The 138,105-nt window shown below is 36.4% G+C and overlaps 16 protein-coding genes, 1 long non-coding RNA gene, 2 other non-coding genes and 5 pseudogenes across 33 annotated transcripts in view; 12 read left to right on the plus strand and 12 right to left on the minus strand.

The window, feature by feature from the left end:
- Positions 1–317: 317 nt before the first annotated feature.
- On the plus strand, positions 318–3,926 carry LOC104777801 (uncharacterized). Its single transcript, XR_015594461.1, has 11 exons — positions 318–469; positions 744–947; positions 1,134–1,368; positions 1,436–1,608; positions 1,686–1,825; positions 1,918–2,095; positions 2,184–2,524; positions 2,605–2,843; positions 2,921–3,033; positions 3,120–3,366; positions 3,463–3,926. It is a non-coding gene; the product is annotated as an uncharacterized LOC104777801 (transcript).
- Positions 3,902–7,219, minus strand: LOC104777800 (chorismate synthase, chloroplastic). 2 transcript variants are annotated; one of them, XM_010502119.2, is made up of 13 exons: positions 6,845–7,219; positions 6,385–6,535; positions 6,221–6,297; positions 6,077–6,135; positions 5,836–5,919; positions 5,638–5,730; positions 5,311–5,391; positions 5,010–5,141; positions 4,811–4,913; positions 4,631–4,725; positions 4,482–4,547; positions 4,309–4,393; positions 3,902–4,223 (listed from the first exon to the last, which is right to left on the minus strand). In XM_010502119.2, the coding sequence occupies exons 1-13, from the start codon at positions 6,978–6,980 to the stop codon at positions 4,078–4,080; spliced, it is 1,308 nt and encodes a 435-aa protein (XP_010500421.2). In that variant the 5' UTR covers positions 6,981–7,219; the 3' UTR covers positions 3,902–4,077. The 2 variants fall into 2 exon arrangements, with proteins under 2 accessions (XP_010500421.2, XP_087362949.1); XM_087506823.1 differs by lacking the exon at positions 3,902–4,223 and having other exon boundaries at positions 4,312–4,387; positions 4,478–4,547; positions 6,845–7,190.
- A 10,974-nt stretch (positions 7,220–18,193) lies between these two features.
- LOC104777802 (putative WD repeat-containing protein C3H5.08c) lies at positions 18,194–21,247 on the minus strand. The gene is made up of 6 exons (XM_010502122.3): positions 20,828–21,247; positions 19,661–20,601; positions 19,479–19,569; positions 19,222–19,379; positions 18,909–19,119; positions 18,194–18,823 (listed from the first exon to the last, which is right to left on the minus strand). Exons 2-6 carry the CDS (start codon positions 20,504–20,506, stop codon positions 18,357–18,359), a joined length of 1,773 nt encoding a protein of 590 aa, XP_010500424.2. The 5' UTR covers positions 20,507–20,601; positions 20,828–21,247; the 3' UTR covers positions 18,194–18,356.
- A 5,205-nt stretch (positions 21,248–26,452) lies between these two features.
- Positions 26,453–30,238, plus strand: LOC104777803 (zinc finger CCCH domain-containing protein 38). Of its 8 annotated transcripts, none has more exons than XM_010502125.3 (5): positions 26,513–26,812; positions 27,382–27,798; positions 27,899–29,015; positions 29,139–29,702; positions 29,806–30,238. In XM_010502125.3, the coding sequence occupies exons 2-5, from the start codon at positions 27,428–27,430 to the stop codon at positions 29,833–29,835; spliced, it is 2,082 nt and encodes a 693-aa protein (XP_010500427.2). In that variant the 5' UTR covers positions 26,513–26,812; positions 27,382–27,427; the 3' UTR covers positions 29,836–30,238. The 8 variants fall into 8 exon arrangements, with proteins under 8 accessions (XP_010500425.2, XP_010500426.2, XP_087362951.1 ...); XM_087506826.1 differs by having other exon boundaries at positions 26,519–26,800; XM_087506828.1 differs by having other exon boundaries at positions 26,531–26,621.
- A 302-nt stretch (positions 30,239–30,540) lies between these two features.
- LOC104777805 (protein trichome berefringence-like 7) lies at positions 30,541–33,143 on the plus strand. Of its 2 annotated transcripts, XM_087506829.1 has the most exons (5): positions 30,677–30,851; positions 31,008–32,122; positions 32,220–32,378; positions 32,474–32,747; positions 32,843–33,143. In XM_087506829.1, the coding sequence occupies exons 2-5, from the start codon at positions 31,227–31,229 to the stop codon at positions 32,849–32,851; spliced, it is 1,338 nt and encodes a 445-aa protein (XP_087362955.1). In that variant the 5' UTR covers positions 30,677–30,851; positions 31,008–31,226; the 3' UTR covers positions 32,852–33,143. The 2 variants fall into 2 exon arrangements, with proteins under 2 accessions (XP_010500429.1, XP_087362955.1); XM_010502127.3 differs by having other exon boundaries at positions 30,541–32,122.
- A 42-nt stretch (positions 33,144–33,185) lies between these two features.
- LOC104742426 (signal recognition particle subunit SRP54 3) lies at positions 33,186–36,240 on the minus strand. The gene is made up of 10 exons (XM_019243892.2): positions 36,062–36,240; positions 35,723–35,958; positions 35,546–35,645; positions 35,297–35,450; positions 34,646–34,796; positions 34,417–34,565; positions 34,207–34,307; positions 33,940–34,097; positions 33,739–33,853; positions 33,186–33,654 (listed from the first exon to the last, which is right to left on the minus strand). Exons 2-10 carry the CDS (start codon positions 35,951–35,953, stop codon positions 33,326–33,328), a joined length of 1,488 nt encoding a protein of 495 aa, XP_019099437.1. The 5' UTR covers positions 35,954–35,958; positions 36,062–36,240; the 3' UTR covers positions 33,186–33,325.
- A 4,349-nt stretch (positions 36,241–40,589) lies between these two features.
- LOC104777806 (putative indole-3-pyruvate monooxygenase YUCCA10) lies at positions 40,590–43,012 on the plus strand. The gene is made up of 4 exons (XM_010502129.3): positions 40,590–41,396; positions 41,613–41,846; positions 42,439–42,564; positions 42,674–43,012. The coding sequence occupies exons 1-4, from the start codon at positions 40,788–40,790 to the stop codon at positions 42,851–42,853; spliced, it is 1,149 nt and encodes a 382-aa protein (XP_010500431.1). The 5' UTR covers positions 40,590–40,787; the 3' UTR covers positions 42,854–43,012.
- A 951-nt stretch (positions 43,013–43,963) lies between these two features.
- LOC147947720 (uncharacterized) lies at positions 43,964–45,316 on the plus strand. Its single transcript, XM_087507417.1, has one exon. The coding sequence runs from the start codon at positions 43,964–43,966 to the stop codon at positions 45,314–45,316; it is 1,353 nt and encodes a 450-aa protein (XP_087363543.1).
- Positions 45,317–55,931: 10,615 nt separating this feature from the next.
- LOC104777809 (nucleolin 1) lies at positions 55,932–59,407 on the plus strand. The gene is made up of 15 exons (XM_010502131.3): positions 55,932–56,102; positions 56,233–56,281; positions 56,591–56,751; positions 56,835–57,008; positions 57,098–57,193; positions 57,278–57,349; positions 57,444–57,530; positions 57,636–57,752; positions 57,868–57,909; positions 58,019–58,104; positions 58,180–58,300; positions 58,388–58,488; positions 58,572–58,748; positions 58,834–59,123; positions 59,212–59,407. The coding sequence occupies exons 1-15, from the start codon at positions 56,076–56,078 to the stop codon at positions 59,241–59,243; spliced, it is 1,632 nt and encodes a 543-aa protein (XP_010500433.1). The 5' UTR covers positions 55,932–56,075; the 3' UTR covers positions 59,244–59,407.
- Positions 59,408–59,539: 132 nt separating this feature from the next.
- Positions 59,540–62,703, minus strand: LOC104777808 (endoglucanase 5-like). Its single transcript, XM_010502130.3, has 8 exons — positions 62,285–62,703; positions 61,522–61,935; positions 61,302–61,388; positions 61,024–61,188; positions 60,647–60,934; positions 60,231–60,555; positions 60,080–60,130; positions 59,540–59,998 (listed from the first exon to the last, which is right to left on the minus strand). The coding sequence occupies exons 1-8, from the start codon at positions 62,495–62,497 to the stop codon at positions 59,655–59,657; spliced, it is 1,887 nt and encodes a 628-aa protein (XP_010500432.1). The 5' UTR covers positions 62,498–62,703; the 3' UTR covers positions 59,540–59,654.
- Positions 62,704–63,357: 654 nt separating this feature from the next.
- LOC104777810 (early nodulin-like protein 6) lies at positions 63,358–64,207 on the minus strand. Its single transcript, XM_010502132.3, has 2 exons — positions 63,935–64,207; positions 63,358–63,842 (listed from the first exon to the last, which is right to left on the minus strand). Exons 1-2 carry the CDS (start codon positions 64,116–64,118, stop codon positions 63,493–63,495), a joined length of 534 nt encoding a protein of 177 aa, XP_010500434.1. The 5' UTR covers positions 64,119–64,207; the 3' UTR covers positions 63,358–63,492.
- Positions 64,208–64,425: 218 nt separating this feature from the next.
- Positions 64,426–68,222, plus strand: LOC104777811 (uncharacterized). Of its 2 annotated transcripts, none has more exons than XM_010502134.3 (7): positions 64,426–64,814; positions 65,034–65,256; positions 65,382–65,505; positions 65,648–65,988; positions 66,309–67,044; positions 67,194–67,384; positions 67,800–68,222. In XM_010502134.3, the coding sequence occupies exons 1-7, from the start codon at positions 64,726–64,728 to the stop codon at positions 67,884–67,886; spliced, it is 1,791 nt and encodes a 596-aa protein (XP_010500436.2). In that variant the 5' UTR covers positions 64,426–64,725; the 3' UTR covers positions 67,887–68,222. The 2 variants fall into 2 exon arrangements, with proteins under 2 accessions (XP_010500436.2, XP_010500437.2); XM_010502135.3 differs by having other exon boundaries at positions 64,517–64,814; positions 67,200–67,384.
- A 5,451-nt stretch (positions 68,223–73,673) lies between these two features.
- Positions 73,674–75,045, plus strand: LOC104777812 (uncharacterized). The gene is made up of 4 exons (XM_010502136.3): positions 73,674–74,115; positions 74,221–74,342; positions 74,457–74,645; positions 74,801–75,045. The coding sequence occupies exons 1-4, from the start codon at positions 73,885–73,887 to the stop codon at positions 74,919–74,921; spliced, it is 663 nt and encodes a 220-aa protein (XP_010500438.2). The 5' UTR covers positions 73,674–73,884; the 3' UTR covers positions 74,922–75,045.
- LOC104777813 (uncharacterized) lies at positions 75,019–78,582 on the minus strand. Of its 2 annotated transcripts, XM_019243893.2 has the most exons (8): positions 77,928–78,582; positions 77,095–77,211; positions 76,655–77,001; positions 75,774–76,518; positions 75,575–75,674; positions 75,436–75,490; positions 75,277–75,343; positions 75,019–75,119 (listed from the first exon to the last, which is right to left on the minus strand). In XM_019243893.2, the coding sequence occupies exons 1-7, from the start codon at positions 78,469–78,471 to the stop codon at positions 75,281–75,283; spliced, it is 1,971 nt and encodes a 656-aa protein (XP_019099438.2). In that variant the 5' UTR covers positions 78,472–78,582; the 3' UTR covers positions 75,019–75,119; positions 75,277–75,280. The 2 variants fall into 2 exon arrangements, with proteins under 2 accessions (XP_019099438.2, XP_087362956.1); XM_087506830.1 differs by lacking the exon at positions 77,928–78,582 and adding an exon at positions 77,488–77,800 and having other exon boundaries at positions 75,019–75,343.
- Positions 78,583–88,357: 9,775 nt separating this feature from the next.
- LOC147947721 (uncharacterized) lies at positions 88,358–90,634 on the minus strand (annotated as a pseudogene).
- Positions 90,635–99,034: 8,400 nt separating this feature from the next.
- On the plus strand, positions 99,035–99,730 carry LOC104777814 (oleosin G pseudogene; annotated as a pseudogene). The gene has a single exon (XR_015594463.1). The product of XR_015594463.1 is annotated as an oleosin G pseudogene (transcript).
- A 246-nt stretch (positions 99,731–99,976) lies between these two features.
- On the plus strand, positions 99,977–102,590 carry LOC104777815 (eukaryotic peptide chain release factor subunit 1-1 pseudogene; annotated as a pseudogene). The gene is made up of 3 exons (XR_015594464.1): positions 99,977–100,092; positions 100,673–102,145; positions 102,237–102,590. The product of XR_015594464.1 is annotated as a eukaryotic peptide chain release factor subunit 1-1 pseudogene (transcript).
- Positions 102,591–103,327: 737 nt separating this feature from the next.
- LOC104777816 (uncharacterized) lies at positions 103,328–104,201 on the minus strand. Its single transcript, XM_010502140.3, has one exon. It carries the CDS (start codon positions 104,067–104,069, stop codon positions 103,584–103,586), a length of 486 nt encoding a protein of 161 aa, XP_010500442.1. The 5' UTR covers positions 104,070–104,201; the 3' UTR covers positions 103,328–103,583.
- A 4,444-nt stretch (positions 104,202–108,645) lies between these two features.
- On the minus strand, positions 108,646–109,358 carry LOC104777817 (CLAVATA3/ESR (CLE)-related protein 11 pseudogene; annotated as a pseudogene). The gene has a single exon (XR_015587286.1). The product of XR_015587286.1 is annotated as a CLAVATA3/ESR (CLE)-related protein 11 pseudogene (transcript).
- A 15,550-nt stretch (positions 109,359–124,908) lies between these two features.
- Positions 124,909–125,895, minus strand: LOC147947722 (uncharacterized). Its single transcript, XR_015594465.1, has 2 exons — positions 125,299–125,895; positions 124,909–125,183 (listed from the first exon to the last, which is right to left on the minus strand). It is a non-coding gene; the product is annotated as an uncharacterized LOC147947722 (long non-coding RNA).
- LOC104777819 (transcription factor SRM1-like) lies at positions 125,277–126,700 on the plus strand. Its single transcript, XM_087506832.1, has 2 exons — positions 125,277–125,854; positions 126,025–126,700. The coding sequence occupies exons 1-2, from the start codon at positions 125,421–125,423 to the stop codon at positions 126,551–126,553; spliced, it is 963 nt and encodes a 320-aa protein (XP_087362958.1). The 5' UTR covers positions 125,277–125,420; the 3' UTR covers positions 126,554–126,700.
- Positions 126,701–127,136: 436 nt separating this feature from the next.
- On the plus strand, positions 127,137–128,794 carry LOC104779231 (eukaryotic translation initiation factor 3 subunit B-like; annotated as a pseudogene).
- TRNAD-GUC (transfer RNA aspartic acid (anticodon GUC)) lies at positions 128,410–128,481 on the minus strand. The gene has a single exon. It is a non-coding gene; the product is annotated as a tRNA-Asp (tRNA).
- A 302-nt stretch (positions 128,795–129,096) lies between the features above and the next one.
- Positions 129,097–138,105, minus strand: part of LOC104777820 (DENN domain and WD repeat-containing protein SCD1) — a 10,543-nt gene continuing 1,534 nt past the window's right edge. The window contains exons 3-31 of the mRNA XM_087506831.1: positions 138,076–138,105; positions 137,688–137,829; positions 137,409–137,509; positions 137,227–137,290; positions 136,971–137,084; positions 136,672–136,889; positions 136,522–136,576; positions 136,361–136,435; positions 135,940–136,135; positions 135,528–135,651; positions 135,405–135,459; positions 135,012–135,056; positions 134,437–134,512; positions 134,145–134,218; positions 134,010–134,060; positions 133,628–133,785; positions 133,487–133,534; positions 132,897–132,954; positions 132,724–132,807; positions 132,327–132,579; positions 132,075–132,241; positions 131,418–131,482; positions 131,173–131,296; positions 130,685–130,866; positions 130,523–130,594; positions 130,112–130,272; positions 129,961–130,002; positions 129,569–129,756; positions 129,097–129,345 (exon numbers count right to left, since the gene is read on the minus strand). The exon at positions 138,076–138,105 is cut by the window's right edge and continues 172 nt beyond it. Coding sequence (XP_087362957.1) covers positions 129,250–129,345; positions 129,569–129,756; positions 129,961–130,002; positions 130,112–130,272; positions 130,523–130,594; positions 130,685–130,866; positions 131,173–131,296; positions 131,418–131,482; positions 132,075–132,241; positions 132,327–132,579; positions 132,724–132,807; positions 132,897–132,954; positions 133,487–133,534; positions 133,628–133,785; positions 134,010–134,060; positions 134,145–134,218; positions 134,437–134,512; positions 135,012–135,056; positions 135,405–135,459; positions 135,528–135,651; positions 135,940–136,135; positions 136,361–136,435; positions 136,522–136,576; positions 136,672–136,889; positions 136,971–137,084; positions 137,227–137,290; positions 137,409–137,509; positions 137,688–137,829; positions 138,076–138,105 — 3,118 coding nt within the window. The 3' untranslated portion in view covers positions 129,097–129,249. The remainder of the gene's footprint in view (positions 129,346–129,568; positions 129,757–129,960; positions 130,003–130,111; positions 130,273–130,522; positions 130,595–130,684; positions 130,867–131,172; positions 131,297–131,417; positions 131,483–132,074; positions 132,242–132,326; positions 132,580–132,723; positions 132,808–132,896; positions 132,955–133,486; positions 133,535–133,627; positions 133,786–134,009; positions 134,061–134,144; positions 134,219–134,436; positions 134,513–135,011; positions 135,057–135,404; positions 135,460–135,527; positions 135,652–135,939; positions 136,136–136,360; positions 136,436–136,521; positions 136,577–136,671; positions 136,890–136,970; positions 137,085–137,226; positions 137,291–137,408; positions 137,510–137,687; positions 137,830–138,075) is intronic.

Consider the following 138,105-nt stretch of genomic DNA (forward strand, 5'->3'; position numbering starts at 1 on the left):
ATATCCTTAATAATGATGAAATACTGTTAAACAAAGATACCTCATAGACAATGATGAAATTATCCTTAATGATATTTCATTTAGCCCACAAAGGTAATCAAACAAAACATCAGAAACTCTGCAAAGGAACAACTGGTTGATCTGACGGCCACGAATAATTAACTTAACACGTGTAGGGATAGGATTGTAAGAAAATGAAAGTCGCTTGATTAAATCTGAGTCGTTTAATTTAGATGACGTGGCGTAAGCATAATAAAGCCACGTATTGCTGACGTGGTAATGGTCGTATCTTATCATTTCCTGGGCAAGACGCCGACGCCGACACCGGAGATTATCCTTTTACCGTCTCACTTTCTCGGTTTCGCTTTTTCGATAAACCCCAAATCACGTCAGAATCTGGAAGGACACAAGAAGAGCCGTTTATGGTGTTGTAGGAGAACAAAAACTAAAGTTGTCAAGTTAGTTGTGGGTTAGTTGAGAAAAACATCTACTACTCCTCCTCTGTAAATTTGGGAAAATGTTCACGAATTAGTCATACACACACACATATGGATTCACCTCTTTCTTCTTTATTTCTTTTCGTGTCTTGGTTTAAGCTGAGTAACCTCTGTGTTGAAACTTCTAATAAAGCTTAGATTTTTTATCAAATGAAGGATGATCAGAAACAGTTTAGTCGAAGAGGGTCAATCAATTTTTTTGTTGTTCCATTGTCTGTACTAATTGTTTGAAATGATTTTTACCAGGTGAAGTAATCTAAGTAGGTCTTCGAGCTCAACTATGGATGTGCTAGAAGGTCTGGTTAAAGATAGTTCACTTAAATGGTTGCTTGGCAAGCAAAGTTCTTTCGATGAAGATATCGATGAGATTGAGAATTCTCCATCTGCTGGATCCAGTTGGATACCTGAGCTCTCTCCAGTAGCAAATGTGGTTATCCGAAGGTGTTCCAAGTAAGCATCACTCATCTTTAGTTACTTTTCTATCCATAGAATTGAATTGGTTTAAGAAGGTTCAGGTATATGAAAAAAGTTCAAGTCTTGATTAAGATAAGCTAGCTTTTGATATATGTTAATGAAATCATTTTCTTGTGGAATGGATTTGTAGTTTCTATATAGTTATGGGAACGTTTGATGCAGGGTACTTGGTGTATCAGTAAGCGAGCTACAAGATAGTTTCAAACAAGAGGCGTCTGAATCTGTAAAGCAGCCTTCAATGTTTCCAAGAAACTTTCTAGAGTATTGCTGTTTCAGGGCACTTGCACTCTCTGTGGGAGTAACTGGTCATCTAAGTGATAAAGACTTTCGGCGTTTAACTTTTGATATGATGGTTGCTTGGGAGGTCCCTTCTGCTGCTAGCCAGGCATTACTCAGTGTAAGTACTTTTGATTTCTGCATCTGTGATCCATTGAGTCAAGACTTATTTTCAAACATGGAATCAGGTTGATGAAGATCCAACTGTTGGTTTAGAAGCCTTCTCCCGGATTGCTCCAGCAGTTCCTATAATAGCTGATGTGATCATATGTGAGAATCTGTTCGGGATGTTGACTTCTGCCTCAAACAGTGTTCGGCTTCAGTTCTATGTTTATGACAAGTATTTGTATGGACTTGAAAGGTAAGTAAAGCTCTCATCCTTTAGAAACATTCTTCAGAAAAACCTTTGTGAAATCTGTAACCGAGATCATTTTGTAGAGCAATCAAGAAGATGAAGAGCCAGTCCGAGTCATCTTTGCTTTCTGGTGTTCGATCAAAAGGAGAAAAGATTCTCGAGGTCGACGGGACAGTTACTACCCAACCAGTTCTAGAGCATATTGGAATATCGGCATGGCCAGGTATGTTCCTCTCTGTGCAGACAAGGTGTGGAGATTTTGTAAATTCCTATCTATTCGGTTGGTTAGAATTGAGTATTGTTAAATGCATGCAGGTCGCTTGATTCTGACTGATCATTCGCTATATTTCGAGGCTATAAAGGTTGTGTCTTTTGACACACCAAAGCGGTATAGCCTATCTGAAGATCTGAAACAAGTCATTAAACCAGAGTTAACTGGTCCTTAGGGAACTCGGCTTTTCGATAAGGGTGTCTCTTACAAGTCTATTTCACTGTAAGAAATTATTTATTAAGTCAGTTAAAAAAGCTTTTGGTTTCTATCCACTTCTTATTTGACATAATTTGATGGCACTTTTATGTAGACCAGAACCAGTAGTTATGGAGTTCCCAGAGCTTAAGGGCCACACACGACGAGATTACTGGCTCTCTATAATCCTAGAAGTGTTATATGTTCATAGATACATAAAGAAGTTCAAGATCAACACCGGTGTAGCGAAAGATGAAGCTATTTCAAAAGCTGTGCTCGGTATCTTGCGTGTGCAAGCAATTCAAGAACTCGGGTTAACTACCCCTGTACGTTACGAAAATCTTCTCCCGTTCAATCTCTGCGATCAGCTTCCTGGTGGCGATCGTATTCTGGAGACGCTTGCAGAGATGTCTAGTTGTAAAGTTCTGGAGCGGACAAACAAAGCCAAAGACACAGGTAACTTCAGTTACATATTATGCAAATTGTATTTTTTGTGGTCTTATAGAATTATATCTTGATTAAACTTCTTTTAACAGGGACGTTGCAGTCAATGTCGGCATCGGATATGGTTTCGCAATTGGGTTTGGTTTTTGGAGCAACGAGTCCAAAGAGTAATAGTAGTCTTGTGGTAGGTGAGGTGATGGTTGGAGATGTGAACCCATTGGAGAAAGCGGTTAAGCAATCAAGAAAGAACTACGAGAAAGTGGTTCTTGCTCAAGAGACTGTTAATGGAGTCAAAGTCGATGGAATTGACACCAATGCAGCAGTGATGAAGGTAAGGGAAAAAAAAAAACACAACAATTCTAGTAGCATTTCATGCAATAGGAGGACTTAGAGACTGAGGTTTTGTAGGAACTACTACTTCCGGTTATGGAAATGGGGAAATGGCTTTTGTCGTTAGCATATTGGGATGATCCATTGAAGTCTTTTGTTTTCTGTCTCTTCTCTACTTTGATAATTTACAGGTAACGTGTTTTGAAATCTTTTTTTGTGTTTGTTTTTGTTAGTTACAATTATCTGAACAGTTTTGGTCGGATTTGTTTTTGTTTAGGGGATGGATAGGCTTTGTTTGTGCGATTGCGTCTCTCTTTTTAGCGGGTTTCATACTTCTCACGAGATGTTTCAGCAATAGAGAGAAAGCAATGATCGAGCTGAAAGTTATCACACCTCCTCCTATGAACACAATGGAACAGCTTTTAGCGGTCCAAAACGCGATTTCGCAGCTCGAAGAGCTAATCCAAGACGGAAACATTGTTCTACTCAAGTTCCGAGCTTTATTACTCTCTCTTTTCCCACAGGTCTCTCTCTCTCTGAACTTTTCCTCTCTTGTTTACGTTTCTCGAACGTGGTTATTAGCGTTTTTGTAACACTTTTTTGTTAATTGATAAAAACAGGCGAGTGAAAAGTTTGCAGTTGCGGTTGTCATTGCTGCGTTGATGATGGTATTCATGCCTTGTAACTACTTGGTTCTGGTGGTGTTCCTAGAGCTGTTCACCAGATATTCACCACCGCGTAGAGCAAGCACAGAGCGGCTAATGCGGCGGCTTAAAGAGTGGTGGTTCAGCATTCCGGCTGCTCCAGTGGTTCTCGAACAGAACAAAGACGATAACAAGAAAACCAAGTAAAACATTTGAAAACAATGCCTCACCCCCCACGAGAGAACAAGTAAGCGGAGACACGATTTGGTTCACAAGAGAAACTAGGTAATGTGTAAACTGTTTAGTTATATGTATGTTTGTATATTTGTAGTAGAAATATGTTTCGATTACAGAGTACATTTTTATCAACCAGAACGGAAAATGTAAACCTGATAGAAACATAGCTAACGTTCCGTGGTAAAAAACACATTTAACTGAAATAACAGCAGGATACAAAAGTAAAATCATCTTACAAAAAAATATTGTTCTTTTTTTACCGGGGCACAAAATTAAACAAACATGTTTATTCATAATAATCACACAACAAAAGTGAAGCCTCTCTCTCTCCCACTCTACCTGCTCGAGGTTTGCTTACAAAGCAGCAGCATTCTGCGGCTGCTCTGTGTGGAGAGGTTCCTGCAACTCTGGGTTTATTGGAAACAAATGGCATTGTGCGTATTGTGCCATTAACTGATCCACAAGAACTAAAGCCACCATTGCTTCCACCATTGGCACAGCTGCAACAAACCCGGAACCAATATCAAAATCCTTAGTAATAAAGTGAACTATTTCAATGGTTTGAGGTTGGATGTACTTAATCACCTCGTGGAACAACACAAGGATCATGACGGCCACGCGCAATCATTTCGGTTTCTACCTTGTCTCTTGTTACAGTATTTTGCTTCTTCTGCGAGTTGGAAAGAAAACATCAATGATCTCGAGCTGACATTTGCTATGTGCACATGGAAACTGCATGAGTTTTATCATAAACTTACTCCAATTGTTGATGTTGGCTTGAAGGCTACTCTCATGTTTATTATTTCACCATTTGAGATCCCTCCCTATGCAATTTGACCAATATAAGGAATCTCTCAGGAGAAAAAAAACTAGTTTATTGACATATTACATACAAGACTTAACCAACCTGAATTCCACCGGATCGGTTTGTTCTTGTACGTATTCTTCCATTTTCATCGGTATAGAACTCATCATTGTGTTCAAGACCAGTCAAATAGGTACCTGTAGGTTCATTGCGCATGATTTATACCGCTCCAGAGGGTTTTAGATTGGTCAAAGAAGAGCAAAATCTAACAACTTTCTATACCTGCAAAGCCACTTCCAAACTCAAATCCCTTTGTTGCAGGTAACGACATACAAGCTTTCGCTAGCTCTGCTTCAAGTTTATCGAAAACCGGTGTACCGAGCCCCTGCATATAGTAGTTTCAAGAATCAGTCACTAAAGTTCATGCAATCAGCCTACAGGAAGACACACAGATTAAGCTTATGGTAGAGTGAGTTCATACACGTGGAGCATTCCGAACAATGCAGGTCACAACACCACCAACAGAGTTCCCTTTTGTCCTGACAGCATCAATCGCAGCTATCATCTTTTCCGCATACTCAGGATTAGGACATCTAACAATGTTATTTTCTATCTGAAAAACGAACAAAATTAGGTAAGAATATTACTAGAAGAACCTTAATAAGAAGTGGCAACAAAAAAGTAATTACGAAAATGATGATAGTGGTGGATGCAAGTTGCAGAAAATTCACAGCACCAATCAAATCACTAAAATGGGTTTAACTTCCAAGAAGGATCCGCACCTGTTCCAGTGTCAAATTCTCGTGGTCTACAAAATCTTCTGGAAGTACAACTTGGTGGACTTGGGAGACATAGGCAAGAATCTGGAGACACAAAAAAACACAGACAAACATAAGCAAGTCCAGAAGCAAATATATAAGAGTTGCGTGCATCTTTAGAAAATTAGGTTAATTAGTTTTTTTTACTAAGGGACACTCTCGTTGCAATACTAAGACAAAGAGAACAGAGGTGAGAAAGAACAAACAAAACGTCAGAAAGGATATAGAGAGTTCGATGTAAATTGTTTCTTTGAGAGGAATACCATTTGCAAACTCAGAAAGTAAACACACCTCAGTTCCTGCAAATTGCTTCAAAATTTTCTTGGCCAAAGCTCCAGGAGCAACTCTTCCAATGGTCTCTCTAGCTGAAGATCTCCCTCCGCCCTTGAAAAGAATCACACTAAAGGTAAGTTAAGCCGGACAATGCCATTAAACTACATAAAACCTTACCAAGAGAAGTAGCATATAAATAAGTTGGACAAAAGATACCTGCACAGATCTGACACCATACTTCATGTCATAAGTTGCATCAGCATGCGATGGTCTATAGGCAACCGACATTTCACTGTAATCCTGTAAATCCACAGAGTCTATCAAAAAATTAGAGATTCTAACAGCATAAAACCTCCAAGCTTTCTAATCGATTCTGCTTTCTCTAATGCCAATTAAAAACAATCTATCTAACAATATCAAGCTAATTTATATGCATAGAGATGTTCAAAAAACTTACAAGTCCTCTCTGATCAGTGTTTGGCACAAACACATGGATAGGTGTTCCTGTCGTCATTCCTGCATTTTATATATGTTAACAGTCAGAACAATGTTGAGACACTAAATCAAAATTCAAACAATGAAAAGAGAAACTAAACTAGACCTTCGGAGACTCCAGAAGATATCCTGCAGGTATCAGTTTCTTTCCTAGGAGTGGTGATCCTGCTCTGACCAGGTCTCCTGATATACCAAACCAACATGCAAGAACCTCATCAAACGATCATATTTCTAAGATTACATAATAAGAGCTTCGTTCCTGAAAAATACCTCCTATCAAGATCAAATTGCAAATCAGATTCAGAGAGAGGAATCCGAGGAGGACATCCATCAATTATACAACCAACTCCTCCTCCATGTGATTCTCCAAACGTTGAAACTCTGAAATGAGTCCCATATGAGCTTCCAGTAGCTTGTATCTCTGCCAATTTTAAAAACCCAAAAATCGCAAAACTATTAAAAGCTTTGAACTTTTCCATCTCCCCTTGTTGTTCTAATGGAAAAGTGAATCAATTAGAACATCCCTAAAGATTCAAATCACACATCTTTCTTCTTTATGCTTCGAAAACTATTAAATTTTTGAACTTTTAATCTCCCCTTTGTGTTCTAATGGAAATGTGAATCAATTCAATCAACCAGAACTACCCTAAAGATTCAAATTACATATCTTTTTTCTTTACGCTAGATATAGGCAAAGGCTTTCCAAAATAATGGGAGAGAGAGAACTCACGGATGTTCTTCCTGGGTTGGGTACGGATTGAGATCTGAACGGCGGGAGAAGAGAGACGACGGAGCTCCGAGGGAAGAGAAGAAGAACCGGGTTTGGTGGATCCGAGAATGGATTTGGAAGTGAGAGAAGAAGCCATGATCAGGATTCGAAAGAGGAGGGATTGAGAAAGGTTTAAAGGAGGAGAGAAATTGGAGTTGGTGGCAAATTTTGGGGGTAGGTGAGTTTAAGCCATCGTATGTATTGGCTTTAATGGCTTCGTTGTGGTCTTCTTCTTCTTCGTTGATGGAAATGGAGGCGCAAATGCAAATGCAAATGCAAAAATCTCTACCTACCAACACTAACCCAAAACGACGAGAGACCATACCAAAATAATTTGTTACGAACTTCATAAATTTCAACCGGAATTGAATCAGATAAAGTTTTGGTTTATCTCCGGTTTTGGTTTACCTTCCAAGTCAAACTTCAAATAAATTATGGAAACTAGAAAAAAGCTGCCTAAATATGCAGATATAAATAATAAATATTAAAATTTTATTGACAACATTTAAATGGTAGACCAAAAAAAAAAAAAAGACAACATTTAAATTTTAAATAGTTTTTTTACATATTTTTTAAAAATATCCTTAGTAATTTTTAAACCAGATTTGAATATCATACATTCCATTTTCATAAGAAGAAGAATTAAAATTGTTTACATATATATATATACATACATGTAAATTAGCATAATTATATTTGGTTTTAAATGAATGTTCGTATTTTTTTTTGGGAAAAAATAATTTTTTTCTTTCATTTGTTCACATATGATCGATAAAATTGACACGTCTTGCGATTGTGTAAATAAGAACTTTGAGAAATGAAGCTTTTAAGTAAAAGTTTTAACATATGTCAAAATTTTATAGAAAGAATTAATACTTGTAGTGATTATGTTAATTGACTTAGAAAACTAAACTAGATATAGGATGCTAATGAGAGGAGAGTATATTCTAAAGAGAGTAATATTTATAAACATAAAAGTTAGATGTCTTTACAAACCAATTGTTGAAACACATTCTCCACCATTAAATTTGAATACCACTATGTCACAAAGCTATTCTCCAAAAATCAGTCAAATCAGTTGTTTCAGTTCCCAAAGTCAACGCAATAAATCCAAACATTTCTTGGTTTTTCTCCTCCTTTAGATCCAAAAATCATGTATCTCCTTTATGTTTCTTTACACCAAAATTTAGGTTAAGAATGTTTATAAAATCTCTCGTAATCTCAATACCAATATTAATTCTCATGCAGGCCACACAAAGTTACAGTTAAGGTACAAAGTCACATACATTAATTTTATATTTTATATTATACTATAATTGGTTAAACTTTTTAAAAGTAATTATTTATTAATATGCGTGTTTTAACTAAAACATCCTATATTTTGAAACAGAGGGAGTATATATCAGTATATATATTATATTAATAATAGTGGAATGTATATTATAAAATATCAATAATATATATTATATTAATCCCCTCATTAAGGTAAACTATTTGATTTTTTTAGAGTGATTAATCTTATACAAAACATAACAAAGCGAGATTTATGCAAAATGATTTATAAGAATGAGTTTTTGTTGTAGGTTCATTGCTCGACTAGCACAGATAATTTTTTTTACTCGAAGGCTGCTTATCTAAATTGGAAAAATAAGACTATATCCAAAGAAGTAAAAATAACATACTATAAGGTATACGTCTCTTTGAAAACACATGTCAATCTTCTTCTTTGTTCTATTTCTCAGCTTGTTGTTCTTCGGTTCTCTAATGATTGTTGTTATATGTTTATCTTACAACAGGGTCTTGGCTCAATTGAATGGCCTAATTTTTTTAAGTTTCTTGAAAACTTTAATGATCTCGAAACAACTTAGTATGGGATGAGAACGCTGAAAAAGCTCTTGAAATGGCTTTTTGTAGTAAAAAGGTTAACGAGCGTTTTGAATGGGCTCGAAAAGAGGCAACTGATGTTGTTGACCAGAGAAGAGATATCACATACTACGCTTTCATTCTAATCGACTGTCAGACCTATGCCCACACAACTCTACAACAATCGATCCCTTCTCTGTAGATGGCTTTAAATCTGTTCAGAGAAAGATTATGTGGAGTGCATTCAAGAAAAGACCTGTTGACTGGTGGGTGAGAGTTCTTGAGTTATGTGGCTATGTGTCAAAACAGTCAATCTACCGTCACAATGAGAAAAGCCTATCAAGAACCATGATTAAAATGGGACAAAGTTTCACGGGGAGCAACAATCATACATTCTTACAACTAATTGGAGAGTGTGGAAGTATTTTTAATTTTGGGTCTTTAACATTCAATAAATTTCTTCCAACAAGATACACTTAAAAATTTTACGACAAAATATGTATTAGGACTGTTGATAAATTATTAATAAAAGAGTTAGATTTGTTATCAAAATCACTTACAACAAAGTTTTTAGCTTAATCTCCTTCAATTAATATCCATGTACACTTTTTGGCCAAACAAACAAGAATCACTACCAAAAAAAAGGTTATATTTACACAATTACAAAAATTACTAACAATGATTTAACTTTTAACAAGGATGGCCAAAAGGAATGAAACATGTTTAGGATCAACCCTTTTATGTTGCAACCATCTAGACCCTGGAAAATGTGGAAATATGAATCAAAAGAACATATACATATCTACATTAATTAGTCATGATCATTATTTTCCCGTAATATTTTTGTATTGATATACTCTTTATGCAAGTCTCAGAATTTGTATTAGATTTTTAAGGATTTTGTTGTTACTAAGTTGCTAAGTTCTGCATCTCAACATTTATTAACTTTCCTTGGAGAGGATACACCCCAAAATACATTCGCTCCAATAATTTTAAACCTTTCATCTGGAAAAAACGAGTAATCTTAATTTACTATAAGAAAAATATAAATTTTGTAACAGATTTTGCAATAATGAATACACATCACAATATTGTTGTAAATTCATTGCAAATTTATGATAAAAAGAAATTGTTGCAAACTTTTGTGACCATTTTGCAACTTTTTTACATGTGAAAAATTGCTGCAAATTAGCAAGAAAAATTTAATGATTGCAAGTTGTAGCTATTTTGCTAGAAAATTAAGAGACTAAAATAGTAACCAATTGGACACCTTTTAACTCTTATTTGCAAAATTCTAGTATACTTATTTTTCAGTTTTCACAATACTTATTTTTCAGTTTTCATCATAACAAATCAACTTTTTCAATTTTTTTAATTGAAGATATATTGTTGCATGCTTTTTTCCTTTTGCACACAAAAAAAAAATTGAAATTAAACTAGAGATGTACCTTTGTTATATAAGGTTTTGGAATCATACGAGTCCAAACTAGAATCAAATTTTATTTTTATTCAGTTTTATATTATAATATATATCAGTTACATATTTATAGATTTGGGTATCATTTAACATTTATTAATGAATAGCAATTGGCATATGTAACTGACACCTGTGTTGGGTTCCTTTAATTTCTCATTTCCCATTTCCTCTAGATAATAATTATCACATATATTCATGTTGTTTTATATCACACATGAATAGATACTCTAATATCTCGATTATGTTGGATTTGCTTAAGTTAGAAGTCTTCCTATTCCTAATCAAGTTGTGATTAATCAAAGAGGATAAGGACAAGGCTTTGTTTAGGAGTTATCTAATACAAAGGTTTTCTATTAGGAATATGATTAGTGTTATATAAACAAGGGTGTTGAGTTATGACATACCTTAATAGAGTTTGTGAGATTGAGAGCTTTAGTTCTGAGAGATTTTCTAAAGCTAATAAAGAAAAGTTGTTCTTTAATTATTGATCACAAAGCAAATTTATCATATTTGAAAACTATATTTGGTAGCAGAGCTTCAGAAAAATCATGAGAAGATGGGAGATCTTACCGTCTCTACCGTCAAACCAAAAGAAGGCGGAGGAGCTTCTTCTATCTCGTGTCCTATGCTAAACCTAACGAACTACACCGCATGGGCTATTAAGATGAAGATCGCACTTAAAGTTCATAAGGTGTGGGAAGTTATTGAACCAGAATCTGCAACATACACCATTGACGCTGAAAAGAACGATATGACCATTGCTTTATTGGTCCAATCCATACATGAATCACTTACCTTACAAGTCGGCGAATTTGATACAACCAAGAAGGTATAGGAGGCAATTAAAGCACGACATGTGGGAGCAGAGAGGGTTAAAGAAGCTCGTTTGCAGACACTTATGCTGAGTTTGATCGCTTGAGGATGAAGGATTCTGAGAAAATTGATGACTTTGTGGGAAATTTATCAGAGATCTCATCCAAAATAGCTGCACTATGAGAAATTCTTGAAACACCAAAACTGGTGTAAAAGTTTTTGAAGTGTCTCCCACGATCGAAGTACATCCACATAGTTGCCTCACTAGAACAAGTGTTAGACCTTAACACTACAAGTTTTGAAGACATCGTTGGACGCCTAAAAGCCTATGAAGAGAGAATTTATGAGGAGGAAGAGTTACAGGATGAACATAACAAGTTGATGTATGCGAACATGGAAAGACAGACAAATTACACTACTCGTGATTTTAATGGTGATTTCAGAAACAGAGGACGCAGAGGAAGATCTTTTTACAGAGGATGAGGTCGTGGACGTTTCAGAGGAGGACGTGACCTATCAAAGATAACATGCTTTCGCTGTGATAAAACAGGACACTTTGCTTCAAATTGTCTTGATCGTCTATTTAAGCTACAAGAAGCGCAAGAAGAAGAAAGTAATGCAACACAAAACACTGATGAGCTCATGATGCACAAGGTCGTGTATTTAAACGAAAAACAATTTATTCCAAGCAAGTATGATACCAATACAAGAGAAAATAATATACCTTGATAACGGAGCTAGCAACCACATGACTAGAGATCGGCGGTATTTCAATAAAATTGATGGTTCCATCAATAGCAAGGTGCGTTTTGGTGACGACTCCCGTATAGACATTAAGGGGAAAGGTTATATTGCTTTTGTTGATCTTACTGGAGAGCCAAGAATCATGAAAAATGTCTATTACATACCGGGTTTGAAAAGCAACATCATCAGTCTAGGGCAAGCCACTGAATCAGGATGAGATATAAGGCAACGAGGAGGAATCTTAACAATGCATGATCGCCACAGAAAACTCCTTGTCAAAGTAGAAAGGTCGATGAATCAGCTTTATAAGGTGTGTATGGGAATAAGAGACAATGTAAGACTGAATCTGACTAGTGTAAACAAATCAAGCAGGAGGCACGCGAGAATGGGACACATAAACACTACCACATTGAAGTCTATGAGTGATAAGAAGCTTGTTCAAAGAATTGCAAAGGTAAATTTCGAGAAGGAGATTTGCAGTTCATGTTTACTTGGTAAACATGCTAGGAGAATGTTTCCACATGCTACAACATATCGAGCAAACAAGATGTTGGAACTCATACATGGGGACCTCTTTGGTCCTATAACACTAAGCACCATTGGCGGCAACAAGTACATATTTGTACTAATTGACGATCACTCACTGTATATGTTGAGAGCTTTATTAAGAGAAAAGGAGGATGCTTTTGCAAAATTCTAGAAGTTCAAAGAGTTAGCAGAACAGGAATCAGGAGAACACATACAGACATTGAGAACAAACAGAGGAGGAGTGTAATGCCCACGAACCAAACTTAGCGTTTTGGGGGTGGGTGTCGATCGACACTCATGGTGGTGTCGGTCGACACCACTTATTCTGGTTCGACTTGGGGGTGGGTGTCGATCGACACTCATGGTGGTGTCGGTCGACACTCATGGTGGTGTCGGTCGACACTCATGGTGGTGTCGGTCGACACCACTTATTCTGGTTCGACCAGATCGATTTAATTATCGATTTGAACCGGTTTGGTTTAGGAAAAACCATTGGACCGGGTAATATAAGGGAATTGTCGACCAGAAGGGTTTTGAAGTTTTATTTTGTCTGCCGCTTTGTGCTTTTTAAGAAAAATACAGAGAGAAAGGAGAGAAACTGTTCTTGAGGTTTTAGAGAGAGATTTGTGAGATTTCTTGGCTGTTCTTGAGAGATTTGGAGCTTGGAAGGATCTAGAGGCTTGCTAGGAGGGTTGGATTCGTTGCTTTTGGTCTGAAACTTCCTGCAAAGAGGTGAGTGCATGACCATGGCTAATAGAAGCCCTTGATTTCCTTGTTCTTGCTTGTTTGTTGTTGTTTTGTGTGTTTTCTTGCTGGGGATTGGATTATACAGGTTCCTAATGATGTTTCTGGCATGGGTTTTGAGTATTGGATGATTTGGAGGAGATTGGGAAGCCAGATTTGACACTCGGCTTCGTGCGGATCGCAGTTGCAGGTGGAGTGTCAATCGACACCAGTAAAATGGGCAATGATCGACACTGTGGGGTAGTGTCGGTCGACACCAAGCCAGTGTCGGTCGACACTAGGCTGGTGTCGGTCGACACCTCCCTTCCAGTGAGACAATGTTCGTTTTCCTGGTTTGTGTGTTTTATTTGTTGATTGTTTGGAACATTGGATTCATTGTTGCTTGTGTGTATAGCCCAGTAGATGGGAGGATTGCCTCACTGAGTATTTATCAAATACTCATGCATCTCAATTTGTGTTTGTGTTGCAGGTAAAGGCAAAGTGTGATCGTGGAATCAAGGCAATGAAGAGGAAGATGTTCTAGGGACTCGATTGGATGTTGTCTGGCATTGCTAGGTTGCTAGATTTGGGTCATTAGAAACATTGCTAGGATGTCGGTTCTATGTTTTCTTGTTGTTTGGTATTTGGATATTGTTATGATTATGATATTGGTTTATTATTGGTTATTCCGCTGGTTGTTGTGATTGTGGTTAGGTGACTAGTGGGTATGAGACTACTAGTTGTAGTTTATTATTATTATTATTATTATTATTATTATTATTTATTATTTATTATTTAAAAAAAACGGGTCAGGTCGTTTCAAGGAGAGTTTGTCTCTCAAAAGTTCAGTTATTTTTGTGATAATGCAGGGATTAAGAGACATCTCACCGCTCCTTACACTCCACAGCAAAACGGAGTGGTTGAGAGACGTAATAGAACCTTATCGGAGATGACCAGAAGCAAATTGAAGCACATGCGAATGTTGAACTACTTATGGGGAGAAGCCATAAGACACTCTACTTACCTCTTAAATCGAATAGCCACACGAGCTCTTGAAGATAAAACACCATATGAAGTTTATCGAGGTAAAAGCCAAATGTTGAGCATATACGAGTGTTTGGTTGTATAGGATATGCTAAATTGGACAAGTCACACCTAAAGAAGCTTGATGACTGGTCTCGTATGCTGGTTCATTTGGGAACTTAACTAGGATCTAAGACTTACCGGTTGTATGATCCACAAAACCGAAAGATAGTGGTAGTAGGGATGTAGTATTTGATGAAGCAAAAGGATGGAACTGGGGTGAAGACAATGCAGAACCAGAGAATAGTGGAAGTTTCAGTATCATATTCCGAGAGTTTGGCAATCATGGAATCCAAAAAGAAGTTGAAACAGAGCAAACCGTTGATACAAATTCTGTAGTCATCGACCTGGTCGATAACTCTATGAGAATCAAGACTGAGAATGCAAACAGAGTTGCAAAGGATCAAGTGGTATTAACAAGGTTTACTAGACAGTTTGTAAGACCAAAATAACTTGATGATTATGTTCTAATCACAAGTGAACAATGTATGTTTCTTGCGGAAGAAGAGGGAGAAATGCTACTTTTGACTTTAAATGAAGAACTAAGAGACTTCAATGAGGCAAGCAATTCAAAGGAATAAATTATGGCTTGTGCAGAAGAAATTCATTCGATAAACAAGAATCACACATGGGACCTTGTTGATTTGCCTGATGGAGTAAAACCAATCGGTTTAAAATTGGTTTTCATACTAAAAAAGAACTCTGATAGTAGCATTAACAAGCATAAGGCACGACTAGTCCCTAAAGGATATGTGCAGAAGCATGGAGTTGATTTTAAGGAAGTATTTGCTCTTGTTGCTCGGCTTGAGACCATATGACTCCTCATTAATCTTGCAACTTCAAATGGTTGGGAAGTGCATCAGCTTGATGTAAAGACAGCGTTCCTACATGGAGAGATAAAAGAAACGGTTTATGTTGATCAACCAGAAGGTTTCGAAGAAAAAGAAAAGGAAGACAAAGTTTTTAGACTTAACAAGGCTTTGTATGGATTAAGACAAGCTCCAAGGGCGTGGAACAACAAATTAAATCAGATTCTCTGTGAACTGCAATTTAAGAAGTGTTCAAAGGGGCTGTCAGTTTATTGGAAGTGTGTTGATGGGAATCGACTTGTGGTGGTTGTGTACGTGGATGACTTGTTTGTCACAGGGACAAACATAGCTGCTATTGATCGGTTTAAAGAGGAGATGGCATCATATTCGAAATGAGTGACTTAGGAAAGCTAACATACTACCTTGGAATGGAAGTATGTCAACATGAAGGAGGTATATCTTTGAATCAACGTCGATATGCTTTAAAGATTCTAGAAGAAGCAAGGATGAAAGACTGCAATTCGGTTCATACTTTGATGGAGACCGAACTAAAGTTGTGCAAGTCATTGGAAGAGGAATCAATTGATGCTACAGGCTATAGGAAAAATGTCGGATGTCTAAGGTATCTTTTGCATACAAGACCTGATTTTTCATATTTTGTGGGAGTTTTGAGTCGTTACATGCAAGATCCTAAGGTGTCTCATGGAGTTGCTATGAAGAAGTGATTAAGATACTTGAAGGGGACGATCAATCTAGGTCTGACATTCGAACGATCAACAACGAAGGTACCAAGACTAATAGGTTATAGTGATAACAGCTTTAATGTTGATCCCGAAGATAAAAATCACCACAAGTCACATTTTCTACTTAGGAGAGAGCCCAATTACGTGGTGTTCTCAGAAACAGGACACTGTTGCGTTATCGTCTTGTGAAGTTGAGTTTATGGCAGGAACAGATGCAGCAAGACATGTTATTTGGTTGCAGGACCTACTTGAAGAAGTTATTGGAGTTCCATGTAAGAAAGTAACCATTCGAATTGACAACCGTTCGGCTATTGCTCTTACAAAAAATCCAGTGTTTCATGGTCGAAGTAAGCACATTCACACAAGATATCACTATATAAGAGATTGCGTGGAGAATGAGCAAGTGGAAGTGGTTCATGTCCCTGGGAGTGAGCAAAAGGCAGACATCTTGAACAAGCACTTGGTAGGAACAAGTTCAAGGAGATGAGGGACCTCATTGGTATGAGAGATGTGGTTGAGAAGGACTTCAAACTTACAAGGGAGAATGTTGGATAAGCTTAAGTTAGAAGTCTTCCTATTCCTAATCAAGTTTTGATTAATCAAAGAGGATAAGGACAAGGCTTTGTTTAGGAGTTATCTAATACAAAGGTTTTCTATTAGGAATAGGATTGGTGTTATATAAATAAGGGTGTTGAGTTATGACATAACCTTAAGAGAGTTTGTGAGATTGAGAGCTTTAGTTTTGAGAGATTTTCTAAAGCTAATAAAGAAGAGTTGTTCTTTAATTCTTGATCACATAGCAAAGTTATCATATTTGAAAACTATAGATTAGATGTACTCCTCTTTGTATATATAAAGGAACAATTCTTGGCTAATTCTTTGATTAGCTAATTTATTTTCTTTAGATTTGGGTGTTATTTTGGTTTTAATTAAATATTATTCTCTGTTGTACTTTATTTAAAGAGCACATTGGAATGAACAAGAATCATCTTTGAGCTTTGAAACAAATAGAGTCGCTTTCTTATAACAGTGAACATATGGCATTAACTGTGAACATATGGCATTGCAGATGTAAGCAAAAGGGTGTGTAAGTATCATGGAGTATGTAATGTAAGCAAATTCAGATGCTCCAAAATTGCCTCCATCCAATACAAAGGCGAGTGATGAGTTTATTGGCTGCGTTGCTGCTATAAACTGCATATAGACATAACATCTTATTAGTTATAGTCCTTTTATAAAAAAATTATACTAGAATTTTTTGTTTAATGTTGTTATTAGTACCGGATTCCAATGGCTATAAGGTGAATAACAGAAGGGTCCTTGGAGAATATTCCGACACTAAAGTAAAGATCCAGTCCAACGAAAATGGGGGCAGTCCAAGTCCCAACATCTTTACACCAAATTCATTTTTTGGTTTTAAACACAAATTTATTTCATCGTTTAAAAGAAAGGTTTTGTAATGTGATTAGGACATATTGAATTGAACAACACAAAAAAGATCAAGAAGAAATAATAGACTAATGAAATGAATATGAAAAGGGTTTAGAAATTTCTCCAAAGTGTCAAAGAGGATGAATCTCTAATCTCTTCAGAAATGGCTTACAAATGTATCAAGTGTTTTAAAAAAAACTCATATAATAGAACGTGTCTTGCTAATTAGATATTTGAGATATTTATACCTCTTATTAAAATAAATGAAATAAAATAAAAATGAAAATAGAAAAAAAAAATAATAAGTTTCTCGATCGCTGGCATAAAGACAACAGACTTCACCAGACTTCTTCAGACTTGTCAACAAACTTCACCAGACTTCTCCAAACTTCTGATTCAGTTCAACTTGGAGATGTCCAAAACTCACAGTTTGCTTCTTTACTTCGGTTAAGCTCAAATCCACTAAAAGACTCCAAATCCAGCACATCATCTCCACACATAATCACAACTAAAGAAAATACTAAAAAGACACAAAAATGGACAAAAATGCAACAAATGACTCAAAACGAATAAATGAAGTACGAAAGACACCAAAAATAATACATCATTACTTCTCACCTCATGAATTTTATCTACAATATTTTTAAAAAAATATTACACACTGTATAATGCAATAGTTCAACGGACCTATCATCTCAATTCCACACATAGATGATGCAATTACATAAGCCAAAGGGTTTAAGGATAGTGTAGAGAGAGCATACAAAATCCTTGAAATAGACACAACACAGAACTTGTAATGATAAACCTCCAAACCACTTATGGTGTCTACTAATGCAATGGATCAAACACTCTCAGCCGTAGCCACATTATAGTTGTAATATATAGAACATAAGGAAATACTTACTTGACTATCTTGAGCATGTTCTCCATTCCCACCTGAACTAAATGTGACATTTATGTAATTTGCGTTTGTTTCAACATAATCGGGACATAGCTAAAAAGGTTGCACAACAAATATATACACATTGTTCAAAGTCGACTCACACTCCACACTATGTAAAAACATCAAGACAAATAGACACAATATACGAGGTAGAAGAAATGTCAGCCTTGGAGTAATAGAGTATCATTGACATGGAGGCTTGAACAATACCATTTATACAGGTAGAGGAACTTGGAAGTGAAGGAATAGAAAACTATAATATCTATATTTAGACAACAAAACAAAACAAAACAAAAACAATAATATCGAATCACTATAATCTACGTGGCAGTCCATAGTTATGGAATGTCCTAATCATCCCATCCAAGCTCGCCGTCACGATCACCAGCCTCCACGCCTCGGCAAACTCAAACCCGCCGACGGGGAGGGTAGTACTATCGTAAATTCCTACATTCATCATCAGTAGCTTCTCCTCCGGCCACGTGGCGGTAACACGGCAGGACCGAGACAATCTCCCGGAGCTCTGTAATTGTCTCAGCGCTCGCCCTGATTCGGCCGCTTTCGATACTTCCATTTCCGGCGGAGTCCAAGCCGCCGCCGCCGCGGATACACCCGGCGATTTAAAATACTCGAAAGAACTCGACGATTCCGCGCGTTTCTTCTCCGGGAAACCATCATTGTTCCAGAGATAGATTCCGAGACCTCGTCGGACTGATAAAATATGTTTCCCGGCGGAAGAAACAAACGACGCCGACGATTGTCTCCCATATTTCGACGGAGCTGAGATACAAAAATTTCAAATAAATGATTCAAGTTTCAAGAATTGTAAAAAACAGAACACGACTCAGATGATTCAAGTTTCTACCTTTGAATTTGTGAAAGATTTGAGCTTTATCAAATACTCGAACTTTCGAATCGTCGGAAGATACCATTACTCTCTCGGAGCTTCCAGGACAAAACTCTACGGCGGTGATTCTTTTCCGTCCCCGGATAAGAATCTGTTCATCCATCATCACATCGTTACCTGAGATTTGATAGAACCTACAAGTTCCGGTGATGCAACCAACAACGAACCCCTGAAGCAAGAACAGAGCAAAGTTGAGGTTTTTAGAAATCTCAGTGATGATGATGATGATCTTTTGGAATAAAGAAGAGAGACAGTGAATGAGAAAATTTACATTTCCGTTTGGTTGGTAACTAATAGCAGAAATGGAATCATGGACATCGGTCCAAGCGACGACTCTCTCTTCGGACAAACCCCAGATTCGAGCTTTTCCATCTATAGATCCACTTATGAAGTTGTTCTTATTTACAGGATTGAATTGAACACAAGTCACTGTATTTGGAAAGACAAAAAAGCAACAACAGTGAGTTAACAAAACGTTTTTTTTGCAAAGATTTGATAACAACTTGAGAGGAAAGAAAAAAAAGTTACCGTAGTTGTTATGATGGAAGACATGAAGACATTGATCACAACCAATACTCCATAACCGGACTGTCTTGTCCTTAGAAGCTGAAACAAGAAACTGCAAAAAGCCCAAAAACAATCAAAGACATATTCATAAGTAAAGAAACAAAGAAAGAGATTTCAACAAACGACCAAACTAACACACTCACGTTTGAGTCTGACCATGCTAAGTCCAAGACATCTCCGGTATGACCATAAAGTTCTTGAAACGGTGTTTCTTCTATATGAAAAGCTTTCTGAGGGAACAGAACCAATGCTTCTTGTTGGCTTATTGGTTCCTGTTGTCGCATAAAAGAGGCGAGTAGAGAATCCGATAGCGTGATTCGCCATATCTTTACAACCCCATCTTCACCTCCTGTTGCTAAGTATTTACCATCAGGACTAAACTTCAATACCCAAATTTTTCCTATGTGTCCATCAATCTTTTGTATCATGTAAGTTGCAGATAACTCTACATGACTCTTCTTATTAGTCTTCACCTTCACTTTGCTCATCGTCGCTTCACTCGTTTTGTATATGAAATCTTTATCCTTTTCTCCTGCTAAGCAATTGAACAACCATTTCTTCGCGCTTTTCTTGCTGAAACTCCAAGATGGACTTACAGAAGCACTGGTTGAGATCTCTTCTAAATCATCATCATCATCCTCTCCGTCTAGTTCATCATCAGACATTGTAGTGGTTGATCCATAATTCTCCTCTCTAACACAACACTGCAACTCATTATCACATAAAGATGAATCTGAAGAAGAACTAGTAACCTCATCGCTTGTCATCCTCTCCAAACTCATGGACTCAAATCTCTCTTCTACTAATAAACCCATTTTCTTGAGAAACCTTTCACGACGCTCCTCAACACTAACTGGCTCACCTGACCAAACTAGAATCTCTGCGTCTTCTTCTTCTAATACTACTAGTTGTTCACCAACAGACAAAACATCGGATGAATCAAAGAACACATCATCAACAACTTCACTTCTTCCCACCACACTCATCATTTCAATCACAAAAGCTTCTTCCTTTTTCCTTTATATAACCTTCTTCTTGTAGCCTCAACGCAGTACACGGACCGTAAAATCCTCAATGTTTAAACCTAAGACCAAAAGTGTGAAACCAAATCTTCCATTAGAAACAACAACAACAAAGAAAAAACAAACCCGACTCAATTCTCTGAACTTGCATAAATCGATGTGAAATGTTCATTGACACTACAAGGTTCTAACTTAAAGGATAATATATAGAACAAAAAAGACGGTTCCTGAAACTAAGGAAGTGAATAGAATAATCAAAAGCCTCACTATGAAAAAAAAAGAGTGTACCTTTGTCTCAGTAAGAAGCAATGAAGTCAAATTCGGAATTGGGTCGGGGGTTTTGATTTGATGTTCTTTCTTCAAACCTCGGCAAGATTTGTTATTGTTATATCACCCGTGTGTGAGGGGAGATGTAAAAATAGACAGAACATTCACGTTTATGTGTCTTCAGAGTCGAGTAGGTTGGGTTCATCAATGGCGGCCCAATGAGAATCTCTGAGATATTTTTTGACGGCGAAGTGGCCGCGATTTAGGAGACAGGAGACAATTAAAACCTCTTACTCTCCCGACCAATCTCTCAGACTCTTTTACTCTGTTTTTGTTTTTGTGCCTTTTTTTTATTTTGGGTTTTTATGTCTCTTCTGCAACAACGGCGAATTAAAAAAAAAAAAAAAAAACTTTTTAGAATCAGAATCATGTTTAGTGCGCAGAACAAACGAGAATTCACGGTTGTCGACATAACCCGGATTAAGTAATTAATTTACCTTTACCTGCAAAATTGGAAAAATTCTTACTTTACTTTACGTTCTTTCTGACAATTTTTAGCTGCTTAAAAAAAAAAGAAATTAACATTTTAGCTAATTTAGTCATTTTTTTTGTTTAAGAAATATTATACAATTCTGAAAAAAAAATTAAGACCATTTTATTTAATTATCTCTTATATTCGGTAAAATGAAAAGAAAAAAAAAAGAGTGTAATGAGTGGTTGTGATCTAAAACTATACTAGAAGACTTCTATGGATCGGATATGCTTACTGACCCCTTTTTTCTTTCAACAGTGTAATACGTTTTATGATGATGTTTGCGTGAGACAGTGAATTGGGTACGTTTGTGTAAATTTACCACATAAAAGACATTTCGTTTTCACCTTTATTTCTCCTGACGTAGTTCGTCCTATTTTAAACAAAGTAGTAAATACATGTTTTTTGTTCTTCTTTTTCCATGTAAATAATTTGTAATTGTACTAATGGAGATGGTATATTCTATAAGTAACTTTTTTGTACCGCTAGTGAAATAAATTATGAAGAAAACAAAATATTATAATTTTTTGTTTTTTTTATAACAAATAGGTGATAAGAAAATACACTCGTGAGTCGTGCCTATTATAAATCATTTTCCCTTTTTTGTTTTTTTTTTGTGTAACACAATGTGGACTAGAGATATCTGAGACCATTAAAAATTGCTACATTTGGGGCAAGATTTTATCCAGAGTGTAACTAACAAGCATTGGAAAGGTTAATTTTAGTTTTGAGAGACTGTAAATATCAAATTTCTGGTTTGTTTTTCTGAGTGTCAAAAACGAATTACATACATATAAAACCTGAAGTTCTATACATTTTTCATTTTGATTACGATGATAAATAACAAGAAACCTTTAACAAAAAAAAAAAAAGATAAATAACAAGAAACTGGCATTATATTGTAGAGCTGATCATGATGTTACATATTGAAGCTCGGTCACATTTGGGGGTCAGTAAATTAGCGGTGCATTCAACATCACTGTGTTTTAGTGTTTTACCATATATATTCATCAGCTGAGTTTCGTTTATATACAACTTGTTTGTAAATTTATAATGTTATTTTATTCTTATAGTATTTGTAACGTTATTTCAATGTACTGGCAGTGAGCAAATGGCAGTAGTTTTCGTGTTAGAGGTGTATACAAAAAGAAGTTTGTAATCCGTCTTATTTTTACGTGGTCACGTTATGATCAAAAAAAAAAATTATGGGAATGAGCAATATCCTTCAAGTAACCCTTGTTCGTTAGAACAGTTACTAATGCATCATTTAATTTATCCAATCATCATATATAGATATAGTTATATGTATTGAAACTAGAAACAAGAATGTGAATGTTCGTATATACATTTAACGGAATATATATAAGAGACTATAGTACGATACCTGCGTATATATAATAATCTTGACTGTAGTTTTGGACTCAAACTGAGCTTCTAGCTATGCAACAATGGCGGAATCTTCAAAGTTAGAAAGAGAGTTAGAGAGAGAGAGAGAGAGAGAGAAAGAGAGGGCTCGGTCATGTATGTAATGTAATGTAACATTAGTCGTCGTCGATGATATAGGCTTATATAGTTTATATATATGTATATTGTATATATAGGCATGAGGTATCTATACAAATGTATCCGAGGAGCAATAAAAAAATACTATTGCAAAAAGTTACAATATGCTTATATATATGCAAACAAATAATTTGATTGCATTTCCAAATAATTGAAACAATTTGGTTCGAGAAAAATCAAAGATTGGGAAATATATGACAACTATTTCTTCCCCAGCTTGTAGGAACGCATAATCTTCTCAATTCTGTGTTCATGGCATATCGCATATACATGCACACACAAACAAAAAGAAAAAAAAAATTACATGCGGATAATACAAATCTACAATTATAGGACTAAATGATTCATTGGATGCCAATCATAAATTAATAAATATTTTACGAGTAACATAATGCGACAACTCGCTAGCTACCTTTTTATTTTTGTGATTTGAGAGATGATATTGTTCGTATCTCAAGAGATTTGATTGGTCAAACTACGCACGTAATTTTGGTGATGAATTAACAACTAATAAAAACAAAATCTGCAACATATTTGGTTATACGGTACTATACCAATTACCTAACTCGTATCTTCGTCATGCAAATTATTGAACTATGAAGCAAATGATGAGTATATAATATCCAATTATATAAAAATAAAAAGGTGATTCTTAGTTTATTACAGACTTATGGTGGATATATCTTGAACGTGGAATGTTTCGGATTGATGAACTTTTTACATCATAATGGAACTCTATCTTTTTATTTTTAATATTTTTAGATTACGATAAAGTTTATCAACGAGAGAGTGTTGTCAAAGTTTTACATTTGAATCCGTAAGTAGAGTACTCTACACGACTACACGCATGGGTCTTTAAAGAGCTTCTGTATTTTTCCTTCATGTCTTTATGTGGTTGATTTTGAATTTGTGATTGGAAGTTAATACTTTTCTATTTGATGATACGTGGCTGAGTTCGAATTTGTTACGAAAAATAGTTTCGTATAGTTTAGATTAATAGTTTTATCGATGTACGTTGCTACGTAGTAATGTGAGAGTTCATCTTTCAACGAAGCCTAAGTAAAAAAATAGGCTAATTAATTAATTTTATCTTGACGCCAAAAAGAGGTGCACTAATTGTACCATAGAAGTTAAAATTAAAGTATTTACGAAAAAAATACTAAACTCTATAGCACTGTCTCGAGTCCCATGCAATTGTTGACTTTATTCCTTGGACCGGTCAATCTGTGTAGAATACACCACCAATGTGACATAGATACGAATTTACACCTGTCAAAGGAACGAGTTTACACGAACATATCATATAAATATACACGATGATTATAATTACTAATACAAAGTATTATCGAACTTGAAAGAACTAGTTAGCAACTTATAATTATTATATGCGATCTAATTACTTAGACAAATCATGTAACATATTTACGTATAATATCGAATTTGTAGTGAAAAAGTTAGAAATTTACAATTTAGTTTCCGAACATATACATCTCCATTTCTTACTGGCTAAATTGTTTACTCTTGGATTTAGTTGTGATTAATGATTAATACATCATGATTAGGGATGGAGATACGGATATCGATATCTTGGCTAGTTGATTGATTAATTAATAAGATTTGGGTGATTAAATAGGGTTTATGATAAGATTTTGCATGTGATTAATCTCTCTAGGATTAATTAATGGCCCAATTAATTTATTTATACTTTGCGGTCAGGGTTGTATGTTTGTCAAAGTATGTTTCCTACCTAACATTTACTCTCTCTTTAAACTATTGATGTTTAGAAGCTTTTACACATTTAAAAAAAATAATAATTACTAAATTTAAATATATATTTTTCTTTAATTAAAGATATATTATTTAATTTTAAACCAATAATAATTCAAAATTTTAAATATTTTCAAGAGCAATTGTCATAAATACCACTAAAATTAGTTTTTATTCTAAAAATACCACAGTTTATTTATTTTTTCCCAAAAATACCACTAATATGTAATTTTTTCCAAAAATACCACATAATTGAATTAAAGTTCTAATACTAAAAACTAATCTCTAAATTCTAAATATTAAACCATACCCCTAAAAAGTATACCCTAAAACTAAATGTGTCAACCCAAACCTAAAAAAAAATTTACATCTTTAAAAATCAATTTTTGTGTTTGTGGTAATTTTGGAAAAAAAAAATTTGTGATATTTTTGGAAAAAAAAACTAAAATGTGGTATTTTTGGGAAAAAAAATGTAGTGGTATTTAAAGGAATTTCTCTATTTTCAGTGATTACTTTTTGAAGTTTACAAAACATCAATCTTTGTGGGACAAAAAAATATCCTAAAATATGAGACAGAGGGATATTTGTTTGTTTGACATGGCTTAGGATTCTGAAAACGGTAACCTAGAAAGAAAAATAGCTAAGAAGTGAGCTTGCAAAATTTTGAAAGAACACGAAACTCAACGAACTTTACATTTGGAAAATGTATGTTAATGAAAATTAGATGGTGATTCGGGGTTTGGAATGATAGATTATTTTTCATCATGCCTATATATATGGATTCATCATCTAAAACCTCTTATGGAAAAAGTTACTGAAAGTTTAAATGTTATCCAAACTCAGATCCATTAGTTCGTAGAAAATATTACGTGTCATGGTTAGTGGTTAGAGTCTAGAGAAACATCATTTCATCTAAATCGATATACAACTTAGGTTTTAATTATACATACCATGATAATGACCAAGACTGAAAAAGGAAAGCATGCACAATTTGAATGTGAATCCAAAGGGGAATCATATACTAGTTAACTAGTATACAAAATAATGAAACATAAATACGCTACGTACAAGGAAATTTATAAAGTGGGATGATGATTGTTGATGAGTAGTCTAACATTGAGGCATTCATGTGGGCAAAATACTCTTAAGACATATAAATGTATAATTGAATGGAATTTACGAAATGGGAGAAATACATAGCTAAATTGTAACAGTGGGTTGCACAAAATAGATCATCAGAGAGGGAGATGTCACCCTTACAAAGCGCTACAAGCCCATGTTTAGAAGACTAAAGGCTTTTCAAATATAAACATTTCTCTTCTAAGGTTGCATCTAACCGTAACCTCTCGTTAATTAAAAATTAAGGAATTATGTCTGATATAATAAAGCTAAGCGGCGTACTATATATGGCAAGCTTCTCAAATGCTTGTTTTTTTTGTTTGAGTCACCTAAGTTTTCACCATCATTATCAAAAAAAAAAAAAAAGTTTTCACCAATTTGTCTAGTTATTATTGCTTGTGTATATATTATTATTATTATGTGTCCAAGAGCAAAGTTTTTTTTTTTGGCTGTATATGTATATGATTTTTCCACAATAAGGTAATTCTTTTGTTTTCAGAGTCAGCAATTTAACCCAAAGAAATGAAAAATTTTCTTCTACTTGGAGCCGGTTTGTAGTAGTAAGTACTTTAAACCATGATATGAATTTACCTTGTTTGTTCGATTGAGAACACAGACAGATCTAGCGGCTGACATTAAAAAGCATAAATGAAAAATCAACGGCTACGATTAGACACTTTACAACCGCAGCAGCCAAAAAAAAAAAAAAAAAAAAACTACGGAGTGAGAGTGAGAGAGAGAGAGAGAGAAACTTGGACCTAAAAGAAGAGCCATTTTGGGCTCCCAACTGCTGGCAAAGAAGAAGGAAGGAAGGAAGAAGGAAGCAAAACAAAAGTACGATTTTACAAAAGTCGTCTTACTAGTTAGTAGTAGTACTACTGTCTTCTCCTTCTCCTCGTTAGTTTTTTTTATTATTACGCGTCAGACAGAACAGATTGTTTAATTTGAAGAAGAACCACCGCGACACCCCCTTTGCTAGGGTTTATCTCTCTCCGATTTCTCTCTCTCTCTGGGTAAATGGCGTCGTGAGTCCCCTTTTTCCTTCCTTCTTCTTCTTCTTCTTCTCTCTGTCTCAATACTGTTTTGCGTTTTTTTGATTTTAGGGTTTCGTGGAATTTGAAGAAGCTTCAATTAAGAGATTTGAATTTAGTGTTTTTTTTTTTTGGGGGGGATTGGTTTAATTATTGTTCAATTAGTAATGGGTCTGATTCATTCTTTAAGTTTCCATCATTGATTCATTCTGTTTCTGAACAGGATCTTCTAAATCACTCTTGTTCTCTCATTTCAAAGATTAGATTTTTTTCTAGGATTCTGAATTTAATTAGGCCTTTGATCTTAAACTCTGTCCGGTTTGGCAATTAAGTAAGTCTAATTTGGTGTAAAATCTTATACATTTCTGTTCTTTTGAGATATGTTTCTGCTTTTGAGTGTTGAGCACCTCAATAAACTCTTGGATCTTTACCATTTTAGCAAAAAAACATGTTTCTGATAACTTTTCCTTATATTGTTTCTTTGTTTCACGCTCTACGTGGCACTCCTTCGTTGGTATTCTGGTCATTTTAAGCTTTTGTTGGCTTTGATATCTCTCTTGCAGATTTTCCCAATAGACAATTAGTTGCGGCCTAATTTAAGGGTGAAAAATGAGTGGTTCGGGGAGAAAACGTGTTTCCAAGTGGGATACCAAGGAAGAAGATACTCAGCATCCTAGTGGGAATGATTACCCTGGGAAATTAGGTTTCCGTGACAATGATCCCGAGCATGCACGGTTCTATCCAGAGGGCAATGGTAGAAATGGGAGTAGGAGGGCTGGTCCGGATGATGATGGTGATGAGCATCTGAAACCTAGACAACACTCAGGAGAAGCTTGGCCATCCAGAAGCAGAGTTTCTCATGACGATGGTGATGCCATGATGGGTTACTATGATGATCCTAGAAACTCTTCTGAACAAGATGAAAGCAGACAACAGTATTTCCGCCAATCAGCTTCCAAGGACCGGGCTAGAACCCGTAGGTCAGTTTCTGTTACAAATGTCTTAATGCTTTTGTTTCTCATTTAACAACATTGTACTTGTGTTTGATTGATTTTTATTCGAATGCTGTGCTTTCTTCAGGAGTGGAAGTAGAAGTAACAGCAGGAGCAGGAGCCGAAGCCCATCGCAGAGAGTAAGGCGAGATGGAGGAGGATCCTATGACAGGCACAAGACGAGAGCACGGGTTTCTCCAAGGTCAGGGAGAGAATTTGATGGTAGACACAATAGAGCTGGTGACTATGATTGGGATGGTAGTAATAGAAAGACAAGGGATACCAAATATTATACTGAAGATTCCCGGGAACAACAGCCCATAAGGGTCGGTGGCAGGACTGACTATAGCTCTGATTTTCCGGAGGATAATACTAATTCAAGAAGAGAAACTTCAGATCCAATCTCGAGAAACTACAGAAATGAAGCAGGGAGAGACAGAGAAACGCATAGAAGAGATGCTCCCGAGGGAGAATTCCACAGGAGCTCCAATATTCCATGCAGATTTTTTGCTCAAGGTTCAGGGTATTGTCGCAATGGAAACAATTGTAGGTTTTCTCACCATGGTGCTCCTTCTGCAAGGGGAAGTCCGGAGAGAAAACCGCAAGACGAGATGTATAGTAGACATGACAACAATAATAATAGTGGCACCACAGAGAGGATGCGGAACAGTCATAGATGGAATGATGTTGAAAGATCAGATGCAAGAAAGTCCAATGAGGTTGAAATTTCTCGTGTCAGTAAAGGTATGTCTGACGCCAAGGGGAATAATAGCAGCTGGATTGATGATATGGAGATGTCTCCAGATTGGAATTACGGTGTTAAAACTGTAATGAAACCCGAAGAACATGGTAGCATATCTCAGAGCTCACAGTCACAAGTCCTTAAAGATGCCTCGGCACCTGCTTATGAGCATGATGTTGCATCAATAGCTCAACAAGATGGAAATCGAAGGACTGTTGGTATGTTTACAACCGTGGGCGAAAAGACTGTAGCTTCTTCGCATCACAATAATTTCATTAACAACCTAGCTACCTCAGCTCCTCCGGTCCAAGCATTCAATCAGAACACTGAGAATCATATTGCAGTGCCTTACCAAAGCACACCACTAGCTGTTGGAGGAAGCCAAGTGCTGCTACCTGCTGCTACAAATCTTCCCGGTGGCTTAAACTCGAGCAATCCTGAAAACGGAAATGCTCTAAACAATGTGAGTAGGGAAGAGCTCAATCATATTAGCAACATCTCAGCATCTCTAGCACAGTTTTTTGGTAATGGGCAGCCAATTCCAATTCCAATTCCGAACCTTCACTCTACATTGAATCCCAAACAGGCTATGCAGGTGCCTGAAGTATATGGAGTAAAGGAACAATCTTCACATACTCAAAGTGACTTCCCCAGTAATAATACTATCCATATCGGAGGAGTTCCAGCGGTTCCTGCATTACAGATACACAACAGCGATGCACAGCAAGTGCGGATTCCCGAAAATTTGGTCTCATTAGCTGTAAATCCAAAGGCTTCATCTGAGGAAAACCGGGACAAAAAGACAGATGAAGAAGCTGGTAAAAAGCCAGACGGGAAAAAGACTGGAGAAGAAGAAGACGAGGATGCAGAGGAAGAAGAAGATGATGGGGCGGGCGATGAGAATAACAAGAAAGAAAAAGATCCCAAGGGAATGAGAGCGTTTAAATTTGCTCTGGTGGAGATTGTTAAGGAGCTTCTAAAACCTGCTTGGAAAGAAGGTGGGATGAACAAAGATGCTTATAAAAACATAGTCAAGAAGGTGGTTGACAAAGTCACAGGAGCAATTCAAAGCGGAAACATTCCTCAAACGCAAGAGAAGATCGACCATTATCTATCAGCGTCAAAACCAAAGCTTACGAAGCTTGTTCAGGTATGTTTGTTTGTTCATACAACACATTTTTTGAATCTTAAGACCAAAGTTGCAGTTCATTTTGGAGGTTTCTTGAACCAATGCCTTGTACTTCAACTTTCAGGCATACGTTAGCAAAGTTAAGAAGAGCTAATTTAAATGGAAGCTCCATTGTTTCTCTAAATACAAAAGCCACCATAGAAGCTAGAGCTGCTGAGACATGTTATAAACCTTCTACTTCTCTTTTGAGGTAGGTGAAGAATCAAGCAAGCATGTTTTGCTTCCTGTCCTCTTCAGTTGTATGTAGATATTCCAATATAGATTTTGTCGAGGCAAAAAAAGAAAATTTGTTGTTTTGTTGAATTTTAATAAGTTAGCAGTCCAGACCAAAAAGGCTTCGTTTATCGGTTCTCAGAATATGGAAAAGGTTAGAGATCAAGTTAGATGATGATCAATCTCTTTCTTTGACATGTTGATTTTTCCTTTTTTTTTTGTCTTGTAACACTTTTTGTTCTTTACCAGATTCGGTCTTCTTAAATCTGAACTATTTGCTCCAACCTTATGCAACTTCCTTCTTGGGTTACCATACTTATTATAGATCTGAAATCTTTAATCAGTAGTACTAGTACTTGACAAAAAAGTGAATGAATCTGAGTCCCATCAGTACAGTAATGGCATTAACTATACTAACTATCTAGCTTCTGTTTCTTTCTTTTTGATCTCTGTTTATAGTAACAGAACATAAGTACATTATCCTATTTTCAACGATAAATTAATCATTAGGTTGATGTTTCGTAATCATAAGTAAACCGAAATCACAATGTTTCTTTAAATGGATACAACAGCAAAGACAAGGATCAATCACCAGAACATTCTTAAAAGACAAATTTCCATTTAAAAAAAGAAATTGGATCTGCTAAATTTACCAAATTGGCCTTTTCGCAATTTCCAAATCTTGAAGCATCCAATTAATTTGGTAATTACATTACTGAGCAGACATCGGAACCGGACAGTGTCCCTCTTTCCTCGCCGATCTCTCTCTCTCTCTCTCTCTCTCTCTTTCTCTTCTTCTTCTTCCCTCTGATCTCCGATCTCAAATCAAACCGCGTCTTGTTTCGAAGAACCTCCAAGTCTCTTCTCATCGTGCTCAAATTGTAATCTTCTTTCGCGGTATTGATTTTGAATCATTGTTTCTTCTTCTTCTTCTTCTCTTCCGATTCGGTTCGTTTTTTTGTTTTCGTTTCGCGGATTTGAACGATACCCATTTAGTGATTCGATCTGTTTATCTCTGGGTTTGCGGCAAAATGATGTCTTTTCAACTGTTAGGTTGCATCTAAGAGATTGGATCATCTCTGTGTTCATCGACATTGATCTTCAAGTGTCTTGTTGAATGCTTCTTGTTCTGCATGATGGTTTTGAAATTTGGATTGGATAAAAGTGGAAACAGAGAAGCTAGAGATAGATCTTTATATAGTAACTAGCTAGATTGCTTTCTTGAGGTTGTTTTTGAATGCCGAAAATGCGATTTGAATCATTAAGGAAACAATGAGTAGTTTCACCAAGAGTACATCATTCAATAGAAGGGCGTTAAGTTCCTTAGCTATAGAAAGCCCTAGGAACTCTTCTTCAACTGCCTTCACTAGTCCCATTGGCTCAGCCTTCGCAAGCCCGAGAACACAGAACTTTGGAGGTAGTCCACGCCCGTCTACTAACCGGTTAAAAGAGATCTCCTACTTGTTTCAGGTGCTTATTATCGTCGGAACAATCGTTTCGTTTCTTGTTATCATCGCTGGGGGTTATTTGTATGTTGTTCCTAGCCTCGGTCAAACGTTCTTGGGTTATAATGGTGCATTGCTGCTTAACAGCTCTGTTACAGAGAATAAGGAATGTGACATATTTGATGGGAATTGGGTTGTTGATGAAAAGTATCCGTTGTATAATGCTTCAGAATGTCCATTTCTAGAGAAAGGATTCAATTGCTTAGCGAATGGGCGTGAAAACGATGAGTATTTGAAGTGGAGGTGGAAGCCTAAGCATTGTACTGTTCCGAGATTTGAAGTTCATGATGTGTTGGAGAGGTTAAGAGGTAAAAGGATAGTTTTTGTGGGAGATTCGATGAGTAGAACGCAGTGGGAGTCTTTGATATGTATGTTAATGACTGGTTTGGAAGATAAAGGCAGTGTTTATGAAGTCAATGGGAACATTATTACGAAAAGGATACGGTTTCTAGGTGTGAGATTTGACACCTTTAATTTCACAGTTGAGTTCTACCGGTCGGTTTTCTTGGTTCAGCCTGGGAAGCTGCGTTGGCACGCACCAAAACGTGTTAAGTCAACGTTAAAGTTAGACGTTTTAGATGTGATTAATCATGAATGGAGCTCAGCGGATTTTCTCATATTCAATACTGGTCAATGGTGGGTGCCTGGGAAGCTTTTCGAAATGTAAGCTTACTTTATAACTTTATTTTAGACTGTACAATGTTTGCAAACTAAATTCTTATATTTTGGCCTGTTTCTAAATTGTGTTTTGGAACGTCAGTGGTTGTTATTTCCAGGTTGGAAACTCATTGAGGCTCGGAATGTCGATTCCTGCAGCGTATAGAGTAGCATTAGAGACATGGGCATCATGGATGGAGAATACAATTGATCGAAACAAAACTCGTGTTTTGTTTCGTACATTTGAGCCATCGCACTGGAGGTTAATACCAATTTTTTTTAATAGCTTGACCCGTTCTTCTTTTGCTTTTCCTTAGATGGTGCTAATTTAAGCTTTTTTGCTGTTGTGTTGTTTAGTGATCATAGATCATGCAATGTGACAAAGTATCCAGCTCCAGACACTAAGGGGAGAGACAGAAGCATATTCACTGAAATGATCAAAGAAGTAGTTAAGAACATGACAATTCCCGTATCAGTATTGGATGTAACTTCAATGTCAGCATTTAGAAGCGATGGTCATGTCGGCTTATGGAGCGATAATCCATTGGTACCTGATTGTAGTCATTGGTGTCTACCTGGAGTACCTGATATTTGGAATGAAATATTGCTGTTCTTCCTCTTTAGACAACAAGTAAAAAACTTTCTTTCTCTGTTTATTTTTTCAAACACAATAGTATCAGCATCATCCCTCTTATTATGTCTGGGAATATTTTACTTGATTTGCAGGTTCAGTAAAATGGATAATTGCAAGTTTGTTGCAACATAGAAAAAGATTAACAAGACCCTCGAAGACTGTATCTCTCGGAGCTAATTGCTCATGTTTCTTTTGGGAGCTAAAGACAGAGAAAGGGGTCTCAAATTTTGGTGAAAGTTAAAAATGATTCTTAATTCATTCTTTTATTGGTTATTGTACGTTCTTCTTTTATTGTATTATCGATTCAAAGAGAGTAAGAGGATATTGTTCAAAGCTGAAACGCTTTGTTCCACAAACTGTGTTGGTATAATATGATTTGATTACTACTTAGCATTGTAATGTCTCTTTCATGGTTATTTCCGATCTAATCACCTCTTTTGGTATAAACTCTTTTCGTAAAATTGGAGAAAAATTGCAAATATTTTACAAATGCAGAAGGGGGAAAACTCTAATAATGACAGCATAACAAGGTCGAGTTTTTGGGTATGCAAGAAAGAAAGAAAGTAAGATAGAAACTACTTGTCTCCACCACCGAACATTCCCATCATGTCCTTGCCGGAACCCATCTGCTTCATGAGACTCTGAAGACCGCCCATGCCGCCAATCTGCTTGAGCATCTGAGGCGGTAGGACCTTGCTCATGTGTTGAGCGTTCATGTTTCTCGAGAGTGCACTCATGTCTCCATTCTTTGGGATCTTGATCCCTTTCATCTTGCCCCATATCTTTGCTAGTCTCTTGTACTCTTCCAACATCTCCATCACTTCTCTTACTAGCCTCCCTGACCCTCTTGCTATCCGCATCATCCGTGACTCGTTAAACACTTTTGGGTTTGAGCTGTCCAATTCTACACAAACCCAACCATCACTTTCTTATTACTTCCTACTGAGAAACTAACTTTATCCAAATAAGATATATATTTTGTTCTTACCTTCATTTGTCATAGAATCCATCATTGTCATGTATCGTTTTATCTTCGCCTGGCTTTCTTTCTCATGTCCTTTCGGCATCATTTCAGCACTCATTCCAGGAAGCATGGAGAAAACCTACACACCAACATCACAAACATCGTTTTAATATATAGCACCTCGTACGAATTCAGCTTAAGTTATATTTGACAAGAGATTCTGACCTCTTTGAGTGGGCCCATGTTCAGTATGTTCTGGAACTGGTCGTACATAATTCTCAGTGTAAAGTTACCCTGAGAGAGCTTTTCCAGAAGTTCAGGCTGTTGATCTTTAGGTACCACCTCTTGTAGCTTATCCACGAATCCAGACCAATCACCCATTCCTGTCGTACATATAACATATCAAGATTCTGAGTCAACAACCCATTTGGAGGGAGCCTTTGATTACTCCTACCAGTACTACTAATCTTCAATCAATGCCATGAAAGTTACCTAAGAGACGGCTGACAAATGGTTTGACATCAAACACTTCAAACTCATCCATGTGCTCTCCTGTTCCAATGAATATCACAGGACTTTTTGTAGCTGCAACACTAACAAGATGAAAATGGATCACATTTACATGTCCAACTTGGAAACCCGCAAAATTTTCATACTGACATTTCGAGTACATAGACACCTCAGTAGCTATATAATACTTACGCGCTAAGAGCTCCACCACCCTTGGCATGGCCGTCCATCTTAGTAATAATTACAGCTCCAACAGCAACACTTTGCTTAAATGCTTGAGCTTGGTCAAATGCAGCTTGACCAATACTGCTATCCATAACAAAAATAACAAGATCTGGTTTCTGTAAAGTGAAAAGACCATGATCAGTGCCTGCAGCATCAACCAGGAACAAACAGAATACTTCAAAACAACAGAGCATACCGTTGCTTCAGCAACTTGACGCATCTCTTCAAAGAGGGAAGCTTCTTGTTTATGGCGACCACTGGTGTCAACAATAATAAGATCACAGCTTTCTTTCTTGAACCTGTCAACTCCTTCAACAGCAATTTTCACTGGATCGGATTCCGTGTAGCTGCAAAGAAACATAACTCGGCCTTAGCAATGCTGCTGCTACCACAGTAGTTCAGTCAATTCCCTAAGTACGTTTCAATCAAGTAAATCCAAAACTACAGGTCGAATAGTTGCAGTGAGTGCAAATAAAAACAATAGATAACACAAGACCTCAGAATATCCATTTAGCATACTGTTGAACTGTTTGAAAAAGATGATCCTTTGATAGGATGGCACTGAGTAATAATGTCGAAGTAGAGCGCAAGAATAGAACAGAGAAAAAGGCTTAAAGAAACTCATTAAGGTAAGTAGCACGCAGAGAGCTAGAGAAGTCCTTTTCGGAGCAACTTTTTGCAGCTACTGACCTAAACCAAACCTATTTCATGAATTTTGAACCTTGCACCTACATTTTCAAAGACACTCCTCTACGGGGCCTAATAGTATCCTTTGTAAAAAACTAATAGTAAGATATAACTCTTCATACTTAGGGAACACCGTAGAGGGGTTGACTTGATTGAGTACCTTCCATAAAACGGGATCTTAGCCTTGGTGGCATTCTGTTTCAGCTGATCGAAAGCACCAGCCCTGAAAGTATCCGCACACACTAGAGCTGGCTTGTAACCTTTCTTCTGATGATAATAAGCATACTTGGTACAAGTTGTCGTCTTTCCAGCACCTAAACCACAAATCACAAAAAAATTGGATTACATTAGAAACAAACACACCTGACTTGGACCCAAACCAGAGAAAAAACATCTTACAAGACCTCACCTTGTAATCCGACAAACATAACTACACTAGGTTTGGCCTTTTTAGGAGCAAATGCAGGCTTCCCTGGATCCAACATCTTACATAGCTCACTGAAGATAGCCTGAGACAAAACATTACAAAAATCATGACCAATTGAATCACAATTGAATCAAATTCCAAAGAAGAAAAAAATGAAACCTGCTCAATGATCCGGCGCTTGTTGTGGCCAGCTGCTAGATCTTCAAGATTAACGATCTTCTTGATATTGGTCTGCATCTCTTTCACAAGGGGAAACGAAACATCGGACTGAAGCAGAGCACGAGTGATCTCGTTCAAACATTCATTCAAAGCCTTCTCATCGATGATTGTCACATTGCTCATCTGCTGTATCGCGCGGGTGATCCGCCCGCCTAGCTCCGCCAACACCATCTTCGCTGCTTTGCGAATTCAACAAAGATCGAAGCAATTTAAAAAAAAAAAAAACTTTATCGAAGGATAAGAATCAGATTTGGGAATTAGGGTTTTGATCAGAGATACCCTTTGGTCGCGATTGAGATAGAGGAAGAAGTTGAAATTTTTGGATTCAAGGATCTTAATTTCTAATTCCTAAATCCTTTAACCGGGCCGGTTAGGAACAGAAGCGACTCAAAACTTATAGGCCTAAGTAGCTCAACAGGCCCAATGGGTATAGATTCCCAATCACCATTGCGATTTGCGAAGGCGAGTGATTGTTTGAGTGCCAGTTTTTTAAGGTTGGCCTAGGACCACGGGCTAATATTTTGAATAAATAATTGATATTTGTTGTTTTTTATATAATATTAAAGTGTTTATATATTTTATTGTATTTTGCAAATATTTATAGTATTAGTTAATGAATAAATATGTGTTGAATTTGAAACAATTGTAAGTTTATATTTTATTAAAAATAACTGAATAGTTAATTCCTTAAATTTTAATATATATTATTTAGTTTTGGTTTTTAAGTTATTTTTTCGGATTAAATAATTAAAATATCGATAAATATTTAGATATTTATTATTATCATATTTATTGTTAATGATAAAAATAACAAATATTAGGATATCATTGAATCTACGATCATATTCATATGTAACATTATGTAAAAATTGCATTTGGATATTTCAATAAGAATTTGAAATCTAAAGAGGGACACTTGCCCTTTAATATTAAACATATATATATATATATATATATATATATATATATATATTCGCTATTTGGCATGTTTTTAGTTTATTGTTGCTATGAATTTCGTTTTGAAAATATTATCTAACATTTTGTTAACTCGAAAAAAAATCATGGAAAAAGATCACCAAATCTACAATTACATGTAACTTTCCGTAAAAATTACATTTGGATATTTCGACAAAAATATTTAAACCTAAAAAGAACACTTAACTTTTAATATTAAAAAATTTTATTGTCGTTATTTGCCTTGTCTTTAGTTTATTGCGTTATTACATGAAGGTGTTTTTAACAATCTTATTTATTATTTGGTCAACACGACAAAAAATATCATAAGACATTAAGATCATCGAATCTACTATCTTATTACTTTCCGAAATATTGTATTTGGATGTTTCGACATAAGAAAATCAAACCTAAAAGGCATCACTTGTCCTTTCATATTATGAATTTTTACATTGTCGACCTGTCTTTTGTTTATTGTCGTTATTACATGAATGCATTTTTGAAAATATTATCTATCATTTGGTTAATGTGACAAAAAAAATCATGGGACATAAGATCAAAAATCTATGATCATATGTAACTTTGCATTTGGATATTTGAAAAAGAATTTTAAATCTAAAAGGGAACACTTGCCCTTCAATATTAAGAAATTTTGCATTCTAGTTATTTGACATCTTTATTTTCTTTTTTGATTATATATGAATAAGTTTTTTGATATTTCATCAAGAATGACATTCTTACATATTTTTATTTGTTGTACGAAGAATGTCACTGTATATTTTCAACAAAAAATTTACACCTAGTTTCCTATTTAACTCTTAACTCAAAGCTCATTTTTATTAAATTCAATTATCAATCATTTATTTCTTAATTTGGATGAAACGTGTGAGAATGACACTCATTTAAAGGAAACCGTATATTTACTTTACCTTAATCATAAGATCTCCAGCGGTGGGTGCTGTAGTGATACAGAAGCCAAGGAGGCGTTAAAAGTCTTCTTCATCCAGAAGAACTATCAAAGGATTTTTCCAAATATAGTTTCACATTATGTACCCCCATACACTCTTGTGCACAAGGGATGCAAAACATCAACAGCTTTCTTGATAGCAGAGGAGTCCCTCAGAATCTCGAATGCTGATAATACAATCAAACGATATTCGACATACTGAGAACTTCTGATGGATATAATGACACAATACTTCTTTTTTAGTTCTCGAATAGTCTCTCGAAGTTGAAGATCCGCACACGGTGTTTGATTATAAAAGATCATTTCAATTTTCACTTGTTTACACTCTCGTTCTTGTCCCAAGACATGGTGCTTATTTTTGCACCAGCTTCCGGCAGTATTAGCAATTTTAACATATGTAAAGCTTTCACCTACACACACAAAAAAAAAATGGGTTTACGTAGGTAATTCTCAGTTTTAGTAGGTTTGGTTTATTGTTTCCTTTTCAGAGCAGATTTCATGTAATTTTGCTAATTAATTATTTGATTTTCGAAGCCATTCTCAATTTCATGTATTTTAAACGTATTAAGTTAGGTTTGCTTTTCAGAGCAGATTTCAGGTGCTTTTATTCTCTCGTCATTTTTAAGTTAATGTGTTTGTTAACAATATTATTTACCACTTGGTTAACGCTAAAAAAAATCATGCGACATATAAGATCATTGAATCTATGATCATATTCATATGTAATATTCTGTAAAAATTGCATTTGGATATTTCAATAAAAATTTGAAATCTAAAGAGGGACACTTGCTTTTTAATATTAAATATATATATATATATATATTCGCTATTTGGCATCTTTTTAGTTTATTGTTGCTAGTACATGGATTTCTTTTTGAAAATATTATCTAACATTTTGTCAACGCGAAAAAAAAATCATGCAAGAAGATCACCAAATCTACAATTACATTTAACTTTCCGTAAAAATTGCATTTGGACATTTCGACAAAAAATATTTAAACCTAAAAAGAACACTTAACTTTTAATATTAAAATTTTTTGTTGTCGTTATTTGCCTTGTCTTTAGTTTATTACGTTATTACATGAAGGTGTTTTAACAATCTTATTTATTATTTGGTCAACACGACAAAAAATATCATAAGACATTAAGATCATCGAATCTACTATCTTATTACTTTCCGAAATATTGTATTTGGATGTTTCGACATAAGAAAATTAAACCTAAAAGGAAACACTTGTCCTTTCATATTATGAATTTTGTCTTTTGTTTATTGTTGATATTACATGAATGCATTTTTGATTATATTATCTATCATTTGGTTAATGTGACAAAAAAATCATGAGACATAAGATCACAAAATCTATGATCATATGTAACTTTGCATTTGGATATTTGAAAAAGAATTTTAAATTTAAAAGGGAACACTTGCCCTTCAATATTAAGAAGTTTTGCATTGTAGTTATTTGACATCTTTATTTTCTTTTTGATTCTATATGAATAATTATTTTGATAATACTTGTAACAATCTGTCCTGTGGATCCCACTAGCCCCCTCCCCCCCTAGCTTGTCCCTATAGAGCCCTGGCCTTGAAATATGTCAGAATGACACTCATTGTAAAATTAAGAGAGTATTATTTATCTTTTTGGTAGAGGCGACAAAAGATTCATACGACAATTAAGATCATCGAATTCACGATCGTATGTAACCTAAAAGAAACATAAAAAAAAAAATTAAATATTGAAAAGCATTATAATAGAAAATGTGTAAATTACAAAAAAAAAAATTGTTTTAACTCATAAAAACAAAAAGTAAATGCTTTAATATTCAACATTAAATAGTGTTCAACGTTAATTTGTTTTGAAATAACAAATAAACCTTATTGGATACTTGGATAAATAAATAGATCACTAGTAGATGAATACAATTACAATGTATCTAGTAAATCAACATGTGTCACTTTGTTTGTGGTTAAAAATATGTGTCACTTTAATTTTGAAAGCTTTTTATGAATTTAGAGTTTGATTATTCAATATTTCAATTCATTGAGAAAAAAATATATACTTTACAAAGTTCCAAAAAATGGATGAGTACAGAATGATATATATAAGGAATTAGATAACATGTGTCACTCCAATTTAGAAATATTGATTAGTGTATTTGAATGAATATAACTGTCATAAAAAAAATTAGATACAAAGAACATATATCAGTTTCTTCACAAAAAGAAAATGGAGGAAAAATGTCAAAATGTATATATTAATAATGGAGAATATATCATCACAATATTTTTTTAAAAAGATGATTGCACTTATTTTATAAAAATTGACTCTACATTTTTTAAAATGTATAGTTAAAAAGACAAAGTACTTATGCGTTTGTCTATAAAAGTAAGTATATAAAGATGGTTAATTTATCATTTAGCTAGCTATTTTCAATATATTTGTATATTACGTACTTAGTAGTTTTAATTCTATAGAAAGAAATAATAATAACATGTTGACACTTTTCGACACATGCCACTCAATCTGATAAATTATACTAACAAATTTTATCATCTTAAGCATTTTTAGTATTTTTATAATATAGCAAATAGGAAAATACTACTAATACATTAGTCAAATGAATCAGCAATTTATATAAAACAGAAATATATGACCATCCTCTCTGTCAATTCACCATTCGAAGTAACCACGTGGATCATATTTCATGTAACGTCATATATAGTTACGTTTTTTTAACCTAATGTGTTTCAAAATTGTGGTGATCTGTATGCTAACCCCAAGACTTGTTGATGTGCACCACTTAACTAAAATAGCTCCAAAATAGCAAACAAAATCTTGCCCTCTTAAATACCATTCACCAGTGGCTTACAGATGGTGAAAATATATAAAGATGCCTTAATTTTATCGTTTTGATTTTTGAAAATATCTACACACATATATCCATTTCCAAAACTAACATTTTTTTCACTGATACATATCCCCATTTCCTGATACTCTTGTATAAATAATCTCAAACCACAATCGAATGAAGAACACACAGTAATCACAAATTAAACAAACCAAAGAGAATCTTTCAAACAATATGGAAACCGTCGTGGTGATTGTTGGAGCTGGACCAGCCGGTTTAGCAACATCTGTTTGTCTAAACCAACACCTAGTCCCAAACGTGATTCTCGAGAAAGAAGACATCTATGCATCGCTTTGGAAGAAACGAGCCTACGATCGTCTCAAACTTCACTTAGCCAAAGAGTTTTGCGAGCTGCCTTTCATGCCACACGGCCGCGATGTTCCCACCTTTATGCCCAAAGATCTTTTCGTCAACTACCTTGACGCTTATGTTGCCCGTTTCGACATAAAGCCTAGGTACAACCGTACCGTGAAGCTCTCAACGTTCGATGAGTCCAATAACAAGTGGAGGGTAGAGGCGGAAAACACGGTGACCGGAGAAACCGAGGTGTATTGGTCGGAGTTTCTGGTGGTTGCGACCGGGGAGAACGGAGATGGGAATATTCCCATGGTGAATGGGATTGACACTTTCCCCGGCGAGATTCTGCATTCGAGTGGGTACAAGTCCGGTCGTGACTTTAATGGCAAAAATGTTCTTGTGGTCGGTGGTGGAAACTCCGGTATGGAGATTAGTTTTGATCTTTGCAACTTCGGAGCAAATACGACCGTTCTCATTAGAACCCCGGTAAGTAATTAATCTTGGTTTTGTCTTGTCATAATCTATTTGTAATGCATGAAAGTTAAAGATTGTCATGCATGTGTGGTTGTGGTCAATTCATGGACAAAAACTTGTTGTAAAAATATCATTATGATTTGTATCAAGTTACAATATGATTTGTGCATTTGAACATTAAATATATGTATGTATAACATTAGGGTTTCACTCTTAAAATCTTTGCAGAGACACGTGGTGACTAAAGAAGTGATACACTTGGGGATGTCATTTCTGAAGTATGTTCCGGTGACAATTGTCGACACAATGGTGACGACTATATCGAATCTTGCGTACGGAGATCTCTCCAAGTACGGACTCTTCCGACCAAAACAAGGTCCTTTCGCAACTAAACTCTTTACCGGAAAAGCTCCTGTTATTGATGTTGGAACTGTTCAAAAGATCCGCGATGGCGAGATTAAGGTACCTATACCCTTTTTGTCCATTAAATTTTATCTTCACCTTAATTGATTTCTTACTTATATTATATTTTAATGCATATAAAGTATCAGTTATTTTGTTTGTCCCAAAAAAAAGTATCAGTTTTTTTTTTGTCCACAGAAAATGTCAGTTCTATTTTTCATTTTTGGTCAAACAATGTCAGTCTTTTAAAATTTGGTTGTATATGAAAACACTTTTTAGGAGGAAAGAAAAGGGTAATTAATTTGTGTAAAATTAATTTTTCCAAAAGACACAAAAACAAAAACAAAAACCCTCAATTTTAGGTGTTCAGAAACCTCACTTTTCAAACCATGGCAATTTTATTTTGTACAATTCTAATTTATTTTCATATCAGACAACTGAAAGCATTTATTTCAGGCCAAATTACTTTTCTATCATACTGATTTCACACAAAGTCACAAATTAATGATGATAAAATCTCATAGAATTTATTATTGTACTCCATCTTCCATAGTTAAAAGCTTCTTGATTACTAAATTTTTAATGATATATATGTGGTAGATTTGATTGATTAAATGGAAACATTATTAACTAACTAATGCAACTGCATTAGGTTATCAATGGTGGGATTGGAAGCATCAAAGGCAAGACCTTAACGTTCGAAAATGGACATGAACAAGATTTTGATGCAATTGTGTTTGCGACTGGTTACAAAAGCTCGGTCTGCAATTGGTTACAGGTACTATAATTTCTAACATAAGTAACCCAAAATCATCCAATTAAAACAAAATAAAACCGGTTGAAGAAATATGACAATGATGTGTACGTTCTTGTGAAATAATACACAGGACTATGAGTACGTGATGAAGAAGGATGGATTCCCCAAAGCACCCATGCCGAAGCATTGGAAAGGAGAGAAGAATCTTTACTGTACTGGATTTTCAAGAAGAGGAATTGCTGGAGCCGCCGAGGATGCTGTGTCCGTCGCCGACGACATCAGCTCGGTCTTGGCTACTATCAAAAACTGAAGCTGTATTGGATAACAAGGCAAAATAGTAAGACTTGATAAGAAAAAGAAAAAATAAAAACAGAAGAAGCATAGTAATGTATTGTTGTTGCTTTGGTCTAAGTCTATAATGCATGTATAAATTCACAAGATGTTAAATATGCGGTTGTTTTTTCTTTCTTTTCTTGGTAACATTTTTATTTCATTGCTATTGAACTGATTGTATATAATTACAATGTAATGCATTAGAAATAAATTGAGGAATACTATGTTTGGCCTAAAGATCAGCCGAATTGATTGTTATTACAGGAGGTCCAATGGTATTGAAGCTCCCTGTTTTACCAATTGGAGGGAAGAAGTCATGGAAAGATACTTCCATCACGCTTCCTCTGTCTCCCAGTTTTTTTTTTCGATTTGTCTTATCCTTTTTCACTTTTTATATGCATTTTTTTTGTTGCATCCTTAAGGTTTTCATTGACTACAATGACATGATCTTCTATTACGAAACCCTTCTCGCATCCTCTAACGTGGATATCGATGGAGTCAAAATAAAGTTTTTTTCTCCGGTCGGCGGTTTGCCTTTGGGGCCTGTTGGACCTTTAAAACTTCTGTAAATCTCTATATATATTGTTTGTTATTCGTGGCCTGTTTGATAATATATTTCTCTTGAGAGGAAAAAAAAGAAAAAAAAAAAGAAAAAAAAGAACAAAAAACAAAACAGAAGAAGAAGTTCAAACGTTTGCAACTTTGGCGGCGCCGTGAAACGCAAGGAGCTAGATCGTGCCGATCTCTCGGCTTTCTTATCCTCATCCGGCATCTCTTGGGTTTCCAGTCCAGCCGAAAAAGGCAGAGCATTCCTAATCGAGTTATGATTAGTGAATGGATAAGGATCAAACTCTATTTGGTGTTTTCCTAGTAGGACTAGGATTGATTTTGTTATATATATGTATGTCGAGCTATGACATTAACATATAGAGATTAAGAGTTTGAGAGAGGACAATTGTGAGAGAGCTTTAGTTTTGAGAGATTTTTTCTAGAGCTAATAATAAGAGAGTTATTCTTATTTGATATTTTGTTCTTTACACAACCTGCAACCTGCATATTTTTCTATATTTGGTATCAGAGCAAAACAATGACCGAAGGAGAAAGTGCTACTATGATCGCAAAACCAACAGAGGGAGGAGGATCTTCCTCCATCACATGTCCGATGCTAACTACCACAAATTACACAGTTTGGGCAATGAAGATGAAATTTGTGCTCAGAGTCAACAAAGTTTGGGAGACAATTGATGCAGAAACTATAGATGAAGAAAAGAATGACATGGCTATTGGATTATTGTTTCAATCTATCCCAGAGGCACTCATCCTGCAGGTAGGAGAGCTCGATACAACTAAGAAGATATGGTTAGCAATCAAAAACAGACATGTAGGAGCTGAGAGAGTTCGTGAGGCTAGACTACAAACGTTGATGACTGATTTTGATCGACTGAAGATGAAAGATACAGAGAGTATTGATGAGTTTTCTGGGAGAATATCCGAACTCTCCTCAAAATCAGTTGCACTAGGGACAATAATCGAAGAATCCAAGCTAGTCAAGAAGTTTCTTAAAACTCTTTCTCGAAAAAAATACATTCATATTGTCGCATCTTTGGAGCAAGTACTTGACTTGAACACAACAAGCTTTGTAGAAATTGTGGGACGACTTAAAGCCTACGAAGAAAGAATATTCGAAAATGAAGAACCACAAGAAGAACAGAACAAGTTAATGTATGCTAATATTGTCTCTAATGTTGATACGCAAGCAAGCTATTCTCAACATCAACATGAGTACAACGGAAGCTACAGAGGAAGAGGCAGAGGAGGAAGGTTCTCCTATCGAGGAAGAGGACGTGGACGTAATGGAGGAAGAGATCCCTCGCAGGTTACATGTTTTAGATGTGACAAGATGGGGCATTATGCAAGCAGTTGTCCAGATCGTTTGTTGAAATTGCAGGAAACTCAAGAAGTGGAGAAGGATACGGAAACTGCAGATGAACTTATGCTACATGAGGTTGTATTTCTAAATGAAAAGCGATGTGTACCTAGCAAATTCGAAACAAACACTGGAAGAGACAATGTTTGTTATCTTGACAATGGGGCTAGCAACCACATGACTGGAGATAGAAGATACTTTGACACACTCGATCTGACAGTCACAGGAAAAGTTAGATTTGGAGATGACTCTCGTATTGATATTAAAGGAAAAGGCACGATAGCCTTTGTTGATCTGAATGGAAAGCCAAGAAAGATGATTGATGTCTACTATATTCCGGGATTGAAAAGTAATATAGTCAGTCTTGGTCAGGCAACAGAAGCTGGATGTGACATTCGATTAAGGAACGGACACTTAACTATGAGAGATCGTGAAGGAAAACTTCTTGTGAAAGCAGAGAGATCACCAAACAGACTCTACAAGGTTCGAATGGGATTGAAAGATAATACATGACTCTACTTAACAGAAATAAGTGATGCAGGAAAGTGGCATGCACGGATGGGTCATGTGAACTTTGAAACATTGAATACTATGATTGAGAAGAAGATTGTTCATGGAGCCCTAAGGTTTACACTTGAAAAGGAACTCTGTAGTTCCTGTTTGCTTGGTAAACAAACGCGACGAGTTTTTCCACAGGCAACATCATATCGGGCAACGAAGAAGCTTGAGCTTATACACGGTGACCTTTGTGGTCCTATTACACCAAGTACGAGTGTTGGAAAACGATATGTTTTTGTCCTTATAGATGACTTCTCCCGATACATGTGGACGATCCTGTTACACGAGAAAGGAGAAGCTTTTGGGAAATTTAAAAGCATCAAAGCAATGATAGAAAAGGAGACAGAGAGCAAAATACAAACTTTGAGAACAGATAGAGGGGGAGAGTTTTTATCAAATGAGTTTAGAAGTTTTTGTGAGGAGAATGGCATTCAAAGACATCTCACAGCACCTTATACACCACAGCAAAACGGTGTAGTGGAAAGGAGAAACAGAACACTAATGGAGATGGCAAGAAGTATTTTGAAACACATGTACATGCCTAACTACATGTGGGGAGAAGCTGTAAGACATTCAACCTATGTCTTAAACAGAGTAGCAACACGGTCTCTTAAGGATCAAACACCGTATGAACTGTTTAGAGGTAAGAAGCCAAATGTTGATCACATTCGTGTCTTCGGATGCATCGGTTATGCAAAGGTTGATTCACCACATCTTAGGAAGCTTGATGACAGAAGTCGCATCCTTGTTCACCTAGGAACAGAACCTGGATCGAAGGCCTATCGATTGTTTGACCCTCTCACAAAGAAGATCAGTGTTAGTAGGGATGTTATTTTTGATGAAACAAAAGGATGGGACTGGAATGGTGTCGATACTATAAGAAATAATAATGAAAGCTTTAAGATTATGATTGATGAGTTTGGAAATAACGGACTTCAAGAGGATGTTCAGGAATCAGAGATAGAACAAGTTGGTGAAAACAGAGGAGTATCAGAGATTAGTGAAGTCAGAGTTGACAGTGAAGAGATGGACGAACAAAACGAGAATAATTGGATACCTGAAAGATTATCTCCCGTTATGTTAAGAAGATCCCAGAGAGAAAGACATGTTCCGAAATATCTTGAGGATTACGTTCTGCTAGCTGAAGAAGAAGGAGAGATGCTACTTTTAGTATTGAACAATGAACCAAGAAACTTTCAAGAAGCAAAGGACTCAAAAGAATGGATACACGCTTGCAAAGAAGAAGTTGGTTCGATTGAGAGATTGAAAACATGGGATCTTGTTGATTTGCCTATAGGAGCAAAACCAATCGGGCTTAAATGGGTGTTTAAACTCAAGAAAAACTCAGATGGAAGTATCAACAAGCACAAAGCTAGACTTGTTGCAAAGGGATATGTGCAACAATATGGAGTTGACTTTGAGGAGATTTTTGCTCCAGTGGCAAGAATTGAAACAATTAGATTGCTTATTGATCTTGCAGCAGCATATGGATGGGAGATACATCATCTTGATGTTAAAACAGCCTTTTGCATGGTGAGCTCAAAGAAACAGTTTATGTTTCACAACCAGAAGGTTTTCTAAAGGCTGGAAGTGAAGAGAAGGTATACAAGTTAAACAAAGCGCTTTATGGTTTGCGTCAAGCACCTAGAGCATGGAACAACAAGTTGAACACAATTTTGCTGGGCTTGAGATTTGTTAAGTGCTCGAAGGAACCATCTGTATATCGCAAAGAAGTTGGTGAGCACTTGCTAGTCATTGGTGTGTATGTTGATGATTTATTTGTGACAGGCACAAATTTGAAGATTATTAACGAATTCAAGAGAGAGATGTCATCAAAGTTTGAAATGAGTGATTTAGGCATGCTAACATATTACTTGGGAATCGAGGTGCTACATCATCAAGGAGGAATAACCTTGAATCAAGCTCATTATGCTCAAAAGATTCTTGAAGAAGCAGGGATGCGAGACTGCAATCTGGTACATACACCGATGGAGGTTGGTCTAAAGTTGTCTAAAGCTGAGAATGAGAAAGAGATTGATGCAACAATATACAGGAAAAACGTGGGATGTCTTCGCTACTTGCTCCATACACGACCTGATTTATCTTTTTGTGTTGGAGTTCTAAGTAGATATATGCAGAGACCTAGAGAATCTCATGGAGCAGCTATGAAACAATGTTTGAGGTACTTAAAGGGAACTACAGAACTCGGTTTAACATTTGGGAGAATGAGGATACCGAAGCTGATAGGATATAGTGACAGTAGTCACAATGTCGATCCAGATGATGGCAAGAGCACTTATGGACATATATTTTACTTAGGAGAAATTCCGATAACTTGGTGTTCACAGAAGCAAGAAGTCATAGCCTTATCTTCTTGTGAGGCTGAATTTATGGCCGGAACAGAGGCGGCAAAGCAGGCCATTTGGTTACAAGAACTGCTTAGTGAAGTTACCGGAGCTCCATGTGAGAAGGTTACAATACGTCTCGACAATCAGTCTGCAATTGCATTAACAAAGAATCCTGTGTTTCATGGCTGCAGTAAACCCATACATAGGCGGTTCCATTTTATAAGAGAGTGTGTCGAGAGTGGATTGATCGAGGTAGAGCATGTTCCAGGAAGCGAGCAGAAAGCTGACATATTGACTAAAACGCTTGGAAGAATTAAGTTCAAAGAAATGAGAGATCTTATTGGAGTTAGTGTTGTGAAGAGTGAAGTCAAGCTTAAAGGGGAGAATGTTGGTTTAAGCTTCAGAAGAACTTAAAGAAGAAAAAGGCAGAGCATTCCTAATCGAGTTATGATTAGTGAATGGATAAGGATCAAACTTTATTTGGTGTTTTCCTAGTAGGACTAGGATTGATTTTGTTATATATATGTATGTCGAGCTATGACATTAACATATAAAGATTAAGAGTTTGAGAGAGGACAATTGTGAGAGAGCTTTAGTTTTGAGAGATTTATCTAGAGCTAATAATAAGAGAGTTATTCTTATTTGATCTTTTGTTCTTTACACAACCTGCAACCTGCATATTTTTCTATACAGCCCTAGAGGCTAAGGGGTATTGAAACTAGGATTTTAAAAGATTTTGGATTTTAAAATCATGCAAAATAATTCACAATCCTTTGTTATTTAATCAAAAATTTATAAAAATTATATCAAATCTACTGATATTCAAACTTAACAAGTATTTTCAAAAACTAATTTTGAAAGATTTTGGATATATTTTTATTTGAGAAATATGAATGAACAATTCTCACCTGTAAAGGTGTTATTTTGAATTTTTTTTTTAAAGAGTTGACAAAGACGGAAATATATATTCTCATCATCACTCTCGTCCCAAAATGAACAAAGAAATAAAATAATTTTCCGCTGTTCTTCACTATCCCAAAACTGGGATTCTCTTTCCAACTTTAGATTGAACCTAGATTTCGATTCTCCAACCAACTTCATATCTTCCACACTTCTTCTTCAAATCCTCATACTCAAATACCAATTGATCCTCTGAAACTGCAGATGAGCTTTGAGGATTCCATTTCATAAACTGATTTGGTTTCCCTTGATATGCTAACAGAGTGAATGCAATCATCGTGTTTTGATGGATTCTGTTGAGATTAATGGCTAGAAGAGCCATCATCTTGAGGGAGCGTGTGGAGAAAAGATCTCACATCTGATAGATATGAAAGGACTTGAGTAATATATAAAGAGTTAGGGTCCCTCCACTCATTGCCAATTGGTTTTGAGTTGTAAGCTCATATCAAACCCTAATTTAACATGGTATCAGAGCCTACACACGCTGGTCCGTTAATTAGTCCGGCCCGGATAGAGGCCTGATCACCCCATTAATTGATGGCCCAAAGGAAGGCCCAATTCCATCGATATAGCTAAAAAAAAGAGTATTCTCTCGAGGGGACGTGATGGATTCTGTCGAGATTAATGGCTAGAAGAGTCATCATCTCGAGGGGGCGTATGGAGAAAAGATCTCACATCTGATAGATATGAAGGGACTTGAGTAATATAAAAAGGGTTAGGGTCTCTCCACTCATTGCCAATTGGTTTTGATTTGGAAGCCCATATTAAACCCTAATTTAACATGTTTTGTGTATTTGGCTATGCAACACCACCAATGATTTGTGTGCTTTTCTTCGTACTCTGTAAACACCTTTTTATTTTATTCCTCTTCTATTGTTAGAAACTAAAGACGAGCATGAGCAACTCATGAGACCCGCGTGTAAAATCCAAAAGATAGATAGAAGACAAGCACCCATGCACGAGAATCGAGGACCTCTTTCCAACCATACATTCCAGCGTCAGTGAGACCTCTGTTTGCCGGCGTCGGGGGGGGGTGAAAAACCTGCTTAACCTTTTTGCTATCTACCTAAACTTTGCCTTGTTCTCTTACTCTACTTCTATTTTCTGTTCCCCTAAAAATCCAAGCGAACCTTTCCAAGAAGTTTTATTTTCTAAGGGTTGCTTTACCGACGAAAGAGTTAATCGGTACTCTACAAGCTCCAATCTGAACCAGATCTTGGATGCATACCCGCTCGTGAACCCTATAATAGAAGCTTCAAAACAGTCCAACTGCTCCTCATCTCATACACCTAAGCAAGACTTCATCACTACATCTTTTGGCTCTAGATCTGGACCACCATCGACACCACCATTGCTTCCTTCGCACTGGATTTCTTTGATGGTAAGAGTTTCTCTTGGACCATCAGATGTGCCTTTTCCAATGGGAACGCCGACGACACACAACGAGCTTATAAGTTGGCGGATGGTTCATCATGGCGCCTTATCGCTGCGCGCCACTCCGATCCTACAGAACGGCGGCGAATCGTACTCCCACCACCCAACAACATCAACCCTTGGGTTTATTAGGAAGGGCTTTGCTTATCTTTGTGGCCCATTAACCCCACTATGGCCCATATCCAGGTTTGAATTCTCAACTACTCTGCTTTGCTTTTCTCTGAATCGTGTTTGCTTGATAATGGAGAAAAAGGTCTCCCATTCGGTCATAGGAACTCTGATCTTAGAGAAGACAAGCTTAATCAATCTTTAAAACCGTATGGATATTGCTAATAACCTATCACCGTTGTAAGTCTAAAGTTGATGCTTTGTGGAGTCTTGAACATTATGTGCTATCATACGTATCAAGCTGCTCCCCCATTCCCATTCCCTGATCTTGAACCGAATATGAACCCTCCCAGATCCGATGCCGATAAGTTTATATAAAACTCACCCTTTTTAGCACCCACTACTTCTGCTTGGTCAAGTCGAGGTCTCCTCGACAGCAGAACATTGGCTTTTTTAGAACGGTTTGATAGAGTTGTGCGTCGAAGCTCCCTTATTAGGTTTGGTCGGATGTATACAATGTGTAGGTATAAGGATGAACCTGAACCGACTGTGTTTTTGAACCTACTGTTTATACCCCTCAAACCCACTTCCCATCTATCGCCACTAGATCTTAAGCTTGGGTCTGTTGATAACTCCCATGGCCAAACTGACTACAAGTTTAGTGTGGATCTCCTTAACCTCCATGGCGTTGAGCTTCATGTGAGAGAGGACCCACCTGCTTTGTTACAGTTTGATTCCCATCCTCTGCGAAACCCGATTGTAGCTCCATCTAGAATCATGAGGTGAGTTTCTAAAAGTTTGAAGGACTATGTGCCTATGTCCATGAACCCTCTACGATTGGCATTAAGCCCTCCAATTGTTCCCCCCATGGAACACTTTTACTCAAGCTCGAATGTGTTATCCACTAGAGCCTTTTATGACCATTCTTGGGTCGAGGATCTCGTGAAGCCTGGCTTTGAAGACGAATCCACATTGGTTCCAACAGACTGCTCAAATATTGTAAAACTTGTTCAAGTTGAAAATCCCTTTGTTAAGCTCATGGAACTCTTATCCTTTTATTGTTTTTCTTATGTTAAATCTTGTTGTAAGAACTCACCTCTTTTTGAGGTTTCAGCTTAATTGAAAGCGTTTCTTTGAAAAAAAAAAAAAAAGACGAGCGTGAGCATCAAAAAGTGAATAGAGAATTGTTATAAAGACGAGGCTGAGCATCAAAAATCCAAAACATTTCTAAATACTACAAAATCTTCTAACAAATCTCGTAAAATAATCATTAGTATTTTATTAATAAATCACAAAAATCTTCTAAGAGGGGTATTCAACTTATATTTTAGAAGATTTTAAGGTATTCTCAAAATCACTTGTTATTCATCTGATGATTTTTAAAAACCTTTTGAAATCTTATGTTATTGAACTTGACATTTATGTAAAATCATTTAAAATGATTCACAATCTCTTGTTATTCAATCCATAATTTGTAAAACTTACTTAAAATCTATTGTTATTCAAAATATCACAACTTTTTTTAAAAGAGCTACTTTGAATGATTTTAAGATACTAAGTTAAAAAATGTGACTTATAAAATCACACCCTTTAAGATGGAATTTTGAAGGATTTCCAAAATTCTTAAAAGCTTTGTTCCTGCAACTGGCTATAGCAAGGGTTAGTCTAAGTAACGATCCTGCAACTGGTCATCACCTAAATTGGCCTAAGTAACGATCCTGCAACTGGTCATCACTAAGAGTTCAACGTTTTTTCTCTCTATTACCAAAGCTAAGACAAACCAGAAGATCAAATTCAACCATCTGAACCGCCTCCTTGCAAGGAGAATTTAACGGCAGCTCTCGCCGAACTGGAAGAAAAATAACCCATCTATGGATTGCCCCGGAAACCAGCTTTCCGTAGAACCCAATTTTGTTTCAATCCGAGCTCCCTTATGAGTAGATATCACATTTTCTCTTCAACGTACTCTATCTTTCAAAGACAGATCCGTCTGTTTTCGACCAGCCTGCCTCGAGATCGATTTCCCAGCTGAGTATGACGAACCAGGTTTTGAATAACCTACTCATAGATCGCCCCGAGAATCAGCTTTCTATAGAACCCATTTTCATGTTGATCGAACCTGTCAGCCGAGAGATATCGCCGTCTCTCTGCAGCGTACTCAATCTGTTGAAACGCAGATCCGTCTTTATCCGTCCAATTGGGAGATAGCTAATGAATTATGGATGTCACGAAAATGATTATCAAAACCGTGCGAGCAAGGACAAAACAAGGGAAAATATCACTTGGTGATTTATAGAATCGGTAAACAAGTATATAAAGTCTCTCGTACGTAACATACCAGCCGTTAGATAAAGGTAGGTCTGCGAGCAGATATATGACTTGGGGCCCACTAAGAGATTGTAATCGAGATAGACATCTTCAAAGGAAATATTCTTAGGTTCAGAAGTGAAACTCTTTTATTTACCCCTTTAATTAGCCATTCAAAATACAATAATATGTTATGTAATATTATATTTAGAAGATAAATCAAAATTAAAATAAGAGAAATAAAACAAATTGCTTTTTTTATTAAACGAGTTTATGTTTAGATTTTACAGTAAACAAAGTTTATGTAAAAGTTATAATTTATACTAGATTAGGACCATTAGGACCCGCGGTATACCGCATGACAAATTATTTATAACTAAAACATTTAAATTATAAGTTGTATTTGTTGGTTAAATATGTTATAATTATATAATAATTGTTAATTTTGTGGTCTAAAGTTTAAACCATATAATACTGCAACATAATTTATTTTTTTTACATAATATTTATTAATCAATTTAATTAGATATGTCTATTATGAGATACCGATAGTGTTAACCAAAATAATGAAATGATGTTTTACCCGTTTAACAACAAATTAATGATATTTTAAATTTATATAAATATCGACAAAATCCGTCCCGGTATATAACTTTGTCCCAAGATATTTTAACCCGTACTATATAATCATAATTTTTAATATTTATTGTTTTATATTGTAAATATTAGATTGAGTTGATATGTTATTTATTAAGGTTGTAACCATTTACATTTTATAAGATTGGCGCTTCTTATAAAGTTTAAATATTTATAATACTTGGAGTTCTTAAAACGGTTGAGTATTTCTCATATTTGAATTTTCGTAAGAGTTTAAATATGTTATTAATATTGTAAAGGCCTTCTAACTTTTTTAAAAGTTGAAATATTTATAATATTTAAACTTCTTATAAAGTTTAAATATTTAGAATATTTGAAACTTTATAAACGTTTAAATATTATTAATATTTTTAAAATTTTATAAAGTTTAACTTTTTTAAAAATATAAATATTTATACTTTTCATAAAATATACTATTTATAATATTTAACTTTTTAAAATTTTAAATATTTTTAATATTTAACTTTTTAAAAATCTTAAAAATAAAGAACCAGAATAAATTAAATAAAAGTTTTGTAAGTTTGAATGCCTGATAAATCAAGCTTTCTACTCATTTGTATTATGAATCATTTTGGTCTCTTTTATAGTATGACTCTGAACTATTGCCCAATTTTTTAGGCGATGTGAAATATTGTACCCGTATTTTTTTATTCATCTATTGAGTAATATATGTCCGTTTTTAAAAATTTGTATTACATCATATGCAGGAAAAAATCACAATTTTTATTAACTAAATTTATTATAGAATAATTCAAAGAATTTAAATATAAATTCAAATAAAAATGAAAGTAAATCATATATTTATGTTTGAATGAGATAGAAAGATTAAATTTTGAAATTTTACCTATAATTAATTTTGAAATTTTGGTAACTAATATTAAAGTCAATGTATTAATTGTAAAAACATTCCAAAAAGTATTTTTGAGCAAAAATTCCTGCAAAAATACTAGTATGAATTAAGAAGATTAAAATTTTGATTTTAACTGAAATTATTCGTTGGTTTGAGTGTTTAGGGTTTAGTTATTTCAATTAAACAAAATGATATGTCGGCTTAGGTTTGTTAAAGAGGGGTTAAAGTTTATATTTTATAATTAAACAAAATTATATATCGGTTTGGGTTGATAAAACAGGATTCGATTTTAGATTTTACAAATTATATGTCACTTGAGTGTAGATTGACAATTAAATGAAATAAATTATATCTGTTTGGATTAACAAAAGAATGGTTAATTAGGGTTTAGATTTTAAAATTAAACAAAATTATATGTCGGTTTGATTTTATATTGTACAAAAATGGTTAGAGTTTAGATTTTATGATTGAAAACTATAAATAATGTTAGGGTTAAAATTCAAATATAAGTTTAGGGTCTTTTCTTGACTTATTAAGTTATGTTGATTTATTTTAATTGTATTATTTAGATAATGTTAAGTATTTGAGTCTATTTAAATAATGTTAGGGTTAAATTATTTTAGTTATGTTGATTTATTTTAATTGTTTTATAAAAAGATGTTTCGGTTTAGATTTTTTCATAAGAATAATTTTTATGAAAAAAATAAATAAATGAAGTCTTTTTATTCCATAAAAAACGAGGTATCAAAGGTCTAAATAAAAAATAGACGGAGTTTTTTCTCCGATTTTACAATTAAAAAAAATATATGTCGTTTTGGATTTAAAAATATTTTGGTTTTAAAAAAACCATTTGTTATTAAACTTGTGATTTTTAAACCTCTTTGCAAATCATATGTTATTGAAAATGATATTTATTTGAAATGATTTAAAATAGTTTAGAATCTCTTGCTATTCAATTAAGAATTTATGTAAAATCATCTCATATCCACCACTATTCAAATTTAACAATTACTTTTAAAAAAATTGATTTCAAGAGATTTTGACTACGTTTTAGTTGAAAAATAGGAATGAGTAGAGAATCTTCAATGGGTGTATCTGGCGTACGTATTTTTTGGAGAAAAAACTCTTCGATGATTTCAATCGGATCAGAGGAAAAGCTTAGACATTTGAAAGCAACACCTCCACTGAAATCAAGGGTTGTAATTAAATTTTGACAAATCAGTAAATCCATAATAGGCACATACAAAAAAACCTACCGCTACTTTCCAAATGTAACCGAATTGATTTTACGAACAACGGAAACCCTAAGTAATTTGAATTCTTTGCAAATCATGGAAACATGCATAGACATAATTATCAAATTAGCCGAGTATACTATTTATCTAAGTTGCACAATGCATGTTAGAAAAACAAGAATAAAATTGTATAGTGATTTTAAAATAATATGTTTTGAAATAATGTAGTTCTATAAAATAATTAATCTGATCTATATGTTACACATTATATTTTTGTACTTTTACTACAAAAAACCGATTTTTAAGGTTCTCTCTTTTTGATGAAGAAAGAAGCTGGACAGAATAAGTAAGACACAAAAATCATGTTTTTTTTTTTTTTCATTAGATTCAAAAAAAAAAAAAAAAAAAATCAATGTTTTAACTAAAACCCGAACCTGCTAAAAAGCCCACTAAAACTTCCAGCCCATTACAGAGAGAAAAGGAGGCGCTCTACTCCTCCGCTTTGACCTATTTCTAACCGTTGCCACTTGATACGAAATATAAAAATATCTAGCAAATAAAGAAAAACTAGATATTTTCCACGTGGACGGTACAGATCAAATAATCCGCGCGAAGAGACAACCGTTAGATGATAAAACCTAAAAAGACCCTTATGCCCCAAAACCTGAATCAAAGTGATTATAAATACATGTTCTAAAACCCTAAGCTAAGAAAAATATCTTCACGCAGCTGTCTTAGGGTTTTCGCCTCTCTTTTACTCTCTCTCTCTCTCGAAAACCTAGCAGCAGTCTTCTCTCTCTTTTCTCAGTTCCTCCATGGGTAAACCTAAATCCGCCACCAAGGTAACCTTCTTCTCCCCCTTTGATGGCTTCCTTCTCTCTTCTTCTTCGTCTTACTCTGTTTTGAATCTCTGTTCATGTTTTGGTCTTGCGAATTTAACGAGCTTTTATTTGTTTTCTTTTGGATTTTCAGGTTGTTGCAGCTCCTGCTGCGGTTAAGGCCACAAAGCCTTTGAAGAAAGGTATGAACTTTGCCTTCCTTGTACCTCAGATGCTTTCCCATCTGTTACACAACTAGTTTTAGTTTGAAAGTTTTCGTTTTTAAATATTTATATTGCTCGTTATGCTATGGCTGGCTGTTGGAATAAGTTGTTTGATTTGCTTAGCTCCTGAACGTATATGAGCTCTTTATTCATTAGTTTGGGAATATATATTGATTGAATACAATAAGCGCTCTCTATAGTCTATTGACTTGTGAATCCTGAATTTGAAACCTTTAGTGTGAGATTTGAACTTTTATTGATTTAACTTTGTTTGTCTCGTCTCTTTAGGTAAGAGAGAGCCTGAGGATGATGTTGATACCAAAGTGAGCCTTAAGAAGCAGAAGAAAGACGTGATTGCTGCTGTTCAGAAGGAAAAATCTGAGAAGAAGGTGCCGAAGAAGGTTGAGAGCTCTGACTCCTCAGACTCTGATTCCGAGGAAGAGGAGAAGGTATAATACTTCTGTCTTGATTTAATTGTTGGTCTGAGTATTTAAGTTGAGTGTGAGTTCTGACCATAACTAATATATGTCAGGCTAAGAAGGTTCCGGCCAAGAAGGCTGCTGCCAAGGCCGCTTCAAGCAGTGATGACTCATCTGACGACTCTTCAGACGATGAGCCAGCAACCAAGAAGGCTGCTGCTACTAACGGAACTGTTGCAAAGAAGTCTAAAGATGACTCATCTTCTGAGGAGGATTCTTCAGACGAGGTTAACTTTTTAACCTGTTATGGAATTTTTAAGCCTTCTATCATTTGAGCTTGCGTCTAAAAGACTTCGTGTTTTACTAAAAATTTCAGGAAGTTGCTGCAACAAAGAAGCCAGCTGTAGTTGCTAAAGCCGCTGTAAAGGCCAAGGCAGAGAGTTCGTCTGAAGAGGATTCATCTGATGATGATGTAAGCATCTCATAGGATAGATGCACCTTTAGAGTAATTTGTGGGAAAACATATATAATTAACTACCTTATTGATAATTACTAGGAAGCTGAAAAGAAACCTGCTGCTAAAGATTCTTCATCCGACGAAGACTCAGATGATGAATCTGAGGATGAGGTGATAACTTTTTTTCTAATACTTGTAATATCTTGTATTATAATATTTTTTTTATTTTCAAATGGATCTGTAACTACTTCGTTTATGAAAATAGAAACCTGCTGCCAAGAAAGCAGCTCCTGCTAAGGTAGCTACCAAGGCTGCAAGCAGCTCCGATTCATCAGATGAAGATTCTGAGGAGGTTGGCTTAACATATTTAATTTGATTTTCTTGTGGTACTTTATAGCAGCTTTGCATTCTTTATATTTCTGTAATTGACTTCATTCATGGGTCTTGATATTTTCAGGAAAGTGAAGATGAGAAACCTGCCCAGAAGAAGGCTAAAAAAGAGAGCAGTAGTGATGATTCTAGCGGATCTGAGGAAGATGAGAGTGAAGACGAGAAAGAAACCCCAATGAAAAAGGTACGAGCAATGTTCCCTTGCACTTCAATATCTATGGAGGCTAGCTACGGAAGCTTATTATCCCATCTCTTGTTGCAAGTTTCTAATATTATTTATATTTCTGTAACTAAAACAGAGCTCCGATGTAGAAATGGTGGATGCGTCAAGTGCGAAACAGGTAAAGGATCCTACTATCAGTATCTTTTATGTATTGTAATATTGTAACCTGTTTTTGTTTGGTTATTTTGATGTTAATTTTGTGCATCATGCAATTCTTTGATTTTTAGCCAAAGACTCCATCAACTCCTGCTGCTGGCGGATCAAAGACACTCTTTGCTGCCAATCTCTCTTTCAATATTGAAAGATCAGATGTGTAAGTTCTTTGACGTTTGATCTCTCTTCTCTTGGTGAAACTTTTCATGACCTGATGTCTCATCCTCATTTGCAGCGAGAATTTCTTCAAGGAAGTTGGTGAAGTTGTTGATGTTCGATTCTCTACCAGTAGAGAAGATGGAAGTTTCAGGGGATTTGGCCATGTTGAGTTTGCTTCTGCGGAAGAAGCACAGAAGGTGAGTGTCGTTTTTAACTCTTGAATAAAAGTATTTTATTATGAATTTGAGACTATTTTTTGCTGATTAACGTCTGTTGTACTTTAGGCTCTGGAATTACATGGTAGACCTTTACTCGGCCGTGAGATTCGTCTTGATATTGCTCAAGAGAGAGGCGAGAGACCTGCATTCACTCCTCAAAGCGGAGGGTAGGTTAATTTTTCCATGTTAGAGATTTGTTTTTATAAAATTGTTCAGTGGTTGATTATATTCTCTCTTCTGCAAATTATAGCAACAACTTCAGAAGTGGTGGTGGTGGTGGTGATGGTCAAACTGTTTTCGTTAAGGGATTTGACTCTGCTCAGTCTGAGGAAGATATCAAGCACGCATTGAGGGAACATTTCGGTTCATGCGGTGAGATCACAAGGGTCTCTGTTCCCACAGACCGTGAAACTGGTGCTTCCAAAGGGTTTGTGATTTCGTCCTCCCTATCTGTGTTTGTGAATTCTATCTGTTAAATTTTAGTTGCTAATTACATAAATGTTTCTTTTCAGAATTGCTTACGTTGAGTTTACAGAAGGTAAAGAGAAGGCGTTGGAACTAAATGGAAGTGACATGGGAGGATGGGGTCTTGTAGTTGATGAGCCTAGACCGAGAGATAACTCTAGTGGATTTGGTGGAAGGGGTAATGGTGGAAGGAGCAGTGGTGGAAGGGGTGGTAGAGGAGGTAGAGACAGCGGCCGTGGTGGTCGGTTTGGTAACAGCGGTGGTCGTTTCAGTGGTGGCAGAGGAGGTAGAGATGGCGGCCGCGGTGGTCGTGGAAGACCTAGTTTTACTCCCTCAGGTACATAAAATCTGATCTTTATTCATGTATCTAGCTTCTTCTTTATAACTAGTAACAGTTGCTAATTCTCTGTTTTTGTATATTGAAGGTAAGAAGACTACCTTCGGCGATTTCGAGTAGAAGCTTCTGTAGAAGAAAAGTCTCTTCTTATGTTGTTAACTTGTGATACTTGGCATCCTTTTATCGTTTCGTTTCTTTTTTGTTCTAGTTTCGTTTCTGTCAGAACCTTAAATTTTTGTCTGAATGTTAAATTAAGCTCAATTTTGAGTGCTTTGGTTGTTAAATCTAATTATTTTATTCGTCCTTCTTTATATGTTTACCTAAGTATGAGCCTCATACTTAGATAGACTAAAATAGATCAACCTTCTTAGGTAGACTAAAATATTCTAAATTTTTGTCAGAATCAAAATCAGTTGTTTAGGTAGACTAAAATATTCTCTCCCAAGGGACACAAATTTACATTTCTCAGAATTAGTCTCAACTTGGTTGGCTACTTTCACACAAAAGCACAAAAAGAAATAGGAAAATGAATTAGTTGTAACTCAAAACTGAGACTTTAGCTTGAGGACCGCCTTGTACATAGACAAAATCGTAAGCTTGTCCTGCTCTCAAAGTCTTTTGCCATTGAGGAAGCTGGTACATATTCTTTTGTCCCGTTGGGTTTAAACCCCAGATAGGTCCTGAGAGATCGTCAATCTTAAGCTTGAGATCTGATATGGGCTTCTGAGAATTGTTTTTGATGATCACTTTGTGCCTGTAGTATCTTGTGTTCCCGGCCATCCAGTTGGTAGTTATCGAGTGAAGAAACTCGATTTGTGCACCTGATTGTTTTGGAGTATAATATGTTGTTGGTGTTGCTGTACTGTACGATGAAGCTGTGACAGTTTCAGAGAAAATGAGAATCAGTCACTGTATAAAAGTTGCATTGGAAGCTGTTGGTAGAAAAAAGATCATACCTGGTGGTTTTGTAGTTTGATAAGGTTTAGATGATCCTCCTCCATATGATCCTACAAAATTTCATTACATTAATCAATGAGTCATGGATCATAACTTAAAAGATGAGTAAAGCTAAAAGACTACATGATCAAGGTTTATTGTTTAGTTTACCTAAGTTTCCAGAGAGTTTAGCAAATAGGCCAACGAGTGGAGCTGTTCCGGATAAAGTTGGTTCCGATTGCTCGTAATTTGAGCGGTCATTGGAATAGTAATCATTCTGGTCCGGTCCACCAACAAGCGCACCATAGATAATATTAGGATCAGCTTGAGACCTTCTGTACCAAGAATCAAATCCTTGAACACAATTCACAGAAGAACGTTGGACATAGATTGAAGGGATTGAAGAGCCTCTATGGTGAACACGGCTTGGATATTTCGGTCCATATCCAACTACATAACTCATTCCTAGACGGTTCTTTCCAAGAATGTAATCAGCCTGCAAACAAAAAGAAAAAAAAAAAACTCAATTAGCAGAGTTAAACCAACAAGTAAACTGTTTTGGTTTCTTGGGAGGATTCAAGAATGACCTGAGATCTGGCAAAGTCAAGAAGCGCCTGAGGTTGAACCGAACCATCGGGACAATTGAGTTTAGCATTTGCTGCAGAGAGATAGTCTGAGTAGAGCGCGAGAATATACGCAGCCGCAGATGCATATTGCAGATTGTTCCACTCTCGAACATACATTAAACCACCAGCTGTTGTTTGAATGTTGTAACCACCATTCTTCTTGAGACAAGCACAAGCGAAGTAGTCAGCTTTCGTCTGATATTGCTTCAATGTCGAAGTATACACACCACCTTTCCCTTCTAACAAGACCTATACACACACACAAATGAAACAAAGAATCAAGATTAGTATTCTTGAAACCGCGGGAAAACATTCTTGAACTAACCGGAATATTATACCTTCGAGAGAAGGATTTGAACACCGGCGTATTTGTTATCCCAAGAGAACTCTTTCATCCCCCAGCCGGTTCCTCCCATGTAACCGGCATTGTCCATAGCATATTTCAAGTAATACTGATCCCCGGTAGCGCGGTGTAGCCAAGCCGCAGCCCAAAGAAGCTCATCCTTTAAGATATTACCCAACAGAGAGACATTTTAGTATTGGAACAACATTCAGTGGAAGAAGATAATTGGAGAGATGAATGGTGAAAAATGTTAAGAGATCAACAGTGTTATACCGAGTAACCAGATGACATGTAGAAAGCTTTTGCATTTGGGATTGAATCAGTGTATAGTCCTCTGTACTTGTCAGCAAATGAGAAGAGCTGAAAACACACAATAACAAAAGTTTCACAATGTTTAGAATCTCAACCGAACCGGGTTCATAACACAAGTAACAGAATCCCATTGCACCTAAGCTGTTAATAACCAGAGGTTGAACAAAAAACACAAACGAACCTCTTTGGCATGACTTAAGAGGAGAGCAGAGTAAGAGGAATTAAATGGCTTGAAAGCCAAGGAAGCAGCGGCTAAAGCAGCAGCGGTTTCACCGGCTAAGTCTGAGCCAGGATGGTACTGGTCAAGCTTATAAGCTGTTCTTGAAGTGGTCATGTCCTCTGCTCGTTCCCAACAGTAATGGTCTGACTCTCCATCTCCAACTTGACCCCATAGAACATTTGGCTGAGGATGAGCCTTGATGAAGTAATCAGTACCCCATCTGATTGACCACAATGTCTGTTGCATCTGGTTCGAAGCGGATAGCTCTTTCCGGTTATCAACCGCTGCCCACGATAGCATTGTCACTGCAAAGGCCATTGGTAAACCGAACTTCACATGGTCTCCTGCATCATAGTATCCTCCCTCCAAGCTCACCTATTCATTCATACACACACAAAACCTAGTATCATTTTATTACATGATGTTTTCTTATTGGAATTAGCACTTTCGAGTTTCTTACAAATAAAAATCTAGCAAATTTTGTCTTGATGACAACATATCCTTGTACATTTTACATCTTTTTCAGTTAATATCTTTATATTAATTTTAATGTTATTCTTATAGATTGATATAAATTATGATGGTGACATTAACAACACAAGTACAAACCACTATATCACATATCCTAGTCGAATGATATTTAAAGGGAACTATTATATTTGTAAAAATTTAGATAATATGAATCTGACTAATACATTATTAATATGTGTGTATATGGACTTACGCCTTGAGCAAGACCATCCTTGAGACCAGAGTGGCCTCGCCATTTGACACGTTGAGAAGCTGGCAACTTTCCTGATCGCTGAGCCTCAAAAAACAAAAAGGTCTTGTCAAGAGCATTTCCGTAGTTATAGTATTCCGCTGCCGCGGTTGCTGCTGTTAGAAGCACGGTCAGTAATAGGCTCACGCCGGAAAATGATACACCAAACTTCCTCATTTCTCTCTCAACCTTAGTTTTAAGTTTTCTCTCCTAAGAAACGTTTATTTGTTCACAATTGTGATGCGAGTTAGGTCTATATGTGGGTGTATTTATATAAACATTTGGAGAAAGAGAGAAATTGTGTATGTGAGTTTGGTGAGAGAGAGGAATGTAGAGAATCAAATAGGTACGAAACTTGTCTGAACAATCATTGTCTTTGTCTCTATTTGTGTTCGTGTGTGTTGTACATGCCTTTGATAATAGTTGTGACCTTCACGTTTTGTTAGAGCTTCTCACGTTGTACCTCGAGACTTTTGTGTATAAAAGCTGAACTAACTATGACTAACCACGTGTATCTCTTATTAGCCGTTCGATGAATGTGATATTGACCATCTATTATGAATAGAAATAGATTAATGCATCTGTATCTTGTTTTTAATATAAGGTTTAAAACGCTTAAGAATAATATTTTGGTTGATTTTTGTTAAGGTGTCAACAGACAAGTAACATTCGTGGTATCCACAACTTGCATTCCCATTTTTTTTGTTTTTCTGTTGATTTGTATGTTCGGATGTTTTAAAGTTTTTGTTGAAAAAATTGTACAGTTTAATGGTTGGGTGTATCAGACTGTCACTTCCATTTCGTGATAACAAGTGTAAAAATAATAAAATCTGATAAATTTATATATTTTTTGGTAATGATATGATAAATTTATATGATCAAAAGAAGGTGAAACGTTTGTATTTTAATAAAACTAGGAGTTAATAAAATTATAATATAATGGATAATAAACTCTTTTTTTTTTTTTTTTTTTTGTCAACAGGATACTAAACTTTTAAATAAGAGAAGAGTTTCATTTATTTTAAAGCTGTGAAGTAACCAAAAAACCAAATGGAATGAAGACCCTTAAATCACTAAAACCTAAACCGGATTAAAAGTCGACGGGTGAACCGCCATAACCGAGTCGTATGGTTTTCCACTTTTCCTTCCATACACAAAGTCTAAAACCAAAACTACACAAGAATAAGAGACGTCAAAACCAGAATCGAAATTGTAACTAAACCGACACCAATGAACCAACTCGTTTTCCTCACGGCGTGGTTACTCTTGTGAGTTGAAGAGTGTAGGGACGAAGAAGGTGGAGGAGAATGCGGCGTAGGCTCAACCTCCATGACTTTAATGATCATTTTCTGACCTTTCTCACAGTGGCCCGCGACGCCGCTAATGAAATAAAACAAACCGGGTCGGTCTAATTTGAAAACCGTATCGTCGTGGTTCGAGTAAAGTTCCGGTTTGGTCGTCTGGCATTTCTTGTACTCGTCTTCTGATACCACCAAAACCGAATCTTTCTTGTACTTGAAACCTTTACACACCACACCAAAAACAAATGTCAAAATCTGCATTACGATGATGATCATTGATAAGTTATAGACGAAGAAAGCATAATAATCTTACGGATAGTGTCGCCAACTTTAAACCGGTTCTTGGAAGCCCATTGGTTAAACATATCAGTCTGGTTACTAGATTGTGGTATGATCCAACCATTGTCTCCTCCAGCTTCAAATTCAGTGCATGACACAAGTGAAATCACGTAAAATAATACTAAGATCGAAAGGAGAACAGTCTTTTGTGAACCCATTGAATTTTTCTTTTCTTTCTGACTGATAAGTTCTTGGAGAAAATGTTAATATCGAGCCATCGAGGTTTGAGTTTAAGTAGTGTGAGAGAGAGTTGTTTGTTTTCGTTTGGCTTGTCCACAACTTGAGGGATATCTACTAGATATTGTTTTGACTTGTTATTTGCTATTAGAAATTCGAATTAAATTTTCAAAGAAATGCGACGACTACTTGAGAAAAAAACAACTGTTTTTTTTTTTTTTGTTGAGATTTGTTCGAATTAATTTCGTAAAGTTTAATTTGATGAACTTTTGTATTTTTTGGACTTTTGAAGCTATTTTAAAATGTTTGGGTGATACTTCGACTAATTAGGAATCATAGGAACTATGCATGGAAATAAGTAAAATATTTTAGAGTTTTGTGATTTGCTGAGTCAGAGGAGGACTAAAACGACACGAGATCCCGTCGTTTCGGAGTTACTCCGTCACCACCGCCATCTAAACCCACTCGTTCGTTCACCTGAGCCGCGACGAAGAAGACGGAGGCGAATCTGTCAGGATTTAGGGTTTATAGGATTGTAGGAAGAGGAAGACAAGCAAGACGAAGCTGCGTTTTTCTCGAAGATAAACAATGGCACAAGACTCGGAGAAGAGATTTCACCAAATCATGGACAAGCTCTTTACCCCATCGAAATCTCAGCCTCCTTCTTCCTCAACCAGGTCAGTTTCTTATTTTATGGATTCACCTTCCATTAGCTTAGTTTCAGATTTCCAGAATCGTTTTTCGCTTGTTGCTTAACCTCAGAGCTTGTGAATTATCTGGAGATTGCTTAACCTCAGAACTTGGTTGATTTTGTGATATTTTTGCATCAGAGCTTGTGAATTATGTGTTCATGTTATGATTCTGCATCAGCTTATGTATTCGTTTGGTCTCTGTAGTTCATCTGCAGAGCAACAGTCAAGAGGCAGGAAGCGTCCAAATCCTTCATCTGCGTTAGCATTGGTTGAGCCAAAGACGGGATTAGCTACCATTGATAGGTCTTCAGCTTTGAAAGTCTCTGCCGGTTCATCACCGTCTGGTCTTTGCAGGCCATGGGATAGAGGGGATCTTATGAGGAGGCTAGCTACTTTTAAGTCCATGACATGGTTCGCCAAGCCCCAGGTCTGCTTCTTGTGAAACGACATTTTTCTTCCATTAGAGTTCAAGTCATTTCGATCTGGTGGTTGGTATGTTCTTATTATGAATTTTTCAGCTGATTATATGTTTTTGGTGTGTGGTGGTGGTAGGTTATTAGTGCTGCAAATTGCGCGAGGAGAGGGTGGGTGAATGATGACGCAGATAATATAGCTTGTGAATCTTGTGGAGCTCATCTTTATTTTTCAGCCCCATCTTCTTGGTCAAAGCAACAAGGTATGGTTAACATGTTTTTTTTTGTAAAATCATCTGTATGTAGCGGATACTCTGAAAAATCATCTGTATGTAACGGATACTCTGAAAAATCATCTGTGGCGTGTCCTCACTGCAATTGGATATCTTCTCTGTGATATTTCAGTGGAGAAAGCGGCATCAGTATTCAGCCTAAAGTTGGATAGTGGACACAAATTACTTTGTCCATGGATAGATAATTCATGCGAAGAAACGCTTTCTGAGTTTCCTTCAATGTCACCGCAAGATTTAGTTGATAGACATGAAGAGCGGTCAGAAGCTTTACTTCGACTTATGGCCCTGCCTATTATTTCACCATCAGCCATCGAGTACATGAGGAGCTCAGATCTTGAGGAATTTCTCAAACGACCTATATCACCTGCATCTGGCGACACTGCTACCGAATGTTCTCAAACAGAATCCCTTATCAATCATGTTGGAGCAAGTCCGGCTCAACTTTTCTACCAGGTTTGACCTTCACTAAAAATTCTGAATTATTCTAGTTAACATAGAGCCCTTTGCAATGCTATTATTATTATGGTTTCAGCCTATTTCATTTCCATGTCCATGTTTTGCTTTTTAGGTACTTATATGATTTTGGTACAATAAGATGATCCTTCGTTTAGCCTTTATCAATAGATTTTACTTTGGTTTGTCCAATTTCTTCTTCTTGATTCATTCAATGTTGTTCATATGATCACTTTATTGACTATGGATGACATCTTTTCTGAGAGGCTTTTGGTATTTTGTGTCATCTGATAGTAAAACTGATGCATTGATATTTGCAGGCACAAAAACTTATCAGTTTATCTGGCTGGGAACCGCGGGCACTTCCTTATATTGTGGACTGCAAAGATAAATCGAGTGAGACTGCTAGGGGTACAGATACTATTGATTTACTGCCAGAAACTGCTACCCGCGAGCTTCTAAGAATCTCTAATTCAACCCAAATTCCAAATGGAGAATCAGGGAATAATGACAATCTAACTCTTCCTGACACATTAAACTCTGATCCCAGTTCTGTTGTACTGGACTGCAAGCTCTGTGGCGCCTGTGTTGGTCTATGGGTTTTCTCAACTGTTCCGAGACCACTAGAGTTGTGTAGAGTCACTGGTGATACCGAAATCAATACCCTTCAAAAACAACCCAGGGGTGGTACCCTTCAAAAACAACCTTCAAGCTTAAAGTTTACCATAGCAGGAGGACCCCCAGCGACGAAGCAAAACTTCAAAGCAACAATATCGTTGCCTATTATCGGGAGGAACTTGAGGTCAAGACTTGCTTCTTACTCCAGAGATCATGATGTCAGTTCAATTCAGGATCAACAGAGTACAACTGCAGAGAACACCGGTGGTGTTACACAAAATAGCGATAAAGTGGTGAATGATATAGGAGAGAAGGCTGATGGAGGAAGAAACTCAACTGATATAGAGCGTGATATTGCACTACAAAGCAACAACAAACAAATGATGGTAGTAAGATCAAATCTTCCTGAAAACAACAAACCAAAGGATTCAACTGCAGGTAAATTGCTAAGACTGTCAATGGGAGTTTTTACAGGCAGTAATTGTTATCCAAACTAATGAGACTATGCTCATAGCTAATTGTTTGAAAGCTCTCATTAGGAGATTTGTTCAGCTAAACTATGCTTATACACATCTTTCTGTGTGAAGATACAGGAACGCCAGTGACGTCAAACAAACAGATGGAATTTGATCCAATCAAGCAACATAGACATTTCTGTCCTTGGATCTGGTCAACGGGTAGAAAAGGCCCTGGATGGCGACAAACTCTTTCTGCGTTACAACGCCATAAAGGAGCTTGTCAGACTCCACCATCACCATCACCATCTTCCCTCTTCAAGGTAACACATTCCTCTCAGTTCTCTTACCCATATTAGTTAATATGGAAGAAAGCTATTACAAATGAGAAGATATAACTCACCTGTAACTATTCTCATGTTTTCTCAACATGAGATCATATAACCCCCCTTTGTAGCAACAAATAGTAGGATCGATTAATATAACCCACAAACTAAGCACAAAGCTATTTAAACTATTGTTGGTTTGGTGCAACTTAGGTCCTTTTCCTTGTTACAATTCCATAACGCATGACTTTATTCTTGATTTGATATACTTTCTGGATTCGCTCTGACTCTGAAAATGGAATAATTATCAACTCCTAAAGAACTAGAACCATGTATATTCTTTGATATTATTCTTATTTCATAAAAATCCAACTTCTAATGTCTTCGATGGTGCTTGATGTGATGTTGTCAGGTTGATGATCCATTAACATCTGTTCGGAACCTATTTAAATCGCCATCACCCAAGAAACGAAAACTGAACGGAGGATCTTCAAGCTGAGCCACAGACGATTTGTACCTGAGAAAAACTTGAGCTCTTCTGGTCTACACTGCATCCAGAAATTTGAAACTTGAAAAACTGTAACATTCGTTGTGCTGAGCTATTTGTTGATTCCTCAAAAAGGTAATATCTAAACAAAACCAACTTCAGTATTTGGGAAAGCAAAATCCGTTTGAGAGAGAGAGGAGAGGTCTTGACCCTTTCGTCCTATAACTAACTTTCACACTTAGCTTGTGGCACTGGCAGGCCCGGTTCATTATAAATTTATTGGCTTGCGCACTTTCATTATGTAATCCATGTAACTTATAAAAGGCCTCGATTGGTTGGTGTCACAAACTTTAATGTATCTCTTTAGTCTATTCGTAACACAATCACACACTTAAAAATTAGGTTAATGTGCCTTGTATTAGCTAAATCAGATTACACACATAACACAAGTTACAACTTACACAATTCTTTTGTTTTTTTTTTTGAATAATGTAAAATTTATTCAAAAAATACGGTTTACAATAGCGTTTTTGAAACTTTTTACATCAATGATTTATGTTTAAAAGAATACAAAGAAATTAAGAGACAAAAGAGTTATTGTGAAGCAAGCCAAGTTAACAGATAACAATCAAATTTGCCATCTCGTTAAAGCTGAATCGAGTAAACCCTGTTCCGAACATCTTGATCAAGTCGTCGAACAAGGTGTCGAGATGGAAGAGGAGGTTCCCCATAGTGTCTTCCATTTCTCTCCCTCCACAGTGAATGAATGGAAAGCTGAAAGATCTATCTTAATAAGCGCTATATATTAAACTACAGTTTCAAACAATCTTACTATACACCAAACGGTATTATAAAAACACCCTAAATGTTAGCCCGATTAACTTTAAAAACTTACATTATACATATTCAGTTCGTGCGTTAGTACCTAGTTAACGAAAATAATGAAAATTTTGAGGGGTTGAAGTTTCTAGCTAGAATCGAAACTAGTGCGTATATAAACCATCTGCCCATCTCTTGATAAGTACAAGTATAAAATCCCTGTTAATTATTGCCGGTTCTTACTAAACCAATGTAAACCATCACTATATCTAATATCCATCTCAGTTTGTAGGACAAGGATGTTAGATTACGTGTATTAAAATCTTGTTTGTCCAAAAAGAAAAACCGTATATTAAAATCCTTTTTCCTTTGTTTTTTGGTATTATATTTTTGTAAATATTTGTTCCTTTTAAATCCAAAAGATAAGATAGTATAGTTACTAGTTTATGTAAACTAGAAACTTCAAGTGTGCGGGTTTTTCCTGAATTAGGATGAAAAAGAGAAGCACAAGTAAAAATCCCATAGATACAATACAACCAAACCATTTCCTCGCGTCATGTCCCACTATCTTCAAATTATTTCCTTAAAATACTTTTTAACAAATAAAAATAAAGTGGCTACAATCTCCGGATTCGTAGCTCAAGTTTATGGATTATGTTAACACATTTGTGGTTCTTAAAGTTTTAGATTTTAATACCCTTTTCCATAAAACTTAGTTTAAAGCTTCTCTAGTCCGATCCTGCAGACTCCAGACGTTATCAACACCCCGGAAGCAACCTGAGAATCATAGAAACCCCGTTTTAAGCAACATATAGCATGATCGAACAATTAATAACCTAGAACTAGAAGTACGAAGCTACAAGTCCTTGTTAGAATTCCATTATGCTTTTGTTAAAATTTGAAACTTGAACAACATTCACATGTTCCGAGTTATTTGTTGGTTCCTCAAAAAAGTAATCTATGTTGTTACACATATGATCCTTTTGTATCGGAATCTATCAAATTCATAGACTTAATTAAGAGCATGGATATTTTATAGCACAACGTTCATCAAGTCAGTCGACAAAAGGACAAACTATTTAAAAGTCACGGTTAAGTTTCTAACTTTGTGGGTAGTAATTGGTTAAAAAAAAAAAAAAAAAAAAAAAGGAATATTGCAACCACACCGACTTTCTCAAACTCACACCCAGTTTCTACTACTACTATACTTTACCCCTATAAAATTACATCTTGCCTCTTTAAATTCACTTCACTCACTTTTTACTTCCTCACCAAACCAAACACATCTCAACTCTTTCTCTCTCTTCTCTTTCTCTCTCTTCTTATATATATATATTGTTTTTTTTCTTCTACTTTATTATTTGGTTTCTATCTCTCATTTTTATTATTTTATTTGTTGTAACACTTTAGTTAGTTATTATCAAAAAATTATCTGTTCATTTTTATACAATATCTTGTAATTAAATTTTTTCTACATTTTAAGATGTATATTGCTATATATTTTTTAAATTAGTATATTATACACTTTCCATTTTTAGTTGAACATTTGTTCAATAATAAGTGGATGACCAGTTAAAGTAAGTTATGTTTAATGTAACTGGTCATCCACTTTTTTTTAATGAAATAAGTTTTGTCCATTACAATATATAGAAATACTTTAACAAAATCACTTAGTGAATTTTACTCTTTTTTTTCACACAAATTACTATAATTGGTCATCCACTTATTAGTGAACAAATGTTCAACTAAAAATTTTACATGATGTGTCTAGGTCTACTTTTATGGTTTGGGTACAACGACACATCGAGTCCATATGACCATGATCATGTGGATACTATTATAATTTGTGGATACAAGTTACACATGTGTATAGTACCTTCAAATCCATATGGAGTTAGTGCATTAATGTTCACTTTTAATATACATGGTTAGGATTTCACATTTCGTGTATAGTATTTAGTGTGTTAGCCTTAAAGATTTAGGTGTAGTATTCTGCTGATATCCAGATGACCATAGATATATGGATTTGATGTTGTCGTTATATCTTAAGCCCTAAATCTAAGCTCTAAACCCGAACCCCTAACCCTTAAACCCAAAACATTGACACATGATCTACATAAGTCTTAAAACATAAGTCTTAAATTATAAAATCCTAAACACTAAAACCTAAACCATGATTTTTTCCAAAAACCAAAACCTAAAATCCTAATTCCTACCACATGAACCCTAAACCCTATACCCTAAATCATCACATGGTGATGTGTTACTAGTATCCATGAATTGTATGATAAATCTTAAACCCTACACTTTAAACCCCAAATCAGCATGGTGATATTTACTAATATCCACAAACCTTTTAATTAATTAGGTTTTTATATGTTTTAAAAATATTAAAGCATACGTAAGTATCCACAGTTTACCATCTATTTATCGTCAATCAAATGTTCAGCTAAAAATGGATAGCATACAATTTATTCATCTAAAATATAGTAAAGTGTATCTTAAAATATAGAAAAAATGTAATCATAAACTTTTGTGTTAAAAAATATACAAAATTTATTAATAATAACTAAATAAATGATAATAAAGATAAAAAAAAAAAAAAAAAAAAAGAAAAAAGAGAGAGAGAAAGAAAGGGGGAACTATGTAAACTCAGCCAAAACACTCCCAAAGCGTATACCACACTTAAGAAGTGGGTGTGGATGCAAGGGAGTTTGGAAAAGTGGGTCTATGTGCAATTTTCCCTTTAAAAAAGTACACTCTGTGTTGGTATCCTCTAGTATCAGTTTTTTGGGTTGAAATATCTCATCAGAGTTAAATTAATATATCTGGTGATAAATAGGTGGAAAAGATAAAAACTTGAGAATTTGAAGTTTCTAATAATTACGTGTGTCCGATAATATGCTACATCGACATAATTACTTACAAAATCAAGAAACTAAAGTACGCAAAAGAAAGAAATTTCATTACACTAGGTGATCAGGGTCGGTACAGAAGGCATTAACATTGCCCAAAAAAAAAAATACTCCATCTCATAATGTTGCAGGATGTGATATATTGACGTTTATTGAATCATTTTCTCTTACCTTTTTTGGCATTATATATATCTTCTAGACTTGATAACTCCAAAAGATAAGAAGAATGAATAAGTTTTTGATTATTCCAACCTAGAAAGAGACTCTCTAAGTGTGCGGATGTTTCCTGAACCAGGGATGGAAAAGACAAGCACAAGTCGATCCCATAGATACAACCAAACCATTTCCTCTCGTCATCGTCCCACACTCCCACTATCATTCTTTTTATTTCCTTAAATAATATAGTAACACTCTCTACATCAAAAATAAAAATTCGTAATTGCATATATGCATGAATACTTTTGCTATTTATATAAATGTAATTTATGTGGACCATCTCCGGATTCATGGCTAAGTTTTACGGATTTGTGGTTCTTACAATTTTAGATTTAAATATTAATTCACGTATTATTATTACCTTAAAAACACGAATAATTACGAGAATGGGCAGGTTGGGTTAGATTCATATTCGTTACAGTTTTAGTGTTAAAAAAACACATGTGGAAGTCATATGCTTCTGTCAGCTGCTGACACGGAATTTTTCGTGCGTTACCTAATTTTCGTTTACTCATGCCTGGGTGTAGATTTTAAAAGTGTTTTTGGTTTTAGATTTTTCAAAAATCTATTTTAAAGCTAATCAAGATTTTGCAAAAAATAGATTTCCTAAAAATTAGGGAATCCAGATTTTGTTGGTTTTTGGTAATTTTCAAAAAAAAACCAAAATCTATGTTTTACTAGTTTTTCATTTTTAAGCGTGACTTGAATTTTTTTCTTTTATTTTTCTATTTTTAATAAATTTTTAACATAAAATCTAAAAACTATAAACCAAAATCTAAAATCTAAAAACTACAAACTAGAATTCAAAAACTACGTAAAAACTTGTAAAACATTCATGGCCTAAGTCTATTTACTTGACACGGTTGGATCGTAGCGCGTTGTTCATATTAGACTTTAAATAAAAAAAGTATACAGTTTATTAGGTTTTGACCCCTTCGTTTTATTGAAATTCCTTTTATTCCCACGATTTTTTTTTGTTAATTCGTGTTACTCTCTTTCGTAAACTGACTGACACATTATATTAATTGGTGTTGAAAATTTGTGTCCTACCATTACCAAACATGTTAATTGCTCAACACAGCACCTTAATTGTTATTAAGATTTTTTCTTCAGCTACCTTACCAATTTACACCTATTAGGCTATTAATATATTAAAACAAATTTAATGTTTCAATTATAAATGATTTTGATTGTTGACAAAAAGAAAACATGATTTTGATTGTTTTCTTCTAGTTGTGATATACTAATTTTGTATTGTGAAACGTACATTAATAGACGCGGGTTTAAGCACCAACACGACCAATAAAAATTCATGTTTGCCTTTCTCAAATAGCATTTAATGTATCTATCTATCTACTAATTATGGTTTTGTAATAACACTAACATGAAAACCAATCTTTTCGAAAGAAAATGATAAAAAAATTTAAATAGAAATACATTTTTATTTTCAAATTAGTTTTTTTTAAATTTATTTATAAATGTTTTCAACAAAGATTATTCTTATTCATTTACATGATTAATTGTTGATATGAAATTAAACAAAACATTAATAATGGTTTAAAAATCTATATATATATATATATATATATCTTTTTAGTATACACGGAAAAACCTTAAACAACAACTAATTTGAAGGGGATGAAGTATATAATTGAAAAGCCATAGAATGTTACTAATAATTATTCCATAAAGCAAAATTATCTATCAGAACAATGATTTCTAAGATCATTTACACTACAGTACAATGATTGATGATACCTATGGTCAATATGTAGAGATATGGTAAAAGACTAAAATGAAAATCTTGCCTAAAAGTGTAAAGATGCAATACATATTACATACATACACTGTATCCCAAATAATAAAAACACGGTCCATGATTTCATACCCTATATCATATTTGACCCACTTTAATTTATTCTCCAACTACAAACACAATTCCAATTTTTATTATTATTTACACAGACATAGAGAGAGAGAGAGTCACAAGAATTACGACACTAAACCAAACCCAATTCCTAGAAAGAAAATTAGAGAAAGAGAGAATATAATATACATATATGGGAGATGTACGGAGGATCGTGGTGGTCGTAGAAGACAAAGAAGCGGCGAGGACGGCGTTACAATGGGCACTACACAACCTCCTCCGCCAAGGTGACGTCATAGTCCTCCTCCACGTTTTCTCTCCTCCTCTGTCGCGTAAAAAGAAATCCACGGCGGCGCGTAATCTCCGCCGCTGCGGATACCATCTCGCACTCTCTTTCAGTGAAATCTGCGACTCTTTCGTCAACGTGAGTGGAGAAAAATGAATCTTTGATCGGAGAGTTCACTCCACTTTTCTTGATGAATAATTAGCTTTGTTTTGTTTTTTTAACCTTGTGATCGTGATTTTACAGACGCATACGGAGATCATCGTGAGAGAAGTAGACGATGATGGCAAAATGATTGCTCAAGTTGTGAAAGAGATTGGTGCTTCTATGCTTCTCGTTGGTCTCCATCAGAACAGCTTTCTTTACAGGTAGGTACCTTTGTGACCGATATAATAGTTCCGGGGTCACAATTTAAAGATTCTGAACCCCACAGTTACGACTTAGTAATTTATAGTCTCTATGGTTTTATATAAACTGCGTAGATGGGCAATGAGTGGGATTGACGTATCAAGACATTTTGATTGCAAAGTGATGGCTATAAAGCAACCTTTACTGGAACAGTTGACGCCGGCAAAGGTTAAGGGACACAAGACCTCACAGAGGACAGCTACATCAGACTCAGATAGTTTAACTAATTTTGACTTTTCCCAAATTGAAATTTCCGGATTACAGTAAGATTCCTAACCTCTTTTTTTGTTTCCAATTCTGTTTTTCACTAAAAAAACTACCCTGTTTTGGTGAAACAGTTTTCCAAGATATATTTGATTATAAACATTTTCATACTGACTCTGATAAATAATAAAAAGTGGAACTTTGACTGAAACAGGGCTCCTGAGATTCCGACACCACCTAGAGTGCCGTACAGGTTATGTCCGAGTCCTCATGCGATACTATGGAGATCAAGGCCCCGGAGGAGATCCAAAGACCAATTCGGTCTCGTTTCATAATTTAACTATATTTTATTTGAGACATTTTTTATGAAAAAGCAAACTTTACTCTCATTTTTTATCATTTTTTTTTGGGTGAAAGATACAAATTTAAATCGAATACAAAAAAAGAAGTCATTCCAAATTTCCAACCACATTATTCTTAAACAATGAACAATTTTTCAAAACCTCGTCCAAAAGTTTGGTTCGAGTGATCATCTGAAGTAAAAATGGTAAACAATTTTCCAACAAAATGCAAAATTCGTCAGTAGAGATATAAAGAAGAATGATTATAATTTGTGCTAAATACTCAGCTTTTCTCTCCTCAGTGAATTGTATCTGTATATGTTGTATGCTAATATTCTAAACACATTACCTTTTTATAGCAACAAGTTTTCTCTCCTGTATTCACGTACAATCACTGGTATGCTTGTCGGAGGAATCTATTTTACACACACACAGCGACAAATTGTATCAGACACTGTATTGAGACATAATAATAATCTTAGAACACAGTAAAGTTTGTGATACGTACCATTCCATAATCCGAAACGATCATAGATATATATTCTGAAGGTGTTGAATCGTACCTGGAACCAAAAAAAAAAGATTAAGAGAAACTAAGATAAAGGATTGAGATGACTTTTTCAAAACCACTTTAAAAAGCGCTTTACATTAGATTCAGGAACTGAAGGTTTTTGTTGTTGTCCATCATCTTTGACTGCTTTGCTTTGGTAATAAATGATGGTATGTTGGCTACGGCATCAGGATCCCCTGTAAAATTTTCAGCACACGCAAATCTCCATTCAAAATCTGATTTCGAGCAAATGACTAATCAACAAGAGGTACAAAGAAGAGCGAGTGAAACATTACCAAGTTCATTGGAGCAGATTGAATCAAGTAGGACTCTTTCATGAAACTTGTATGCTTCACAACACACAATTACAGGAACACTAAATGCGTTTGCAACCATTGCAACGCAAGCTGTACCAACTTTCGAGTAAAGAGTTCCATTCGAGAAGATTGATGAAGCCCCAAGAAAAACTCGTGTTGCTTCACGCATGATGTAGGAAATGGCGTTTATATGAGTGTAGGTACAGTCGAGGCCACGGGTCACAAGTCTGCGGAGTAGCTTTTGCCCTTCAAGATTTGGGCGTGCGTCTACAATCACTACACGGAATTTTTTCCCAATCTCATGAGCGTATAAGAGAATCATCTCAACCACACAAGAGAATCCGTATGTGAGAAGAACCTCTCCATCTCTGATTTTTGTTACGGCGTGTTGTACGATCACCTTGTCTGCAAGAATTATCTTTTCATCTATAAACCGTCCAATGTCCGAACACAGGGAAGCTTTTGCCTCTGGCTCTGACAGGTTTACAGGTAATTTTCTGATTTGGTTCTTCAGGAACCTGATTGCGTTTCCCATGCTCATGGAGAGTGGACGACATTCTATCAAGAATGAAACATAACCGTTGATTTTGGTTGTCAAGTCCATGGTCAGATCTTTCATAGGAGGTGTAGTGTAATCTTTTATAGCTTCTTGAAATGCTTGGAGCATGGCAATGCATCGCGCATTGTCCCCAGATATATCTCCAGCCAAATGTTGCAATCCCACCTAAGATAAACAAAATACATGTGCATGTCATTTGATGAAATAAACCACTAGGCTTTACTTCAAATCTTGTGGATTCCAGTTCAAAAGCTTAACATTCAAACATTTCACAGCCACACATCTAAACAAGTAGGGATACCTTATAGACTGCATGGTGTATGGTATCAAGTGTGAAAAAACTGGAGCTTAAATTGGGAAGCTGATTGCCACGTTCGTATTGAGGAAGGTGGAGAAATAATTCAACTTTGTTCTTGATCTCGGTCTGTTCAACCACAGCACGCCTCTTAGCTTTATCCACTCGGCTTTTATCATCATACTGCATTTGTGTCTGAGGGACATCCATCCTCTTCTCTTTTTCTACTGCTACAGCTGTCTTTTCAGAAACAGAGGATGTGACGGGAGGTCTTTCTTTCTTTGGTTGAGGCTTTTTAGCAGCCATGCCAGGATTAGCTTTACCAGACTCATCTGCATGTCTTTTTCCTTCGCCTAAAATTAGCAAGAGGGAAGCATTCAGATGATTTTACATGTCACTTTAATGTAAACGGAAAACACAGCAAAAATATTGAACGAAACGAGAACCTTTTGCTGCCCGTTGTGCCTCTTGGATGGCTCGCCTTTCTGCTTTGGTGGTTTTATCTTTCAGCGATTTTGGTTCCTTTTCCTTCTGGGGTTTTGTGGTCACAGATTCACTCTTTCCTGCATGATATTCTTTCTGTAAGTAACGAAATGCAAACCTAGAAGGAAACATCTGTGCATGGCAATAATTGAACGACTCAAATCCACATCATTTCATATGGTCACAGTTGATACTAAATACAAAATAGGTATTTAACTTCTGATTCTAAAGGCAAGTCTAGTTTGGAAGTGGAGCTTAAAGACCCTATGTTTCTAGCTGAGTTTTGTCTTCAAAGCACGACTCTGTGACTCAAATTCAGAGTCCAGCTATCAATGACCGTGGCAGGAATTGCTCACCAGACTTTGCTTCCAAACCAGACTCAACATTAAATAGTCTCCACATACACTTGTGTGGTCATCATCAGAGCCGGAGAATATTCATCTCTGCCTTCTCAAGACAAAATCACAACTATCATCAACCTGGCCAGAGAATGGTCATCCAACCAAATCCTGAACCGGAATCGCACCGGTCATGCCGAAAGCAAAAAGGGAAATCAAGTCGCATAAGCAACGAGGCCAGACTCCCTAAACCTCTCCATGAGATCAAACGCATAGCCAAGTTACAGAGCTTTCCGAACAAGATATTCATTTCCTGGCCTCTACCTAGTCCCTACGGCACTACAGGCTGCCTCATCAGATGTGTTACATCATAAAGGTCACTAAACTCAATACATAAACTATACAAAGAGCTACACGCAAATTATTCAATAGACCCTCAAATCGATTTGAATACATACCAGAAACTTCGGCGATCTTCTTCTTCCCTTCAGAAGCTGACGCGGTCGCAATTTTGGTTTCAGGCTCCTGAGGAGCTCTAACTGCTAAAGTCAAATCGAATCCTCCATTAGGAAAACTCGCCGATAATTTCGTCGAATCGCTCCGTTGGAACCCAAACAGAGAAACCGAATCCTCAGAAAACTCTCCGTTACTCGACGGTGGTGATGTTCCCAGAAGCGAATCCGGAGCATTGTAACTACCGATGTGAAGACTCCGATCATGAGCTAAGTATCGGCGAAAGGCGGCAGGTCCAGGAACGGGTACAGGAGCAGCAGCGTGAGAGGTTAAATTGTCAGAATGGTGACGCGACGGTGGAATTAAGACCGGAGAAATTAGGTTTCCGGAGGGTGAATCGGAGAGAGGAGAGGAAGAAGTCGTTGCCTCAACCGGACCGGATTGGCTTCGATTCGGTCGTTGTGATGACTCTGGAGGCGGCTCGGTTGGTGTGAAGAAACCTACTCGACGGACTTTAGGAACAGCAAGAGCTCCGCGACGAGTATCCATGAGAGACCGTTACTCAAAGTTTGGAAGACGATGATGATGTGATGATGAATCTTTTTAGGGTTTAATTAGGAGAAGCGATATACAAAGGACTGAACAAAACGGTGGTCGATTGATAAACCAAAATTAAAATTAAAAATTATTTATTTTGCAAGTTGAAATTAAATTATTGTAGATTGTTTGACCATGAAAGAATTAAATTAATTTGAAAGAAAAAAAAAAATTAAATTAGACTTTTATAACGTGACAACACGTAATTAACCAAAAACGTTATGGAGATAATTCTATTGATTTATTTTCTTGAGGTAGTAAATGTCAAATCTTTTGCAATTTTGTTAAAAATCTAGATTTTCACTATTTACACAAATATATATGTTGTCTTCGTTTGTTAATTTGTGGTGTTGTCTTTGTTTGTTAATTTGTGGTTGTTTTATAAAATTTAGTATCTATAATTTTAAGAAATTTTAGAAATCAATTATAAGGTACATGAAACTGTTTCTAGAGAATTAACACTATACAGGGTTGGTAAGATCAGATTGAAATCAAATCGTAAATTTAAAAATGAGCAAAATTGTCCAGTAAAGCATATACCTTCAATTAGGAAAAAAAATCTAATTAGTATGAGAAGCAAATGAGAGTCAATGTAGATGATGGTAATGAGGATGAATAATTTATAAACGACTAGGTCCAACGGAAAATAGCCAAAATCCACCCCAACTATTTCTGAAACGCTTTTTTTATACCTAAACTATAAACCCTAGCAAATAACAACCCCAACCCAATTTAAATTCAAATTCTTTACCCAAATTGTTTAGAATGTTGTAAATTCCAGCATCTGTTTTAATGGAGTTAAATGGTGGATTAATGGTGCTGACTCAGATGACGACGTGACATTACGAGTCGGTAAAACGACGTCGTTTTGTTCTTTTTGTGTGTGTTGTGGCAAGAACAAAACGACGTCGTTTTACTGACTCGTAATGCCACATCGTCATCTGAGTCAGCACCGTTAATCCACCATTTAACCCCGTTAAAACGGATGTTGAAATTTACAACATTCTAAACAGTTTGGGTAGAGAATTTGAATTTAAATTGGGTTGGGATTGTTATTTGCTGGAGGTTATAGTTCAGGTATAAAAAAGCGTTTCAGAAATAGTTAGGGTGGATTTTGGCCGTTTTCCCTTAATGATTTCTTAGATAAAGAAACGAGTACATGAGGAGCTGCCTGGGTACTAAGAAATGAGAAAGGGGAAACTCTTATGCATAGTGGAAGATCCTTTGCTTCAGTTTTCAGCAAGATGGATGCTAGTCTTCTATGTTGGTTATGGGCATGTGAACGTATGCAAAACCTCAACTTTGATAAGGTAGTCTTCACTTCTGAGGATTCAACTCTCATGGGAGCTGTTGAAAGACCTCCAGCGTGGCTATCTTTCAAGTTTCAGTCACGCTCTGTAGCAAATGCCCTGAGAAGTTTTTTGCAGTGGAAATTGTTGTTAGAAGAAAGAACCTCTAACCTTGTCGCTCACCTAATCGCTAAGAGTGTTACAAGAGAGGATCGCCGCCAATCATATGTAGCAATCGGGTATCCCTTTTGGCTTCATAACCTTTTTGTCTCTGATAGTGCTTCTATTCGTTTATAGAGCTTTTCAGGGTGGCTATTTTGATTATCCTTACCTCTATTTTGTCTTGATGGTTAGTGAGTACAGTTGTAAAGTTAAAAACGTTTAACATACTTTCTAATATATATCATTCAGAGAAAAAAAAATGGTTTCTTAGATATTCCATAAGAGTAAACCTTCCAAATTTGAATGCCTTTTTAGGTAAGAAAATGAAGCAGCCATCAGAGTAGTAGGTTTAAGTGTATTTGCTTTCCAAAATAATTTGGTGATTTTAGGTGATATAAAATGAAGAGTATTTCTAGTGTTTAAGTAAAATGGTAGGGTTTTTTCTACCGTATATTAATTTTGAAATAAAGTTTTTAGTAATTTTCTTTGAAACAATAGTGTTATTGTCCTAATTTATAAATGATTTGACCTTATTTGTAAGATGCTTTGATGCTGATTTCTTTTTGGCATAATTTATAAATTGGTTCCTTAAATATTCTATAAGCGTAGACCTTCAAAATTTGAATGCTTCCTTAGGTAATAAAATGAAGCAGCCATTACAGTAGGTTAAAGTGTATTTGTTTTGGAATAAGTGTGGTAGAATTTGATGATTTTAGGTGATGTAAACAAAAAGTCTTTATAGTGTTTAAGTAAGACTGTAGGGGTTTTTGTACTGTACACACATTCTTTCATTTAAGATTAGTAAAATTCTTGATGAGCAAGTTTAGAAAATAATTTTAACATATAATTCTTTGGAAATGAGAAGATCTTTGATTTTCCAATACTCCAATTATAGTTAGAAAACGTAAACATATTTACATCATGTACTCTATAAATCACAAGTCTCTTACCCAACAAAAACATGCCATATAGGATTTGTCCATGATTAAAAAATAACTAATAAAAAAATAAACTCAACTTCTCCGATCAAGTTTCTAATTTTATATTAAAAAAATATTATACAACAAAAGAAAGATAGATCCCTTAATATTACATTTCTTAAAGGGTTTCACAATTCTCAACAAAAATCTAATTCATGTTAGACTAAGGCCCTGATTGGTAGCACATTTATAAGACTTTAAACATGTTTAAAGTTTTGACAGTCACTTTTTTGCCAATCAAACTTTTTATGCTTTTATTCTTTTTAAGCATTGAAAGTCAATTAAGCATCAAAACCCATGTTTTAAAAACTAAACAATTTTAAAGCATTCTTTTTTTTTCTCCCTTTTATATTTAAAAGCTCTCTAAAAGTATATATACATTTTTTACATCTTTTATTTTTATAAATTAATTATTCTCATTTTTTTTTCTTTCTTTTAAGATCCATTTTAATAATAAATTTTATTTTTTCATCATCATTACTAATAATACTGTAAAAGAGTTTATGAAATTTATCATTAATAATAGAGAAAAACATTCCCTACCCCAAAAAAAAATAACATTCAAACAATGCCTTGATTAGTGGTAGATGGATTTTTGACTGCTCATATAACTACTCAATGCATTTTATATTTTTGCATTATTTCAAATAACTTAATAAATTATTTATTTCTTCTTCTTAATTATAGTTGTTTGTTTTTATTTGTTTTTCAAACAAAATCAAATATTTGATTGACTTATATTTTTTAGAATTTTAATTTATCATTAATAAAAATTAATTTGTCATTAAAGTGCTAAATGAATTAATTTTTAACATAATATAGATTTATTAATAATAATAAAAATAACAGCTACAGCTTTAAAAGTTATTGGTAAACAATCAGATTTTAACAGTTAAAGTTTCTACAGTCAAAGCATCTACAACCAAATTCTCTGCAGCTAAAATTTTAAAGTCAAAGTCTCTACAACCAAAACTAACAGCTGTTACCAATCAGAGCCTCAATCCATCTTTTGTTCTCTTGCTTTCTCCACATTTCCATTATTATTGTTTTCTAATATTTCTCATATATTTTTTTTCCACAATATTTTAATCGATTCAAGTTTTTTGACTTTTCTATATTTTAGATTTATTGATCTTTATTTCAGATTCATTGTCTTCTTTTGTTGTTGTGTTTTTTTTCTAATTTTCAAAGAGTATGATTAACTATGATAGTTGGATTTATACAAAGCAATAAGAGAGACTCAACAATATTTTCAAATTTTGGTTAGCACACTAGTAATCACAATATAGTAGGTATAGATGGTTGGTATTTGATAGAGGAAAGAAGGATAGAAGACTAGATGTTATGACTATAGTGTTATCTGAATTAGAGGTGGTGTTTCTTTTATGGATCTTGAAGGAAACACCACCTCTTTAATTCGGATAACACTATAGTCATAACATCTAGTCCTCTATCCTTCTCTCTTCTATCAAATACCAACCATCTACACCTAATACTCACTTGAGGACAAATTGGTTCTTCAGGACCGGAGTATTGATAGGTTACGACCCCCTGTGGCTTGTATGAAAAGAAAGCTGATGACTAAGGTAAGGAAAGCTAGAGTTGGGAAGAGACTTAGTTTGAAAGAGAGTCTTTACTTATCAAGACAATGTGATGTCGTTTTATATGTAGCGTTTATGTGGAGTCTGTATTTAAGAAGGAACCTTGGTTTAGGGTTGGGGTATCAAATGAATAATTAACAAAACAATTCTTAATCTCTTTCTTTTTCTTCTCTTTGCCTCTAATCTCTTCTCTTATCTCCTCTCCGCCATTAACGGTGCAATACCTCTCTCCCTCATTATTTCTGGTTACCTTTCCAGAGTCGTGTGTGGAACAGACGGAGTGCAACAATCGCAGCGTCTGGGTTTCAGAGATGAAGAAACCAAATGATTATGAGGTTGAAGAATCTCAACAAAACTTGAAAATTCCTGTGTGTGACTTGGTCGAACAGGTGGTGGATGTTCAAATTCAGAAGGCCATTCCAACACCACAACCCACACAAAACCTTGAGATGCAGAAAACTTCAGGAGCAAAATCTGGTAAACAAAAGCTGGTGGAAAACTCAACAATTCCTCTTGGAAATTTCGTCGAACAAGTTGTGTGCGTCTCCACCCAGAAAGTTTCTTATGATTTTGGGATTTCAAAACCTCATTGCTCAAGACAGTCAATGTTTCTTAAAAAGATTTTGGTGAAGAAATGTTTCCACAGAGCCCGGTTTAAAAGAGGAAGGCAATGTGACTCTCTTGCTCTACCATTACGGGAAAGTCAACACGCAAAAGTTAAGAGATCTTCCGTGGAGCATTTCTATCATTTGGTCGAGATAAGAATATCACAAAAGAAGGATTTGGCTATAATTACAAGTCTAGGATCTGTTGTAAACAAGGGTATCTACGGTGTTACTAAAATTTTGGTGGGAGCTTGTGAGGTGAAGGAACAAAAGACAACTCTCTCTTGGATTAGGAGTGTATGGGAGCCTGGAGAATGGTTAGATGAACAAGCTCAATGGAACTTGTTGTTGAGATTTTATAGTAGCAATTGGGTGATGATGATGCTGCAAAGGTTCCATGTTACAGATTTTAAGAGAAACACTGTTATGTCCAATGAGTTTCTAGTGTCAATCCAGAAGATACAGCAAAGTCATTACATGTTCGTAAATGGACCCAAGGAGAAGACACAAAAGCTCGATAGGGAGTGTAATTGGGTAATTTTGGAAGATTTAGCATCACTGCTACAGAATGTTTAGCGCTTGTCACTTCATCTTGAGGACAAGATGGATTTTTTAGGGGCCAGTAGTAGTAGGTGTAGATGGTTGGTATTTGATAGAGGAAAGAAGGATAGAGGACTAGATGTTATGACTATAGTGTTATCCGAATTAAAGAGGTGGTGTTTCCTTCAAGGTCCAGAAAAGAAACTTCATCGTTTAGCAGATAATCGCACTTTTCCACTAATGGAGTCCATCATTGGACATTTGATTTTTCAGAAGACAAGACTTGTGGAATTAGAAAGAATAAGGTGTATAATGGTGGTGATGTCTACAAGGAAAATCCGTGATCAGCAGGCTACAAGATGGGTACTTGGTATTCAAGACATAATTGTAAGATGTTTTGAAATGGGAGTGTTCAAGTATGACATGGAATAAAAAAATGTGCAGGCTGATCCCATTATGTACAAGTTGAGGCCACCAAAGCTACCACCAAGTGAAGAAGTTTCATGGTTTAGGTGTGATATTCATATATTTCACCTTGTTTTACCTTAGTATATTCACATCTTTTGCTTGATTTACTATCTAGTTTGACCATTATTGAATAGCTTTATGACTGTTTATGCATTAGAGTAGAGTTGCATTGCATTTGCATAGTTTTTAGCACAAGCAGGTGATTTTGGATCCTAAGAAGCATGGAAGGATGCTGAGGAGGATTGGAGCTATCAAGTGAACAAGACAAGGGAGCTAGAGCAGAAGAATCAAGATCCGGAAGTCCACTCGACCACCACACTCGACCAGACACTCGACCGTGTGCGGAGAAAGACTCGACCGGCCGGAAGAAGCAGAAGAAAAGGTCACTCGACCAAGCACTCGACCGAGTACATAGTTTCACAGTGATCAAGTTACACCAAGGAGGATTTCATCACCTCTTTGAACTCCAACCCAAGCCCGAAAGGGCACCAAAAGTCAAACTTAGAGACTTTTAAACAAGCTCACTAGGGAGGAAGTCCCTAAGGTATCATTGTACAAATGTTTATTTTTCCTTGTCGTTTTGATTTTTTTTTCTTTTATGTTTGTGTTGAGGAGGACCAAATGGAGGAATGAATGGCGCTTGATAGTGAAGATTTGCCATGGTATGCTGATATAGTTAACTACAAAGTATGTGAAGAAATCCCAGCAGACATGGACCCTTACAAGAAGAAGAAACTGCTCAAGGACATCAATGGTTACTATTGGGATGAACCTTACTTGTACAAAAAGGGATCAGATGGACTGTTTAGGAGGTGTATAGCAGAGAATGAAGTTGAAGGAGTGTTGGGACATTGTCATGGTTCTGCTTATGGAGGTCATTTTGCAACCTTCAAGACTGCCCAGAAAGTCCTACAAGCTGGTTTATGGTGGCCTACTTTATTCAAAGATACTCACAAATTCATTACAAAGTGTGATGCTTGCCAAAGAAAGGAAATATTACAAGAAGAAATGAAATGCCCCAAAATCCAATTCATATTTAGTAGCAGTGGAATATGTCTTTAAGTGGGTAGAAGCTATTGCTAGCCCTATTAATGATCAAAAGGTGGTTCTTAAGCTTTTTAAGACCATAATCTTCCCTAAGATATGGAATTCCAAGAGTTGTGATTAGTGATGGAGGGACACACTTCATCAACAAGATCTTTGAAGGAATGCTAACGAAATATGGAGTTAAACACAAGGTGTCAACAGCTTATCACCCTCAAACAAGTGGGCAAGTTGAAGTTTCAAATAAGCAAATCAAAGCCATTCTATCAAGGATAATGGGAGCAACAAGAAAAGATTGGTCTAACAAACTTGATGAAACACTTTGGGCTTATAGAACAGCTTTCAAAACACCAATAGGAAGAACTCCATTTCAAATTGTCTATGGAAAGTCTTGCCATCTTCCAGTTGAGGTTGAGTATAAAGCTTTATGGGCAATCAAACTTTTGAACCTAGATCTAGAAATAGCACAAGCTAAGAGAAGCCTTGATTTGCATGAGCTTGAGGAGATCAGATTGGAAGCTTATGAGAGCTCCAAAATCTACAAGGAAAAAACAAAAGCTTTCCATGACAAGAAGATTGTCATTAAGGATCTAAAGGTTGGAGACCACCAAGCTTTACTTTTCAACTCAAAGCTCAAACTGTTTCCTGGGAAATTGAAAAGTAGGTGGGGAGGTCCTTTTGAAATAAGGAGGTTTTACCATTTGGAACTGTCACATTTCTCAACAAAGATGGTAGTGAGTTTACAGTTAATGGTCAGAGAGTTAAGAAATAGTGGGGAGAAAAGGAGAAACATGGGAAGTGCACAATGTTTCTCAAGGATGCTCCTCAAGCTTGAAAAGCTAGAAGAAGTCAAGCTTAGTGACTTTAAACAAGATCACTAGGGAGGAAGTCCCTAAGGTATCTCTGTCTATATAGTTTAGGGGGTTTTGGTATTTTGATTTTTGTTTTTGTGTTTTCATGGTCAAGAAGGCAAGAGAGTCTAATCAGAGGAAGAAAGGAAGAATCGGAGACCAACTCGACCAGCCCACTCGACCGAGCACCAGTCGATGGCCATCGTTGAGTTGCCTCCTTCCCCACCTCAAAATCAAGCTCCAAGCTCCAGCTACACATTTGACAGCATGAATGAGGATGTGGACAACTTCTTCCACAACCCATAAGGTACCAACATCACCTCTCTATTGTAAATACCATTGCATCTCTAGTTTTATTTTATTTTGAGTCTTGAATCCTCTTTCAAATTTCTCTTACACAGTGGAGTGTGTAATTTAAGTTTAGGGGAGGTTTTGAGATAGTATTTGATGTTGTGTTTTGTTTTCTTATTTCAAATTTTTAGCATTATCATGTTAGTATTTGCATTTCATCTAAGGCATAGAAAAAAACAAAAAAATATGAATATTTTTGCAAAAATCTTTATAAAAAAAGAGTGTTCATGTAGTTTGCATTGCATATTAGGATCTTGTTTAGCATGTTTCATATAGAACTGTTTAATATTTGTATTAGGGATCTATGATGAGTTTAGCCTTGTTAACTTGTTTAAATGTACTAAAATAGGATCAATGCCCAAGTTAATAGTACTTTGATCCTAGTTGAGTAGCTAGAAGCATAAGATTGAACCAAGCCTTGAATTCCTGCATTGCATTTGGTCTAAATTGAAGCATGTTGTGATTTGATGTCATTTCCTACTTATAAGAACCTAATATTGACTTTGAATTATCAATTTGTGCATTGCTTTAAACTCATGGATACCATTTACATATTTGGATCATCTTTCTCCTTTTTACCACTCTTGTTGATCCAAGTAGCTGATTTTATCATTAAAATCAGTTTCCAATACCCTTAATCAATCCTTCTTTCAAGCCATGTTTATTCTTGTGTGTGTAAGACCTTTTTGGGATTGAGCTTGGTAGAAATTGTTAGGTTTGAGCTGACAAGAGTAAAGCCTTGTGTAGTTCTAGTTTGCAATTTTCAAACTAGATAGTACTAGGTGGTTTAATTCTTGGGTTTGGGACTTGGTTGTTTTGAAAAAGAAAAAAAAAGAGAAAGAAAAGGTTAGAGTCTTTAGGAGGGGAATGTGTTTAAGTAAATTTAAGCTCTAGTGAAAGAATGGAAAGTATGAGATTGTTAAAGATGGTTCTAATCAAAGTAAAAGAAAGAAAGAAAAGAAGAGTCTAGCAAAAAGCTTTTATGTCTTAAGAAATAAGAAGCAAAAGGGAACCATAGCAAGTAAGAAAGAAACCCCATTCCACTAGTTGATTCAAATAAGAAACCTCTCCTAATGCTTAAAAACAAAAGAGAAAAGGGTATTTAAAAAGAGATGAAGATAAATGGTAGAACTAGGACAATTTGGGATTAGAATGATAGGATAAACACTTGGGGTACCTTTGGGTAGACAAGGTTTTGTTTTTGTATGTGTCTAATTGTTCTTACCTTTAGCCTTCTTCTAAAGCTCAATCCATTTTTTTTATGAGATAACATTGATATTGATAAGCCCCACTCGAAAGAGAGACCATCATTGTCTCTAAACCTTTATTACCAAGCCAAATGAGTTTAAAGCATTGCATAAGTTGATTCATGTTCTTGCTTAATGAATGTTAAAGGAAATGGTTGATTTGAATGCATGTGGATATCTAAGGCTTAAATCAGTAAAGGTTGTGATAGACTTGTCTAAAATTTTTAAGTACAGCTCATTCAACTTGCATCATAGTACTAGTAACTTGAACATTGATTCTAGCTAGTTTATTAGCAAGCTTTAGGTGCTGAGATCCCACTTCCAAACCTCACTCTCCTACTTATGTCTTGTTTATTTGCTTGAGGGCAAGCGAAGACTAAGTTTGGGAGTGTTGATGTTCATATATTTCACCTTGTTTTACCTTAGTATATTCACATCTTTTGCATGATTTACTATCTAGTTTGACCATTATTGAGTAGCTTTAGGACTGTTTATGCATTAGAGTAGAATTGCATTGCATTTGCATAGTTTTTAGCAGTGACGACCCGAAGATATTCGATGCTTAAAGCAAATAAAAAATTTATGCCCCAAAATTTTTTTTTTCGCGTCACAAAATAAATTGAAACTTAACTAGTTTATTAAAGTTCTAACGAAAAAATGTTAATAAGTAAAAAAAAACAAAAAGCATTAGTTTTGTTCATCAATTTTTTGGTTTCTCAACCTGTTCTTGCTCTATAGATATCAACGCCAAACCATTCAATCGATCCTGAGACATAGTCGAGCGTAGATAATTTTTTATGAGCTTTAATTTTGAAAAACTTCTCTCCGCGGAAGCAACCGAAACCGGAATGGTGAGTAATATACGATAGGCAATCCATGTGTGTGGATAACAACCATCCATTCTTTTCAAAAATTCCAACACTTCAACCGGTTTTGTAATCTCTTTTGGCAACACATCCCTTAAAAGTTTCAGCTCCATAAACATATCTTCTCCATCTACATCTGAATGCATATCATGCTTCAAGGAAGCTTCCAGCATCATACAAGATGTCTTTAACTCATCATCTTTTGCTAACTTTAGTCTCTGTACACCAAACAAAAATCCAAAGATTTTTTCATAACATTGGAATTGCTCAAATGTTACCTCAAGAGACGTAATAGCTTGATCCATTATGTTGATGAAGTAATCGATTCTAAAACTCTCCTCTGCAGTCTTACTTTCATCAACGTTCTCAACATCCTCACCAAATTTCCTTTTTTTTTCACCAAGCGCTTTGGTTTTGTAGGGAAGACAGGCTCAATTTCCATCTCAATGGCAATTTGTGTAGCTTCAACTTTAGCTTTCTCGAAACCTGTTTCCTTGTAGTCTTTCAAATAAGCAATAAGCCCTCCTAACTGAGAAATAACATCCACAAGATCCATATCCTCTAACTGTAAGGATTTGCTTACTATATTCACAGCAAAAAGCAAATCATACCAAATTACCATTCCAAATAAAAATTCAAACCCTCCAATTCCATGTTTTTCACTCTCTCCAAGAGATGCAGCCTCACTTCAGTGTCCTGGATTATCACTATATTCTGCCAAATAAAATAGTGCATCTCTTATCTTTGAAGCTTGAAATCTTATTGGTTTAAGACTATCAATCCTACTTTCCAACGCGTCTAAAACATCGATTTAAGTGTAATACCATTCACAATTTCTCTTAAAACTTCCCAATTGTTGGTTGGAGCTGCAAAGAGACAATATATTCGCTGAACAATGCCAAAAAAGAAGTAGCTTTCTCAGATGATTTAGCCATATCACAAAGTGCAAGATTAAGACTATGGCATCCACATGGAGTGTAAAATGCCCTTGGATTTATATCAAGCAACCTTTTCTGAACTCCTCTATGTTTTCCCTTCATATTTTGTCCATTGTCATATCCTTGTCCTCTTACATCATTGATATTCAACTTCAGATCAATCAATGCATCTTGAAGAGTCTTAAAAAGTCCCTCACCCCTCTTATCTTTGATTTCCAAAAACGTCAAGAAGAACTCCTTAATCTTATGTGAACTCGTTGAAACATCCACACATCGAATTAAAAAGATCATCTGTTCTTTACGACTAACATCTGGAGTGGAATCAAAAATGACAGAAAAGTACTTTGGATTCTGAATATTTTGTAAGATCATGAGCTTTATCTCATTAGCAATTAATTCTATCAACTCATTTTGAATCTGATGACTGAGAAAATGGCTCTGAATTTCACCTTTATTAGCCCGTCGTATGTGTTCCTTCATTACTGAATCAAAACCTCCAATCATCCTAATAAATGCCAAAAAATTCCCACTGTTTGGATCATCAATCTTATCATTAGTTCCACGAAATGCTAGATTTCTTTCAGCTAGAGTCTTTACCACTGAAATTATTCTCAACAATACATCTCTCCAATGTTTTTTCTCCTTCTTAATTGCCTCTTGCATATGCTTGTCAATAGTTTTATTCTTTTGAAATCTCTCTTCTAGCTCCATCCAACGAGTCATGCAAATAATATGTCGATGAGTTGTTTCATGTCTTTTCAGTCTTTGCAAAGCATTTCTCCAATCATTAAACCCATTAGTTGCTAATAGAGTAGGATTTGTTTCTTGATCAAATAATTTACAGCAAAAGCAAAAGACCTTATCTTGAACTTTTGAGTAAACTAACCATCTTCTAACTTGTTTCTCTCCATTAGTCATTCTTCTTATATAAGATGAATAAGTGAAACATCTATCAACATTATCTCTTGAAAAACGGTAATCAGCTCTTGGTTTTGGAGGTGGTCTTTTCTCAACCAAATAATCTCTCATATTTTGATCAATATTCTCCCAATTTGCAGGATCAGTCATATCCACATTCTCATAAAACACGCTAATCTCATCAAATTTTTCATCAACTCTATCATCTTCTTTCTGATTTTCACTCTGAAACGTTTTATCCCTGTTCTCATTCATATGATCTGCATCATCCTCCACTACATTATTAAGCCCTGTTCTCATTCATACTCTTCTCATCTGCATTCGCTTCCATATTATTAAGCCCTTCATCTTCTTTACCTATCTCAGCCTCAAGTCTAGCAGTCTCATCAGTTCTAGGAATTGGAGTTCTGGTAACGTACCTTAACATATTGCCAATTTGAGTTTTCATCACTTCATCTCGTCTGTCCATTTTCTTCCTATTATCACATCCACTTGGTTGACTTCTATCTCCTGGCGGCATTGAACTACACATAGTAATAAAATTTTAGAATGAGAAAACAAAAACATAAACAGAAAAACAAGACATAAACACAAAACAACATAGATTGACAAACTTGATTAGAAAGAAAAGAGAAATAGAAGAAGACATACATGAATCAAAAAGAAAAATCAGTAAAAATAAGAGATAGAAGACGAAGTAATATTCAATTATGTTTTTTTTTAAAGTTAAATTGTTTGATAAATATTTACTTTATTTTAATTTGTGTAACAATTTTGGAAAATTCATTTTTATATTTTCTACAGAATAGTTATATAAAAAAATTGTTTTAAAAAAACGTCGAGGGGTTTCGAACCCCTTACCTTATACATAAAGAACATATCACCTAACCACTACACTACATGGCAATTACAAATTGATGCCCCTAAATTTTTTTATAAACTCTGCTGCTTAAAGCCCTTGCTTGTTGGGTTTCAGCTACGCGCCGGGCCTGGTTTTTAGCATAAGCAGGTGATTTTTGATCCTAAGAAGCTTGGAAGGATGCTGAGGAGGATTGGAGCTATCAAGTGAAGAAGACAATGGAGCTAGAGCAGAAGAATCAAGATCCGGAAGTCCACTCGACCACCACACTCGACCAGACACTCGACCGTGTGCGGAGAAAGACTCGACCGGCTGGAAGAAGCATAAGAAGAGGTCACTCGACCAAGCACTCGACCGAGTACATGGTCGAGTTGACCGAGCCGCCTGCCTATTTTGTCTTCTAGCCATTTTAGGGCTTCCCCTCTCTCCTATATAAAGCCTTGTACCCTGCAGCCACGAGAAGAGAGCGACTTTTCAGAGAAAATATATAAGAAAACCTAATTTTTACCCTTTTGGGATTATTCTACTTTTTGCTTACATCATTAGCCACTATTATATTATCTCATAAATCTTTGATACTTGTTGGTTTCATAACTTTCTAAGTATTAAGAATTTGAGTTTGATTTCTTCTTTAATATTGTAGATATTTATCTTATCTATCTAATCATGCAAGTTTCATTGATTTCTGGGTTTATGATTTTGTTCATCATGTTTAGTGATTGTGAGTAGTGTGTAAAGATCTTAAGGATGGATTAGGCTGGGTAAAGGTTATGGGTGTTTAGATTGATCAAGCTTTATTGTTATACATCTCTTCTAGATTAGATATGCTCTATGCTATTTTTATACTGAGAGGATAAGGATAGATCTTAAATTTCTTAGCATCACACCAATGTCTAAGTTGTTAGATAAGGCTAATGCTAGAGATTATCATGCTTAACCTAAGAGATTAGATGTTTAAGGTGATTTTTGACATTGATGATCTGGTTGTTTAATGCCTGCTTTTATATGTAATAGCTAGTGAGAACTAGGTATAAGAGTATCTAAGCTTGATTGTTATTGTCATGAAAATGGATTAACAAGTATTAGAAGATCATTGTCTAGAGATAGCTCATTGTTGATTGAGGTTTGTTGATCAGTTTAGATAACCATAGCTTGAGCCCAGCCCATGAATCCATCTTTAGGACCTTTCCTTGTTTATTATTTTCCCTGTTTTGATTGTTGTTCTGTCTCTGTTCTTCACATTAAGTCACTCGATCGATGCTCGATCGAGTGCTTGCTCGAGCATCATCCAGTGTTCTTGTTTATGTTCTACATTTACTTGTTTCACTACCTGTTTCATTTCATGTTTCATTCATGTTGCATTCATTCTGTTTCTGTTTGATCCTGTTTCATTACTTGTCTTGCATTAGTTTAGTTCCTGTTCTTGTTTAGTATCATTATTGCTTTGTTTTCACTGTTTACTTTGCATTTAGTATCTTGTCTTAGTAGCTTTACATTCTGTATTTTATCATTATCATTAGGTTGTTAGTTAAAAACATTCATCACATTGGCTTGACGTAGATAAGAATTCATATCCTAAATGCTTGCATCACACTCATTATAGATTGACATCCTTTATGCTACAACAACATAAGGGTAATTAAAACACCTTACATCCACCTGTTCATTCATCATCTCTATCATCATTCATTCATCACCAACCATATACAATAAAACAATGTTTCAAGGTGTCTAACTGGGTTGCCTGAGATTTCTGTCTGCAAAACGGGTTCAAGGTTTTGGTAAAAACTGAATTGCTAGTTCAGGGTGAATGTAGTGAGAAACAGAAACGATCGAGTTCTTATACGAAGAAGAGACAAAGGCTTATTGATCAATACAAAGAAGTCTGGCTAATGCCAGATGGATCTCTCTTCATTCCAAAGTTACTAGAGGACAAAAGAAAAAGTGTCTACATGCCAAAGCATCTGTTTGAGCGTCACCTTAGTATTAAAGATGTTGGGTATCCAGTGGAGTTTGACAAGCTCACTTCAAATCATTTTGAGAACCTTTTGGTTAGAAACTTTGCTTTTGGAGTGTCTCATTCACCAAGGCCACCAGAGATGATTATCTGCTTAGTAGGGTCAATGTTGTGGACTCCAACCGAAGTGAGGTCTCAAGATGGATATAGTGAGAACAACAAGGTGGAACAGATGCTGAGAGAATTGAACCAGACTGAAATTTATCTTATATTGTTGCAATGCTTGGGTAATTTGTTGAGCATGTATGGGATAAGTAGGAGCAAGGCATCAACCTGGAGAGGGGAGGACATAAAGTGTGGACTCTGCAGATTAACGATGGGCCTGCAACTTGAGGACAAGTTGGTTCTTCAAGACCAGAGTATTGATAGGATACGACCCCTTGTGGCTTGTATGAAGAGAAAGCTGATGACTAAGGTAAGGAAAGCTAGAGTTGGGAAGAGACCTAGTTTGAAACAAAGTCTTTACTTATCAAGACAATGTGATGTCGTTTTATATGTATCGTTTATGTGGAGTCTGTATTTAAGAAGGAACCTTGGTTTAGGGTTGGGGTATCAAATGAATAATTAACAAAACAATTCTTAATCTCTTTCTTCTTCTTCTCTCCGCCTCTAATCTCTTCTCTTATCTCCTCTCCGCCATTAACGGCGCAATACCTCTCTCCCTCATTATTTCTGGTTACCTTCCTATTCCGATAAGCTCCAAAGCTTATCACAATACTAGTTATTTATAAAATGCATATTAATTTTTAAATAGATTTTTTAATCGTTTCCTTTGAAACTATATTGTTATTGTCGAATCTTATAAATGATTTTACCTTATTTGTAGGACATTATTATATATAGTTGTGTTAAATCAATTTCTGATATTTTATTTATTGTTTTTTTGTGCAATTTTTAAGTGATGAACTTTGTAAATAACTTTTTAAGAAGTATAACTTAAAAGGTAGAACACCAATGTACTTCAAATGTATTAATATAGATAAATGTTTTGCTTCTAAATTAGGCTTACTTTAATATAATATTTTATAACATATTTTTGTATTTTGTAAATATATATTTTTATTTAAGTTTAATGTTAAAAATATAGATCTTGGCGATTACTTTTAAGGTTTAGAATCAGACGGGTTTTTTTGTACGGTTTTATATATAGAAAATTAGGCGGTTTTAGATGGTTTTATGTAGATGTTAATCAGTTTTCAATGAAATTTTAATTTTTACTTAATTAATATAAGTTTTTAAAAAGAAATTTACAGAAAAATTAAAAATATGTTTTATTTCATAAATATATAGTTATCAAAGTTAACATATGTTATTTGATGTAACTTAATTAATTTAATAGTTCTGTTATGATTGATAAAAATAAATTAAAAATCATAGTTTATTTGTAGATAAATTATTTTGGATTTATTTTAATTAAAATTAACATTTTTAAATTTTCAAATGAATATATATGTTAACTATAACCTTTAGGATGTTTTTCTATAGTTATAGGTACTATCTGATGAAAATAATATGCTAGAGATCCGGTGCAAAATTCCAAGATAATAGTAACGTCTATATTTGAATTGCCAAAAGCCAAATTTTTAGATTGATATTAATAAGATTGCATAGTCGATGTTATGATAAATTTCAGAATTATCATTAAATAATTTAAGTAGTGACAAATTTTGAATTAGGTAATTAACAATTTCTAAAACTCATGGTTCATAGCTCTCTTGGATTTACAATCGATGAATTCTACCTCTACCCTCATGGCAATGGGAATGCCCTCTTTTGTAATATTTTGAACTTTGGAACTCTACCTCTTTGTACTTGTATGAATGAAAACAAAGGGTTTGACAAAAAAAAGAAGGTAATTAACAATTTCTAAAACATTATTCAAGATTTTTAGGATGTTGATGATTTAAATACTTTAGGAAACAAACTATTTTTTGTTATCTATATAATATTTTGTAAACTGTTTTGATTTAGTGGTTTTGTGGGATTTGAAATTAAAATTAAATTTTTTATTTAATTGTCGAGTAGTTATGGGCAAGTCCAAATAACTAGGGTCTTACATTTGATTCTCCTTTCTTTATAGAATAATTGGGGTACCAAATAATTGAATATTTATTTTATAGAATAAAGGGGTGGTCAATCAACAATCACATAGCCTTATTCTTTAACACAATATAGATAACTGTTTAGCTATGCGTTTAATACATTTCATCTGATATAGTAAGTCATGATCCGAATACGCATACACCGGGCAATACCCAAGATCCGCGCATTTTAAAGCCTAAATTTACTTCATTACCCTTTTATTGTTCTTCCGATTTTTTTTTTCTGAAGAGGGCATTATATTATATATATAAAAAATTGCTTATTTTTTTGTCCCTAAACGTACTCCCTAATTAATAGTATAGATAGTAACTAGGGTTTACAAAGCGTGAGAGCACCAGTTCCCTAATTTTTCAATTTGAATTCTTAAACATTATAAGTTTATAAATACAACAAGTAGAAAATAAATAAACAAAGCTAAGGCATTTTAATGGTGCATCAAAAATAATAGCTCGGATAGATAACATTGAATAAGCGCATAATGTCATAAATTGCAAATAAAAATTTACATAATGAAAATTCGTAAAATAAAATATTATGTTGATTAAATATATTCTGTGGAATAATATTATATTACCAACATATACATATTTTAATAAATTAAATAATATTATTTTAAGTATTATTGGATAATGAAAATAGGGGTATTTTCAAAAATACCCCCTTTTCCATGTCTCTTATTAAAAATACTCCTTCATGTTGATTAATTTTTACACTACCCCTCTTTATGTAAAAATGACCAAATTACCCTTTTTGGATGACAACAAAAATGTACAGTCACCAAAAATAAAAAAACTTTCCCGCCAAAATCAAAAAATTTTCCCGCCAAAAATGAAAAATTTTCCTGCCAAAATAAAAAAAAATTCCCGCGAAAAATTATTTTTTCCCGCCAAAGTCGAAAGTTTTTCCCGCCAAAAATATTTTTTCCCGCTAAATTTTTGAAATTTATACCTTTTAAAAACCTTGTAAACGCTTTTAAAAACCTTGTAAATTTGTTTACAAGGTGTTTAAAAACCTTATAAAAACCTTTTAAACGTTTTTACAAGGTGTTTAAAAACCTTTCAAAAACCTTGTAAACGCATTTACAAAACTTTGTAAAATCGTTTACAAGGTGTTTAAAAAAATTTTTAATTCTCTTTTCAAAATCTTGTAAAAGCGTTTACAAGGTGTTTATAAGATTTTTATGAGGCTTTTACCTTATATAACCTTTTAAACACCTTGTAAATTTTTTTTGGCGGGAAAACTTTTGGCGGGAAATTTTTTTGTTGAAAATTTTTATCAAAATTTTTTCGACAAAATTTTTTTTTTGGCGGGAAATTTTTCCGAAATTTTTTTGGTGGGAAAATATGTCGGAAATTTTTTTGGTAGGAAAATTTTGTTTTTCTTTTTATTGAATAAAGTATTTTCCATCTAAGGGTAAAATGGTCATTAAAAATTAAAAGAGGACAAAAATAAAAATGGTCAAAAAAGTGTTTTTTTGAAAAGGGGTATTTTTAACAAATTCTCATGAAAATATCGGTTTATTAATAATATATTAAAATTTGTTAAGAATTTGTGAAATTTAAATATTATTTGGAAAATATGGTATTCACTATAAACAATTATTTTCTTAATTTTACCAAACAATATTGTACGTAAAATAACAAAAATTCATTATGAAAATAAACAACATTTATCCACTTATTTGCATAATGATTTTTTTTTTTTGTATTTTTGGCGAAAATGCCAATATTCTTGATTGGTAATTTTTTTGCGTTATCGCATTAGTAAAATTTATCCCGTCATTATGCGTGTTACCAATCAGAGCCAATATCATTTTTATGTTTCTACAAAATCAGATCTGGGGTACTTTGGAAAAAATAATATTAGACATTGGGAATCTCTTTAGTAAATATCAAAAGATTAGGTAGGAGTTATTTGTACAAACTCTTCAAGATTGTGGACTATTGTGCACCATACCAAAAGACCGGGGAACATTTGAAAATAACAAAAAAATGGGATCATTTGGAAAATATGAAAAATCTGGGATAACTAGTAAATACGGAAAGATCTGTTGTAATTTGTATATATCAAAAGATCTGAGCTAGTTAGTACATATCAAAAGAATCTAGGATATTTTTATAAATACCAAAAGATAGAGGTAAATTGTTAATACCAAAATATTCAGAGTAATTTGGTAAATAATAAATATCAAAGACTTTGGGGGTAATCGGGAAAAATCCAAAGATATGGCGTAATTTGATAAATAAATAAAAATCTGAGGAAGTTTGCTGAATATACAAAAATTAGAGGTTCTTTGTTGTACATAAGAGATGGAATAATTTTGTAAATATCAGAAATACGAGGCAACCAAAAAAAAGTTAAGATCCCAATTTTGGTGATCATAGGCGCCAAATCAAACTTTAAAAGTCAGATTAATACAGACATGAGATTTCATTGTGGGATTTGATCAAGTGGCTTCGGTGGACAGTATATAGTCACTGTTTGGGCAAAAGTAATCGATTCGTTTAAAGATTACGGAAACAAGAAACATATGTTGAATAGTTGCTTTTATTGATTAAAGTCTCGAGCTCAAATACAAGAATTCAAGGCAAAGCGAATCAATCTATAAACTCTTGCCGCGTTCTAGAGTTGAGTCGTGTGTCTTGGGTTTTACGTCTCTTGCTTTGCTCTCGATGCCCTCTTTCGTAGAGGCCTCTCTCCTTTATATATAGATCTCTTAACCCTAATCCATTAGGATATGTCTTGGGCTTGTCGACTCTATCTATGATAGAGTCAGTCACGGGACTCTCGGGCCACTAGTAAAGTCGGTCGTTAGACTCTTGGTCCATTAACAGATTCAGTCATGTGATTTTCGACCCATTAACAAAGCCAGTCTCGTGATAGAGTCCGTCACGAAATTCTCAGTCTCGTGATAGAGTCAGTCACAAGATTCTCGGTTCATTGAACCAACCAAGAGAACTTTCTTTTTATAAGATAAAATTCATATTTATGTTAATTCTAACCAGCAAAATATGAATTGACTGAATAAATATAATTTATTTATTTATGATGATAAAATTATGTCGAACAGTCAGTTGGAATTCTGTAAAGCAAATAGAGATTTTCTTTAAAATTTCAAAAGTTGTTCACATGAGGAATCTTGATCATAATGTTGACTAAATAACAATCAGACAAAATTAAAATTTTATGGAAAAGGGGTTAGGGATAATCAAAACAGTTTATATACTCTTACATAGAAAAAAAAAAAGAGATAATAAACACAAAATATCAACATATATATAGCAATGATGTATACGAGGTTTAACCGGTTTAAAGGAGATTTACAAATTACAATGCTACTAGACTAGACCCTAAATTAATTCGAACCTATGAGCTACACTGACTTGGTTATATCGGGACCTCAAAAACTTTTATGGACCAACAAGTTTATAATGGTGCGCTAGCTAGCTAGCTAGCTATTTTAACGTTTGTAAAACCAAAAACAAAGATGCTCCAAAATCCAATTTGGAATTAATAAAGAAACAAAAATCAGGAAAGAAGATATATATTAGTATATTAGTTTCTAACAAGTAATTGTTATAAAAAGAACAAATTTAGTAAAACCAAGACAGAAACTCCACGTGGTTGCATGCATGCGCCTTCACTTTCAGAATCTGTCTCCATTTGTTTCTCTTTTTCTCTTTTCTCGCACCTCACATATCTCTCTTCTTAGCCGAGAATGGCTGATCGAACAAACCCTAGCAGCTACACCCAACAGAGACCCATCAACAACTCAACCACCGTCCCACGAAGTAACACCACCACCAACCACCCCCTCTCATCTCTTCTCCGTCAGCTACTACAATCACAGTCTCCTAATTACTCCGGTCAGCTCTTCGGATTACTTGCATTCTTCATCTCCGGTGGAATCCTCCTTTTACTAACCGGGATCACCGTCACCGCTTCTATCCTCGGAATCATTGCTTTTCTCCCTGTCATCATTATCACAAGCCCTATTTGGATCCCTTTGTTCCTCCTCGTCACCGGATTCTTGTCCCTTGCAGGATTCCTCTTTGCTACGGGGGTTGTTGTGTCGTGGTTGTATCGATATTTCAAAGGCATGCATCCAATCGGGTCGGATCAGGTGGATTATGCTCGGAGTCGAATCTATGATACGGCAGCTCATGTCAAAGATTATGCTGGTGGGTACTTCCATAGTACGCTGAAAGATGCAGCACCTGGTGCATGAAGAGTAACCTTACGGGTTTGGTCTCATGTAGAAGTTACACGTTTTGTATTCCCCTTAATTTGACTGTTCCCTATGTTTTTTTTCCTCTTTCTCTCGGTGTATTGATCAATAATATATGAATGTGGTCGGCCGGTGGTTCTATTACTTGAGGTGAACCACAGTGGTTCTATTATATTAAGTATCCAACTATCAAGTCACCTTACTTTTTTTAGTTGACGAACGGAAATGGAAATTGCCAAATGGGACTTAACCAAATAAAAATATCGGGCTTAGGAAGAAAACAAAACAGACCATCATTTGTATGTACCCACTAATGTTAACAAAAAAAAAACGGGCTTAGGCCCATTATAAAGTCAGTCGGTTTAGTTAGAAACTGAATTAGGGTTAGCGTCTGTAGCAAGAAAAGAAACAGTAATATATATTCGTCCTCTGCCGCATCAAGGAGTTGATGTGCTTATTCTTGTAGAACAACACTTGAGGCTTGTGACGTCGTTCTTCATCTTAAGGTTCTTTCCGATCTTTATACCTTTGTCTCTTCTTTTGGTTTTATTTTTCTTGTCCCGTTTGTTTCCTTAATGGCCGTTTAATATTCTCTGGATCGATCGAGTAATTAAACTCGTTGTATGTGAATTTTTCTAAAAAGTTTTTTCTGTGTTTATAGCTCTGTTTCTTGAAATTTGGATTTGTGGTTTTCGATTCTTGCAAAACAGGCTTTGCGAGTTGATGTATCTGATCAGAATTTGTCTTTAGCAAACGTATTATTTAGAATTTAGTATTATGCAACTCTGTTCCGATCATCTTGAAACGTTTATTTCTTTATAGGATCATAAGTTTGAGTTAGGCCAAAAGATCAACTTATGCTTCTGCCAAGTATTGAAAATAGTGACCAACTTACAATTAGTTATTAATCAGGGTTTAGGGCTTTTGATAGAATTCGAGATTTAACCTTTGTTACTTCTAGTGATGTGTGATTGATGATTAATTCTATTTAGCTGTATACAAGTATAGTTCGCTGAATCGATCTCTTAGTTGTACAAGATTTTTCATTATTAACTAGACTTTGTATACCGTGTTCCCTTGTTGTAGGTTAAAATGGGAGACAATCATACCAACGACGACAAGAACATTGTGATGTGGAAGATGAAGAAGCTGGTCAAATCCCTTGAAGCTGCTAAGGGAAACGGAACTAGCATGATCTCACTCATCATACCTCCGCGTGGTCAGGTCTCTCGCGTTAGCAAGATGTTGAGTAATGAATACGGAACCGCATCAAACATCAAGAGCAGAGTCAATCGCCAATCTGTTTTGAGCGCCATAACTTCTGCACAACAAAGGCTGAAGCTTCACAACAAGGTCCCTCCCAATGGCCTCGTGCTCTATACCGGAACCATTGTCAACGAGGAAGGCAAGGAGAAGAAGGTTTCTTATGACTTTGAGCCATTCAAACCTATCAACAATACTCTCTACCTCTGTGACAACAAGTTTCACACTGAAGCTCTTAGTGAGTTGCTGGAATGTGATGAGAAGTATGGTTTCATTGTAATGGATGGAAACGGCACTCTCTTTGGAACTCTTAGCGGTAACACACGTGAGGTTCTTTACAAGTTCTCTGTTGAACTTCCGAATAAACACGGAAGAGGAGGACAGTCTGCTCTTCGTTTTGATCGTCTTCGTACTGAGAAGCGTCGCAATTACTTGAGGAAAACTGCTGAGCTCGCCACAAGGCTATACATCTGTCCTTCGACAAGTCAGCCTAATGTGTCCGGGATGATAATTTCCGGTTTAGGGGATCTCAAGACTGAATTGAGTCACTCAGATATGCTTGACCCCCGGCTTACGGCAAAGATATTGAATGTGGTGGGTGTATCACATGGAGGAGAACGTGGTTTCAATGAGGCTATTGAGCTGTCATCAGAAGTCTTGGCGAATGTGAAGTTCATTCAAGAGAAGCGTTTGATAGGGAAGTACTTTAAGGAGGTAGACCAGGACACGGGGAAGTATGTGGTTGGCTTGGATGATACGTTGAACGCTTTGGATTCGGGTGCTGTCGAGACACTTATTGTATGGGAGAGTCTTGATATCAACAGATATGTGATGAGGAACAGTGAAACCGGTGAAAATGTGATAAGATTCTTGAACAAGGAACAAGAAGGCAAGACAGAGAATTTCAAAGTAGGCAACACCAAACTGGACGTGGATGAGAAGATGTCGTTACTGGAATGGTTGGCTAATGAATACACGAGTTTTGGTTGTGCGTTAGAGTTTGTGACAAACCAATCAGAGGAAGGGTCTAAGTTTTGTAAAGGGTATGGAGGGATTGGAGCGATACTTCGTTACCAGCTTGACCTGAGTGCCTTTGATCCTGAGGATGGAGAGGTTATTGATCACAATGATGATGTTTATGATTAGCCATTAATCAAATCCTCACCCTTTCCGGTTCAGGATGATGAGCCACTTCCAACACCACCAGCTCCAAGCCTGAACCAGCCTGCGCGGGCTCTCGGGGTTACCACGCAGAAGATAGTTCGAAAGTCATCAAAGAAGCATCTATTTACAAAGGTAATGGATCTCTTGAAAATTAATGCTGTGTATCTTTTTTCTGAATTATTGGTTTACTCTCTGAGATGGGGTTTGTTAAAACTTGAAACAGGTGAAGAATGAAGAAAGAGGTGGAAACTAAACTGGTCTCGGCTACAACTCACCTTTGGTAGCTAGCGCTTTGTCGTTCTACAACATCTATGGAGTTTTTTTTATCTATCCTTTTTGGGTTTTTTCTTTAATTTCTAAAAAATGTTACTTTTGAGTCAGCAGAATCAGAGAAGAAACCCGATCGTGATTTGGGTTTGTATTTCTCTCCATTGCATATGGATATTGTTTTGTGTTGGTTGGTGTTTAAGTCGAACGACCAATAGCTTTTCCCTTTGCGTCGTTGTTTTGTTTTGTTTTGCAAGATTGGTAAACTAAATATTTTTAATTTATTGAAATTCTATAATACCTTTAGCTATAATATGTTGTTGAAGAAGAAAACGAATTGTCTCAATATATATTTGCTTAATATAAACGATGATGAAAAGCAAATTAAAGAAGGCGTCAAGAGACATAATCAACAATGTTAACATCATTCTCTCGTTCCCACTAATCGACTTAATCAACAAGGCTTAATTAGCAACTGTTGGATTTTGTGTTATAATTACTTCTTTTTTGTACACTTTTCCTTTGTTTTAGGTTTCGCCCTTTCAAATCTATGAACCCTAGTTAGTTCTGTTTATCTTCCATTTTCGTATCAGGACAAGCTCTCGGAGATTGTTTTTTTTTTTTTTTTGAATTAGCTCTCGGAGATTGATTTTTGTTAATAAAAATACCTGATTTATTGTTAGGCTTTTTACTCAACAACTATTCTAACCGTCCTACCAAAAAAAACAACTAGTCTAACCGTACCGAATCAAACTAAACTAAGTTAAATGAATTTAATAAAATTTGATCGAGCTAAAAGTAATATGAAAACCAATGATTCGAGACAATTAACATAGCCCTACTCTCATTTGAAAATAGACACACAAACAAAAAGAAGAAGAAGAAGCTGTTATTTCCGATATAATTGGTTAGTACTCCATTAGTCTTAATTCATCTGATGTATCGTCAGTTTTATAACACACAAAAAAAAAAACTCATTTGAAATCATACAAGAATAATAGTTATCGAGTGAAAATAGTATGATAAACTGATATAGAAAAGCTGACCTGAAAATGAATTAATTCGACATTTATAGTATTAATAGCATGATGTTTTTGAGTTTTTAGCCTATCCAAATTTAAATGTTGTAACCAAACATAATAGGGATCATGCATTACACAGTAACATTCTTATATATACATAATTTGTTTATGCTGCCTAATCGACACATCATGACATCAATCATCTAATGGAGCCTCTTATATTAATATGAAGCTACTTAAAAAAATCATTCGTTCCCGTCGGGTTTGTCGGTGACCTTGGGTTAAGAACCGGTCGGGTAAACGGGTAAGCTACGTGGTGATCTCGGTGGCACCTCATTTAACAGCCGTCTGTTGCAGTCGTAATAAATCACACCCGAGAAATCCAACGGCTCGCATTTGCCTCCCATCAAAATCTCTCTCTGCCAAAGACCGTGCTCCTCCTCCTCTGCCGCCGCCGCATTTTTCTCCGCCGTGTTTTTCCGGCCGATCATCGTCATCGCCTTGTTGCTCAAAGACGTGAACAACTCTTTAGTCCGAGGAGACCTCAGCGGCGAGCTTGTTAGATTCCATCGGAATCTTTCTCCTATGCCTTCTCCGCCGCTTCGAGTTCGCTTCTTCGGCTTTAGCTTTAGCTTCTTCGAGAGCCGATTCGCGTGTCTAGCGCAAAGAACCATTATAGAGACAAGAAAGCTCACGCTTAGACGTTTGTGGGACGAAGACGAGGAGGAGGAGGAGGAGGAGTTAAGTTCCGGCGTTGATCGGTCCATATACTCGCCGGAAAAGAATATTAAGAAGTTACAAAAAAATAAAAAACTGCTTTCGTTACCTTCTTTTAGGGTTTAACTAGTCAAACTCAATAATTTGATCTAGAGGCGATTTAGTCTCTAGTGTCTGAAATGTATGTGTTAAGTGCTATATATAAGTAAATGTACACGTTAACGAGAGTTAAGAAAATAATGGTTAGTAGGTTACCGGTGGAATAGGTCGTCTTTGCTTAAATTGATTTGTATATCATATTGTCATATGTGGACAGTGAGTTCTTGAATATAATTAATAAATTTGAATCTTTCGTTTTCGTTTTCTTTAGATTTATGTTGAATATTTGAAACTTCATAGAGCATGCGAGGGATATGCTTAACGAACTTTGCCTTATGTATTATAATATTGTTATAAAGAAATATAAGCTAGGAAACAAGACATATACTACTATACGTATAATATTTTAAATCCTAGTATTCAATTTCATTACAGAAAAGGGATTAATTGGGTCTTGATGCTAATTATATTAAATGGTTATTACTATAAATACTAATTAGTAAGTCCCTTTATTCTTATAGGCCAATAGCATTTGATCTTTGCCGGCCTATGCGGTGAATATCTGATAAAACAAAATAAGAACTGATGAACGGTTTTGGGATTTGGAGCGTTTTAAATTTTGTTTGGTGATTAACAGAGAAAACTTACTAAACAAAAAAGAATCAACGATATATACATAACGATGATAGGTGATTATACGTGCTGCATAATAATAATAATAAAAAGTAGTACTAATAGATAAGAGGAACGTAAACGTCACTTGGACGGCCATGAATGATTTATATATATTGACAGAATCGATATTCGATCTTCCATATCATTGATCGTGAAACAAATTCACATTATTGGCCAAGATATATTTTCTCGTAATTTCTGTAATATTATTGATGTTCAAGTTCAATGGAATGTATGTTTTTAGTTAAACATATATAATACTTATAACGAAAATAGAATAAACTTAACACTGTTGTTACCTTTATCAAAGAAAAAATAAGAAGAAAACTTAACATTGATATTAAATAAAGTTTACATTCTTTATTTTTTTTCTAAGTTAACATTGACCGGATTATTGTGATTTGTAACGTAATTTATTTTTTTCTTTGTTTTTGATTTTCATTAGTAGCAAATTCATATGCATATTGAACAATAGGAACTAAATTTGTCTGTATTGCTGGATGGTTTGTCTGGCTCTTGCAAAATAATCTGAGTAGTTGAAAATTTATGGACGGAACTTGTTTTTTTTTTGTTGGACTTGTTCATTACTAAAGTTTTAAACGACTTAAATTGGTTGAAGTTAAACTAGATTTCTAGTCATAGATTCTTTGTGTATCCAAAAATCCCAATAGAAAATGACATGTATGTCGTCAATAGCATTAGTTTTACACTTCTACTTCTTTTTTTTTTTTTTTTTTGTTAGGGGTCGAGTGGTGTTGATGGGCCTTTATAACAACTTGATCTTTCAATACAGTGGTGCGGAGCCATCCTGCATTGACTTTTGTGAGTTTTTCTTTCATTTATTCCAAAATTTGACTCCGTCTCTATCGGTTCGTCACTCATTATTTGACATTTTTGTTTTGATATTGTGCGCTTCATTTTTGTTCATAGATTATGGATATGCTAACATTTAATATGACACTTCTAATAATCATTTTCGTAGACAAAAGTACAAATTAACTATCTAATGTTGATGAATGGGAAACCACGATGACAGGTAATTTATGCCCTTCAAAATTATATATACATGCAAGATGTACGTGATTATAAATTTATCAGTAGTATTTTTTTGGGAATTTTGACATTTCTGTAATATATATGGAATTATAAAATAAATTTAAATCTCGACGAAAATCTTTTAATTATAATGTATTATTAAGATTGGAGTATGTAACACAATGATTAGCACTAGTGAATAGCGTCGTGTCATTACGCTTGTTTAAGTTTGATGATGTGATTATGTAGAAGTTTAAGAAGAGAATATTTTTGCTTATTAATACATGAAAGGCCATTAAGATTTTGTACCGAAGCAACTAGCAAGTCATCTAATTAGTGTGCTCTAAATTTGCATTAATAAATATTCGTCTGTAAACCTTATGCGATCCCCAAAAGCTCTCCTAGCGAAAATTTCCACTCAAATGATTCATTATTTTGAGGTAAAATTTGAATCAACTAGGAGATGAGAACACAAAACTAGGCTGATGGATATGTGACGGCATATTTTTTTTATTCCTATATAACACTTTTATTTTAAAAGACTGTATAGCATTATGTGATACAAAAATATTTGAACAAAATATTTTCGTAAGCAAGTCTGTTTTTCCTGCGTTTATGTTATATATAAAAAAATTAAATCTCGATTTTTAAGTTAAAAATTGTTATAGTTAATTTATATTCGGATGTTCATTCATAAAATGTATTGATGGTGTGGTTTCAATCTGACCTCTATTGGAAAAGGTCACAGAGTGGCAATCATCTTAATCAATTGATCTCATGCACCTCACCTTAAGAAAAGCCTGAATTTGAAGAAAATTGTTTCTTAAAAACTAAAATTAGTTAAGGAAACAAATGATTTTTTTTCCAGGTTTGTGATGATGATATTGTTCTTAAAATAATGACGAAAATGCAATCATGGGAGCATGTAATATTCGATGGAGTTTTTTTTTTTCTCGTACGCATTAATAAGTGGAAGTACTTATATGAATCAGCAATGAGGCATCTGAAAACTTAACAGAAGAATGAGGTTATATTTTTGATAAACTGGCCGTAAGAACTGATGTTTAACACCAAAAGAGTAGAGAAAGAAAGTTTTTACATTTTTTTTTTCTGTTCCACAAAGAACAGATTTTGAAAGGATAAATTAAAGTAGTACAAAAGGTCTCTATATGCTAGCATTACTTTTTAATATATAAACGTTTTGCTTTCTGATCTATCTAACTAATATAAAATTGTTGAGAAAAAAAAAAGAAAAGAAGATTAAACTTACATGAAGATGTGTGTAGTGTCAAATGCGGATCTCTTTATATCTGAACCCCATATAGTTGATGGATTCCATAGATCTTATGCATTCACAAACACACGCACTCGACTTTATTCGTGGCGCTGTATATACATAGTTTAATAAAATGACTAGTGAACAAACTCCACCTTTTTTGTTGACATTTGGAAAGAGTGATTAGGTCCAAATCTTATAACTAAAAAGGGATAATTGTTATTTTTTGCAGATGAAATGTCAATACCAACAATTATCCCTTTAAATTAATACACTTTAAATTAATACTCGCTATAATTAATAAATTTTTCCGGTCCCGAGTTGGGCCGGTGTAAAATTTAACACAATTCGATAAAATAATAAGATAATAATTTTTTTGAAAATGCTATGTAAAAATATAGTCCCAACAATATCAAAAATTAATAATGATATAAACTATATATATATGTGTATATCTAAGAAAATTTAATGAAATATGACTCTATTGTTTTTGAATTTGCATTCTAATTAGAACTTATCTCTAATCTTTTAAAACTTTTAATGTTGTATTCTCAAATCGCATCCAAAAATTGAGGAGAGTCCTAGTTGCGGTAATTGTTTTTTTACATGTAATTGGTTCTAAAGACACTGTAATATGTTATTCGACTTCATCATTACCATGAAAGATAATACCAACAATCTCTTCTAAACTCTAAACTTCTAGCATTTATCATATTCGACTAGATAATTAAGTAAACTATTAATATCAATCCTATTACGATAGCTAAGATTATAAATTAAAAAAATTATAGAAAAATGTGAATCATAACGAAAGTATCTTATTTTGTAATAAAAAAATTTCAAAATTATGAAAAAAAAATCTCTTTAATATTTTATTAATTTATCGATAAATTAAAACCTCTATAAATTAATAAAATTTTATGGTACCGGCCTTATTAATTTATAGATGTTTTAGTGTATGTGATTTCTGGATGAAAGTTTCTGAATATCATCGATGACTTATATTTACCTATGTTACTGAGAGTATTTTAGTGTTGAAGAGTGTATAGACGATGACATAAATGATAATTCAGGTTTCGATATAGTGTTATCTTATATATATATATATATAGACTCACATTATACAATAATAACGTTGATAGTTTATACGATTAATGTATATGATATATATATCCTTTCTTGCATAATATAAGAAAAATAATATCATGCGTAAGCTAATTTTAATTTTCACAACAAAATATGTGTATATGTTTGTCTAATAACTCAAACACACTTTCACTCAAATATATCTGCCAAGTATTCAACACTTTTACAGAAAAATATATATTCAAAACAACATATTATTAACTCGACGTACCTTATCTCATTATGAACAATATGATGTACTTTGTACTCAACATAAATAGAAGCAAATCACATATATTAACTATGTTCAGTGAATATAACAAGTACTTCATTGGATAATGGAGAGATCTATAACTATATATATATATATATACAAAAACTGAAGCTTTTAATAGATGTTAATGAACCCGCTTCGAAGTAAGAAACCATGATAAACAAATATGATGGTTACATCAATTTCATACACTTCACAATATATAATCATGATCCATGGTCATGAATGTTGTCATAACACTATAATAATCCAAAAAGCAACAAAAATCTATTGAAAAAAAGTAAAACAAAAACCTTTTAGCTAGTGATGCAAAGGATTTGGACCGCTAGGTACGATCCGTTCCTCATCATTGTACCATGAACCGGTTTCTTTTCCGGTCAGGCTTTGACTTTGACGTTGAGTGCGATCTTTGTTCTTGAGAAACGGTGTGAAATCAAAATTACTTGCTAGAATCCTCTTATGGCCAAGGCCATTAACGCCGGGTTTGCGCTTGTAAGAAGCCGTCAAAGCAAAAGAAATAAGAAGCAAAACGAACAACGCGGAGAGAAGAGAGACGTGGAAGAGGAATCTACACGGCTTAGGTTGTTTCTTCATGGCCATGTAGAGAAAATTTTGATGAAAATGAAAAAGCAATAGAGGTCATGGAGACAGAGAGACAGAGAGACAGAGAGACAGAGAGAAAGAGAGAGAGAGATAAGAGAAATGGTTAGAGAAAAAGATATGAGATTTTATGATTAAAAAAGGTGTTTCTTTAATGTTAATCTCCAAGAAATTATAGCTTGAGACGAGTTTTATATAAGTTTGGAAGAATAAAGTACATAATAATGTAATTAATGTGTTAACTTATGATATGGATTATTCACATATTAGGCATAAGTATGTATGGGGATTGAGTATTGGATTTGTGAAAATGTATGAAACTGAGGAAAAGAAGAGAGTCAAAAGGTTACTTTACGTTCAAGGAAGAATGGAGGTGGAGTGGTACCATAAAAAAAGGCCAAATAGTCAAAGTTTTGAATTTATTACATTGTATTTGGTATAACCTAATTTTATTGGAGGTTGTGCACATTTTAAAACCTTACAACTTTAGTTTATATTTTTATATGTGTTACATAAGTAATATTGTTTCGATATACGGGTTCGAAATAGCCAAGAAATGCTCAAAATTAACTTTGGTGCAACTTTAATAAATAGGACAAATTAGATTCGGATTAATTGAGGTGTATAATAAGTTTGAGTAGTCCGACGTTTTGAATATCGTACATTCGTCGCCATAATGCACGGTGGTAGTTGACTTGATGATGACTTTGATATTACATTCGCTTTTTTTAGTTTCTACGGTTTTATTTTATCTAATATACATTTATTCAAAGAACATTATGGTCACATCATCACATGTTAAGATACATAATAATAGTAGTGGCGGACCTAAAAATATTTTTTACCGAGTCATAATATAAATAAAAATACTTACTAATTTTTTAAAAATAAAAAATAAGTATTTTTTAAAGAAAATTACAAGATAAATTTAATATTTAAGAGTCAAATAAACATAAAACTCTGTTAAAACATTTATGTAATGGTGCCAAAACATAATAAAGTAGAAAAAATCACAATAAATAGATAGAAATAACAAAAATTTAGAATTTTAGGGGTTCAAAACAGAAAAAATAGACCAAATATTACAAAATTATAAAGACTATTAGATAAATCTAAGATTTTAGGGGGTCAGCTGACCCCCTTTCTCTCTTACTGGGTCTGCCCATGATAATAGTTAGCATAAATATTCTAAGGTTGTAAGGTTACTGAATATATATATATATATATATAAGTATTTATTATCAGAATTTTATTTTGTGTAGTATAAATACTTTTTAATCGAAAATTCTATATTAAAAAAAACTATAGTATTTATTGATGATTTTTTTCAAATTATATGAGTTACCCTATTTGTTTGTTTGTTTTTTATAAAGATTTTTCATATTTAATGTCTATGCAACTGTCAAATGTCAAGAGAATGACCTTTAGGCATTACTCCATTAGTTATAATAATTGGAAAGTTATATATGTATTGCATGTAGGCAGAAAACTATTTTGTAATATATTTTTTTGTTTTGTTTTGTTTGTATTCTGTTATAATTTCAAATATTATAGTAATATTAAATCCTTATATACACGAAGCAATGTATCAAAAAAGATGGCTGAAACTATCTTCTAAGCTCTAAATATTTAGTATCGCATTTGCCAATGTTTACATAATAATGTTTTCACCCAAGTGTTTTAATAAGAAAATAAGATTTGATCGCATAAATATAGTGCGCATGAATGTGATAACACGCAAATGTCGCATTGCAACGGACATTTACTTTAATTGTACTCCAATATTCCTATATCCCAAACTTTGGCCTCATTTTTCATATTAAATTATTATGTATATACTTATTTACTTAATTATTTTCATAAATTGACATATTGAAATTTGAAACCCACAAAAAACAAAGTTTTTGTAGTTCTTCTTCTTCCGTACATTACGTTAATTTGATTCATTCCCCAGCTGTAACCCAATGATATATATATATATATATATATTAGGAGCTATATTATATATAATCTATCTTCCGTACAACATTGATTAAAATTTAACGCATCTATGGGCCTATAATTGGTGGGGGGGGGGGGGGGGGGGGGGAGAGGTGACTATCCCTTAAACAAATTAAGCAACGTGACCAGTAAAGGCCCAAAGATTAAGTACTGATGACTTTATTTATTCACTTGAAAAATTGTTTGCTAGTTCTAGGCATGTGCATTCAGGTTTCGGTTGGGTTTAGATTTTTCCGAGTTCGGGTAATTTGGGTAGGAAAGTTTAGTGTTCGTCTAAGTTTTATGGCAATTTGGTTTGGGACTTTGGGTAGGTGTTGAATAGGTTTCGCTTCAGTTTTTGTGATTTTTTTAATTATCGGATTACAATTTTATTTGGAGTATATTGTTTGGTTTGGATACTTCGAGTAGAAACATTTGGAATCCTTTTCGGTTTTATAACTATTGGGTTTGGGTGCGAAACTAAGTTTTTCGGTATAGTTTTCAGATGTTATGACCAAATCTAGTAAATTATATATTCTTAGTCATATATGTAGAAACTAGGTTTCACAATGAATTTGTTTAAGGGGGAAACAAATTCAATAGAATTATCTCTCTAGAAAGTAGATCTAAGCTTTAGAATTAAAAGTAAAGAAGTAGAACTCAAAAGAATTAGGGTTTATTGCTAAGAACAAGAGGAGAACTCGATTATTGTATTCGATTTTGGATGCCTTACAATGGAGAAGTCTCCCCTTCTTTATACATGTTCTTAGATTGCATAATATATTAACTTTCCTTATCGGACGAAGTGAGATATGGAAAACTGCCTTATTGCTTAAGTCGGCCGCCGTGCCGAAGTAGAGGTCGGTTTCTTCTTCTTCAAGGCTACGCTTTGTCCGAACTCACTTCTTGTTGACCTAATCAAGCTCTTAACCGGTTTCCCGGTTAACTAATCAATTAGTATTTCTGATTTAGCTCGGTATGTCGGGGGTGCTGAATCCCGCACCAACAATTAGTCCCCCCCAGTTCTGAACATTCGAGATTTAATTCGAATGTTTCAAACTATGGAAAGAGAATATCCGATCTAATCCATAAGGACTTAATTGATTTTACCCGGATTCCCGCGTCATTTCGCCGCAAATTGTTCGGATGACACGTGTCGTTTGCATCACATCAGCTAGCCGGAATTCGAAGAGTCGCATAGGTCATAATTGCTCTTCGTAGGGTTGCCACCCACTCGACTCTATAAATACGCCTCCCCTTTCGTCATTTCTCATTTTCCGCCAACAACGAAAAGGTAATCTGCTCCGATATCTCTCCTATTTATTTTGTTAGTTCCGATTTTCTTCCGCACTCTCCGAACTCAGAATATGGCGAGCACATCAGAACCCGTCTCTTCGCCAGAAGTCGAGGGCGAACAGCTAATTCGTCGATCTTCCAGGCGGAAAACTCTCGACTCAGAGCGTACCGCACAGATCGGTGAATCGAGTAAATCGGCCTCCGAAGTCCCACCACACCTGGTTCGCTGTTCAGCAAGAGCCTCATCCTCACAGGTGTTGCCGTTGCCATCAGTTCGTCCTGAAGAGGAAAACGCCGAACTGACTCAAGACGTACTGTCACAAGAAGAAGATCGGTTTGTACCCTTAGGACTCTTGATCGAGGATATCGATCCCTTGTTTGACCATGAAGGACGAATTGGTGGTGAGAAGAGTTTGAGTTCGTCCACAACCGTGAACGACATGCTGAACTCATGAGGTTTATTCAACAGTGAAGTCACAATTTTGATTCCTCGAGAGGACCAACGCCCCTGGAACCCTCCGGAAGGGTATTTATGCCTGTACGAATGTTATTTTACCGAATGTCGCCTCTTATTCCCAATCCCTGCGTTGATATCACTCTACGCCCAAAGACGCAGGATAGCGATCTGCCAGTTCGTCCCCAGAGCTATTTGTAACTTTATGGCTGCCCTCACTGTAGCAGCCGAAGTCGGAGTCAATATTGGAGTTCAATGTTTTGAACAACTATCCAACTTTAAGTTATCAAAGAGTCCGCACCGCTAGAAAGTGAATACGAGGCCGGCGCACAATTTTCTTATCGGTAAAAGAGTGAGCAAATTCAAGAAGTGGATGAACCACTATTTCTACGTCCGCGTCGATCAGCACTCACTCGTTAACCCATTGGGTTTCCATCGGAGAGTGTGGGATGAAAATCCTGGTAGATTTTATATTTCCAGCACGTTTTAATTGACTTCGGCACCTCTAACCAGTTTTAACTTTTTCGTGTCATGCTTCCAGATCGTCCATTTTGCGTGACGCGGCTAGCTCCAAACTATCATCCTGTCAGGGACGCTCTATTAGCCAGAAACAATCGTCAGTGGGAGTTTATTACCTGTATCCGTGTTGAAACAGCGATGGGCAAACCCAGGACGACATTCCCAAGTTTTGCTAGGTCACTAAGACGAATTGCGGAACCTACCGGAGCATGCGTCTTTGAATCCGACAGTCTCCAGATCGTTCGCCGAGACACTCATGCTGCCATTGAAGCCGACATCGACCCATCTCAGGGTCTAACCGAAGTCGATCCCATCCCGGACCAGACCGACGTCGACCCTATTCAGGCTTCTGGAGAAAACGTTAACACAGTCGATGTCGCGGAAGGAGATATTCTCCCTTTGGCCTTAGAGAATGCCGATCCTTCGAACGAAGAACAGGATGTCCTGCAACTTGAAGTTGGATCCAAAAGAAGGAAGAAGAAGAAGAAGCAAATCAGAGATAACCCAGTCACTGAACCACAGCCGGTAGTGAACCGCAAACGCTCGGCGGAAGAAGCCGGACTGGAATCTGCCGATCGATTTCGCCTGGAAAGGAGAAATGATAAGACTGATCGCTTCTCCTATCATTACTTCGGCGACTACCCTCTGGTGACCAATCGCGAAGCCTCAGGCGAGCTCTTCCGAACCTTGAAGACCTCCAATCGAATCCTTCCGTCGGCGGATGAACTGGAATTTAAACAGGCGTTCCTTGATGTCGCCGAGTGCCACTTAATGGTATGCCCTATCATTTTGTTTAATTTGCTTTAAATTTTAGCGGGCGAACTGACATATGTTCTTCGGATTTACAGACTGCCGCCAAGATGAACACGCTGACTCAATTATACGATAGGAGTGCCAAATCCAGTAAGAAGTCTGGATTGGAGCTCGAAAAGGTGAAAGAATGCGTAGAGCAAATCCGGGTTGCCAGCGACGCCAAGGATGCGAGGATCAAAGAGCTCGAGGCGCTTATTGCCGAAAAAGATTGTATCATCGCGAACTCCGAACTGAGGATTAGCGAACTGAACTCCCGAACGCTTACTCTCGAAGAAGAGAAAGCCGAACTGCAGGAATCATGCGACGGGTTAAAGGTTCAGCTCAATTTCGGAGTTAAGAGACTTCGGCGGGATCGTTGGGAGAAGGTGGAGCAAACAACGATGAAAGCGCAGAGTCGACTGGATAAGGTCAAGGCCTATCTACTCGAACAGGAGAAAGTTCGTCCCCTGGAAGATCTGCTAAACCAAGCTTCCGGGATACAGGAAACTGTACAATACCTGATCGAAGCGAATCAAGGAGATTGACGAGAAAAAGGCCGAAGCCGAGGAGACGTCAAGGCGATCGATGTCCTTGATCTGAATGAAAAAGACCTCAACATGTCCCCGGATCAGCTCGGCTATGGATCCCCCCCCCGGAACGACGGCTCCGGACTCCGTCCAACTTCCGTACGGTTCTAATGCCGAAAGCTTCCAGGCCGATTTGACCGGTGCCTTGGATGCTTAGCTGTATTTTATGTTTTCTTCTTTTTTTTGTTGTTAATCCTACGGGTCTGAGTACCCTTGTAAAACATTGCCGACTTGTTCGGCCCATTTTCTCTTTAGGGACTTAATTACCGGAATTTTCCCTTTTTATTACAAAAGGAAAACTGATAAATTCAGAGAATTTGCATTCTTACCATTTTGCACGGAAAGTTGCCAATTTTGAAAAGGGTTTTACCTCCCAATACTCGTATAAATCTATCCGGTGCTGCCTACGGATTAAACATCCCAAGAAAAACTCTCAATCAAGACAATGTCAAGCTCGATTAGCAGCGTGGAATCCCCACTAGTTGGCAACGATGTGCCGACGTTCTCGAATGCCGAAGCTATCGAAAGGGGGATGGCGTACTACCCGAACATCCGAGCTCCCTGGATGTTGATGTTCCGCGTTCAACCGAAAGAAAGGCGCGAACTGGAAAAATTTCTTCATGAGGTGGAAGATCGCCACACGGAATATCGTGATCGTCTTGCCGCATCGGAATGAGTACAACGAGATCTGCTGGAATCTCACCCAAAGGATTGGATTAAGAATGGGTTCGACAAGATAGCTGCTTTGCCGCCATGTCTTGTTGCGTACTGCAATGAATGCCGAAGGGAATCAGATCGGAGACCGACGCACATGGACCCTGCCTTGATTGGTGACTTCATTCCAGGCAACGTTAAGCCGTTCTACATTAACCGGCGTGCAACCGATGCCGAGCTTGCCAAGGCCGATGCCTTTTTCCGTCAGGTAGCCACTACCCTCTTTTCCTTTTTGCTTTCCTTAAGAACGACCGAAATTTGTCTTCTTCGTACTAACCCGTTGTTGATTTTTGCGTATGCAGATTGAGGATACGCACCAAGAACTGACTCAAGATCTTCAGTACTTTCATATGAAGAGAGGCAGGATCGATCGACGGCTGAGGACTCTGGAATCCGAGATCGCCTTACTCAAGGCGAAAAGGAAAAGGACTACTGACCTGCTTGATGAATCCGAACAGAAGGCCAGAGCATTGGAGACTCGTTCCGAGGACTGGGAAAAGACTGGGTTGCAACTACTATGGCCAATGCCGAAGCGACTCAAGACGAGCATTCGCGAGATTGCTGCGAATGGCGCACCAGTTCGGAATTAGGATGTTTCGTTTGATAATTTAATAAAATGCAGCTGCAATATAGCAGGCGAACTTGAACTTTGCTTGTCATAAAATCTCAATAAAACTTTACAGTAATAATAAGAGATTTATTTTGCTATTTTATTCTAAAAAATGTGCCGGAAGCAAGACGTCTCCCGGCTTACATCAGGCAATTTTCATTAAGTGACGGTAGAAAAAATCGATTAGAGCCTCAAAAGCAGGCTATGAACTTTAAACGAAGTGTGTTTGGCCGGAGTGCGAAATTACTCTCTACGTTCGGCTTACCATTCCGTCCGAACTAAAGGTTGAGTGCGAAATAAATACTCTGGGTTCGGCTTACCCAAACAATTAAGAGATTGGGCGCGGAATAAACGCTCTGGGTCCGGCTTATCCCAATGATTGAGAGTTTGGGTGCGGAATAATGACTTTGGGTCCGGCTTATTCCGAAAAATAGTAGGTAGTTATACCAGTTGATCACCTGGCCAGGGTGTCAACAAGGGGTGAGTTCTGTACGAACTAATAGATACTTAGTCCAGGTCGGGCTAAGGTATACGTATGAGTGTGCAATTTTTTTTTTTTTTTTTTTTTTTTTTTTTTTTTTGAAAATTTTCCATTTTTTGTTTTGGAAATAATGAACGCGCTTCATTAAATGCGCTGCGCGGTCTTTGAGAATTATTCTCGGGACCTCGCGAAAATCACGCTGCACTCTGATTGGTGGATTCAGCGGCGAATACTTCCCATAATCCTGTATAAATAGGATTGAGAGTTTGGGAGATCATTCTAACCTCCACAACTTTCCAAAATATTGAGAGAAAGAGATGGTGACTACTCGATCTGCGTGGCTAAGACGGGCTCGGGAAAGGTTAGCCGCTTCGTCGAGCGGTTCCAACCGAGCCAAATCGTCAGATAACCCTTCTGCCCAAGAGGGCGTAGAGACTTTCCGAGTACGCGCACCTGTCCCACCTGTTGATATGGCGGGTGTAGAAGGGAGCCTCGTGTGTCAAGAACTCCGAAGGTATCGGGCTCGCCGCTATAGGCTGGGGGCTCACCTTATGGCGAGACGTCGTAGATTGGCCGAAGTATGTCGGCTTTACCGTTTGAACGGGGCTATTCGGGTCCTGAACGAAATAATCACCGAAGGCTTTTTCTTGGAGAAGTGGCGTATGACCGGGCTGCTTGCCGCGCGTGCGGCGTGACAAGAGCTGGTGGCGAGTATGGAGGTGCCTGTCCTTTTTGAGGACGACTGTCAGCCCCTCGAAGATACCGCGCACCCGTTTACTGTGGATATCTGGGTCTACCGAGCTTCCGTAGAAAGGTTAAGGCGGTACGCCAATTTCCTGAAGTCGGCCGGCCCGATTTTCCGTGAGAGGCATCTAGTCAAGGGCCCGTTTTCCTTCTTGGAAGACTTGGTTTCAGGAGGCGTCGAAGTTCCGAGGGAGAGACTGGAGACCCTAAGGCAAGCTCGTGAGTTCTGGCAAAGCGAACTGGACAAGGTAACGGTGGAGGAACCGCTGGCAGACGATCTGTCGGGTTCACAGCCTCCACTTCGTCTACAGGACCGCCCCAGACGGTGATGGCGAAGCCCCGACCGTTCCGAACGTGGAATTCGGACTGTTTTTTTTTTTTTTTTTTTTTATTAGGACCTTCAGTTGTTGAAGGGATTTTTCCCCTTTGCGTCTCTTTTCTCTGTTTTTTTTTATTGGTCATCACTCCAAAGCATGTAATGGGGATTGACTTAGTTATAGAAACTTTATTTCAAATGCAAGTGAATTTTGGAATACGGTCGATATTTTGTACACCGGCTTGTCGCCGATCTGAATGTGTTCGAAAATAAGAAGAAGTTTTTTAACCGGAAAAAACTTTATTAATATATTAGCTGCATTCGCTTCATCTTTAAAAGATAAGGAATTGCCTACATACCCCGAAGTGGGGATCTAGCCAATCGTAGTTCGTATTACAAAAGAAAGATAAATGGAGTTCGGAGTCCCGAAAACTCCTGGGTAGAGTCGTAACAACGACTTAGCTGTAGTAACGTTTCAAGTGGGCCGCGTTCCACGAGTTTTTGATCCGTTCCCTGGCCATGGTTACGAGTTCGTAGACGCCTGGACGAACCGCTCTAGACACGAGGTATGGACCCTCCCATCGCAGAACTAGATCGCCTACATTGAAACGCCGCTGACGAACAGTCTTATTATAGTATCGAGCCGCTGCATCTTGGTAGTGTTGCACTCGAACTAGAGCTTTATCGCGCAACTCTTCGGCGAGGTCGTTGTGGTCGATCAGCATCTTGTCGTTGAGTTCGGGATTATCGACCATCATAGTACGACGAAGTGTCGGGACTCCTGCTTCGGTCGGGGCAAGTGCTTCGAGACCATATGCGAGAGAGAAGGGGGACTGTCCCGTGCTTCACCGCAGGGTTGTGCGATATGACCATAGTACACCGTCCAAGTGGTCTGCCCATGCTCCCTTCCTTCGACCGAGTCGTTTCTTGAGTCCATCGATGAGTGACTTATTCGTGGCTTCAGCTTGACCATTACCTTGCGGGTACCGAGGAGTCAAAGTGCTGAGACGGATTTGCCACTTCGTCTGGAAGCATCTGGTGATCATCGAGGTGAATTGGGTGCCGTTGTCGGTGAAAATCTCGTATGGAAGTCCGTGGCGACATATGATGTTCTTCCACATGAAGTTGGCCATCATGGTAGGCCAATAGTGACCATCCTTTTTGATTTTAAGAGCGAGTGCGCGTCCGCCAGAATGGTTGCCACCCTCGCCTTCATGCACCTCCATCATGATGCGTTTGACTTCGTCCCGAGTAACACAGGTAAGGAATACTCCTCACGCACTTTGGCGAAACAGTTCACCGTCCAAAAGGATGTACCTGGCACTTCGAGCCTTCAGTCGTCGAGCTGCCCATCGGTCTGCCGGGACGATATCTTCGGAGATGTAAAGTTTGATCTCAAGTTACCAATCCTCCGGAGGTTTACCGATCCCGACTTCCATCGGGATTGAGTCGTCATTGATGACGGCGATCTGGCTGTCTGGATCAATGCTGGGAGCATCGATGCATTCAATTGGAATGGTACGTCGTAACTCGGGGTCGGAGCGGTTTGCCAGAGCTGCGAGGGCGTCGGCTGATGCATTCCCGTGGGACTTTCGTTAGAGAGAAAGATGCAAATTCTCCGGATAACGTTCGGACCAACTGTCGATATGCTCCCATTCGCTTGTTTTTGGCGTCGAATTCTCCGCTGAATTGGCTGACTACGAGTTGGGAGTCACAGAAGACCTGCAGGTGTTTGACTCCAAGTCCCCGGGCTAACCGGAGTCCCGCGAGAACGGCCTCGTATTCGGTTTTGTTGTTCGACGCTTTGAAGTTGAGCTTTAACGCCTGCTCAAGGATTTCACCGGTGGGGGATCGGAGGATAAGTCCCACCCTGGATCCGTGATTCGTTGACGAACCGTCGACAAACTTTGTCCATTGCTCCACCGCAGGGGTGGGGTCGTCGAGCTCGGGTGATAGTTCGGTGATGAAGTCAGCCAGAACTTGCGACTTCAGACTTGGGCGAGAACGGTATTCGATATTGTACTCGCTGAGTTCGACTGCCCACTTCGCCATGCGTCCGGATTGGAGAGGACTATGGAGGATAGTTCGGAGTGGTTGGTCAGTAAGCACGACGATAGAGTGCGACTGAAAATAGGGCCGCAGTTTCCGTGCTGCGACGATCACTGTAAGGGCCAGTTTTTCCAGCTTGGGGTATCGTGATTCCGCATCGTTTAGTGCTTTGCTTGTATAGAAGATGGGCTTTTGATCTCCGCAATCGTTTCGGACTAACACCCCGCTGACTGCCGAACTTGAAACCGAGACGTAGAGATACAACGTCTCGCCGTCCTCCGGTTTGACCAACACTGGATGGCAAGTCAGATACTCCTTTAGCTGACGAAAGGCGACCTCGCATTCCTCGTCCCAATGAAAATCTTTATTTCCGCGAAGCAGTTGGTAAAAGGGGAGGCACTTGTCCGTTGATTGGGCGATGAAACGATTCAGAGCGGCGATCCGGCCAGTCAGGCGTTGTACTTCTCGCTTGTTGGTCGGTGACGGTAGTTCCAGTATGGCTTCAATCTGTTTAGGATTCGCCTCTATTCCCCGTTCAGTGACGATGTACCCCAAGAATTCTCCGGAAGTTACTCCGAACGTACACTTCTTTAGGTTTAATTTCATCTGGAAGTGATCCAAGATGTCAAAACACTCTGCCAGATGTTGGACGTGCTGCTCTGCGATCAAAGACTTGACCAGCATATCGTCTATATAGACCTCCATAGTTTTGCCAAGCAGATCTGCGAACATCATGTTTACCAATCGCTGGTAGGTTGCTCCGGCGTTTTTCAATCCGAACGGCATCACTTTGTAGCAGTAGGTCCCCCTATCTGTGAAGAATGCCGTTTTCTCGCGGTCGGCCGGACTCATGGCGATCTGGTTGTACCCTGAGAATGCATCCATAAATGAAAGCAATTGGTTGCCGGCCGTAGCTTCAACGAGACGATCTATGTGCGGCAGAGGGAAGCTGTCCTTAGGACATGCTTTGTTGAGATCGGTGAAGTCCACGCAGACTCTCCACTTGCCGTTTTTCTTTTTGACCACCACCGGGTTAGCCAACCAATCAGGGTACTGGACTTCCGTTATTTGATCTGCCTTGAGTAGTCGTTCGACTTCGTCTTGGACCGCCTTGGCTCGATCCAGGCCCAAACGCCTGCGTTTCTGTCTGACCGGCTTGAATGTGGGATCGATGTTGAGCTTATGGCACATGACTTCGGGGCTTATCCCGATCATGTCTTTTGTTGACCAGGCGAATGTGGAAGCTCGAGACTGCAGAAAAACGATCAGCTGTGTCTTTATGTGTTCGTCGAGTTCGGACCCGATGCCGACAGTTCGCGAGGGGTCGGAGGGGTCTATATTCGCCGGTATGATTCGACACTCCGGAGATTTGAGGCGATCCCGCTCCGACTTGTGGGGACCGGTAAGATGGTCCCCGCTCTGTAATTGCTATGCGTTCTCCGCCTTCCTCTGCTTCTTTTCGATAACAGAGCACACTCGGGCTACCCTTTGGTCGCCATAAAGTGTGTAAATTCCTGTGGTGGTCGGGAATTTGAGGCAGAGGTGATAGGTCGATGGTACGGCCTGCATCGAATATATCCACGGTATCCCCAAAATGGCGTTGTAGATCGGAGGTGCATCAATGACTGCGAACTTAGTCTTCCGGGTCACTCCGCCAGCTCGTACTTGTAGCTTTACGTCGCCCATTGACATCTTAGCGACTCCATCATAGCCCGTCAGCGTTCGAGTTTTGGGTTTCAGTTGATCTGGTGTGACGCCCATTTTTTCTAACATTTGCCAGCAGAGTACATTGACGGTGCTCCCGGTGTCAATCAGGACTCGTTCAACGTCGAAGTCACCCATTGAGACTTCGATAACCAAAGGGTCTGAATGGGGATGTTGGATTCCTTTGGCGTCTTCCGAAGTGAATGATATCGGGTCCAAACAGAGTGAAAGTTCGCTTGGAGCTGTTCGCAGGGCGCAAACTTGTCGTGCCCTCTTCTTCAATGCGCGGACGGAGTCTGCGCAGTCCTCCGGTGGGCCAAGTATCATGGTTATTCGTCTTCGGGGAGGGGAATTGGCCCACTCCGGGTTTTGCCCCCTCTGCCGCTTGGGAGGGCCAGGCAGTTCGTCTGCTTGGTGCGCCTCTTTTTGGTGGTTGACGAGTGCTTGGTTGGCCGGCTGTTGGACTGCATTGGGTGGTCCGTTGTAGCCTCGTCTGCCACCTGCACCGCGGCCTCCGTTAGATCGTCCGCCACGCCATCCCCCACGGCGACCTCTGCCTCCGCGAACGCTTTTTGGCTGAAAGATAGCTTCGACTTCGCCAGAGAGATACTTCCCGTACAAGTAATTCTTCTGGTGGACGCACTCATGTGTGGAGTGACCGGGGGTCATGTGAAAGTCGCAGTAGAGTTCCTTTAGGTCAGACGGCTGCTTGTCTTGTTCGTCCGCCTCGGAGACTGCGTGGATGACGCCTTTTTTTCGATCCTGAGGTTCGTGGTGCTTGCGGGGTTCGTGATGTTCGACCCGGTTTTTAGCCTTGGGGGGATGCGACGATTGTTCGTCGTTAGTTTTTGTGGCTTTCTGGAAGCTCGATGCAGTGCGTCGTCAAGGTCCTTGGGTTCCCGGATGTTGAGGTCCTTTCGTAATGGTGATCCAGGGATCAGACCCTTTCTGAAGGCTGCCATTGCAGCGTCCTCCGGGATGTTGACCTTTGTCAGCTTCTCCTTGAATCTGTTCAAGAAGCTGGCGATGGGTTCTCCTCGTTCCTGGGCCATCTCCTAGAGATCCGAACTTGTCACGCCTCGTTCGATGAGGATCGGTAATTCTTGAGGAAAGCCTTGGACAACTGGTCGAAGTTGTCGATTGAGTTCGGCTCGAGCCTTGTGAACCATACTAAGGCAGGGCCGGAAAGGCTATCGACGAATAGCTGACAGCAACCGGCGTCCCTCTGTTCGTCGGTGAATCGTGCTTTTGACATGGTCGCCATGAAGGATGTCATGAACTGGACCGGATCTTTGTCTCCCTGGTAGATTGGAAGCTTCAGCTTGACATTCGGTATGGCAGCCCGCGTTATCTGTTGAGTGAAGGGTGACTGCCGAGTCACCTCGACAATTCTATCAATCTCCGGAGCCGTGCTGATAGCCCGATGGAGGAGTGTGTTCATGCCGCTAATCTGCGACTTGATTTCTTCGAGTTTGAAGCAAGGTCCGGGGTTCGCGAGGCGGGCGACCGGGGCGGCCGAGCTCTCGTGTATCCGCGAGTTCGGATTCGTCGGTCGAATACTCGACGTGGTGTGAGGGGGAGGATTCCTCTGTTCGAATTGTGCGTTCGAAAAGTCGAGACGACGAGTGAGACCGCCTAAGTTGAGTGTTGGCGATTGTCCGGCAGAGACTTGCGATGGGGTTGTCTGGGTTACCACGGCGTCGACTCTGCGGTTGGTATCGGAGATCATCTGGTAGATCTCTTTCGTCATGGAGCCGAACAAGATTTTGAAGTCCTCCATGGAAACGACCTGCGGGTTTTGGACCGCTGGCGTGGCACGAACAGGGAGGTTCCCGTTCTGTGCGCCGAGCTGCTGCTCCGTGTCGCGGTTGACTAGCTCTTCTTGAGTTCGCCCTGCTTCCTGGCTGGTCTCCCCTTCAGATCTGATCCCGACTGGGAGTTCGGCGGAGGTTTCGGCCGGGTTTGTCGTTGCGTTGACGCGGTGACGAGAGTACACGGCGATGGCCGGCCTGGTCGAAACGCCACCTTGTGTTGCGATGCTATCCTGAGTGGATGCGACGCCTGTGAGATCGGGCATGCTGGAGGTTGTGCGGTTTGCTTTGGAGATTTCGTTGATGATGGAAGACATTATTGTAGGGCTTTTTAGGGAGATTTTCTTAGAGAGTAACTTTTCTAGAGATGATTTGCGTCCCCACAGACGGTGCCAATTGTAGAAACTAGGTTTCCACAATGAATTTGTTTAAGGGGGGAAACAAATTCAATAGAGTTATCTCTCTAGAAAGTAGATCTAAACCTTAGAATTAAAAGTAAAGAAGTAGAACTCAAAAGAATTAGGGTTTATTGCTAAGAACAAGAGGAGAACTCGATTATTGTATTCGATTCTGGATGCCTTACAATGGAGAAGTCTCCCCTTCTTTATACATGTTCTTAGATTGCATAATATATTAACTTTCCTTATCGGACGAAGTGAGATATGGAAAACTGCCTTATTGCTTGAGTCGGCCGCCGTGCCGAAGTAGAGGTCGGTTTCTTCTTCTTCAAGGCTACGCTTTGTCCGAACTCACTTCTTGTTGACCTAATCAAGCCCTTAACCGGTTTCCCGGTTAACTAATCAATTAATATTTCTGGTTTAGCTCGGTATGTCGGGGGTGCTGAATCCCGCACCAACAATATAGAAATTTAAATTTCGTGTTGCATCTCTTCTTGAGATTTAAATGATTTTATGCATGTCGGTGTAAGATCTCAATATCTCATAGTTGAATTGAATCATTAAAAGCACATTATTACTGAAGTATAAGATAAAAAGAAACCTAGTCGGGGTGAGCAACACAACTAGGGAAGCTAAACGATCAAACTTGTCAATCGTCTTCATGAAAGTCTATCCAAACAAATTTAGACGATTAAGGGTCAGTCAGACTTCTAACTCATTTAGGAGAAAGCTAGTCACAGTATTACCGGCCCAAGAACTACTTGGTAACTTTGTTTTCTTTATATAGTAGTACACTATACATCAACTACTTGGTAGAGATTTTATTTGATTAGATTCGGTTTGGTATAGTGTACCAAGACCAAGTCCAGTGGAAATACTTATTGGGTTGCTCATGTTTTTGTAGGGCCAAATTTTAATTAAAAAATTCAAAAGCTAGCCCACTAAAAAAAAAACGTTTCTGGAATTGGTTACTGAGGCAACATTTCTGTACTGTTTATAGGCTATAGACTATTTTCATTGGTTCAATTTTCATTGAAGCAATGTTGCTTATTGTATGATTAAAGTATTTTTTTTTTTTTTTTTTTTTGAGAATCTCCAGCCATTTCTCGGTTGGACATGTCCTAACAAATATTTTGACTTTGATAATTATTTTTTACACATTTTTCTCATTTCTGAATTTTGCATCCACAGTAAATATAGAGTTTTACAATGTGATCAACATGTACAATGACAATCTCAAATTGCTTTTGTTCTAACATAATTCAACATTTAAAACTTAAAAATAAAGAAAATAAGGAACTTTTTTTTTTCTGAACTAAATTGTTTGCAATAAATATTAAAATCGAAAGGTTTGCCAAACTACACTAATCATTGCATTGCTTTCATTCAAGTTGTAATATAATAAACCGAAGTAACCAAAATCTCTAAAGAACGAATGAGGATGAATTTGAAAGAAAAGTGAAGAGTGATCGTCAACTACAAGAATCTTATCCTATGGGTACTACTCTTTCCTTATGAGTGACACAATAGAAAACGAACCCAAACTGATTGATGATGCTTGTGAATAAGATAAAGGTCCCAATCAATCCCTACTATCATGCGCATATGCATTGTCTCCTACTATCCTGCGCATATACAAATTGTCTAATCTTATAATGCGCATTCAACTTAAACACCAAACAAAAGAAAGAAAGAAAGAAATAAAAGTTTCACAAAACTCCAAAAGGTAAAGAATCTGACCCATTCACATACGTTTCACAAACTCTTATCATGCCCACCACACGATTAAACCAAAGAGAAGAAAGAGAGAGAGAGAGAGAGAGAGAGAGAGAAAGAAACAGAGAGATTTTTGAATCAATCGAATGGAGAGTGTGGTGGCAGCAACAATATGGAGCAGAGAGGAAGAGAAGGCATTCGAGAACGCAATTGCGTTGCATTGTGTAGAGGAAGACATAACAGATGATCAATGGAAGAAAATGGCGTCAATGGTTCCAAGCAAGACCTTAGAACAAGTAAAGAAACACTACCAAATCCTTTTAGAAGATGTCAAAGCAATCGAGAATGGTCAAGTTCCTTTACCTCGTTATCATCATAACCGGAAAGGTCTCATCGTCGATGAAGCAGCAGCAACTTCTCCGGCCAACAGAGACTCTCATTCCTCTGGATCATCGGAGAAGAAACCAAATCATGGAACCTCAGGGATAAGTAGCTCCAATGGTGGAGGAGGTAGAAGTAGTGGATCCAGAGCAGAGCAAGAGAGAAGAAAAGGGATCCCATGGACTGAAGAAGAGCATCGGTTTCTTCTTCTTCTTCTTCTTCTTCTTCTTCTTCTTTTATCTATCCATTGACATTTTGAGACTTAAAAGAGTGAAAAAAAGTTTTCAAAGATGTTACCTTTTATTCAATGCTCTGTTACCTTTTGGTTCAAAGATCTCACCTTTATAGAATCCTCTGTTTTTTTGAAAGGTTGTTTCTTTTGGGTTTGGACAAATTTGGGAAAGGAGATTGGAGAAGCATTTCAAGGAACTTTGTGATCTCAAGAACTCCAACACAAGTTGCAAGTCATGCTCAAAAGTACTTCATCCGGCTTAACTCGATGAACCGAGATAGAAGGCGGTCTAGCATTCACGACATCACCACAGTGAACAATCAACCTCCTGCGGTCACAGGAGGGCAACAACAACAACAACAAGTGGTCAAACATAGACCAGCTCAGCCACAACCACAGCCACAACCGCAACCGCAACCACAACCACATCATCCGCCAACAATGGCTGGATTAGGGATGTATGGTAATGCGCCTGTGGGACAACCAATCATCGCACCACATGATCATATGGGTTCAGCAGTTGGAACACCTGTGATGCTTCCACCTCCAATGGGAACTCATCATCATCACCATCATCATCATCTTGGAGTTGCTCCTTATGCTGTACCGGCTTACCCGGTTCCACCATTACCGCAGCCACATCCAGCTCCCTCAACTATGCACTGACAAACAATACGGTTGGTAATACACTGACAACATTGTACTGAAAACTTGTGTACATTCTCATAATCGAATAGCGAAACTGCGGCAAGTAATAATGTATGTACAGCAGAGGAATCTGTTTTTCCATTTAAAAAAAAAGTCATTTCTCAATACAGTTGTTGAAACAAAAGGCCTATCAGGATTTCATACTGAGACAGCAGAGATAAAGTTGAATAGAAAGCAACAACCAAAACATGCTAAAGAGTGAAAGACTAAGTGATGAATACAAGATTTTACCAAAAAATGCTAAAAAGTAGAGTAGGGAAAATGGTCTCTCAGGTTTCACTTATTAGAGAAGCTCTCTTGTACAAAAACGTAGAAGAAGCCAACCACATCTATTCTTCCAGGAAAAGGGAATTTTCCAAATCCAAAAATATGATTAGGAGCTAATTAATATTCGCTTCATAATGTTTTTTTGTGTATGGGCTCGAGGCCCAACGAGTTCAATAACATCGTCCTTGCACAGCTTTAATAAACGAGGTCAAAAGAGAAAACAAGCCAGTACGTAGCCACTTTGCGGTTGTTGTGTCATTCAAGTTTCGAAATCATGGGCGGCAAAGATCACAGTACAAGACCCAAATCTAAGAGGATTTCGAGGTGATGTTTTCTATTTTTGTCTCTTACAATGGTACCACTAGCTAGGAGTGTTTTTTTAGTCTCTTGATTTCTCGAGCCATCATTTCAACTGCTAGTTTTATGGTAGTATATTCTAAATGGTTGCTGCTATATTTGTAGCCAACAAGTCAAAAGACTCAAAACTGGAGCGGTCGATATTGCTGAGGAGTCATACAATCAGACGGAATTAAATTTTATTAAGTTGTATACTCAGGTTACTACTACTTGTTTCTAATATGATCACCACTTTGTACACGGTGTTTCTAATAGCATCTAGATATGTGGTAACAGGGCTGCTTATTTCCCCTGTCGCATGGGTTATGATCATCATAAGGTTTGTTTCTCATATTGGTTTTTAAAAAAACTGTGTTTCCGTTTTCTCTCCACATATATATAGGATTAATTTATAGGACTGAGGATTTTGAGAATTACATTTTGGTTATTGAAGGCAGAGAATATGTTTGACATCTCACCAGGTGAGAAATACTTGGTCTCACCAGGTGAAAACCAAACCCAAGCAAACCGAACGTGAGTGCATCTTTGCTTCTCTTCTTTCTTACTTTTTACTTCCAATCTCACATTTTGATGCTGTGTGAAAAGATGATAAATACTTTGCCACACTTGTCAAAAACACTGTAGCTGTTTATGAGACTAAGAGTTTCAGCCTGCTACGCCAAAAGCATGTTAACTTTAATGATGTTGTGGACATGTCTTGGTCTCCTACTGAACCCATCCTTGCACTGTTGATAGGTGATGGCAAGCAGAAGCTTACCAACAAGGTTGTTATTGTACAAATCCCTGGCCAAGTTGAGCTGATGCACAAGGATGTTCTCAGCGCTAGCAACTTTAAGATGCACTGGCAGAGCAATGGAAAGTATCTTGCTGTCCAAGTTACTCGACGTAGGTGCTCTCTGTTTGAGCTTTTCCGCTTCAGTGAGGAAGAAGGGCATTAATTATTACCAACGAGGTTCTTGAGTTGGACGAGAAAATCCTTGCTTTCGCGTGGGAGCCCATCGGTCATAGGTTTGATGTGATTCACGGAGACCAATCAAATCCAAGTGTCAGTTCTATTCTATGGAGACTCCCCAAAATCCTGGAAAGGTTTCGAAGCTAGCTAGCTTTGAAGACAAGCAAGCCGATGCCCTCTTCTGGTTACCAAGAAGCAAGCACCATATTTCTTTTTTTTTTGGGGATAAAAAAGTTTACGCCGTTGCCGGGGATCGAACCCGGGTCACCCGGGTGACAGGCGGGAATACTTACCACTATACTACAACGACTTTGATTTCTTCTCTAATCCTTCTCTACATAATTCTATTTAGTTAAGACCCTAACTTGGATCATACATTACTCAGTAGCATAAGGCGAAGTCTTTTAAGCCAGAAAAAGAAAAACATGAACAACAATCATGTTTACCTTTATCAGATAAGAATCATTTTCACAAGTCAATACCAATTTATGTTTTCTTTTTCGATCGACGTATAATCATACAAGTTCCCACCATTTCAAAGTCAACAAGATTACGAAGCCACTCTATTTTTTGTTTACTTGAGAGATTTTTTTTTGTATGTGATATAGGTACATACAAACTAATCTGTGGATATAATTTAGTCGGCTTCAGTCTTTGTCGAATATATTCCCAAGTTATTTTATATACAAAACAAACTTTGGTTTAAGGATTATATACAGTTCACGTAATTGTTTGCATATATGTTTTTACTCGTATATAGTTGTGGAGGGAGAAGTAATATATGAATTTAATTTGTCGGATGCACATTTTACTAGTATGTTAAATACTTCTCTCTCACATATAAGCCCATTAAATAAGAAAGTATTTATTATTTCTTTAATCTTTGATTTTAGCCAAAACAAAATCTTCTAAAATGGGACAGAGGGAGAAAAAAAAAATAGATTGATCAAAACAAAAATCACTGAGAAAACATATTTTAAAAGTACTTGGAATTAAAAAATCAAAAATTTTCTTAAACCACATATGTCAGAGGGCAGACATACACAACACATACACAGAGATAATTGTGGAAGACAAATCAGATGTTGATGGTCGCATCCCACAGCCGGAGAACTCCATTCCGGCCACCGCTACATATTCGTTTCCTTTCGAGATCTGACGCAACACATCTCACCTGAATCACAAATCCGAGACTCAGTCTCAGTGAATACGAATACACAAATAAAAAGAAACAAACCAGTCCAAATGGTAGAACACAATGATTCATAATTGTGTAGACTTATAAGAATTATTTATCTATACTGCTTCCAGGCATTTCAGCATCTCATAAGAATTAACAAACGGCATGACCAGAAAAATTAGAGTATCTTTCAACTAATGTGATAAGAGGATCATACCACGGCCGCTGTTCTTTGTGGTACTCTATAAAGTTGCCAGCCTGAGACTTTGGTTCCTGCGTTGGAAGGACGATGGAATAGAGACATTGAGTTATCTGCAGCTCCAATGCCTAACCAATGTTCGCCTGCGTTGATTGATAGTATGGAAGAACTATGTAGCGTCATGTTCTTCACGCATTTAATGCCACCTGAAAATCGAGATAACCAAAGTATTAAGGGATTATCAGGTACCTGAAATATAATGTTTGGTGCAGTGGATAGTTGTTGATTGGGTCTAGAACTGTTGTTAGGCCAATTGTAACATAAGTACACTAAAGAGTTTATGAAGCAAGCTAGATAAATTTAAGTAAATGATTCAGGTTAGAGTTCAGGTTAGATAATGAGAATTTCACCTTCATCATTTTCCCAAAAGCGGAGCAACCCATCAGCCGAGCCTGCAAGAAAGAGAGAGCAACGCACTAACTTAAGCTTTGATGTTATTTGTGAGATTGATGCTTCTTAATAATCGTTTGAGAATTGTTGGTAGATGAAATCAACATGGACCTGTGATTATTCCTTTGTCAAATGGGGAGTATTCAACAGATTGTACTGGCCCAGCATGGCATGCCAAAACAGCGTCGCATGATCCTCTGGAAACAGACCACACTCGTGCTGTCCAGTCATCACTGCCAGTAATCAAGGTATCTTCGACCATTCGTATTGATCTGCAGAATTGACACATTTTGATCAAACAAGTCGCAGCTGAAATATTATAATATGCTACAGCATTTTACAAGGTAATAACAAATGATTCATATAAACCAATTCAATACTAAGAATAAGTAGCCTACAACCCGCAGATATAGCATCATTAATAAACATGTAAAAGGAGATAAGGCCATAGGTTTATTAGTTTTGTAATTTCTAAGTCACAACAAAAAGAAACATGTTGTAAAAGATCAGGGTGAGGCTCACCGTATCCATTTGGTATGCCCTTTCAGCTTATGCATTTGCTTTCCTGAACGAATATCCCATATATTTGCAATCCTGATTATTATCCAATCATTATAGTAGAATCTGTAAGTGACATTTAATACAGAAAATTCATGTTACTAATGGGTAATATAGCATACATACGTATCCCTGCCCGCAGCAGCCAAGATTCCTGTGGAGTCATCATATTCGATCGAAAGAATGGCACTAGAGCATCGGCCAACAGTTGCAACACACATATCGGTTCGAACATCCCACATCTTAACTGTTCCATCATGTGCAGCAGTGAGGACACGTTCGCCTGAAAGCATCTTGACACAACTTACCTGCACAATAGTTTTGGATGTAGCATACCTTTATTCAGAACAACGTAAGTTATTTAAAGCTTCCTCTTATAGTTGGTTAGTGATATTAACTTTACAAACTTAAACTGTCATTGATCAATGGTCAATACTTTAAAGATCCTAGTGACAACTACAACATTTTCCAAATGGTATTCCAATGATAACTATCTTTATTTTATTTTATTTTATGTCCACCTATATATGTTTATTCTGTGTTGACCATTAATACCTCTCCCCCTCATGAATCATATCCTAATGTCAGGAAAAACACTAGAGTGTAGTGGAAACCTGTGCATCGTGGCCTTTCAATTCTTCTAGAAGCTGAGTTGTTTGTTTGTCCCATACGATAACAGATTGATCATCTGATCCTGAAACTATCTTTCCTCTGTCAGAGCTTATAGCACGCACGGTTCTACATAAAAGTTAAAAAGAAAAAGAGAAAGGAAGTGCTATTAAAAATCCGTAACATATGAAAATTAACAAAAATCCACAACTACCGAGAAGCAATAAGGTGAATAAGATTTAGAGTATACCCAGTATGTCCTTTCAGAGTCGCTCGAAGTTCAGAACCACGCAGACTTGGATCCCAAATTTTAACCTGCTCAAATTCAGGAAGCAACCAAAACGGGATACTAGATTGTCATCACCCATTCTAAATTAGCAGAAAACTTAACCTCTCTGAATTTCCAGAATTGAATGAGTGCAAGACTACAGCATCCTATTTAAGAGAGAGATGATCGTCTCTTAAGTGAAACTTTTCAGTCAATGACGATCTCTAACAAGTTGACACATTGGACTGGAAAAAAGCAGTATGCGAATTACTTTTCGAATCCTACTTTGGCATAGTTATTCTTCCAAATGTTCCAATTTTCTATATCCATATCCATGACTATGGTAACATTAATAGCAAAATACTGAACTTATCTAAATAATAATTAATAGCAAACGAATGAACTACCCTTTCACCCTCTAAGAAATTATCTTTAGGCATAACAGGCAGATAGTGAATGCAACCATCCTTCAGATCTAATAGAACACATCATCATCATCATAATCAAGGTGTGTGTTCACAAGTAGATGTAAAGAACATATATAGGCGCAAGCAAAGCAAAGTCAACTAATTGATTAAAAAAAGTGATGAATGTAAAATAACAATATAAACATTTGTCTAAACAAGCATTTTTACCGACCAGACAGTCTGTACTACCGCTGATAAAGAATCCAGCATCCTCGCGATCGCCCACAAGGTCACAGACTTCCCTTCTTGTCACAGAGTGCAAGGCAGTGACAGCACCGCTGTGACCCTTCAGAACACGTACATTGGTCTGAATTTTCTTCTGTGCAGCAGCAGTTATGTCTGTTTTGCAAAGTTTAGTATATTGACGTCAGCAACAACATGCTAGAATGGAAACCAAAAGACAGAAGAGCAATCACGGACATACCTGAAGAAGCATTATCAGATACCCACTTACGAACACGACTGAAAGAATTTGCTCTTGATGCTGTATCTCTGCTAAACATACTCTGAACCCAGCTCCTTCCAGAAGCTTCTGAAGGTTGCTGGGATTCGTCAGAGACATCTTTTGGACGTGGGGATGGCAACCCGGAAGATATGATCTGCTGCTTAAATGAAGAAACACCCCAATAGCCGACACGAAGTTGCTGAACATGCGACAGGAACCCTCTGAGTTTAATCTGAAACAAAAACGATATGGCCTCAGTTGGTTAGGATTTTCAAAAGCCCAATTAAAAAGCTTGAAATTGGTAACATATGGAGAATAAAGACCACATATTTCACATTTCAATAACTGCAGAACGAAATATAAAGAGTTAATTTACCAGTAATTTGTATCCAAGTTTTTGTTTCTCTGCTATTGTCTCGATCATGTTCCAAGCTTCTGTATCAGGAAGTCCCAAGCCAGCCTTTGCAAGAGCAATAAATAATTTGAAGACATAGTAAACAGAAAGAACTGTAACCATCACATATCATGAAAAGAAGGTAAAAAAGTCACCATATGTGATGCCACTATGATTAGTCTGGCTGTGACCAAAGTAGCATAGTTCACTGATCTGAGAGACAATAAAGAGTTACACAAATTAGTTATTGATAATTCAATCAATTGGCTGTACAATGTTAGACACAATAAGATGATACATGGTTAACAGAGATAAAATTTCAAGTATGTGGACAACAACTGATAAGTTGATGAAGCATCCTTAAGGGGAATCGGAAAAAGACACCTAGGAGTATGATATGGAAATTACTTACAATCTATCTGCATTACAGACATTTTTAAAGACTGAAGATCTAAAACATAGACAAAGTATATTCCTAATTTCTCCAAAAGTTTCTTTCAACGATCTAGTTTGAAAAACAAAAGAGAATACGGGAATCATTATAAAGAGCTCCTTGCTAGAGCCAAAATATCTACAGAACGGCTTCTATTTCCATCACAAAACCCCCACCATAAGTTTTCAAATTTACAGTTGCTTTCACCGACTCATTGTTAAATATAGTTCTCATTGTGCTAGTGATAAGGAGCATGTATACGAACAAACATATGATATTATCAAATGAATACAAGATCTTACGAAGACTCACTCATTTGCAGGTTGTTCCATGAGATACTCGAAGTAACCCTCCCAGAATCTGTCAAAAAAATTCCCAATATGTCAAATCTATTTTCTGAGCAGTACCAAAAAAAAAAAATTCATAGAGCCCGCAGCATGTTGAATTGCATACCTCAACTCCTCCCAGATGGGTATGGAGATGAGATGACGCTGGACATAGTCTGAGACATTATTGGCATCCTTCTTGAACATTTCTGCAGAAACTTCAAGTGCGTCCCGCACTGTCGACAAATCGCTTCTTGAAGCAGCACGGCTCACAGCCATTTTGAGCTGATAACAATTCGTTGAAACATATCATTCTGTGTTACTTCTCTTAAACTCCGAAGTCAAAAATCCAAAAGAAATCATACATGGTGTTACCCAACCTAAAAACCCTTCAACAACAGCCAGGGCATATAACCTGAGCAAATCTATATAGCACAGCTAACGTGCAAGCAATTTAGAAAGTGGGTATATTAAGGCCGGTATACAGATAAATCTAGTTATCTACCTACCAATTCTTTGACTGCAATGAACTGCTCCTCGGTCAATTGACCATGCCAGCCCTGCAGGAAATAAGTCCACTATACAGTAAGGTTCAGCTAGGAGAAACTTGCTCAGTATATATGCCGTACAGTTGCTACGCTTACCGAATACAGATGTTCTCGTATACACTCGATAAAGCCACTCCCACCAATCCCCTCAGCATCAGATTCGATGAGAGCTACATGAGCAAAGTATGAGGTTCAATTTTCAATAGAGAAAACAACAGCTCTCTGGTTTTTACAGAAGAGACGGAAATATAATCACAATGGCAACCAATTGGTTGTTAGTACATGGCTGATTAAGCATAAGAATTTGATATCTTTCTTGGTTTAACCATTTCTTGCAGCAGAAATTTTACTGTACATTTATTCACATTCTCATTGAAGGGGAACATACCCAATATTGTGCCGTATTCAAATGAAGAAAGAGGATCTTCAGCTGAACCCAGTTTGAGAAGACGGAGCCATAATCCCTGGAAACCACAACAAACCAATGTAATAGTGACAACAGACTTGATCTTCATCGTTTCCTTTTAAAATGGATTAATTTACTAGGAGGGTGAATCATGACCAATCCGGGTTTATTCAAGAAAAACAACCAACTTTTCAAAAGCGAAAAATTATTTGTACACATTTTAGATCATTACATCTAGAAAAAAAGAAGATTACGTTTTTTAGAGGTAACTTTGATGACATGCCTAGAGTTTTTGTCCAGCTCAATTAGCATACATTTCCAATCGTTTGGGTTTTGTTAATATATTTAAATCTGTGTTTTCATTTGTAAAGTTTGAGTATTATCAAGGGACTAAGTAAATATCACCACAAGATATACTTTTTTTTCTTCTAATTCTTTAGGAGTTCTTTTCCTCACAAAATTCTCAATAGATGAAACCATTCTGAAGAAGAAATTCAATTTCAATCATTCCAGACTTGCAAACTGGAATCTTTAAACACACAAGCAAGAAGAAATACCTGCAACTTGACTTGTATATCCAAGACCATTCGTTCTCTCTCTGCCTGCAAACAGTAGTTACAATATCATTGTAAAGAGGAGAAGTAATGGTATGGCATTTAGAACGGAATTCTTCTGGACATTTTTTTTCATATTTAATTGAGTTCTAAATAAATCTTATTTTACAAAAGAAGAAAAATGAAGGCCAAAATAAGAATTGATAGCACCCTCTTGATCTCGTACAAGAACAAGAGAAATCAACTTTCATTTACAATCGTAATATAATTCTGTGTAAAGATTGATAAGTTCAGTTTGATTAACTATCCACACATGTCAGAGCCATGACACCTCTTCATGTCATATTGATTTGATTGAAGGCATGCTAGAGCAACAAGATTACAAGCAACACTTACAGCCCTCTCCATTGAACTGAAATTGTCTTCTTTGGTGTTCTTCCCTGGCGGTGAGCTACAATTGGAAGATATAAAAAATAAGTAAGGGAATCCGACAGCTATTCCAAGATAATCAGGATATACCTTGGAGGATGCCTTCCATTGGATTCAAGAGCCCCGCTTGCTGCTGCAAGGATCTGCTTTCGCTTTTCTTCTTGCTCCTCTGACCTAACACTCGCGGGAAACCTGTCATAGGTATACCTGGTGGCTGACAAAAAAAGAGTAAAGATAAATCAGAACATGATCCCAAACTCAGTAGACGGACAATAATTCCCCAGAAAATAGAACAGACTAAAAGATTCTTAATAGCTTTTCTACAGTTATGCATACTAGACCAACTTGCAAATTTTTTCTCTGCCCAACTACTGGTGGCCAGCCAAAAATCAATAAGATACATTCTTATTCTCGGTAGTTTCTGCAAATGAATAACCTCAATTTTATATCATTCAGCTTCTGCGATCTAACAAAATCAACCAAACAAAAGATCTAAATGTACCTGATTCTTCAACTTCTGGCTCAGCTATTGTGATTATTTCAGGCTCCCTAGAAGATTTGGGCAAAATTGACATCGCATCTTGACCCCTTCCAACTGCATCTTGTAACTTCTCGAGGAGATTAGTACTGTTCTCATCAGAGCCTAGACGCCTTTCAAGATAATCGAGGAATGCAAAAGAGCCCAAGAATTGAACCAACTGCAAACAATTAGAATAATACCAATAAAAATAATTATTCCACAGACAAAAGGTAAGTCAGATTATTTAACACTTTTGAATGAATAAAAATAAATAGTAATAACTCAAAAGTAATATGTGAAAAGACAGTTTACCACACAAATTGGAACAAAAGAGAGCAATGTGAAGTTATAAATTGCAGTAACTGTAGATATAGGCATTCCATTCATGGACCAGTTAGCTTACCATAGGCTCTGGTGGCTGAGTTGTGGAACGGGACCGTCTCTTCAGAAACGCATCAGTGCTAAAAACTTTGTTTTCCTGACAAAAAGAATCATATAACTAAGAAAAGATGTGCAATAATAGTGGTGAATAAATAATATAAGTGAAGAATAAAAATCACATACTATGAAATTGCGGTAGCCACCCAATATAGATGCAAAAAACTTTAAGAATATAACCCTGCCATAGGAAACGATTTTGTATAACATGAGTACCAAAAAGTTTCCATGGAAAAAGATAATAAAATTTAGGCAACCATAGGTTTCCTAAGTCACCTGAGTTGAAGGTCATGATCCTCTCCCCAAGGTTTGCTAAGGCTTTTAGGGGACTGCTCAACAGAATTACCAAAGCCCTTCAACTGATCAATCCCTACAACATTAGGGTGCAGTAGTTTCAATATATCGTTTCGCAACGCGCTGAACTCAGGCTCTGGAATCGGAGGTATCTCTTCAGAAGTAGTGATTTGGTTAAATTCAAGATCCACCACGACAACCTAAAAATGGCAATGTTGTGAGACCAATATAAGGTTGTCTAAATCTTAAAGAGGGTAAAAATGACATAAAATAAGACTCACGCCATCCATAGCAAGATTGGACGTATCGACATCAGAGTGGAGACCCATCATATATGGTGTTGGTGCATCAATGTAGTCTACTCCACTAAAAAATAGTAATGGAATGTAGACTTGCTTCAGAAACATACAACAAACAAATAATAAATATTAGATGAAATGTTTTAGTCAGTAGAAATGTATGGCTTAGCATGCTTACAAATGAGTTCATATTTGTTTAAGTGATAAACTGAGATTTCATCAGTGTTCTATGACATACCTGCCATCGGAAAGGATAAATCAAATGACATATGGATTCAGACACCAGCGTCAAAAGCGAATACCTAATGAGATTCACGATGAAGCAAAATAAATGTGATGCTTAAACAGAGATGATATGAAAATTTTAACCATCTAGAAAAATGTCACTGAAACTCATTGTCTCTACATAGAGAAACTTACTTGTTAGATCGAATCAAAATCCTCCTTTCAACTAGTACAGATGTAAACAACTTAATCAAGTTATCGACATCCAAGCATTGTACAAGAGGCTGGAGAGATATCTGCATTCAGTAAAACCATGCGAAATGTTACATAACTCTATCGGAAAAGTGTTGAAAGAAATCAGGGAACACTCGCCCTTGTAGATGTCAGGAAATTGAAATCTCCAAAGTTGTTACTACAAAGTAGCCAAGGAAAAGGATTCAATACAGATTAAGGAGACAAAAGCACAACTCATACATCTGCCTGAGGAAGACTATCCTCTGGAGGTGCTTCAACTGAGAGCAGGCAATTCTCGACAGCAAACAAGACTCTGTCTTTTCCAGGAGTCGGCAAAGGCACATTGGATACCATATAGGCGATAATATCCCACAATGGTTTACTGAAAAGGTTGAAGGGCATTAACATCAAAGTTCAAACATACTAATGGTGATTGTTTTTCTTGTTTTGTAGAGCAACTTTTCTCAAGCGGATAAAATCAACACAAAAGTTATTGAAATACCAATGCAAGCTTCATCCACATATGTTTACTAAATATATCAAATAATATAATATAAAGAAACAGTAACACAATGCGTAATTCATGTTAGATATAGACAAGACGGAGATGTTTTAGCATAGTGTTTACCAGCTTCCTTCTGAAGAGAAGCAAAGAACA

The sequence above is a fragment of the Camelina sativa genome, chromosome 3, assembly GCF_030686135.1.
Source record: "Camelina sativa cultivar CO46 ecotype springtype chromosome 3, ASM3068613v1".
Classification (NCBI taxonomy): Eukaryota; Viridiplantae; Streptophyta; class Magnoliopsida; order Brassicales; family Brassicaceae; genus Camelina; species Camelina sativa.

Coding starts and splice junctions, on each gene's coding strand:
- LOC104777800 (XM_010502119.2), bottom strand. CDS start 6,980: ATGGCTTCTTCTCTCACTTCCAAATCCATTCTCGGATCCACCAAACCC. Junction 5,731..5,835: donor ATGGTGTCAGATCTGTGCAG/GTATCTTTTGTC, acceptor ATTCTTTTCAAG/GGCGGAGGGAGATCTTCAGC. Junction 4,726..4,810: donor GTTTGGAAGTGGCTTTGCAG/GTATAGAAAGTT, acceptor ATGAACCTACAG/GTACCTATTTGACTGGTCTT.
- LOC104777802 (XM_010502122.3), bottom strand. CDS start 20,506: ATGATGAGTGTGGTGGGAAGAAGTGAAGTTGTTGATGATGTGTTCTTT. Junction 19,570..19,660: donor TAGCATGGTCAGACTCAAAC/GTGAGTGTGTTA, acceptor GGCTTTTTGCAG/TTTCTTGTTTCAGCTTCTAA. Junction 18,824..18,908: donor AATCTTTCACAAATTCAAAG/GTAGAAACTTGA, acceptor TTTGTATCTCAG/CTCCGTCGAAATATGGGAGA.
- LOC104777803 (XM_010502123.3), top strand. CDS start 27,428: ATGAGTGGTTCGGGGAGAAAACGTGTTTCCAAGTGGGATACCAAGGAA. Junction 27,799..27,898: donor GACCGGGCTAGAACCCGTAG/GTCAGTTTCTGT, acceptor TGCTTTCTTCAG/GAGTGGAAGTAGAAGTAACA. Junction 29,703..29,805: donor AGCTTACGAAGCTTGTTCAG/GTATGTTTGTTT, acceptor TTCAACTTTCAG/GCATACGTTAGCAAAGTTAA.
- LOC104777805 (XM_010502127.3), top strand. CDS start 31,227: ATGAGTAGTTTCACCAAGAGTACATCATTCAATAGAAGGGCGTTAAGT. Junction 32,123..32,219: donor CCTGGGAAGCTTTTCGAAAT/GTAAGCTTACTT, acceptor TTGGAACGTCAG/TGGTTGTTATTTCCAGGTTG. Junction 32,379..32,473: donor TTTGAGCCATCGCACTGGAG/GTTAATACCAAT, acceptor TGTGTTGTTTAG/TGATCATAGATCATGCAATG.
- LOC104742426 (XM_019243892.2), bottom strand. CDS start 35,953: ATGGTGTTGGCGGAGCTAGGCGGGCGGATCACCCGCGCGATACAGCAG. Junction 35,451..35,545: donor TATGTTTGTCGGATTACAAG/GTGAGGTCTTGT, acceptor TTTGTGGTTTAG/GTGCTGGAAAGACGACAACT. Junction 33,854..33,939: donor ACATGGGCCCACTCAAAGAG/GTCAGAATCTCT, acceptor GTTGGTGTGTAG/GTTTTCTCCATGCTTCCTGG.
- LOC104777806 (XM_010502129.3), top strand. CDS start 40,788: ATGGAAACCGTCGTGGTGATTGTTGGAGCTGGACCAGCCGGTTTAGCA. Junction 41,397..41,612: donor CCGTTCTCATTAGAACCCCG/GTAAGTAATTAA, acceptor AAATCTTTGCAG/AGACACGTGGTGACTAAAGA. Junction 41,847..42,438: donor TCCGCGATGGCGAGATTAAG/GTACCTATACCC, acceptor CAACTGCATTAG/GTTATCAATGGTGGGATTGG.
- LOC147947720 (XM_087507417.1), top strand. CDS start 43,964: ATGACCGAAGGAGAAAGTGCTACTATGATCGCAAAACCAACAGAGGGA.
- LOC104777809 (XM_010502131.3), top strand. CDS start 56,076: ATGGGTAAACCTAAATCCGCCACCAAG. Junction 56,752..56,834: donor ATTCCGAGGAAGAGGAGAAG/GTATAATACTTC, acceptor AATATATGTCAG/GCTAAGAAGGTTCCGGCCAA. Junction 58,489..58,571: donor TTCACTCCTCAAAGCGGAGG/GTAGGTTAATTT, acceptor TGCAAATTATAG/CAACAACTTCAGAAGTGGTG.
- LOC104777808 (XM_010502130.3), bottom strand. CDS start 62,497: ATGAGGAAGTTTGGTGTATCATTTTCCGGCGTGAGCCTATTACTGACC. Junction 60,935..61,023: donor TTCAAATCCTTCTCTCGAAG/GTATAATATTCC, acceptor GTGTGTGTATAG/GTCTTGTTAGAAGGGAAAGG. Junction 60,131..60,230: donor TAAACTCTCTGGAAACTTAG/GTAAACTAAACA, acceptor GAAATTTTGTAG/GATCATATGGAGGAGGATCA.
- LOC104777810 (XM_010502132.3), bottom strand. CDS start 64,118: ATGGGTTCACAAAAGACTGTTCTCCTTTCGATCTTAGTATTATTTTAC. Junction 63,843..63,934: donor TAAAGTTGGCGACACTATCC/GTAAGATTATTA, acceptor TGGTGTGTAAAG/GTTTCAAGTACAAGAAAGAT.
- LOC104777811 (XM_010502134.3), top strand. CDS start 64,726: ATGGCACAAGACTCGGAGAAGAGATTTCACCAAATCATGGACAAGCTC. Junction 65,506..65,647: donor TTCTTGGTCAAAGCAACAAG/GTATGGTTAACA, acceptor GTGATATTTCAG/TGGAGAAAGCGGCATCAGTA. Junction 67,385..67,799: donor CACCATCTTCCCTCTTCAAG/GTAACACATTCC, acceptor TGATGTTGTCAG/GTTGATGATCCATTAACATC.
- LOC104777812 (XM_010502136.3), top strand. CDS start 73,885: ATGGGAGATGTACGGAGGATCGTGGTGGTCGTAGAAGACAAAGAAGCG. Junction 74,343..74,456: donor CAGAACAGCTTTCTTTACAG/GTAGGTACCTTT, acceptor TAAACTGCGTAG/ATGGGCAATGAGTGGGATTG. Junction 74,646..74,800: donor ATTGAAATTTCCGGATTACA/GTAAGATTCCTA, acceptor TGACTGAAACAG/GGCTCCTGAGATTCCGACAC.
- LOC104777813 (XM_019243893.2), bottom strand. CDS start 78,471: ATGGATACTCGTCGCGGAGCTCTTGCTGTTCCTAAAGTCCGTCGAGTA. Junction 77,212..77,927: donor GAAGATCGCCGAAGTTTCTG/GTATGTATTCAA, acceptor AATATCATGCAG/GAAAGAGTGAATCTGTGACC. Junction 77,002..77,094: donor GGCACAACGGGCAGCAAAAG/GTTCTCGTTTCG, acceptor TGCTAATTTTAG/GCGAAGGAAAAAGACATGCA.
- LOC104777816 (XM_010502140.3), bottom strand. CDS start 104,069: ATGGACCGATCAACGCCGGAACTTAACTCCTCCTCCTCCTCCTCCTCG.
- LOC104777819 (XM_087506832.1), top strand. CDS start 125,421: ATGGAGAGTGTGGTGGCAGCAACAATATGGAGCAGAGAGGAAGAGAAG. Junction 125,855..126,024: donor TGGACTGAAGAAGAGCATCG/GTTTCTTCTTCT, acceptor TTTTTTTGAAAG/GTTGTTTCTTTTGGGTTTGG.